This window comes from Haemorhous mexicanus, chromosome 5, assembly GCF_027477595.1.
Source record: "Haemorhous mexicanus isolate bHaeMex1 chromosome 5, bHaeMex1.pri, whole genome shotgun sequence".
NCBI lineage: Eukaryota > Metazoa > Chordata > Aves > Passeriformes > Fringillidae > Haemorhous > Haemorhous mexicanus.
The window spans coordinates 56,821,793-56,965,971 of NC_082345.1; the positions used below are offsets into that span (position 1 = coordinate 56,821,793).

Sequence of the window (144,179 nt, forward strand, 5' to 3'; positions counted from 1 at the left end):
TCTCATTGAAAGCACTAGAAAACCAGAAAAATAAGACTGCATTTGAATACCCATGAACTTGTCTGGTACATGACTCTATAAACAAAATTCCCATTTACATATGGAACTTACAGAAAAGAAATCTGTTGAAACTGATCTAATGCTGATGTGATGAAATCCAGAAGGAAGAGGCTTTTACTGTGATTGTCAGAAATCACTGTTTCCTATTTTTTAGTTTGGAACATACGAAATGAGTTGAGCATGCTTTATATTTCCCAGAACTAGCAATTTTCTGTCTTTGGAAAGTTTTAGAGGGAGGAGCTCAGAGGTGCTGGGGGAGGGACTAAAATTCATATTAAAGTTTTGGCACGAGAGGGAGAATTGTCAGAGTAGAAGGTTTCTTCTGAAGTTTTGCTTTTTGTATTTTTTTTTCAATTTAGGATGATAAGTACTTATGTTCAGATTCTTTTAATAATTCTGTTTTGGAATGCTGATTGTCAGATTATTCCCAGGATTGAAGAATGTGGACTTTCATGTTCTCAGGTAATCTCTTACTTGTTCCAATTTGCTGTCCATTAATATAGAAGTTATATGCTACCAAAGTAATTGTAGGAAAGGCAAGAAAGCAAAAGGGGAAAAATATTTCAACTGTCCTGAACATTCACTTTATATTCCTGTCATTCTGTATTAAGTATCCAAAGTGGCAAAAATTACTCTAAAAGGGGGTAGGAAAATGCATCTTTATGCTGTTTGCAACTGCTGCTGTTAGTTTAAAATCTATCTTTTATATTTGAAAAAAAAGATTTTGTTAATATTCATTACTTTTCCAGAGTCAGTTTTTACAACAGCAGTGGTGCCAAAGAGATGTGAGAGGGAGGAATGAGAGGTTTCAGAAATTGCTAATTATGTTAGGAACATATGAAACACTGAATTTGCTGTGAATAAATGAATTAAGCATGAGAAAGAGTAAAACATGTTTTTCATTTTGTTGTTTGAATGTAACCAGTATTAAATTTAATGACTTTTGTATGTGCATGAAAGAGATGCGAACCATACCGTCTCTTTAGTAGCTTTGGGTTTGTACGATTCCAAATATCCCCACAAAGGGGCAGTATGGAGATATTCTGCTCTTGGCATTCTGAAATTGTAAACTTAGACTACATTGGAAGATTAATTAAAAAAAAAAAAAAGAGATTAAATAATAGGCAGTCTGACTTTTAGGCTTAGTGGAGGATGATAACTGTGTACTGGCTACAGAGAAGGGAAATTGATATTATGAAAGAATTTGGCTGTCTGTATAAACTTCTGCTTGAAGATGTCAGTACTTAGGACAACCAGTGAGACAGTCTAAAGACTGTTTAAATGTGGTGGTACTCCCCCAGATATTAAGTTATATATCATGTTAAATTAATTTATTTTATATTTAATATTGTATCATAGAAAAACAGTAGGAATAAAGATCCTTATAAAATACTAGATTGAGAAAAAAAAGCCCTCTCAATATTTAAATATTCATGTACTATTAATGTTCCTGTATTCAAGTTCTGTAGCCTCTATCTACTTAGATATTTTTAGAATAATAAAATATAGTCATAAGAGATTAATCTCTAGATGTACCCAAATACTTTTCAAGAATTTTTATGTACTTATATTCATGAATGCAAATGTATTTTAAATTATTTATGCTCCTTGGTCTGCTGCAATGAGAGTACTCAGAATTCATTAAAATAGAAATGATTTGTCATTCGAATTTATTCCTCCAAAGAGTGTAGGACTATCAGATTCAGCATGTAAAAATCAATCTCAACCTTTTTTGATGGGTTTCACTCTAGGGGATAGGATTTACCTCTGGGGACCCTAAAGGGTGTCTTTCTTTGTCAAACCTTAGGTATGTATATTATGAAGACTGATTCACTAATTGCCTCTAGACACAACCCTGAGGTTTGGCAAACTGGATCCCTTTCTCTACCTTCAAGAGTGTGTCTTACACTTTTCCAGTACTGAAGATTGATTAACTGAGAATGGTGTGGTTTTTTTTTTCTTATTTACAGGGGAAATACATTGTTTCCAGTTAGCAGAATCAATCAATCATTTGTGATATTAAGGACAGGATTCAGTTAATGTTCTGTATGTGATATTTCTGCTAGTTGTATTCAGTAGAATCTTGAATGCATTAATGACTTTTTAAGACAAAAATGTTTTCTCTGAGGGAAAAACAATGATCTCAACATGATAAATTACTGCCAGCATAGCATTTTCAATCTAGTGCAAAGCACTTTAGTTACATGAACTTTAGAACCTCATGACTAGCTTATTAGAGGAAACTACTTCCTCCTTTTCCTTTGAAATTATTTTATTTGAAATTATTTCTTTGCATAACTGACCATGATTTGTGGGTTCAATCCCTCTCATGAGTTATTCTAAAAGGGAGCAGTCAGTCTGCCCCATGATGTGTTATTCATGGGGCACTAGTCAGGGGTTACAGTTTGCCTTTGTCTGTATGAAATATATGTGTGCTCCCTTCTGCTATAGCACATCAGATCAAAAAGTAGAGAATCAATGACTTATTTCTAGCAATTTCCTTAATGTGATAATGAGATATTGTCATTTTTAAACTATCAGAGTTTTCTGCAGCCGCTGTTGTTACAAGTGAATATCATAGAATTTTTTTTCCTTGTGAAGTTTTCCCAGAAGTTTGTACAGTAAATTTCTCTTTTGCATTCAAACTTGAAGCTGTGTGGTTCTTTATAAAGCAAGGAATATGAAAAACAATAATTTGCATTTTTCTGCATTTTTCAAACTATGGGTATTGTCAGAAGTTTTTTAGCAGGTTTAATAACTGAAACTGTTGAGTTTGACCAGTAGACTAGATTTTAGTGTAGCTGTGTCCACTAGATATTTGTGAGCAGTTTTGACCTCCATGGGTACTTCTTATCGGGGTAAAGCACTGGTTGTACTTAGGAGGCAAATAGTGACATAACTATTTTGAGGCATATGACTTGCAAAACATCTGTGTTGAACTGTTATCACAACTTTATGAATTATTCTTAGTTTACCATGGGTGTCCAGCAATATATCCTTGCATTACCTTGTGTAAGGCAATATTCAGGTTTCATTACTGTGACACAAATTGTGCATCTGTTCAGTACAGGAAAGTGAAAAAAAGAACAACATTGGATGTTTATGCCAGTATTACCTAAAATTTTAAACAGTATGAAAAATATACAGCTGTGGGTTTAATGATGGCAAATAAACAACTAAGCTTTTATTACGTGTTATTTATTTCTTCTTCTTTATTTTAATAGCTTGGCTTTAGAGCTCACCTGATATTCTAGTATTCAAAGATTAAGTGCTATGGGCATGGTCTCCGTGCCTCACCCAATAGGAAACACAGTTATCAACCAAGTTTCCCTGTAAAAGCATAGGGGAATCCCAGCCTGCAATTGAAATTGGGTTTGTGCCCTACTCATTTTACAATCCACATTGTTTGCCGGCTGTACACAAAGAAATAGGCTTATGCCAAATTTGATTCAACAGCTGGTAAAGATCAAGAGCACTGCATTTAAAAAACACTCCCCAGAACACTATGAAATATTATTTGTATTGTCTGCTATTTAATGCAGTAATGTTTCAAAGTCTATGGATAAAGAAGGAAGCACTAAACTGAATCTGGGATTTCCCTCTAATTATAAAGGTTGTTGGCAGCAAATCCTTGATATATAACTGCTGCTTGTTCCTGCTATTCATAATCAAAACACATGGTGTTTCTTTACTGGATATTTATACCGTGGATCAGTCAATTTTTGCTGAATACTACACACTGCAAAATCAGTGATATAGTATAGCCCTTAGTCCACAAAGTCAGCTGACATAAACTGCTATTCTTTGTTCATTATTAAGCAATTAGTATTTTAAAAGGGATCCCAAGCCTCTAGAAAATGGACATGACAATGTGAGTGACATAATTCAGTCACCCTCTAAACTCTGATTGAAAACATAATTTTAGACATGGCAAATGTTAAAGAGACTGATCAGACCTGGCTTCCTTAGGGTGAGTGAGAGAGATATGTCATGAAATCTCATAATAGGAATACAATTCAACACAGACTTTTTTGGGAATGCATTGATATATCTGATGACTGAAGGAGATGCATAAAAATATAAGCATATCCTTTGCTAATGTTTGCTGAGGTGCAGTACAATCCACGAGAGCATGACCTAGACAGAAAGCCTGGGGTCTACTCTGCCTGTCATCAATCCACTTGTCTGGCTCTCTTCAAGTTATATAATTTCTCTGGTTTTCACAAGTACAAAAGAGTGCTGACCTTCCTTTCTGGTGTGTCTTAATTATATGTTTTCATTAACTGCTTTGAATACTGTAATTATGAATTAAGTACTCATTAGTTAAAACTTAAGGGGCTCAATCATATTGAGTCAATGTATTACAGTGATATTAACCCTTTTGCTTAGGTATCTTTGCTTGTCTTCTCTGCTGCAATTTAGCGCATTTGGGTCTCTTTTCTCTTAGACTGTGTTTCACATTTTCTCTTTGGGTCAAAAATAGCTTGGCAATGATATAAGACAGCTTCATGTTGTGTCCTTTGCCACTGGTTGGGTGCTGTCGCATTTCCTCTCCCTTGAGAAGGAAACAGCAAGTGGCAGGTACAAACAGGGACTTACTGAAGTGTTCCTCAGTGTTACAGTATGTACCACCAGCTCCTAGATGAGAGGTGGAGATGGAGAAAGCTCTGCAATTCAGAACTAGCAAAAAAATGCAGTGGTAGCTTTTGGGCTTTTTCCCTTCTCTCTTCCTCAGGAACTCCAGAAGAAGGTTGCCAGGTCTGGAAACAGACTAGCCACTGGAATAGCAAGCACAGAATACAAGTTATGAAAGTTGAGGGCACAGACTTAACAGGTGTTGGAACTGTACCTGACAAAGTGTCTTGGAACTGAAACACAAGGCAGTGCTGGAAGCTTCACCATGAGACATCAGCACCACTTATGTGCAATCAGTATATAATCACCTGCAAATAGCAGGAGACACATATTTGATAAACCCAAACAGCGATTTACAAGCAAGCTCAGCAGAAGATGGGAGCAGCTGGCCTTCATTATTGGCAGTGAATTTTAGCTTACAAATCTCTCTCAGACCTTATCTTAGGGATCTGTTCTGTCCTTCAGCTCCGTGTGGACACAAAACTAAGTAGTGGGTATTGAGACTTGGAAGTAGGTGCTTTCCACAGCCATCTGACTGCTTTGCAGTTGGAAAATTACTTGTGATTTGATCAAATCTGGGTGGGACAGGTTTTCTAGGAGTGGTAATAACTTTAACGAGACCACGTGGTGTGACCTAGCTGGAATTCTTGCAGTAAGGTCTAGGAATAGTTTAATTTGTACTTTTGTGGAGCTGGCAGTGGTGTACCTATTACATTGTCATGTTGGTTTATACTACTTCATTATTCCTCTCCTGCCAGGATGCCTGTGCATAGGAGAGACCCACCAGGGAGGATCAAAAATGAGAAGGACGAAAAGAGGTTTAAAAGACTTCTTTCTAAGGATAGGTTTGGATGCTCTCCAGGTTTTCGGCTCAGCATTGAAATGCTAGGCTTTGCTGATGGAGGGATGGATGGATGCATGGATTAATTTGGACCTAATAAAGGAGTTTCCTCCTATCTCGACCTAAAAATAAATTGATTTCTGGGAGCCATAAGTTTCCCTGTGCTGTGTTTTGGCTTGGTGGTTGTTCAAACCAGGATTTGAAGTTCTATGACTTTTGTTACCATTGTCCCCAAAAGAGGTCCCTAGGTTTTATATACCAACCTGTTTCAGATGTTTTCTTAGTATTCATACTGTCAGAAAAATGTATTTCCTTATAATTTTTTTCCTGATTTTGTTAACATTTATTGGCTATTCTTTGAAAACCAGGAAATTATTTGCCATCTTAAAAATACAAACCAGAAAGTATACCCCAAACTGCAGTGTTGCTGAGGAAATTTCAGACCAACTCTGAACTACTTGTCTGGGAATGATCATGGAACCAATAAATTAATGTATACTCAGTAGTGATACAGACACATCACAGCACTACCCCTGCATTCACAACCATAGCAATTCAATGGGTCAGAATTTTCTAAGGTCATGAACAGACTGGAAAATCACAGTAACCAGTGATGCTGAGCACTGGGATAGATTGTCTGTGGAGCTTGTAGAGCTCTCCACACACACTCTAAGAAAATATAGCCAAGATATGTCTAATGTAGCTCGCATATGTCTCAGATAAAGGTCTTTCTCCCTAAGGCAGAAATGTAGAGTAGATGTCACATTGAGGTTTTTTTAAAGACAAGTATCTTTGCTTTCATTCATTCATCCTCTTCTCTTTTGAGGGACCTACAGATGGCCCTTCAAACAATATTTGACTTAATCATTTGGAACAGTTAGCAGAGCCAAAGACCTGTTCTGCTCTATAGCATGTCTTGTCCTTCCAGCATGCAAAATATAGGACTCCCCATGAAAACTGTATGGGATATCCAATCTCATTCAGGAAGTGTCTAAGCAAAAATGAAGAGAGCTTTAGTTTTAATTTGCAAATTACCTGTGGGTCTTTCTCTTGCAAGGAAATGTTTCAACATAGTTTCTTTGAATAAGTGTGGTAAATTTCAATAATTTCTGGAAAACTGTTTGTCTTGCTATTGCCTCTACTTGTCTGCATATTTTCAGAGAGTATGAATCACATAAACAACACCGTACAGTACTAGATGTACATTCATTGTCTTTTCTTGGAAAAACTTTGAGGAAATAGAATTTATTGCAGCTAAGATTTTTCTGTATCCAGTTTTATTTTTCCCTTTTATCCCTACATATGCAAACTTCCTTCATCTTTTCCCCACTTCATCATCTCCCCGACATGCTGTTCTTTTTCCTATGACTGCAGTGATTTTTCTCCATTGCTTTTTGTATTTTGATGTCTTTGTGACAATTTTTCTTAATTGCAGTTACCATTATAGTGTGATGGTTCATGCTCAGTTTTGAAAAGTAATATCTGTTCTTTGAGGTTTTCCTCCCTCATTTTCAGCATATTGTATTTATATGTGATACAATAGAATAATTTTTACAGTATGGTCAGATCTGTGTTACCATTCAGTCTGCCTTTGTAGCTTATTTTCTCTTCCACTTAGAGGTTAAAAATCACATACAGTTTTCAAGCAAATGTATGGCATAGGTGATTTTCAGTAAGTGCTATCATTAAAAATGAGGCATAGTGTAAAGCAACATATGAAAGTAGTGAACACTGATGGGTTTATTTAGCTGTTGTAAAATTAGTAGGGTTCTACTTCTTTGGAAGCCCTTCTCTTGGACCTCTGCCTCCTTTAATTTCCCTGTGCTAAGTTTAGCAGCTACAGTACAAAAAGGATATGTTATAAAAAGGTAAACTATCTGATTATTACAGAGATTTTTCCCCCTTCCCCATACCCACACAAAATTATGATTAACCCCATTAAATTATGATTAGTAAAATTTTTGAGAAATAGACATATGTAATAACATTTCAAATAATAATTTGTATTGGATATTATTTATTTATCTTTAAATTTTCCAAATTTATATTTAACTAGCTTCTCTATAAATTATCTCAAACAGCAAATGTTTCAGCTACAATACACACTAGATATTTTCAGTAGGCTTTCTCTCCACAGTAAATCTTGAATGTTTTAAATTTCTCATGTACTCACACAGCTAATTCTTTCAGGGAAAGGTGTTTTTGGCTGTTCTTGCTCTTGATAGGAGAGCAAAGGCATGTATTTTGGAATTCTGGTATAGGCTTTCTGATGCAGGATTCAGACTTTCAGACATCAAAATATTAGAAATATGAATAGACAGGAAAAAGTTCTCTCTCAAAAATTTTCAAGAATACAGCTGAAAAAAAATTTCATGTACTGAGATTTCCCTCATCTTGTTGTGGCTAGAATTTTTCTGTAACTCAAGCAAGCACTTTTAGAGCCAATCAGGCATGTTTAGCATTGTCCTTAATAGAAGCAGTTCCTTAACTGATGCTGTGGCACAGGAAGGAACGCAGAAGCCTCCCAGGGCATTCATCTGAGACCACCATGGCTTTACCATGTCCTGTGGGATCATTTGTATGGCCTTACATCCTTACACAACATAACAAGCTAAGGCTAGAATAAAACCAAAGTCAGCATTAAAATGACTTCTCATCTGGAAGAGATGTAATCAGGGGTAGTTCCATGATTATTTAAATTTGAAATTTTCTTCTGTTTAAGGAGAAGAGGGAGAAACATCATTTTAATCAGAGCTGCAAAACCCAGAAACATGTGCTCCTGCTTTGAAGGGAGTCTCAGCCCTGAAATGTGGCCTCCAAAGTCTTGGAATTGTAAGAAATTTTTGCCAAGTGTGCTATGTTATTCTAAATTTTGCTATCTGTTTGTGATCCATGATGGCAGGGTTAGAAAATTATTTTTTAAGTTCCTGCACCTCCAGCATTTCAGGGGAGTGTCTACAACATTCACCCATTTTGTGATGCTGCTGTGTTCCTGTGGTTTTAGGTTATTAAATACAGACTCAGTGGAGATCTTGAGAAAGCATTAGAGTCTTGTCAGGGCAGTATGAGAAAGCTGCATACTCAGCATGGTGCTGCATCAGGAAAGGCAAGGGAAAGAGTTAAGCACCCAGTTAGTCTGATCTCCACTCTCTAGAGCCCATAAACCTGAGTTATGAGTGAAATTTTCTTTGTGGAAACTCTCTTCCACAAAGAAGATTTTTCTCTTGTGGAGCAGCTGCTGAGAGCTACTCTTTCAAAGTTTCGGTTTCTGGTTTGTTTTCTGGTCACTGCTTAGAATAAAATGTAAGTAGGAAACAGATCTCCCATGTGAATGTTGAAAGCACTCAAAAAACTCAGCTTAAAATTTTCACCGTGTCTTCCCTGTCCTTCTCTCAGACCAGCATTCTTCTATTTCCCCACTGTACACTCTGACTGCTCTGACAGGAGGCCTGGCAAACCCTCTCATTTACCAGGCAGTGTGGCAAACAGTCAGCTCAGAACTACTTCAGTTTAAGTAGATTGTTGAACCTGGTGGTCCCTTGAGATAAGAACTTGAAAGCTGGAGTATAAAAGATGGAAAATGCCCATATTCTGCTTTCCTCTTCTAATGTTTACAGTTTGATGGAGGCTTGAGCTTTGTTAGTTTTGCTCTGTTACTATTAAAACTCCAGCCACCTGCTATGCTGGGTGATGTGGATGTGTCTCACTCTGAGTGTCTGCTATCCCTGACATGAGCTAGAGGTCAATCCAGTGTTGTTCTGGTCACAAACTAAACACCAAATTGCATGGATCCAGGGCTATTTCAGATCAGAAAAGGATGTGTCTAATAAGCTTAAGTGCCTTCAGTGTTGTGTGGCAACTCATTGGGTATTATAGATCACGGTCCTGAGCTGAGATTACCACAGTTTGCTTAAATTATATTTCAGGTACCCAAGCCATCTTTTAGATTTGGCTGCCTGAATCCTTTTGAAAATGGCTGAAAACTTTTGCTTTATTTCACTACCCACTAGTGCAAAATCCTCACAGTGAAATTGCCTTACTTGGAAATTATGTGACCCTTTTCTTATGGGCAAAGCTGATGTTTGCATAGGTGTGTTGGCTTTGTGAAGTTTTGGTAGCTGGCCTGGGGTGGCTTCTGTAAGAAGCTGCCAGCCAGCTCCAAGACATACCCACCGCTGGCCAAGGTTGGGACCATCAGTGATGATGATGGTATCCTCTGGGATATCAGCTTTCTGTTACCCCCTGATGGAGCAGGTGAATGCCTTAAGGAGACTGGGACCCTGTGGGAAGCTCATACTGGAGCAGAGTCCTGGCAGGACCTATGCCTTGTGGAGAGAGGAGCCACACAGCAGCAGGTTTGCTGGCAGAACTTGTAACCCTCTGGGGGACTTGCCCTGGAGCAGTGGGTTCCTGAAGGACTGCGCCTTGTGGAAGGGATCCACTCTGGAAAAGTTCATGAAGAACAGAAGCCCATGAGAAGGACTTATTTTGGAGAAGTTTTTAAGGTCTGTCTCCTGTGGGAGGGACCCCTTGCTGGAGCAGGGGAAGAAGGAATAGCATAAGGAGTCTTCTCCCTGAGAAGGGAGGAGGGCAGAGACAATGATGACATGATGTGTGATGAACTGACTGCAGCCCCCCTTCCTTGTTCCCCTGAACTGCTGAGAGGGAGGACGTGAACAAATCAGAAGTGAAGCTGAGTATGTGAAGAAGGGAAGAGTGGGAGGAAGGTGCTTTAAGGTTTGTTCTTTATTTTCACATTAATTTACTCAGATTATAATTTGGAATAAATTAAACAAATTGCCCCAAACTGAATGTATTTTGCCTGTGATGGCATTTGGTGGATGATCTCTTCTTCTCTTTATCTCAAACCAGGAGTCTTTTGTTGTATTCTTTATTCCCTGTCCAGTGGTGAAAGGGAGTGACAGAGGCACTGTCACTATGGTGGGGACCTGACATCCAGCCAGGGGCAACCCACCACAATAGGCAAAATAATGTATCCCCACTTGCATCAGATCCACAGTTCCTTCAAATCAGTGGAATGTGTCTCACCCAACCAAAGTCTTCCACAATTTCTGGATGTGAGCAGCATTGCATTTTTCATATTTTTATAAATTTCACAGTGTACAGCTGAGCATTGAGCACTGCTCCTGGGACTGACTCTAGACATATATTAAAAGAATAGTTGCCAAGAGTAAAACAGTGAGAGCTTTTCAGTGTATGCCAGAACACTGGAAAACAAGGCCCTGCAGTATATCTCCTTTTTTTTGCTGAGCAATAGTGTTAGGATAAATGAGAAGACAGTAACGGGAATAGAAAAGTATATTCAGGCAAAAAAAAAAAAAAAAAAAATTTCCAAATGAAATAATTACTGTCTCCATCAGCAGAAGGAGCAATTCTGTACTGGAGAGAATCTTCTCATAATCTTCACTTGAATTCTTGCTATTTTTTTTCTTTCTTCTCTGTTCTTTTCTATGGCAATCTTACAGCCCACTGATTCCAGTCGCCTCTGAGACTGCTAGTCTCAGTTCTGTCAGTTTTGCTGAGGGAGCTTTTTCCTTGTAGCCTGTTTTGTGCTACAAAGATTATTATAACATCCTAACCTCAAAGCAACCCTCAAGATTGTCTGCAGGGCTTGTGGAATATGTGTCCTCCAGTTTTTCAAGAAATGACCAAAATAATTGCTGACTTAATCTGGTGGTGGTGACAGTACTGCTTCTAGCAGGAGGCTGGACATGGTGACCTTCAGAAACCCCTTCCACCCTACATTTCTTTGATTCCATTTTATCGTCCACTGTATGAGATCTCCAGAAAGTAATTGAAATAATTAATGCTCTGTCAGAGTGTCCCTGTCTCATTGTTATACTAGAAGTGCTGATTTGGTAGATTAGTTCTCCTTTCATGTAGCTGAGTGGTCTGAAATTTTTGACAGTCTGTGTATGAGATGGTGCTGATTTATACCAGCTGACGGTATGACAGTCAGAGTACATTTTAATTTTACTGTGTCTATTGTACACTGTTCTGTTTTGTTAACAACTTGTGTTAATAGTGTAGGAAACGTGACATCAAAATTATTGACGTGTTTTTATTTTATTTTATTTTTGTTTGTTTGGTTGGTTCTTTTAATTTCTAAAATAAAGAAGTTAACGCATACTGTTGCTTCAAGCAATTTCTTCTTCCAGTCCTGGAGCTGAAGCATACAATGGAACAGGCAGCTTTTATTTCAGGCAGTCATAGCTCCCTTTGGTCCAATAAATTTAAAAGCAAGTGGTTTATATTTAGGCCCTTTTTTGCATCTCAACATTGCTTTTAAATAAAATTAATTTAAAAAAATTAGAAGCACGGAATATTCTTCCCAGTTGAGAGACCTCAAAGCAATATTGTTTTGTCTGGCTATTCACCTATAGGATAAATGTATCTCACTGCCAAAAGTTCTATATGCTCCTGAGTCTTCCAGTTGTTCTGCTCTGTGAGAAGGATTCAGCCATGTAGCCACTGTGAGGGCCAGAAGATATTATATGCCACGTGCAGTACTGATAACATATGGAATGGTGCAGTTAAAATATAGGAACAGGATTCTTCTGCATAAGCCAGTGCTAGAGGAAATGCATATGCCTGGGAAAACAGAAATCTCTGTTATACCTGACTAATGGCAGGTAAACAGAAGGATGAAAATCTAAGGGGGCTGAAGGTCTTAGTCATGGGCTCCTGCACTCCTGCACTCCATCCTGCTAAGCTGTGATGGAGGTGTTGGCCTTGTGACAGGGAGCAGGTAGTGGAAGACAGGGTCTGTACCTTTGCATTTACATGTGAAATGGAAGGTGGTACAATGACAATTGGTGACAGCCTCTGCTTGAGATCTCTGTGAAGTCTTACTGGAGAGTGTTAGTAATCTTCAGTAAACACAATTGTGTCTTCCCTGTTTGTTCATGACTGTTTCACTGATGAGCTCAGAGCCCATCAACACAGCCCAATGTTACCTTGCTCTGCCAGACTCAGGCCAGCTCTCATCCAAAAAGTGCATGACCTCGTTAGCACTGTACTGAGCCTGAGCTTGATAAACCACTTCTCAGTAGCAATTATTCTTTCAGATTCAGCACTGCACTAATGTGATGGGATGTTTTCCATTCCACTTGGAACACACAGAGAAAAGACCTGAAGCTGGATAATGTGTAGACGTGACTCAGATGTTTTGTTTTTAGCATTCTGTAAAAAAATCCAGCAGCATCCAGGTGTTTTTGTAGTTTAAAATAGTCCAAAATAATGCTTTGCCATAAGTTTGGGTGCCTATTTCTTTTCTGCATGGATAACAGTCCAAATGTTTCCATCTATGCGGGCTTAGCTAATCCCCCTGCATGCTGCTTACATGTATCAGATCACCACATTATCAGTAAAAGCTGAAGAACCACCTCCTGGTTTGCCAAAAATTGAAAACTGTCATTAGTAACATAGTTTTACCTTGGCAATGAGAATAATTACACTTGATGTCAAAACAAATACTGATGCTCCTTTAGAGAAAAGGTCTTTTGAGGGCACTGTATCAGCAGTACTAACTACGAACTTTTAATAGTTCTAAATTTTCATATTAAGAATATTAATCTTTGCAATTTCTCTGGTTCTTGGTAAATGTAACCACAATTTAATTCACTTGCCAAGTGTGTTTTGGAGTTCTATTATTTTTCCTTTTCACCCACTCCCAATTTTTTGTATAAATATTTGACCATGATGTAGTTAAGTCTTCTTTCAGTGGGACAGGAATCATTATGTTATCACTGTGCTTTCTTTTATTGTAAAGAATTCTGTTTCCATACATTTGGTAAGATAAATACAGCAGTGAGCTTTCTAAGAACATAATGAGAAAAGTTCTATGAGGTTCCAGTACCCATCAGCATCAATGATGTGTAAATTGCAAAGGCATTATGGCCTTTTTCTATGAAAATAGCTCTGGAAAAAGCTAAAACATACTCAGTTATTTCCCTCCATGAAGTAATCCCTGGATAGTTTCTGGGGCTGAGTGTCTCTGAAAGGAATTACAGTGATTTTTTGATGGTCTGTGGAGCTTTTGATACAGCTAGAGCTCTGAATCTTCTCTGTTTCCATCCAATGTTCTTGAATGGTGGAGATGCATATAACTTCGACTGGGGCTGCCCACTGCTCAAAGAACTTTTCCTTTTGGCTGTGATTGAAATCACACTGGCAGGCCAGGTTTTTTACTAGGGGCCATGAGAAATCATTGAGGACTCTAATGGACCAGCCTCTGCAGGCTCCTCCCTGTGTGAACTGAATGGGTGAGCAGCTGAAGAAAGGAGAGCTGCTGCTGGGTTGTTTACACAGCAGGGGTAAGTAGCTCCCCCTCTGTTGTGGAGGATGATTGTGGTGTTCCCAACTGAGACAAAGATCAATAAGACTTTAGAAGGCACAAAATGAACCCCAATGTTTTCACAGCTAAGGATGGTTCTGGTTACTCCATTTGGACAGATACATTAAAGAAGCTCCTGAGAAGGATGAGGGTAAGAAGGAAAATCTGGTTTATTAAAGGAGAGGAGTAAAAGAGCTTGGCTTTTACAGTCTCACAAAAAAGCTGAGAGAAGGTATATTACTTGCTGCAGACAAATGAAAGTAAATTCATAATAAATTAAGTGAAAAGATAATGAGTGCAATCAGAAGTCAGTGGAAGTTAAACATTGTGGTCATGTAAGAAATTAAAAGGTTTGGTGCTAGCAGACAACAGGTCTTCTGGAATAGCCTTAGCTCTCACAGCAGTGCACATGAAAGCCTGACTGATTTTAAAATGATGCTTCACCAGTTTTTGAAAGAGATTAGATTATATGGTACCTGAGGTTATCAGGGGACTATACCCTGTGATCTGGGACATCCTTTGTATTTGTGTGCAGAACAAGATGGATTTTTGCAGAGCATCTCCTCTCAATTGGAAATCAAAAAATAACATGTTCACATTAATCATCTTTATTGGCCTTTTAGCTACAATTTGAACATCAAATAAACCCACCCTTTCCCTGTGTTGTAAAAGCACATAGCATCCCATGCTTGCTTTTAATGTTGGTTAAAGAATATAGTTTGCTGGAATAGAGGGAAACATCAGAATATGGTCATGTTCCTTTCTCTCTGCCTTCTCTGACAACTGAACCCAAAGTAGAAATGTAGCTAATAGCTTTGCCAGTAAGCATTGCTCAAAAGGGAGGATTCTACATTCACTGACTAATGTAGGTAGCTAAATGAATGAATGTTAAATGTCTGACAACCTGGTCTCAAGCAAAGAATACATTTCAAAGAATTTTCAGGCTTCTTACTATTCCTTATAGAGCTGTGGAAGAGTTGCCAGCAGCAATTCAATGAACAAGTACAACAGAACTAACAAGTAGACTGTGAACCCAATTTTTCCTCAGACTCTTTCCTGCCTGACAGAACATCCAGGGAAGAATTTCCACAATTCTGCACTTGATTTAGTGCCTGAAGATATGAGAGGAAATGGGAAGCAGATTTGATCTTTGTTTCTTTTGCTTGGCAATTTTAATTCATGCAAACACTCTCTGTGCCCCTAATCCAAGTCTTCCTCTGCTGATCTCACTCTCTTCTCTACAGTTGTTAGAACAATGGGATATTACAATTGTCTTAGATTGAGGAGAAGTTGCTGTGCTAGCTAAAAAGTTGGCACCACATCTTCTATTCAGAATGCTGCATGCTGGTGGTGTCTGTTCAGATAACCTCTAGCTACAGTTGAGTAATACCACAAATGGGGAAAATCCCAGAGAAATAGGAAAATCCCTAACTGTTTGTGCATTGTGTAAGTATATTTTACTTAGGCTCTTTGCCAAAGAAGATATGAATCAAAGATTCTCCCTGTATAGGAGTAAAATGTACTATCATGTTCAGGATCTTATTTTTGCATAAAAGATGCCCTAGGCATTTGTAAAAAGAGAAGAAAATTTCCATTCCTGTTTTAGTGTGTTATGTTTTTTTATTGCACTCATCACTGAAAATTCCTGAAAACAAAAGATATAGAAAGTGGGAGAGGAACTTGGTTAATTCAATTGAGTTATTCTTTCAGACAAATGGTCTCTTTGGACTGTTTTGCAAAGTGATTGTAAAAGAAAATACCACCCCCACCCACTTGGTATTGTACAATAAAAAGAAACACTTCTTAAAAAAATAAGAAATTGGGCTGTGAACAAATACTGCTGTAACTGACAAGTGTTAGTGCAAATATTTGATTATTTACATAAACCTTCCCAACAACTCCTCACCCAGAACACAGCCAAATGCCCAAGAATGACAAAACATGTCCCTACCAGATCAAAAGTCACAGAAGGATGTTTCTTTTTTTCCAGTGGAAAGGACAAGAAAATAAATGTAAGAGTTCAGATAATAGGATTCCTCTATGCAATAGTGAAAACCAATAATTAATTAGGATAGACTAAAAGGTGTATAAGAGAATAAGGTATAAGAGAATTTCTTTATCATTCCATAGCCCACAGAAGTGGGTGTTTTAATTTTTCCCCTGCAATATATGTAATTTAATTATTTTACATTCAGTTTTCAGTTTTAAGGTGTCATAACAGGGGGATGACCTTTTCTAATTAAAAGGCTGAATCCTTTGATATTTGTGAGATTTTTTTGTTCTTTAATTCAGCGTGATCTTGATTTTTTTAAAATATATTTTTTGCACTAAGGTTGTAACCAGAAAGAATGGTTAGAGAAGTTAAAGATGCTGTTCTAAGAAATTTTGACTGGCAATTGGGAACTCTGTCAAACCACCTAACCAAAATATTTTCAACAGTCTAGCTGCAAAATGGGAAATAAAAAATATGGAAGTAATTTGCTGAATGATCAGCCTCATGAAAGATTAATTTCTTCCAGTAAGTAATGACTGAGAAATTAGTTGATCCAGTAGTTCCTTTCTGAAGTAATTAATAAAGAACTAGTATTTCTATGATACAGCGAAATTAGGTCTTATCAGTTACTGTTTTCAGTTTTCATGGGGATTTGAGGAAATTATAAAACCTTTGAAGCAGAAGTATGCCAGTTTTAGAACAGTTATGTGAAGAAGTTTGGTCTACTTTATAGAATCATAAAATGGTTTGGGCTGGAAGGGAACTTTAGACATCATCTAGTCCGTCCCCTGCAGTGAGCAGGGATAGCTGCAACTGGATCAGGGTGCTCAGAGCCCCATCCAACTTGGCCTTGAATGTTTCCACCACCCTCACTGTAAGACATTTTCTTACTTATGTCTGATCTAAATCTGCTCTTTTTTTAATTTAAAACCATTACCCCTTGTCTGTTGCAACAGGTCCTAATTTGAGTGTCAATGTATTCTGCTATAGAAGCAGCCAAACCAATATCTTTAACAATATCACAAATAATTTTTCTAATCTTTAGCCTATGACAGTACATGACGACGTCTGTCTTATTACAAAATGTTTTAAGCATTTACAAAATGTTTTATGCATTTGCACTTTTTTGAGTCATAGTGCCAAATAGCCTATAGTGAAAGATGTCAACTTATGTCCAAATGTGATTGTTAAAAAATAGAACTGCCAAAAGGACAGAAGAATGAGAACTGATACAGGTTAGACAGTGGCCACTGGTTTTCTAAAGGCCTCCTTTAGGAAGGAGATAATTTAGCTCAAATGAAAAGCTGTCATGAAGGACAGGACACACTTCTCAGGTACCCCAGGCAGCTGAATATGCTGCCATTTCTCACCTGCAGCAATAACATGGTTTTGCTCCACAGCTTTATTTCTGAGGAGCACAGGATTCCCTGTGGATGAAAGCCTCCTGGAAAACCAAGCAATAGTTATTTTATGATGTGCTAATGCTTGCCCAGGCTGTGGCCTCTGTGTTTCAATTAAAGAACTTCTAAATGTCCACCAGAAGACTTTTGCTGGCTCTAGAGCTCACAGATTGTTGGTTTGTTGACAAGATCCTCAAAGGTTTTAAAAGGACTGAGAGCTGGCACCCAGTTTGAGAGCAGAGGAGACAAGGCACTGCCTGCTACTTTTGTGGGTGTGATGAAAATACCTCTGTCAACAGGACACTGCTTTTAAGGGGAAGAACATGGGAACATATATTCTGTATGCAAAAGAATACTGGTATAAGGGCTATGCCAGAACAGCAGCAAACAGTATCTGCTGGCTAAGGAATAGCCTTTCTTTAGAATGTCATGCATAGCAGTCAAAGTAAAATTTGTTATTCTTGTACTCAGCAAAATTTTAGTGTGTGGTTAAATGTTTATTTTACTGGGAAAATGGATCAAATCTGTCTGAAAGATAGCTGGAAGCATGTTAAAAATCTCAATGCGAGGTTCACTTTGCCTCTTACAAAGACACTTTCCCTTGAACACAATAAGTGCTGTGGCTGAGTAATTTAATTTTCAGTCTTCTAAGCCAGACGTTTAAAATAAAAAGTCTTATTTCATTTGCAATTGCTATAATGCTTCCTTTCTATTAGGATCTTCTAAAAATAATTTATATTCAATAATGCTCTAGATATCTTCCATTATAAAATTATTGGGTTTCTTTGCCCTGGTATGAACAAATCCACTGTAGAGTTTAATGAAATAATGCATGAACTCTTGGTCAGTATGAATGGTAGTATCTGATAAAATAATGTCTTTATTTGATGGAACTCTTTTACGTGTTAAAACAATTACACACCTCGGTAGAAATACATGAAAATGAGGATAATGCTGATCTTGTGTTCCCATATGTATCAGACTGTCATATGCAGCATTGATGTGCTTTCCACTGTATTGGAAAATATTTTTTTTTAACCTTGAAAATTTTTTCAGTTGTGAACTATGAATATGTTTATCTGTTTAAGGTATGTTTACTTGAGAACAATGATTGAGCAATGTTTATTTTTATTATTACCTCAAATTTTAAAATATTTTGTTTCTGTTTGCAGGGGATTCACTGTAAAAGCAAACCTTCTGGTGAGTATACATAATTTACATTTTTACTATGTTTGTTTTTAAAGATAATTTAGTAAAGATATTAAATCCATTATCCTAGTGACATCAGATCACTGTCATGACAGGATATTTACCACCAGTTCTTTTATAAAAAACATTGGAAATTGGTAGGTTTTGATAAATATTAGGTTAATAATGACAATTATTAGGTTAATAATGACAATGGCAATTATAGTTTTCCTTACCATAGTGAAGGAAAGAGAGTTTGCTAAGTCACTTTACATGTTTTTATTGCTTCTACTCATTCTTGATATTGCCTACAGTAACAATACAGGGGCTTGAATGACCTGACCTCTGAAGCCTCCATCAGTCACTCCTCCAGTGCACACACTCATTTTCAGGGAAGTACGAGGCAGCTGCCTCGCAAACAGTCCTCCCTGAGAGGACAGTCACAGTCCTGCCTGAGAGGACAGTCATAGTCCCCACTGAAAGGGCAGTCCTTGTCCCCACTCAGAGGACTGTCAGTCTCCCCTGAGAGGACTGTCCTAGCTGGAGGCTCACCTCTGAGCACTGCTGGTGTCCACTGAGCCTTTCCTGAAACCACGTGGATTCAGGAATGCATAGACAGGGAGAAGATCCAATGCTGAGCTCGAGCATGTGAGATGCTGATTGGGCATGAGCTGAATGCCAGCTGCCACGAATCCTTAGTGAGAATGCATGGCATTTATGGGATTGCGTTGAGATGGAGAGAAAGAATAAGTGTATGGAAGGGATGCAGTTAGAAGTCCCACCAGAAAAAATCTTTAGTCTTCTGCCCGTCAGCAGAGTGAACCTTTGGTTGCTGGTTCAGGGGTTGTAAATGAATCTTGTTAGGATTAAGCAGCTGAGCTGCTAGTTGCACAAACTATGTGGAAGGTAGAAGAAGAAACAGGGGTGTTGACCCTTGCTCTGCTAGCTGAAGCATGACTTTACATCCTTGAGCAGTACAGGCTGAGAAAATCAAGCCCTTCAACCTGTTCTCAAAGGGAAGAACACCCATAATTCTGTTGGTTATGAGTTAAAATCTCTGCTGGGCGTTACACAAATGCAGATCTAGATAGTGGAGACTCACAGGTACCACGAGGTGGTGATTCATTCCATCCATTTTAGGACAAGGGGGGATTTCTATGCTGGGAGAGAGGCAAGAGGGATTGTCACTCTCTGTTGACTGCCGAAATTGCTCAGAACACAGCCTGGCTGCAGTCAAAAGGGGCTTCTGGGAGTAATCTGGTCCAAGCCCTGATGCAGAGACATGCAGATGATGCATGTCAGATAAGCTAGATGTTTCACTCAACTGGAAGGGCAATGAAGGATTTGTAAACTAAAGATTCATATCTTTGAAGATTATATATATGAAGCTGGTTGAAGGTTTTTCAGTGCTGTCTGAAAAAAAGTTATCAGCTATCTTCAACACAAGTAACATGCAGAATGACTCAGCCTTAGAGGGGTGATGAAAAAACATTTTTTGTCTTCATCCTAATTCACTTGTGCAACAGTGGGTGTATACTCCTTTGCATACTTCCTTTTCTATATTATTTTTTAAAATTATTTGTAATTTGAGATAAAATGACCTTAAAAGACCTTAACTCTATAGTAGAAGATTTTTGCAGTAGTAATTTCTTTTAGCTGCAACAAAAAGATATTTCCTAAAATTTGCAACCACTGCCTCAACAGTATTTGGCAGTGTGACTTTGACTCTGCCTTCTTCCTCCTGCTCTTCTAGACTGTTAGGTAGCTACAGAACTACTGTAGTATTTGAAATTCACTGTAATACATCCATATATGGATATCAAAGTATCAATGATTTTTAAAAAAATTACATTTTCAGAAAATGTATTTGGCACAGTATATCACAGTGTTGTTCAATATCTCTAAAAGTTTGAAATGTTTTCTGAACACATAACCATGAAACCCTTTTAATTTACTGTTCATTGCAATCTCTTGTGAAAAAGAGGCTGTCTAAAATTTAATCAATTTCATAATTGCTGTAAGTACTTACAAGTAGTGAATTTTGGTACTTATTAACTGAAGTGCACCATGTGGTTATTGTAGGACAGTGTATCTACTTTGCTGACGAATTTTGTTGAATCATCCTAATGAACAGATGCAACAGATACTGTGGTAAATCATATGCAAATAGGTTTGAAATACTACTGTAATTTATACTCATAGATTGATGTGCCAATGAAGCAATTCTAGTAGGCTTTAGAGATGCTCACAGATTTAGCACTGTCAGTATCCTTAAGTAGCACAGATTCTTACAATACTTGTAGGGAAGATATATCAGATAAAAAACCAGTTAGGATTTTCTATTGGGTGTTGTCTCAGTCTTGTTATTAATAGGTTTTCTCTGCCTTTTTTTTTCATGCTCTTCTCCAATTTCATCTTCTTACCTGAGGCTTCAAATTACCCATCTATTCATTTCTTTTGCATATCCATTGCTCAGCTCTGACTTCTATTATCCAACTGTACATAAGGTGTGATTTGCTGTTGTGACAGTTCTAGGTTGATTGCTGCATCATCAGATTAAAAAAATTATCTGCTGTGGTTGAGCTGATGGCAAAAGTACAAGGAAATGTCTACATGCTGAATAATAAGCCTTGGTTTCTTTATGCCTGGGCTTATATGTGCCCATAATTAAGGAACCCTTTATTAAAGCAACAATCCCTCTCTCATGTAGGGCTAATTACAGCTATTATTCATAAACAGAAAATTTAGGTAAGATTTACCCAACAGATGGTTTGTGTAGCAAGATGTATCTTTATGTCTTCTGTGGTATAGATAAAACTACTTGTGTGAGAAGGAAAATGGGGTGTGTTCCAGAAGAAAATATCTTAAGGGGGGATTAAAAGATGATAAAGTAGGAGTTTACTGAAGAATTAGTCAGAAATGAGTCTCATACTGTGATGATTTATACAATGAAAATTATTTTCTGTCAGGTCATCCTTGTATCATGCATTTACTGTAATCCAATGCTAGTATCCTCATGCATGATATGATCAATTTAAGTTATTACTAAAGAGTTTTGCAGCATGTTTTGCAATTCTCAAAATCTATCCTAAAATTAATGGAAAAAAATCCAAAGTGGAAGCATAATTTCATGTTATTCAGTGCATAACATATTTGTTCTCAGTTTGAAAGCAGAAACTGTGATCAAGGAGAACAGTGTCTCTGCTGATGAGACAGCAGAGTGTTTGTGCATCTGTCTGATGCTGATCCCATGTCAGTAATGCACCCAGGTTGACTTAGAATTTTCATGAGATAGTTCCAACCCTGGGACATCTGATGATATCATACCTCAGGCTGTAACAGATAAGGAGAAAATTCAACTAAGTCATGACACTTCCCTCCCCCCACCCCCTAAAAAATAAGGTCAAATACACCCAAACAGAATGCTTTGTAAAGACCTGTCAACTCTGAATATCTATCTATTATCTATCTATCTATCTATCTATCTATCTATCTATCTATCTATCTATCTATCTATCTATCTATCTATCTATCTAATCTATCTATCTATCTACAAACATTGCCCTCCCCTTAAATAATGCCTATACAGACATGGCAATGAGTGGTTATAAACCTGGATCAAGAAATTTACACCAATTACCAAAGCTTAAGCAGAAACAGTTATTCCCAGATACCACTGGGTATCCACAACTACATCTCATATGATGCAGTCAGGAAAATATATTTTTGAGCAAAGAGACAGAGCTCAAACTAATCATCACTCATCACATTATTAGTAATAATTACCAAGTAATTCTGCAATATGATAAACTTCCGGTTTGTTGTGGGTGGATTAATTGAGTGTTGTGCAATAACTTTCCATCCTGAGATACCTTCAGGATCATTACACCACCCATTCTTGGAACATGGAATGCAGTGTTCACATCCAGCTGATGTGTACTGTACTTCTGAGGGCTGTCTCATCTCTGGAAATGTTTATAAATTCTTCAAAAGTGAAGATACTCTAATTGCTTTTAAAGCCTTATGTGTGTATTTTGAGTGATCTGTGTTTTTTCGTTGGTTTGCATAAATTGTCTTTGCTAGTTGTCAGTATTTCTTTGGATAGTTCAGAGTTGACCTACTGCCAGTTGAGATAAAGTGTCCTTGTTTTCCCATGCTTTTCCACTTGGTTCTTATCAGCAGGTCTTGTTGCCTCCAAAACAGAGTCAATGACACAAAACCAGGCTAACAGTGTGGAGATTTGGGTGTGAAGGGTTTGTCTCTTCTGACTGTATGTGATATGTATCACACAGGACTTATTTCCCCTGATACCAGGTGTGAGGGCACTTAAGACCTAACAGATTAAGTGAAGGTGCTACATTTATGTCAGCCTGTCTTCACATCCTACAGTATCAGTATCTGATCATTGACAATGGCCTACAGCTGCAACTGGACACTGGGAAAATGAGGATCTCATGAGACAGGAAGAAGTCCTGTTCAGGTTAATACACTTTCAGTCTTTGAATTTAGAGCACTTTCCTTCATTGGAAGGGTTGGAAGAGTAAGTAAGGATAAGCTTTGTCTTTCCTCCATCACCATACCTTTCCTCTCTGAGAACTGTGGATGTCAATCCATGTGAGTCAATGAGCATGCACACTTGACAACAGTTCTTGGCTTGACATTGAGGGATGTGCCCTTTCCTGCTGATTCTATTAAGAGTGCTATCCTGAATTTTATGGCAAGCATGGTATTGTGGCACCCCTGTTTCATACTTCCATACCTTTTGCCATACTTGCTGAACTCCTTCTAGGACCATTTTGAACAGGTGAATTGTATGAATCAATTATTTTTGTTTGTTTTGTTTTTGTTCTTCTAGCCTCTCACCAGGGGAAGGAGAATGGTCAATAAACCACTTTTTTTTTGTGGTTTTTAACTTTCATGCTGTGTATGAAAGGGAGAAGGCTAGGAAATATTTCAAAGAAATAGTAGTTACATAGTTACAGCTAAAAAGAGCTGTGCTGCATTGCATGCCACAAAGCCAAGGGACAAAACCTAATTCCCTGGTTCTGATAGTTTCTTGAATTACTAGTTTTTGGGACTGCAAACAATGGATGTGGAGTAGAGAAGCCCAAGAAATACACTGGGGATTAAATCCACTGTACCAATATAGTTTCATAAATAAATAACTGATTTCTGTGTAGGACAGACTGAGAAGTAGAAAGAGATGAAAAATACTAACTGATGAGATTTGGGACCATAAGACTATTTTTTCCTTTTATACAAGCCTACAGTTTTAGCTCTGCAAACCCATTTCCTAAGGCTTTGGAACACAGGGAAATAGAAGAAGACATAGTAGCTGTTTTCTGTGCCTATGGATTACTGTGTTCTGTGCCTTGAAGAAAGCCTGGATAATATTTATTCTGCTCTTGTTCTGGTCTAAAGCAGAAGGAAATCCTGTAGGTGCAAGGTACTCTTCCATGACTAGGAATGCAATGGTGCCCTCTTGTGTGAAAGTGAAATTTTAACAGCAATGGAGACCATCAGAAAGTCCTAAAATTAAAGTACTATTATGAGAGTGCTCACAATATACGGGTAATGGTTTTGAAAAAAGTTTATGTAAACTATTAGTTTAACCATGATCAAGCAGATTTAATTAATTAAAACCAGTATTAGTCTAGGTGTTCTGCTAACCTTAATTGTTAGAAGTGTGATTATTTCCTCTTGTGGGTTAACATTTCCCTAAGCCTAGAAATTTATTCCAACCCCCTACATAGCCATGTTTGCTGTGTGAAAGTCTTAGGTAAAGTACTGGCTTTCCTGGTCACTTTCTTACTGATTTCAGGAGAGCTGGAACTTCCCTTCTAGTGCTTGCTCTCCCCCAGACATCCTGGGTGCAATGAGTTTTCTCTGTCCTTGTGTTTGCATTTGCAGGTGGCATTTTTAACAGCTTCTGCCATGATGCTCCTGCCTCTTTATCTTCTATGGTACTGAAAAGCATGAAGATCTCAACAGTGATGAAATGTGTCCAAGGAAGCCCATGCTCTCTTCATTTAAACATTAAAGGAACACTGAGTCTGGATGGTAGGAATCAGCTTTGCTACTGAGCCCTTTCTGTTCACTTTCTGTTTATGGCCGTTCAGCCAAAATTTGTTCCATATTGAAATATTTGGGACCAAGCTGCTTTCATGTAATGTTCTCGGAAAAATATTTTTGTGAAAGCATTTTACTACAAAACAGGATGAAGGTGTGACCCTTCTCAAGTGAATGAGAACTGAGATAATGAATTCTGGCTTCCAATATAACACATGTAACTTGTCCTCTGGCAGTGCCCCAAGCACACAGCTGCCCTTTTCTTTCTTGTTCTGACATCCAAGCAGGCACACACACTAATTCTGTCTGCTCTGATAATCTGAACATGAGTGACTGCCCCTACAGAAGGAGAAACAGTTTATTCATCTGAAGTTACAGTTCTGCACTGCAAGAAAATGAAAGTACATGAACTTCCTGTGCATAGTCTATTTTTACTATCACCTTGTCATTCATGTGCTTCATATGTTACCATTTAGATATTTCCTAGTTGCTTCTCTCAGAGTTAATAGGTTTATTTTCAAACTTGCATAATTAAAGCTTCATTTATAGCAATCTGTATTAAATCCTTGTTCCTACTCCTATGTGTGAGTTATACATAATGTCTCTTTTTTAACAGAGATCTATGTGCCTTTCACTTTGAAGGAAAGCTTATGATATGGTGTATTTTAATTTATGTTTTTGATCTTAAAGATGCTTAAATTATATTCTTGCAATCTGTTCCTAACTCATTTCAGAGAACGTCCGTGGGCTGGAAATATGTTCTTTTTCACTGGACACACAGCAATCTCAATGCATAAATGTGAGATTCACTAGGAAAAAAAGCAAAATGTCTAATGGAAAGAACGTAAGCTCCTTTTTTGGGGGGATTAATTTTTCATTTAAACATTTACAAGTCTTTGGGAAAAAAAAAATCTTTTGCATCTCTCTTATTTTTTTTCTTATTGACTTTGTGGAAAACTACAGTGAACGATATGTTTCAGCATAGTCAAATGAAACTCCACAACAAAATTCCCTTTTAGAATATATAAATTCAATTTTCCGCCATCTTTGTACTTCTTCTGCTTACCTTTTGACAAGGGAACCTGTCTCTGCAGAGCCTAATTTTCATACCAGTCTTGCTAGCTTTCTTTTTGTGCCCTCCAAATTGTGTGGAAGCTTTTCTGACTCCAGTGTCTAGGAAGAGCAATGCTACAGAGATTTTAGGTGCATATAACTTCAGTCAAACCATATCAAACTTCAGTCAAACCATATCACTGGAGTTTACACATCTAGAAGACAGACAGGTGCCTGAGCACTTGTGCTCATCTGTCCTAAGCCCTTGTAAGGGGCAATACCTGTTAAGGGGAAGTATTTGTTGCTAAAATTTGCAACTGAGGAAAAAAAGAAACACCCTTGACCAACTGTTTGAAAGACAGGAATTTTTGCAGTTACTGGTGGACAATGGTTACCAATCCTGTACACCATGTGTTGCTCCATGTGCTTTGTACACATTACACTGATTGCACACGTGGAACAAAGTTCTCCCAAACTGCAGCTGCAGTTTGCACTTGGTGTCTCTTGATGATGGAACATCCATCCCTATGGGCAATGCAGGGCCACCAGTCAGCAACCAGTAGCTTTTAAAGCAAGGCAAGTTTATAGGCAAAAATCAACAAACGTATTAAATGAAATTTTCCTAGTTTCAGTTCAGTGACTCAAATGGTAACATAAGACATCTTTTACCCTCCAAATGCCTTTTACCAGATAGGAGACTATCCAACATGAAAACCTGCAAGGAATTTATTATTTAACTGATAGCAGTGAGGGAATGACCTGCTATAACTGGACCTCAGCTTTTGTTTCTTAAATGACTTTCTGTTTCATAAACTGTTATTGTAATTAATAAATTTTCTGAAGTTGCCATTAAATATTTAAATACATTTTTTAAGACTTAAAATTTAAGACTTTTTTTCCATTCTGCAAATGTTTGTGCTTGTAAAGTGCATATAGACTGGGGCTTTTGATATTTTTATGCTTTTAGGATTATTTGATATCTTGTAAATATTTGGATTTATAAAAGTGAAGGTGATAGCAACAAGAAATAATGATACTCCTTAAATCCTTTTATCAAGTTGATTCTGCTTCTTTTACATTCCTACTGCTACCTTATTGACTGCTTAATTTTGCTTTCAAATGTAAATATATCTGAACAAAGAATATTTTTTTTCTTTACTATCTTAACCAAAGGTTTTTCTGTATCTGGAAGTCATATGTGAACTCAATTTTATCAATGTTTTAAACAGGTACAGGTGCAATTCAATTGCATTGAAGTCAATGTAGCACAACACATCTATGTGACCATGAAAACTGTACCACATTACTGTGAAGTCAAGCTGAGTCAGCAATACTATGTTGAAGGTAGGAAACATCTTAAATCAGATGCTTTTCAAGAAATATCTTGTAAAATAAAAAAACCCAAACCAACCAACCAACCAACCAAAAAAACCCCTCAAAGGCAGAAGCACATCCAAATCACGTTCTGGGATATGACCTGGCACACTGACCTTACTGATGGTAGCTCATGTATGCCAGGACCAGTCTTAGTTTAGGTTTCAGTGATTTTTTTTTTTTTTTTTTTTTGTTAGCAAGTAAAGGTCTTGACTTGATATAAAACCCAGAGTTTATGTCTAAAGCTATGTGGAAAACAGAATTTACACTATGCATTTCTCCCTGCTGCCCTTCTTGTGATTGGCACTGCTCTTTCTCTGCCTGCAGGTTCAACCCTGCCTGCTCTCTGTGCCTCAGATGGAGCTTCTGCTTCTCTGCAGGGGTGGCCTAGGGGTGGCTTCAGAAGCTGAGGAAAGCTTAATAAGAAAGTCTATAGAAATCTATTTTTGCTTTCATTAACTACCTTTTCTACAGCCTGTTTACATGTAACTGGAAAAGGTTAGGTAGCATTTTTCCATGTTTTGGGGTGAAGTGCCCATGAATTTTATACAGATTTTGCCATGTGCATACAAAAATAAATTCAGCACTGTGGTCCAACCAAGATACAGTGTGGCCAGGGAAGGAAAAAGCAAAACAATGACATGAGACCTCTTGTTCAATCCCAGGCTGGGATTGTCCTGCCTTCCCATCTCCAGAGCCCATGGGTGGATGGCTCTTGCCCTTGCCCCCTGGTACAGTGTCATCCCTGCTATATGGTTTGACACTTGAGTACAAGTAAAGCCTTTTTGAGCTTAAAAGGCCTTTAATTTTCTTATCAGTCCTGATTCACTATTGAATTATATATAAGTACTTTGTGAACAAAGAGGGGAAGAAACAAGGTTTTATGAAGCCCAAAGTTTATGAAGCCCATACATTACAAGGGTGAGTGAATGAATGAAAATATAAAATATTTCTTGGTGGAAAAGGACTCTCTGGGGAAATTAGAGTAAAGCGCTGCTCCAATACTGTGTTTTGCAAAGAGGGGTGAAAGCAACACATGAAAAGTTGTTTTAATGTTCTTAAGAGTTAAGTTTTTGAGATAAATATACCAGATATTCTGAAAGCGTTGCCTGGCTTCTAATTCTGGTCAGTTTCCTAGGAGCTAGGTAGGGTGTTTCTTTCAAAGGCTAGAGTCAGAATAGCAAAAAACCAGAATTATTGATAACAGAGAAATGAGCCTGTAAACAACATGTGTTGTTTTTCAAGGAAAGAGTAAAAAAAATGAATATTATTACTCAAATTATTGTTAGGTTCTAGGTAAAGAAGTGTGGTTCTCTATCCTCAACTGCAGCCTTAACTTCTGATGAGGTTTCCCAGTAGAAACCCCAGACAGGGGTGATAGGTCCTTAAGGCATATTGTGATATAATCTCTGTGTGTGGAAAGAGTACTTATCTTTTTTGCTGTTTATCTAAAAATGTATGCAAGTCTGCTCTTAAAAAGAGGGATAAGAGATGTTTCCTGTTGGGAATCTACTGGATAATTTGGCAGTTTGTTTACACAGTTATATGAATAAAGCAGCTCTGAAACAGACTCTGCCTTCTACCTTCCAGACTGCAGAAACACTGATGTGGGAAAATATATTCCAGCTTGTTCAGGTGAGCTAATCTCCTATGCAACTTAGAGCTGTGAGATATTTCTGGTGACCTATACAATGACATGTTTTCATACTTAAATGAGCAGGGAGAAAAAATTATGATTTCCAACTACCACTACTTATAATTACTACGTAGTTGATAGGTAATGTTCTGGAAATGTATTTCTATGTATTTCTATTGAAATGGTACATGGTAATGTTCTGGAAATATATTTCTATTGAAAATGCTACATGGGAGGTAAAGGTTTTGATATTCTATTTAATTTCTAAGCTTTTGGAAACAGATTTGTGTTCTTTTAGTGCACTTTGGATTTCTGGTTTTATGCTTTGTCTTATTGACAGACCTCATAAGTAGATTGAAATTGATTTGCCAAACTGCTATACAGCTTTTGGCATACCTGTGAATATCTGTATTAAAAATATTCCTTCCACATATTACACTTATCCATCATAGCTGCACATATTCTCTATGTAAGAAAATTACAATCTTGGGATAATCAGCCCTTATAGTAGTATTAGTGTATATAGTTCAAATATTTGTACATAAGCTACCTAAAATTCCAAGAACTAAGGTTGAGGTAAAATTGGTAGGTGTCTTGGCCTCTCAAGTATTACAAGCACTAAGCTAAATAATGTTGAATGAAAATTATATATCATAGAAAAAGAGAGGATTATTAGGGTATAAAGTAATAATAATTTCAAATATTCTAGGTAAGATTCTATAGCTGTTGATTTTCATCTCCGTCAAGTTATGAAATATATTCTGTACTTTTTATAAATAGATAAAATAGAAATAATAAAGTTATAAAGGAACAGATGTAATCATTTCATTCTTGATTTTTTTTTTTCAGCTGGAAAATTAGATTATAATTTAGACAGGGCAAGGAAAATTGTAACAGTGAATGTATCCAACTTTCCCCGTGATCAAGATTATTACGTTCGCCTGTGCCACAAATGGTTCACCTGTGAAGATGTTGGGGCACTTGCAGTGGTGAGTTAAACTCCTGCTGCTTTGGGGAACTGGGGAGGGTGCTTGCAGGTGGCAATGCTCATTAAGGTTATAGTACAGGAAATGCCATCTGTGTCTATATCTATAGCTATATCATCTGTATCACCTACACAATCTATAGCTGTATCTATCTATATCTATATAATCTCTGTATATATTTATCTATATCTGTATCATCTATACCTATATCTATATTTGTAATTTAGCTTTATTAAAAGAAATTTACTGTCCTGGATTTATGACCATCTTTTTCATTTCAGATAAAAGGAAAGGAATCTTTTAAATCTGTTTCACTGAAATATTCTCAGCTACTCCCTTGTCTTTGCATTGAGGTAATACAGTCTGGAATTTGGTATATATTTGTGTTTCTGATTGAAGAAATTTTATCAGGCATTTGTGCTAAGAAAGGAGGAAAAACCTGAAGAAAAAGGGTCTAGACCCAAGTTTTTGACTAAGGCTTTTTTTGACCTTAGAATTACGTAAATGTAAGGAAGAGATTTTTTTTAAAGTAAATGCTAATTAAAACACGGCAATCAGAAGAAAATGGAATAAAATTTATAATAATTTATGGAATGTGCTGTGTAATGGTATTTTGACTGGTTTTTTATAAACAATGAAAAGACAGAAGACTTAATCTGACTGAATGTCAGCAGCATTTGATATAGTATTGCAAGAGAGACTAAAACAGGAATTGAGGAAACAGAGTGATAGCAAGATTTGAGTGGTAGATAATACTTGGCTGCAGGGCTAACTCAGCAACTGTTGGATGGGCCTGTGCTGGTAGGGAGGTTATTTAAGGATGACACTTAGAGTCATTCTCATATAAATGTTTCCATCAATGTCATGGGGACAAAAGGCATGACATGGGATCTGCTGGAACACAGTTGGGACCTTTAATCAAAATGGAAGAGGGTCAGGGTGATTGGAAGAGACTAGAGATCTTCATATGTGACATAATTGAAGGATGATGAAGTATAAAGTATGAAGTGCAAGTTCGGTCTCTTGCTCTGATAAAAAGAATTCTGGCTGTAAGATGTGAGTCCTCATTTAGAAATAACAGTGGAAGAAAAAAGATCTGGGTGAAATAGTTGATCACAGGGTAATTAACGAGCTTGCTTCCATGATGTCAACATGTAAACATGAACAAAAGTCTAGTGAGTTAGATTATTCCAAGCTAACAGGAAAGTATGGGCAAGGCCTTCTTTGAAATACTGTAAGGAATACTTGTATCCATAGTCAAGAAAGATTAATTCAAAAGAAAGATGCACATAAAAAATTGTAGTGGTTGGGGAATGAAGAGGCTTTTACAAAGGAGATTCAAATACCATGTTTCCATTTGCCTGGTAAAATACATGCAAAGAGAAATTGTGTTTGCTGTGTAAATACAGAGCAGAAGGGTCACTTGTAAGGAAAAATAAGATATGTTTTAAATGAAAGCCATTCTTGCAATGAGAATGAAGGGGGATAAACTTCATTCCATGAATATGCTCAGGATAGTTACAGATTTTTATGATAACCTTAGAAATGAGATTTTGGAATGTCTTTCATACAAGGAATAAAAGGTCCCAAACAAATTTAAAATTATCCTGATAACTTAGAAAGATGCTATGTGAACGTAGTTTTCTCACTGAATTTTGGGATTGGATTTACCTTGCAGATTAAGATACCTAAATGTAGATATCCAAATACAGATATCTACATTTGAATTGGGTGAACAAACTCTTAAAGTCAATGGAGATCTAATTAATACAGTCAGTTTGCTCAGCTGACCAAAGGTAGATGGCCTATCCTTTTGGGATGTGCTGGACTGCACTGTAGATTCCACTGGCTGCCCTGGCTAGGTCTTCATAAGGCTACTGTGACAGTAATTTGGGCACTTTAGTGACACTTAGATGTGTACATTGTGGGACTAAAATCACCTACCTAAACAGGCAAGCTGAACCAAAAATTCTTGTTGAAGTCTAGGGAATTTTTCATTCCACTCTGAAAATATGAGATCACTAGAAAAATTTTATTTCTCTCAGTCTACACATAGAAAATTCTGCAATAGGATTGCTGAGCAAACAGATGGGAACTCCAAATAACAGAAACATTTGCACATGAATCTAAATAAATAGGACATAGCAGCAGCCATACACATATACTTGAAGATTGGGTTAGGTGTAAGTCTTCAGATTTTAAGGATGCATCCTTTACCATTGCCCAGGCCAGGAGATCTTATTTTATGATTATTGAATGTTTTGATTTCCCTAGAAAGTAATGACACTGTAAGAAACTTAATGAAAATCAAACTGGAAGATTTTCTAAATGAAATTGGACCAAATATGCAACTTAGAAATAGGAATATAGTGTTAGAAGGGATCACCTTTGTTCAATGCCTCTTTTGATGAGCAACAAAATAAAGAAATGGTGCAAAACTTCTTTAAAAAATGACCTCCAAAGCTTTCTAACAAACAGAGCATCCTTATCTTTGGCAGGAAAATTTTCTGTCACATTCTACCTGAAATGTTAAAAACGTGTGTCTCTGACAAGCTCTAACTGATGTCCACTGTTTGGTTGTAGGGTTGGCTGGCACTTCCAGATGCAAGGAGGATACAACTTTGCCCCTTTGAAAATGGCAAGTACTGTGTGCTTACTCTTTATAGGAGTGACTTTCAGCAGCCCCATTAGTATGTCATAGTTTAAATTAATCTACACTGAAAATAACATATTGCAAAACTTCAAGGAAATAATCATATGGGTTTGTTTTACTGTGGGTAGATGAAATCACTTTCAGACCAAATAATTCACCGAGTTTATGCCAACAAAAACACTAAGTAACTTCCTAGTCATTTCCCACATTTTCTCAAGTTACACGCAAACTGGGCAGAAAGAATAAAAGGTCAGCTTAGAAGTGGTGTGAGAAGAGGGCTTCAAGGAGACATTTGAGGGTGTCCAATATCCAACTTAAAGGAGGAAGTGAGGAGTTGAAAAAGGAGAACGTTAACTATAAATGAGTTCTATGCTTAACAGGAAATTATTCACACAAATATTCCATCAATATCAGAAATTGGTCTGAGATGACAGCTCAGAAAGAAACAGCAAAACAGAAAAAGAAATTGTCTTATTTGCACATATGAAAGTAATTTTTTTACCAGGCAAATAGAAAAAAGTGTGGGCTAAAAAGTGTTTTATTGTGTTAAGTCCAAGATTTTGGTTTAAAGCACATGTAGAGGTACCAGATTTATTAACTGTGTTGATTCCTGTCTGGACATTTGGAATAATGTTTCCCTTTTCTCTTTGTGCACAGATACACACGTGCTTTGGGACAGTATTGTTTATAATCCATCAACACAAACCCTTGCCTGGGAGCCAGCCTGTCCTGTCCTTGTCATGGTTAACCTATGCAGGTTCAGCAAGTCGAATGACCATTGTGAAGATATAGAAAAATCTTTCAAAAATTCTTCTGAGAAAGTAAGAGCTGTGTGGATTAATTCAAACTGTGAGATTGAAAGGCATCACCAAAGGCATAATGTGAAGAGCTAGACTTTGGAATAAGAGCAGTTACAAATTCCTCTCTTCTTCTCTGATACTTAAAACTATTCATAATCACAGTCTGTTCTTGCACACTAATCACATGATTTATTCAAAATAGTCACTGAGTCATTATAAAGAAATAACAAGTGGAGATGACTGGGCAGCTAGTAATGTTTGCTAAACATTCTTTGGGGTAAATAGGATCTGCTTTTTATTTATAGTTCATGTCAGGTTCCCTTTAAAGTAAGGGAGACACACTGTGAGGACAACTCTTCTCATCTGTAGATAGGCATAGTAGGTTGGAGGGATTTCTCTCTGAGAGTACCACCTTCTTTTTACTGTCACAAGAGTCTCTTGTGATTAGATCAGATGTAGATGTTTGACATTTAGACAGCAGAAATATAAATTAGATGAAGCTAAATCTCTTTACGTATTTCTAGAGACATAACAGTACTTTGGTAGGGCACAACTGTTTTGTAATTAAGATCTTCCTGAAGTGCCTTCCTCAACCTGGTCCAATGTCTTGAAACTGTGGGTGCTGAAATATTGTGTCCCTTAGTTCTTCCTGCACTTATTTTCTCAAGTAGAGAAGGGTTTTCAAATGCATATGTCTTGAATGGCTGAACACTTCAATCTGAAATCTGATGGTACTGAATGCTCTGGCTTTTTGAGGTTGATTAGAATTCGTTTTACTATGAAAAGTAAGTTTCAGGCTTGCCTGATTGTGGAGAGAAGGCAGTAAACTTAAAGTAACAACAGAAAAGGCAAAAAAAAAAAAAATCAAACACAAGAGATTAATTCTGAAACTTTTGGATTAATATTATTCTTCTGATGACATGACTGGGGAGGGGGTGGGGCTGACTCAAGGCTGTCGAATGCTTTTGTGATTAGGAACTCCTGGCCAAGCATTTAGTGATTGTTCAGATTCATCATTTATGAGTTCCAACAAAGCTTTGATCTTGAAAAAACAGATTAATTTAATTCTAGATGTGAGTGATCCCTGTGGGATTATTCATCTGCTGGCAACAAGTACAATTTATTGCTTGCAGGAGAGAAAAAGGGAGAAAAAGAAAATAAGACTAAAATGGGGTCTGGCTGGTAATGGTTGTATCTGTCACCAGAGCAGAAATCAAATTTATTACAGAGTATGAGTGTTTTTCTGTATTTACTGATTGCATTTAATGACTGAAAATTCATATTAATCATAGAATCACAGAGTGTCCTGGGCTGGAAGGGACCCACAAGGTCCATCGGCCCATTTATTGTACTGAATTTGGCCCATTTATTGTACTGTAACCCTGAAAACCATCTCTGTAGTATGCTGGAAGCTACTGCAGATTCCTCAGATAGGACCAGCTGCCCTGTAAATCCAGACAAGGCCACACACTCTAATACTATGCACATGTACTGACTTAGGCACAAAAGCTGCATCACTCCTAACTGAGGCTGGGCTTTCTCTGTCAATGAGAAAGCTGTCTCCAGGTCTGAGCAGACTCCTACAGAACTGTCTCCTGGGACACTGTTATGTTCTCAAAAGCAGTTACAGGAAGGAAGGGTTTGGCTGTGTAGGGTGCTCAGTCACTTGAGCAAGAGGGTTTTTTTAGGTAGGATCATGTGTAGAGCAACGTGTGTAGCTATTGTTTATATAAGACAAGGCTCTTTGTGGTGAAGCCCTTGGTGGGTAAACAACTGTTAATCAAGAAAAAACCATTTTGTGGATTGCTTAAGTGGATTTCTAAAATTCAGCCTATGTTTCACTGTTCTGAAATATGGGTATGGAAAGTCAAAGATTTCTCAACTGATGGTGGAATACTTTTGGATTTATGTTTAAGTGTTCTGATGAGTTGTTTAAATAAGGGGTTGAAACAATTTGACTTTGTAATCAGAATTTTGCACAAGCCACCATAGAATCAATTAATTTAGCTCTAATGGATCAGTCTGACCATAAAAAATGCTACATATTGCAGATAAAAAGAAGTAAACTATTCAGCAATCCAAAGCAGCAGTTGTTTCTAACCACTTTATCTGATTAACTTCCTGGGGTGTTTATGAATTGAACAGACCAATTACCTTTGCAGTAATCAAGCCATGAAAATCTCAGTAGTTGATTTTGTGAAACTAGTTAATAAAACTAGCTAATGGTGAGTGCTCTGTCTTCCAGCAGGTTAAATATTCTCGTGTGGACACTCACCCAAGACTTTGCATGAAGGTAAAGGAATTTCTTTGTAAAACACATATTAACTGCCCTTCTGTCTCTAAAATAAATGAGCTGCTGATGTTCTTTGTGATCAATATTTTGTTTCATAGCTCTGATAAATGGGAACTGGAATGAAGGAAAAGTGAAGGATTAGATTAGAAGGTGATTGTTTTGAAGTGCAACAGCAATGATAGATAGGACACAGGTCAGATTGTTCCCTTCCTTTTTTTCTGTTTAAGAAAAGCAGAAAAAAAAGGTTTTGGTCAATGCAAACTCTGAAGAATGTGCTAAACTTAACCTATAAAGTTTTTTATAGTAAATATTTGAAAATAAAATTATCAACACAGTACATTTAATAGAGAATCTCTTACTATTCTAGTTGAGAAGAAAAAAGCCAAATAAGGCCAATTAGGCATATTATTATTTTCTTTTAGATTACTTTTAAGTCAATGGAATGAGATATTTCTGTAAAATATGCATGATTATAAATACCTGAAGAATTAGGGGATCTAATTTAAGTCAAGGGTTGGAAGATACACTAAAGGAGGAAAACTGTGAATTAATGTTCTGCAACTTTCTGGAATGCCCTGATCATCACTAGTTGAATATTTTGCCACAGATTGAAATGGAAAATCCAGTTTTCATAACAGATTTCTTTGCTTTCAGTTTACAACCAAACGAGGATCTTGGATTAAATGTCCATTTGCTCATGGAGAATTTCCAGGTAAATATACATTTTTAAAATTGCATAACATTATATTGTGGAAAATATTTAAATCACTAGATATGAGCTGTCTCTTAAGTGAGAAATGTTCAACAGCACTGTGAATTGTAAACTAAGTCAAAGAGACTTGACAGCTTGTTACTTCTATGTGTCCTCAGTAGATCTAGTGTTCATCAGTATAAAAAGTAATTTGTAGGAATCAAAATAATTGCTTACATATCATTAGATAACACTTAAAAATACAAAAAGTTTTTATTTTAGGCATACATTTTAGAATATACTGTATGGTCCTTGTACATCTAAAAGTAAGTATTTTCCCCTAATATCAGCCTGGAAAATGAGGACTGCTGCAGTTGCAGAACAAATACAAGTTTTCTTCACATCCCAAAGCAAGGCACAGTTCTCAGTGCTTGTGTGTAACAGGACGCAGATGGCTTCGTGCGAATCTCTTGGGATGCACCATTCAGTCTCTGTGGTTTGTATATATTATTTCTTAAACATTTTAAGGCTTTTAAACATACCTAACTTCATTCATTTATTATTCCATATATTGTTCTGCAGCTTGAATGCATTAATAAACCATGTACATATTGGAACAATTACTGGAACATTTTAAAAGCCTGTAGTTCTAAATCTGATCTCACACTGAAACAAGAAATAAATTAAGATCCTAAAGTCAAATGAGTCACATCAAATGGTGTGACTATTGAGTGGAACTTTAATCATCTTTTAATGTCATTTTTGTAGTGTGGTATTTGAATTATGTATATAGCAAATGTTACTGGTATTATTTCATATATGAGTCACTGATATAGCTGACCTGGCAAATCACACATCATGAAATGTATGAGACATCAATCCATGATGAACTCTAAATATCACAGCTGCCAATACAAACTTAACATGCAAAAAAGGTTTGTTTACAGCCAAATTATCTTTTTTGAGCCAGCTGATTGTGTGGCTACACAACTGCTTCTTCCAACAAAATGGGGACAGAGTGGGGAAGGATTATGGGAGGGTCAGATTTCAGTTGCAGGCAGCAGCTAGTCATGAGAGCCTCATTCCTTGCAACTTAGTCAATGTCCCATACATTTTCAGTGCATTACTGTGGTTTGCCCTTTAACCCTGCCTATCAGTTACCTTGTTGGCCCAAACTGTGATCTTCTGAGAGACACATTTAGAAAGTGAGGTCAAAGAGCAAAAGAGAGGCCATAGTATTATTTTTTGAACAGGAGAATATTAGCAGGATAGATCCTAGTAGCTACTAGGACCACCATGCTGAAATACATCCATCTGGTTCAGCAGCCAGCTCCTCAGTACTCTCAGGTCCACTGCTAAATATGTGCTCCTGCTGTCTCTGCTTCACTGACCAGGTACATGAGTTGGCACATGATGAATTTTGAGAAATTTGAGAAATCTAGATATTGTGATTTGAATTGTTACTCCTGGCTATGCCTGTTGACTTCACTCCGCTGCAGGGAATGTGCTTTAGGACACACAAGCACAGCTCCTACATCTGTCCTCTCTGTAAGGTATATTCTAGCTGTACTTATTTGTCACTATGCAGGGACCCATAAAAACTGTGCCTTTTTCAGGTACTTGTGATTCTTATAGTGGGAAGAGTGCACATGCCAGGCAGTTATGAACAAGCACTTAACATGATGGGCTGGACACTGAATGCTGAATTTGTTTTCTAGTGGATCAGTTTAGATTGTTATTGTACCTCTGGTGCTGAATGTAACAGAACAGCTGATAAAAAGAGTTTTCCAACTCAGCTCAATCTGAGGACATGCAAAAATGGAAGATAATAACTTGCTCCTCTAGGAGTTCCCAGAGCTGAATAATCATTGCAAAAGGCCTGGGAAAAAAACAGCTATCCTAATTAACACAGACCACAGAGGGCATTGGTGGTAATATCAAAAGTCTGTTCTAAAGAAAAAGCTGTCTGGAAAATGCTGTATTACTGGCTGAGATGGAGATCTTGTAGAAAAGTTGTCAACACTCAAGGAAGGTTCCCTTCAGCTGGTCTATTTCTCATGAAATCTGTGGAGTTTATATTTTCTGTTTTAAAGGCTCCCTGTGTGAATAGCTAAGTGAAAGGGGTAATGGTGGAGCACCAATAAATCACAGCTAGATATTGAAGTGTGTTTTTCATGGAGGCACTGATGCATTTAAAAATGCTGTTTTCTTCCCTTTGGTAAAGAGTTGTTATGTCCTCTGCTACTGTGACAGAATGAGACCCCATGTAAATTACATACAGTTCCTGTCTCAACACCATGAGCAGTATACACAAAGTTTTCATCAAGACCTCACTCTGTGTTCCCAGAAACCAATGTTGATCCTCTAACTACTAATTCCTCTTCAGTCATGCTTGGATATCTTCACCTAATTTCCCCCAAATTACTTTAGGAGTTTGCCACCCTGAAGAGAGTGGTGTAGGATGCATAGCTATTGGTGGAGTAACAGACATTATTTTGAGGACAAACCATAATCAATCAAATACTAAATGTCAAGCCAGTCATTTTGGACAATTTTACCCTAAGGCTCAGTTTGTTCTCTGCATACAATGGGATGAGAAGTCCAGAAGAACTGTAAAGACAGGGTCATTCCTTCAGCTCATGCACCAGGGAAAAGAAGTGAAGATGATGGGAGGAAGCAAGCAGTGGGGGGAGAGTGTCCTCCTTGTGATGCTCCACAAAATGCAGTAACATTATCCCTCTTCCTGTGCTGCCACACTGTGCTTGGCAAAACTACACCAGCTGCTTGTGGTCATTGAGATCTGGGGTTAGCTCTGAAAATAAATCACCTTCCATTAATTTTCTAACAGGGTAGACCACTAATAGCATTATTGGAAACCAAAGCAAAGAACTGGAGAGACACAGTATGTTTTCTTTTTTCTGGGTATGGAAAATAGTGTTTTTCAATTTCTTTTTTTTTATTCATTAGGGAGATTCTGTTTCAATCACTATGTCACAGGAAATGTGTGGGTCAACAATTTGCATTCAGGTATGTGTCTTGCTTTTTGACAGGTACCCTGTACAAAATAAACTAATAAACAAATCATTAAAACACCAAGCAAACCAGCAGGTATTCTCACTGCTTTCTCCTCCCAGCTAAATCTGATTACTGTGCAAATTGAGTTGGCAAAGAGCATTATTTAAAGCTTGGTATGCTGCCACCACTTTTCTTTGAGATGACATTAATGAACTGAAAAGTTGCTCTCTGCGATCTTGCTCCTTTGTCAGTGGCAGATAAAAGGATATCATCAGCATATTGCTAATCCTGTCTTTATGTGTTCCTTTAAAAAAAAAAAAAAGTTCCAAGCTATCAAAAGATCCAAATAAATAATAGATGAATTTTTAAAAATTGACATTGACTAGAAAAGGTGAGGCATATAGTAAACAGCACAGCAAGTGCATGGTGTCCTAGAATTAGCACCCAGGAAAGTAGAACTGAGCAAATTATTTCTGACATTTCTGCATTTCTGCACCCTATTTCTGTAGAAAAACTTCATTAAGAAATTTTGTTCATAGAAAATGAGCATGAAGCTGATAGGTTTATGCCTCTCTGGAGTTCATGTTCTCAGCAGACACTGAAAGAAATGAAAGTGAGAGTGGAGCTCTGAGGCTTCAGTAGCTGCTCTAGAAGGCCCTTCTCAGCTTTACCTTCTGCTGCTGGGAAGAAAGAGAGAAGATGAAAGTGAGATTGGCAAAAGCCTTCTGAGTAATGAGAGTAGTACTTCTTTCCCTAGTGAGAAAAGAAATTTGGTAGGGAGACAGATAATTTTCTGCATAAATTATTTATTTTGTAAGTAAGATGTTAAATGTCAGGCAACAATAACAACAAAAATTATGATTAGCTCTATCATTTAGAGACTTAAAAGTGATTGCAACTCACTTTATCTACACTAGACCAGCAATTCCCATATGTGTATATTTAAAAACAGATTCAAAATGCAGTCACTTGAGTAAACTAATAAAGCAATCTCATTTTGTCAACACAAGTGCTTAGTAACAGCTCTGCTGAAAGGGGAATAAGCCTCAATTCTTTCTTTTGAAAGGGCTGGAGAACAGATGTAGATTATTCAGTCCCACTGCAGATCTGCGATACCTACTGTGGTAAGTAGGCATGTTAACAAAAGAAGCTTGGGTCTTGATTCTGTACAAGAGCACATTTCAGGTGAAGTGTGTTCTCACTGGGAAACTGAGGTGGGATTGCCCTGACTGAATGTGGATGTGTGCATGAGAGCTAGACAAGCTCAGAGTCCTTTCTAGACAGCAGACTCATATACCTCAGGAGCTACGTTCATTAGCTCTGCAAGGGCAGCTTGTGTGCTGCCTGCTGCCTCTGCTTCCTGGGTGAATTTTTCACCTCGTGCCAGTTTCTGTGTGTCACACCTGTATGTACATGAGGTAACTAGCCAAAATCACACCTTGGCAAGAGGCACACACTGCTGCCGTTACAGTGACTGCAGCACAGCCCTGCTGTGAGTTCCCCCCCCTGCAAATGGGACAGCAGCATTTCCCTCCACTTCCCAGTAAAGAGAGGTTTGCTTCTGGATATTGTTATTATTATTTTTGTGATTTGAGGTACACTCAGACACACTATGGAGCCAGAATGTTCTAAACCCTCCAAGCCATGAAAGCAAGGTGTTGTAGAAATTAGTGAGTTAGGAGCAAACTGATTATATGGGGTTTATGGTGAACAGTACAGCAGTGGATTGACTAATTTAGAACTAAATAATCTAAAAGGAATCATGATGAGAGAAGCCTCAATCTGAGCATTGCCAAAAACACTTCCCCAAACTCACACAACCAAGCAACCTAGCAACCAAGCAACCAACCATCTCCTTCTAGTTCACTGTAAATATTGTAAGTCCTGTGACAGATTTTCCCCATTGTCTAAAAACACCTGTCAGTTAACTACAGCTTTATATTTGGAAGCCTGATAATAAAAAGAAGGGAGCTTGAATTTGTAGTCTGAGTGTAGATCCCTGTGTAATCATTTGTATAATGCTAGTTCAGGTTTCTTCTCCACTGAAAAACTTGTAACAAGCTCACTCACGATGAATAAATTAAATAACCAGTGTTGTGGTTCATACACTGTGGATGCATTTTCATTTTTCATATTTTCCATTTAAAAATGCAGAGTATGACAAAAGCATGTAAAATAATTAAAAGCTCTAGAGATGGCAGTCTTGGAATTTCCCTGCACCTCATAGTAGGAGAGAATGTGTCTGTGCAGTAAATGAAAATAGCAGAACATTAAAAGCTGACTAAAGAACTTTTTGTCAACAATATTTGATTTAAATATTTAAATAGCGAACTTTTTCTCACAAGCTTGTTTGTTTGGTTTGTTTTTTTGCTTTGCTTGTATGTTTTTGTGTGGGGTTTTTGTTGGTTGTTTTTGTTTTTTGAGGTTTTTTCCTTCTGATTAGGAATTTGTGGAGATTCAAAAACAAAAGGAGAAAATGTGCACTTATCAAGAATGTCAGAACTTTATGTGATCACTGTGTTTGAGTAAACTAATAAAGCAATCTCGTTTTGTCAACACAAGTGCTTAGTAACAGCTCTGCATGAGGTACATTAACCTCATGCTTCATGGATGCTGACATAATTTATGGTTTTGGGATAATGTGGTCTACATTAATTGGTAGATAATTAGTCTCTATCTGTGGACCAGTGTTCCCAAAATCTCCCTGTAAGCAAGATGGTACAAGTCAGTGTCAGAGGTGGGACACTGAACTGGGTTGGTCTGTCTCACTGCAAGAATTCCAATGTTCTTAATGAGTCATTGGAAGCCACCAGCTGCTTCTCAGGTGTAAGATTTTTAATATATCAGTGGGAGCAAAACTACTAAGGGCTCTTGTATTCTTTAATGCATATTTTCTATAACAAAGATATTTCTTAAACACTAGCCTTTTAAAATCAGGATGTGATGAAAGTTTTTTAAAAGAGTCACCAAGGGTGATAATTGTTACACTGGGATGCTATTTTGTTTGGGCCTAGGACATTAAGAAAAGCCATCCATGTAAAAGTGAAGGTAATATTAACCTTGAGATTTGTCTGTAATCTGTGACAACATGGTTTATACAAATGTCAAAGCAAATGACAAATAATCTTGTAATGGCAGAGTGAAATAGTGAAAATATATACTGTGCACATCTTTGCAAAATAGAAATGTGCATGTTAAGTGTTACTGTTAAAGATACCAAGCACTGTCAGTGTGTTCAGAAGACTTATGATGTTATTAAAAAACAAGATTCGAGTCATAACAACAGCTATTATAAAAAAGTCATTGTGTCTAACCATCAGGAAAGCTGCTCTTTACCCAGGCTTTAAGAATAGCTTTCTGGCATGTATAATTTATTATTCTACAGTGGATAGCATTTTTCTATAAAGCTGTAACTTATTTTTTTCTATATTTTCTATAAAGCTGTACTTTGGGAATTACAATGGCTTGGTGTTGTTTACTCTACAATGGATGGAAATGGGAAAATAATGTGGTGGGTTTTTTTAAAATTTGCATTTAATAGCATTGACTTGGAGGCAATACTTTGTGCTCCTTTCAAATTTTCTATTTCTTTGGGCCACTTTTCTGGATTCTATTTAATAAAGCCAAGCATTTTGAGACATTATTTCCCCTATAAAATAAGAAATTTATGTATTTTGTATGAAACAATAACCCATATCAGTTACTCTGAGAATAAATATGTGAATCATAATGAAAACAAAATGGCAACCTATATTTGAACTTGTTCCCTCAGGTTTTCATGGTCAGTCATACAGTGATGGAAACCCACCAAAAGCCATGACACACAGGTATCCATCTAATTTACAGTTTCAAACATCTGTGGGAATGGATGGTATTTTTAATCTTGAAACCATATCACTGGCCTTGTTACAGGCACAGAAGGAATATTTGAATGAATTTTGTATATAGCTAGAAGGAATATCAGGTTCTTAACTCTCCCTTTCCCACTGAAGACATTCCCTGCTTCTGTGCTCTCTTCTCTTGCTTTCTCTCTTTGCGTTTAGTCTGGAATCAGAGGTAGCTGCCTTGCTGCCAAAGTGAGGAGAAAGGGAGGCAAATAACCAGTGGCAGTGAGAAGTTTGTAAGGTAACAACACAGCCTTCAAGAGTCCTGAAATAAGTTCAGATGTGCTGTGCATTATTAGCCCCTGTCCCCTGCTTTCTCACTGACATTTGCAGGCAGGTCAGATCCCTCTGTGCTCTCACTGATTAGACATGTCTGCTCAGCTGTTCCAGTGCTGCTTCTTATTGCCACGGTCCTTTACAAAACACCTCTCCTAGGCTATGGACAAACCAGTAAATAATGCAGCCCATGGAGGTATAATTTGGTAGACCCTGAGCGCTTAAAAATTCTCTTCCTTTAAGGACCCCTTTCAGAGGCAACCTGGAAAAGTGGGAGATACCTAGAACTCCAGAGAAAATAGAGATGGTCTGAAAAAGTCTTGTTCAAAGATGGGGAAAAGATGCAGCCTTGCAAAAGCGCTGCAAATCTTGTGGTTGAGTAGGGCCTGCCATCCTTGCCTTGAGGCAGTCTTTGGCTTTTCCCTTGTCAGAAGATACCACTTAGAATAAAGTATCTGTTTTTGTTTATTTGTTCATATAAGCACTGTTTGAACTGTGACAGTCAAGTACACAAGCTGTAGACAAATGGTTAGATTTGGTATTTTAAACCAACTATATAGAAATGAACTTTTTCACACTTTAGAGAAAATAACAACAATCTTCTTTCCTCTTGTGTTTTTATCCTAGGATGAAGAGTGTGGAGTCCTTGCATTGAATTTAACAACATGTTTTCAAGGTCCTCAGTATCTTCTCAACATTGTATTTTGGTGCAACTTGCAAATCTGGTCTAACTGGTCATCTCTCATGACAGTAGTTTCCAATTACTGTGAGATTATTCTCATGAGTGAAGAATTTAGCAAGTTGAGCCTACTCTAATATGACAAATTCAGATTAGGATTCCTTATTTCCCAGTATTTAAAAAAAACGGTCTTAGATCACCTGGAAAATCAGGTCCACATTTCCCATCTAAATTGTATTTTATACAAAACATGCTATAAGTGAATACTTTCATGGTACTTTGTGTACCTATAGAACAAGTATTTCAGATCTTCTTGTTGGTAGCTTTCATTTTTAAACCATAAGCAAAAGTTTTTGAGAAATGAATAGTGGAAGAAGTTTTCTCAGCTTTGATACATTATTCTTTGCAATTTCCTGTCTTGATTTTCTCATGCCATTCTGATGACCTCACCATGACAGACCATGTTCTTTAAGCATATCTCACAACTGCTTTCTGTGTTTGCATTTGTGTTTGCCTTGGAGATAATTTTCCTATTTGTCTGAGGTGGTACATGTCTTTGGTTTGATAGCTATTTAAAACTGTCTTGTGGAAATCTGGTCTAGAAGGAAACAGTTTAATGGAAATAATGGAAATGTTTTTCCCCATTATATCAGTATTTATACTCAATTGTTCAGGATAATATTACACACTGTACTGATTAACAAATATTTGGCCTTTATTTCACTGAATAGTCCTGTCAAACACGCTTCCTGTTGTGTAACATTGGAATAAAGTAAAATAAAAGATGATTAATAGCATATCCTGAAACCATGTGGAATTGATCATGTGAAATCATGGAATATGGGTGAGGAGTAAGAGAACAAGAAGCTGATCAATAAAAAATATTTTCCATTTGAATGTGTGGGGTTTTAAAAAATTGTTTTGTTTTGTTTCAAGACATTCATTGACACTTTTACACAGTATGGTGTAAGAGACATATCCACTGTATTGAAACACAAGAATTTTTGAGGTGCCCTGGAGAGGTCAAGCTCTGCTTGACTCCTTTGATAGGAAAGCTTTATTGTTTAGACTGCACATCTATTAGATCTAGTCTCATTCCTAGCAGTGCTGCAGCTCCAAAAGCAGACGTGGCAGGGCAGCATTCCTAGAGCACTTAGCTACTTTCTTTGTGAACTCGAGGCTCTGACCTACCCTGCTTTTCCTCTAATACTTTCAGGCTGTAGCCAGGAACAAGACATTCAGCCATCCAGCTGAGAGAGCATCACAACTCTACTCTCTTCAGTCTTCTGAACCTTTCTTTCTTCCAGTGGAAGCCTTTTCTGCAGGAAAGGTTGATTGGTACAAAGTGATTTTTATTGCCATGATATCTTAAGATCAACTTTATGAATATGCCCTCAGACTGAAAATGAATTAAAATGATACAGGTGTATCTAAGGCTAAAGCAATACACCACCTCCAATGACAAGCTCATCTGAGATCCTGAAGCAACAACAGCTGTACTAAGCCCTGTGCTTTCAATGAGAAAGTCCTGTTTCAGCTGCAGAGAAGCTGACTCTCTTGCAGTATGCCATCTCTTGTTGGCTGCAGTGCTGAACATACCAAAGAAAACAGCCATACCAAAGCACGGTCCTGTTTTACAGGAAAATTTGGACAGGGGAAATAGCAGATGTCATTTAACCTGAGAGTAAAGTGCTTATCCAAAGATGGTAGTCTAGGCTCCCATGATGGCCACTCATGGGAGAGAGACAGGTAGTTTCCAGGCATATTTCTTTTTGCTTGGATACTTGTTTCAAAGGGAGCCAAGGCAGCTCCACCTAAATGCTTACCATTACAACATTCCTGCTGATGGCAAATGTTTGCAAATAATCCTTAATAGTACTTCTGTACTTTGGCTCAGGTCTGCCTATGTGTATTTATGTAGTGAGAAAAGTGCTGGTAGCTTTTCTGACTGACTCCAGAGCAGATCTGTATGAGTCCTTTTCTAATACTTTTGCTTCAGCCAAACATTGTCTCTTCTAATTAAAAAATTCCTGCTTCCTCTGGGAGCAGCTTTCCTGATCTCCCAGGTGGTGACTGGACCACCCCATACATGTAACATATTTGGAAGAAGTTCCACTCAGGTGCAGTATTTTCTAGAGAAGTTACAGCCTCTTCTGTTCTTGTGACTTCATAGTTGCAAAAGTAAAGGTGTTTAAATTTTTTCCACAAGACATTTTAAACATTGGTAGGTCAGTCCTGAAAGAAGGTAGTAATAAAATCTTTCCTAACCCTATAAGTATACATTACACTTTGCTGACCATTGAAATGTTTTCTTTCTCTCACCCAAAATATGCAACAATTTTTCAATATTGACCAATGTACAAGTAAACGTGTTGTAGCATTAGTCAAATGCAGAAATCCCCTATGTGTTGCTTATAAAATTGGCTAATTGTCTAGAGCCTCCATTCCTTTGTTGAAGGAAATTCCCTTCTTGCTTACTGTGGGCCCAGTCCACAATAAGTTTATTGTGGACCCTATTTTGAGATAACCTGCATGTATTTGTTTTTCATTTAATATCTACATTCTCAGTATTATCACAGAGCATTAATATCCCAGTTCTTCTAAGATCTTAGCAGGTATCAGAACATCATTGAGCTATAGTAAAAAAGACTGATAAGATGCTTTTTAGTAATCTTTTTAAGACTTTCCATTATTTCTAGTGCATTGCACAAACCTGAAACTAACATTTAAAGTCAAGACATCAAAAACAAATTTGTTCTGCTTACTTAGGGAATTATTTTCTTGGTATGCTGACATATGGTCTGGTGTGGGAAACCAGCCTGGTGCTGCTGCAGTATTCTTCATTTGCAGTAAGACATACACTTCCTTGGTATCAGCAAGTTACAGTTGCCGTGCCTGAATTGCCACATCCCTCATTAGAGTAGCTGTGTATTCACCAAGCTGTAACGACAGCCAGAGCAGAACTGGTCCTGCTCTGCAGGCTCTCTTCCTGACCTGTCTCTTTTGGACTTCTGATAAACTACTTCAAAGAAATAAATGGGAAGAGAAATTATGACTACTTTTGTACTTTTGTATTTTACTGCTGATTTCACTTCCTGGACTACAAAATCAGGCCTATGTGAGCCAGCAGAAGGGAAGCAGCCCAGCTCTAGGGGAGTGTAAACAGTTCTGCTCATTAGGTCCTTAGGTGGCAGACTGACTGAATTGTCATAACTGACAATAGGCTTCAACCTGAAGTCTAACACACCTGTGCTTAACAAACAGAAGAAAATGTACTTGCTTCAATTTAGTGTGAAAAGTTCCCCTGACTCATATCCTGTAACAACTGGCCTAAAAAAATGGTGACTTTATCTTACATCTCATATCCCCTGTAAGTTTCTTTATTGTACACAGAAATATCTTTTCTGGATTAAGAAAGCAATTTCTCTCTCTTATCCAGAAAGCCCTTTAGTATAAACATGTAAAGCTGCTGTGTTCAGTGAACAAGTCCAGTAACAATGATGGGAGTTATTCCTCCCATCACCCTGCTGGTTTTCTACCACTTCAAGTTGTAGGCACACAGTTTGTGGTGATTGGGAGTGGGGCTGTGGCCCAGCCTCATCCCCAGTGGGCACAGCTGTGAACAGCTGGTGAGCAGCACTGACAGCAATGAGCCATGGAGTGCCCACAGCACTGACCAACCACCACAGGGAACAGAGGGCACACAGGGGCAATGCATCAACATGGGGGGAATAAAAGGTTGGGCTAAAGAACAAGAAGGGCAGATCCTTGAAGCCTTCTGATGGTGTTACTCTGTCTGGGGCTGTTTAAAGCTGTCTGAAGTTGTATGGTGATCCTCTGTGTATCGTGGCCATCTCCACTGTGACATATGCTGTGACAAGCACATCAAGCCAGTATTGCTGACTCATATTTTGCAGAAATAGGCCCCTTCATGTGGCACTAAGTGCCATTTTTGAAAACCTTTATCTAAATGAGTAAGGGTTAGTTCTGGTATTGGATTGACAAGCACTCTAGAAATCATTATTTTCTAGGAACCATCAGACAGATTAATTGTCCATCTAGTATAGATCTAAATAACTTCTTAATGTATAGCTGATACAGTAAAACCAGGATGTCTTATCTACCGAGAAACAGATGGTAATTCCTAGACCACTTTTTTAATAGGTTAAATTTGCCAGCTATATTTTCTGTCATTGACTACATTCTAAAGAATGAAGCCTAAATCATCCTCTTTTAAAGCTATATAAGTTCCTACCTAACTTCTAAAAGTCACTTTTCAAAATCATCTGTGGATGGGATTGTGTTCTCCATTACTGTCTCCACATAAGTGCGCTAAGAGTTTGTACCTTTTCATATCATAGCTAATAGAGTAAACCAACTCTTGCCTTTGAGCTGATAGCCACTATTCTCATATATTTCACAGGTTCTAGTGTCTGATCACATACTGCAGAGATTTCCAAGCTTTGCTTACATTGCTTATATGCATTCTGAAGCTGGATTTGTGCTTGATGGACAGTTTTGTCATGAGCGATTCCCTGACAGCATGTGTTTAGAACTAGAAAGGATGAAAAGCAGAAAGAATTCCCAGAGGTAGGATGAGCTAAAAGATGGGGACAATGTAGTTTTTTCCATCCCAGAAATAAAAGGTGGGGAGAATGTACTTTGAGTCATCTGTGGGCACAGGGAGGGAGATGCATTCAGAAGGAAATGCTGTAGAACCTGCAGAAGGAAGCCCATAAAGGATGAAGAATGATGCAGACATGCAGAAATCAGGGCAGGGTGACTGGAGGTGGGGCAGGGGAGATGGGCTGGAGGGAACAAAGACTGTGAGGTGGGAGAGGGAAGAGGGAGGTGATGTTGGCCAGCCCTGGTGTCATTCCCATCCCTGACTCACAGCTACTCCTCACTCAGAACCTCTGGGTAAAATGGGAAAAGGAGTGGAGAGTAACCACAGATGTGCTGCTCTGCACTCAATATATACATTTTCCCTACCTAGTTGCTTCTCACCTTCATGCTTGTTGTACATTATCTTGTTGCCTTCTTCATGGGGCACAATGCCAGGATGAGTGGGAGGCAAACTGACCCAGAACCTCTCTGTATAACAGGGAGTCCTCTTCAGTGAGTCTGTGGGCTTCTTACCTGTGGGACTTCACAGTTTGTTGCATCTGTGGAAACTGCCTGTCATTTTTATTCCTTTCTTCAATTATAACCTATCAGTGGTGAGAGAAAGCAAAGGTGGTTCAAAAAAGTGGAGAAGCACCAAGGTGCACAACAGCCACAGGCCCTTGATAGTTCTTGCATGACCATTTTCCTCTCTTAAAACTAGTGAAACTTTACAGAGCTTTTTCTTTTTCTTTCTTTTGCATTACATAAGTTTCCCTTAACTTTTTATAAGCAAATTTTCACTTTAGTTATGTAATATTATAATGAATTTTACAGCACTGGACTTCTGTGGTAGTAAGCTTCCTTTCAGGTGGCTCTTCCTCTTTTGGTCTCTGTTCACATTCCTTGTGAAATCCAGAATGTCTTTCTACATCTGTAGTTTTCTGTCCCTGAGATTTTTCTGCAAGACCCTGGCCAGCTGAGAGGCTTCGCATTGGACTGTTGCCAGTTCATTCTGGAAAGGCATGGTTCTCTGTCTGCAGACACCAATATCATAACAACTCTTGAATGTTCTGCTTGTTCCATTGATGTGTTCTTTTGTCTACCCAGTTCCTTATCTGTTCCCTACCCTGTTGGCCCTAATGAACCATGAGTGCCTGAAAATATCAGAATATTTCTAGACTGTACAAGCATTTTCTGCCTTTGATCTAAGATGGCTGAGTGTGTAGCTGAGTAGGAAGTCATTTAACTGTATTTCTGTGTGAATATGGCTAATCTGAAAAGGTTTACTGGAAGTCAGGACAGATTAATTGATCAGCACTAATGTGGTTTCCATACTGAGGATAACTTGCTCTGCAAGAGCACAGACAGCAATCTGATATCTGTCCCTGCTTTATTATATAAACCAAATGCCAGCCTTTTTTCTGGATATGTATTCTGTACTGTTGTTTGAGATGTGTTTCCCAAATTCACCCTTTTTGTCTTGGCTTACTTAAGGTATGAGACTGAGCTGAGCCAAATGAGCTACCTCAGTCACAGTCCCATCCTTCAGAAACTCAAGCTGAGGCTGTGAGTTAATGATGACCAGAAACTGTCATAAATATCAAACCTGACTCAAATCCCGTGTCACATGTCCAGGCAGCTCACTTCTGTGGTGTTTTGTGACCATCAAGCTTCTTTCACAAGGCCCATTTCTAGCTCTTCAAGGCTATGCTACAGATGACATTGTTTTGCAAGCACCAAGATAACCAGACTTCTATCTGCTTCTATGGTCAGGGGAATATTCAACAAATAACCAGTTGCTGCTCTGCTGCAGTATATATACAACCTAGGCTGCACAAGCAGACTAATATTTATTCCATTAAAGGACCACAAAGATAATATAAATGTATTTGTGAGGGCTGTTTGTTACTCCTTGGTCCAGAGACATTGGATATCACAGGAAATAATTGTACAAAAACTGCTGCTGTTGTGTTACTGCCTCAGATGAAAGAGGATTCTGTGATTCCTGAATAGATGCTCTGCTGTACTCCAGCTTACCAATGCTCTGTTTCCAATACAAGAGAAAAGTAGAGACTGTATTTGAAGAATGCACCATGTGTGTTTCCAGTATTTTAAAAGACCCAAACTCAACAAGTTGATTTATTTTGGATTCTCACAAGGTTCCATTCTCTTTCTTCAGAAAATATTCCAATATATTCTTTCCAGCTCACAGAGATGAGGAACCATTGAATCAAGTCTTTAATGGAGATAATTTTTGTATGACTCAGCATGCAGGGTAGCAGCATTCCCTTATCTATTTCTTAAGATCTGTAAAGAAATGGCTTTTAAGCATAACGGGCAATTTTATGGAATTCTGAAAAACTACAGCAAAGTGGGAGTGTCACTAAAAGAATGTTCATTGTAATATAATTCATAACCACAACTCCCTATGTCTAATCTGATAGTTGGGAATTTTTGTGAAGGGTGTGTGCTGCTCGTGTATGTGAAGCTTGAGACAAAGGGAGACAAAAAAAGAACATTGCAAGAAACTTTCTCTTGAGTATCCTCTGCCCTGTGAGCCACTGCCTGACAGCAACAATTTCTATGCCTGCCAGAAACAATATTGTTCCCTGCTCACTTAGTATTGTCACAAAGAAAACAGATATTGTCCTGCTCTAGGAAAGTATGCCTTGAATCTGTAAGCCATCTGTAGTAATTAGTAGTAGATTCCAGTCAAATATGGATTCCATTTTTCTTTTGTATTACTTTTTGCTTGGCAATATGTGCACACTACTGAGTTTAATTTCCCAGAAGCACAAAACCTCTCAATTCTTCTGTGAAGTCCAGTGATTCATTTCCAGGTAAATGGAAACCAAGTTTTTACACTATGAGGCATACGATAAGCTTTTGAAATGTGGGTAATTATAGGTTTATTTCAGAGAGAACAAATCATATGCATGAGGAATCAAATCTATTTCTCACCAGGCAAATTTTAATCAGCTTTGGATCAGAACATTATAAGCTTCTGTGCTTTTGCTGTCATCCTTGCTAGTTCCTGTAAAGGCTAAAATTTATGTCCCTGTTGATACTAGTCAGGGCAAGATGCTGTTTGGATATTTTGTGGGTTTGCACTCAGCTTTTCATTGTGTCCTGTGACAGAAATGCTCTCCTTCAAGCATGTTGCATCTCATGATGAGACAAGCTGCTTCCCTTTATGCCATCTCCAGATCAAGTCCACCCTGAGGGAGGATTGTGAGGCTGGAGCTAGAGGCACACATTCCCATTTTGCCATAAAACAATATATTTTCTCTCCTGTTAGTGGAGCCCAGATGGTTGACATCTGGGAAAACTGATGGTAAGGAGCTGGAAGAAGCAAAAAGCACTGTCTGGGGAAGGTTGGAAATCACAGACAGTTAAATCTTTTCCCCCTAAAATCCCATCCTTCCCTATCTGTTGCAGACTGCTCCTAGCCAGGAGCAGAGCTTCTCTGAACCATTCATTACTTTTTCCACATAGCTATCCAGGCACCTCGGGCTTCCCTGACTTTTTGTAAGGACATATGAGAGTTTGTACTGTGTCAAATCAAATGATTGTCTAGTTTATATTCTGTCTTCAACAGGTTCATCTGCATTTCTCAAGAACTTAATGAATGAATTATTCTTATGTGTTTAGTATATCTGGAAGGGTTTTTCTAATAGAAATTTACCTAAGTGTTTTTTGGATTCATGTAAATCTTGTACTTTCTATTACTCATTTCATTAAACTCCACAGTTTAAGGAGGTGATGTGTGAAGTATCTGTTCTTGCTTTAAACCTGTCACCAGCCACTATGACATTCACTCAGCACTAATGTTTATGTCAAAAAGAACAATGAACTGTTTCTTGGTACTTATTTTCCCACATTCTTTATTCTTTATTGACTGCTGTGTTATCTTCTCTTTATCTTTTTGTCAGTTTGAAGAATTTAGGTCTATTTAGTCATTCTTAATATGGCAACCACTTGAACCGTTTACAATATTCAAAATATGATAATGTATATGTTTATACAGCAGCACAGAGGTGTTCTGTCCTGTTCTCTCTTCTCTATCTAATAATGCTGACAACTACCTGCCTGTTTTTAACAAGTAATTCTAAGTGCTGAACTGCTGACAGCATGGAACTTTTAGAAATCCAAGCTCTCAATCCTTAGTGCTTATGGCTAAACACAATACAGAATTATATTATAAAAAATGCAGCGTTATGCTTTCTTCAGGCCCTGCTTCTTGTAGACTGGACAGAAGAGACAGATGCTTCATTAATATCCCTTCAACTAAGCACTTTCATAAGGAAAAATAGACAACTGCTTTTGGGAGTTCCCTTGCATTAGACAGTTTCTGGTAACACTTCCATGAATGTTAATATGCCCTGTGCCAACCTGCAGGGAAGACCCAGGCACAGGATGTCCACTCTTTACTGGGATGTTAGTACAGTAAGTAGGTTGCTACATATGGTATATATGGTGTGGCCTTGCAGTCTCTACATAGCTGGATTTGAAGGGAAAAGGGTCCTGATCCCCTAGTCCAAATCACTTCTGTCTAGAGCAGCAGGCTATCTGATACTATCAGATGTGGACTATAATCTTTTTCTGCAAGACAGGCAGCTTTAGAAAAGTTTTGCAACTTACTAATTATGGTAGGTTGGTTTTCATGAATGTACCAAGGCACTGTGAGCTGGCACAGGACACATTCTGCATTAAGGTTCATGGTAGGAGTGGTGATGGTTGTGGTGGTGTCAGTGGTGTTTTCTGTAGCTGCAGAGATAGGATTGGTTTTTCCCACACACATCACTTTATTTATCAGCACTGAGAATCACCTACCATTTTATCATCAGCTGCTCACTGTTGCAAAACACATTTGTAATTTTTCATGTTCAGCTTGAATACCTTAGGCTCACTGGCAAATGTTTTATACTACTAGCTGGATATTTTACAAGCATGTTGGACAGCTAAGAAATCAACATGTACTTCCTCTTTACCCATTTAAAAATGTACATCAATATCTCTTTTATTGCTGGATACCTTTTCCATGCCCTCTATCTTGTTCTCATATTTTTCTCACTAGAGACATCATTGTCTTCAGACAGATTGTTAACATCCCAGCTGGGGACAAAAGGGAAAACTGTGGAATAGCATTGCACTGAATGGCAATTAGCCAGGGAGGGCTCCAAAGGGAAGTGGTCCAAAGGGAAGTGTGCTGCACTGAATGATACATCTCCCTGTATGATCTCTTAATTTATGCAAAGCAGTGGTTGCTTTGGATTAGTCTTTCTTCTTCACCTTCTCAGCTGTGATTTTTATCAAGTGTTTCTTAACAGTTGCGTAGGTTTAGCATTTATTTGATTAATTGTGAAAAACTGAAAACGGCTTTTAAACCCTAATGACTGGTAAGGAAAGAATAGACTACCCATTGGGCCTAGGCTCAAGTCTTACTACATTTGGGAGTCTGATGGGGAAATTTCAACCTGTGTTGAAAAGTACTTCCACAATTGCATAGTTCCTCTGAAACTGCATCACAAAATTCTCCACGCAAGATCCAGGACACTTAGTTATCTGCTTTGATTTTCCTTTCATTTGTTTATTCATTCCTTGGCATTCTTGACAAATATCTGATTTTTCAGTGTGTCCATTTGGAAAACTTTCTGGATGCCACAGCTCTGTGTGTTTTCAAAGCCCAACAAGACTCCTCAGCAGGAATTGAGTTTCTCTTTCTCCTAAAAGTGACGAAGTGAGAAGGAAACGGAGGCTTTCCCTCTCTTGGTGCACTGGATTACTGAAAGCTACGATGTGATGGTTTAGAAGTTACCAGGAGTTTACTCAGTAGGAGGTGAAGCCTGGTGATTGCCAATGTCTTAGCTCTGGTACTGACTTTTTATATTGTCCTGTCTCCACAGTTTGGGAAGTATGCAAATTACCTATTGGATCTGAGAGAAAAGAGGAGAGGGAAGATGGACTCCCATCCAACTGTGCAATAATAAATGCAAAGCAGGGTCTTGAGGTACAGTGAGGAGAGCAAACAAGGTTGGAATCTTCCTCTGGGGACTGATGAGACTGAATTTTAGTGCAAACTTAGACTGAATTTTAGTGCAAACTTGTGATGATCAACATCCCGAGAGTGAAGTGTCTTTGAGCTGCCTTTGCCTGGTGTGAGTAACTCATGGGAAGGAGCAGGATTCCTTGGTCAGAGCCTCAGAACTGGCCCTGGAGCACATGGCTCTGCTGGGGTATTTGCAAAGGCAGCACTGCAGCTCTGTGGCAGCGGCTCTGGGGCAAGCGGGGGATGCAACATTGTGGCCCAGTGTGCTGGAAACAGACTTCAAAACCTGGTGTCTGAGCCAGACTGTAGATTGAGAAAACAAACTGTATACCAGGAAAACATCTCTGAAGCATTTATTTGGGAAAGAGTATATATAATAGGTAGATGAAATGCTCTGCACTCCTGTTCTAACATGCATTTCATGAAACAAACACATGCACATGCCATGCTGGTTAACAGATGAGGTACAGGAGGCAGGTCCAGGTGTGGCTCTGTTACGGCTGCTGCTCATTCCAGAGGAGAGCTGCTCATCCTGAGGTGGGAGGATTACTCTGGGGGTGACTTCTCTGCTGCTTCACAGGAAAAGAAATCTGGGTTCATAAAAGAAAATGAAAGCCAATACATATTAATCCGTTATAGCTATGGTTTCGTGGTATTTGTTCCTGAGGATGATTTTCCTTATGAAAAGCACTGGTGGCGTTGCCATGATGGCTGGGGGGCTTTGTGGGACCTTCCAAAGATTTGGCTCTTTTGATTTCCCTAGTGTTACTCCATGTGCAGCTTTCAGGGGAAAAATGGGCACAAGGCTGTGAACTGTCACAGAAGCTTTTGCAAAGCTTGAAATCCACAGTTATACACAGTTCCTTTTTTTTTTTTTTTTTTTTGACAAGGCAGCTAAGCAAATTTTTCACATCCCTTTTGTTTCTCACATATCTTCAGACACCCGTTTCCCACCCACCTCTATCTATCCTCAGCAGTTTCCCTTTCATGATGTTTCTGTTTCATCTTCAGGGCTCCAACAACATTTTTTCAAACGGAACACTTAACCGCAGTCAAAACAGCAAGCGCTGCCATTTTTTTACCTCACAGATCTTACTCTTGATTTCTGACTAATTTTATTAATATAGCAACATCAGACCTTGCAGGAGGTCCTTCCACTTTGAAAGGGCAAGCATGGGAAGCAAATGGGAGTTTGCAAATTTTTTTCCTATAAAAATCTCAATTCCAGTCAGATGCAAAGGGAAAAAAGAGGAAGGTTGAAAGGATATATATGAGAGGAATGCACATGAGAGGAATGTGCAAGGTATGACTAATGCAGCACCTTTTGAAACAATATATAAAAGAAATATCTGCTGTCAAATTATCCCTTGTTATGAGGTTATGACTGAGGAATGAATTGCACGTCCAAGTTGTCAGGGACCACACAAGCTCACAATAAGACATAGTTTCTAAGGAGAGGAAATTACTTGATTGTGAAGCCTGGCTTCTTGTGTTACAGAGGTATTACTTATTAGTTTATATTAATGTGTCTCCCATTATTGCATAAAGAATTATCTCTGTTTGTTTATAGCATCCTTGGATCCAGCCATGCAGATCCAAGATTTGCTTCCAGCTCTGCATTCTCACTAGCCCATCTTTTCTCTTAGTTTTCATTTATTAAAAAAAAAAAAATCCAACAAAAAAGCCTATAGAGATAATATTGTTCTATTGCATCGTGATGATACGCTCTCTTTCCTACTCTCTTTCCTACTCTGTTTTCCCAGAGATATTAAAATATTTATTTTGCCCTACGTGTTCCTTGTGCTGAAAAACTGGCTTCAGGTGTAGGTTTTGTGTTTTCTTCTTATCTCAGCTATTTTACTTTAGTAATTTGCTATCTGCCTTACTATAGTAATTTGCATCCTCCAACTGTTAATGTGGGAAGACATAATCTGTCATTGGGGAGGAAAAGCTATATAGTATCAGTATTTGTCTTTCAGGTGAATTTTAATTTATTGACTTGTTGCCAGAATTGCTTCCCTTTTAGGTAAGAATCTAAAAACTATAATGAATCATCATTTCTTATCTCTTTCACGATCTCTTTCCTTATTTATTTTTTCTAGACTCCTGTGAAAATTGTTCGAGTTCTTAAACTTTTCTGTCTTCAGGATGAACTCAAGGACTGATTTTTAACTGGATCTTCACCATCAATGGCAACCATTTCAATCTTAGTTCTCATTCCAGTATTTTTGTTTTTACCTTTAGCTGATTGCAGATGAGAAAGCTTTCAGGTGAATTCCAGGTACTCTTTTCAGCAGATAATATGAACAAGAGAATTACACCAGAGAATTCAGAGGGAAAATCGATGGAATCGATGCCTGTGCCATGGTGGCTGTGCCATTGCAGGGAACAGCTGATTGCAGCATCCAGGTAATTACGTTACTTTCCTGGCTCTGATGGCTGCCTGCAATGTTGGGGAACTAAGCCTCAGTACAGAAACAGCGATAACCAAGGTTATCAGCAGCCATACAACCCGTTATAAAACTGGTTACCCTTTCCAGTTGCAACACAGCCTCTTTTCATTTTCAGGGGATGGTAACTAAGGGAAAGTAAACCAGGTAATTCTAAAAGCACAACCTGTTTCCAGTTTCCTATAAGGAAACTAGGCAAATATAATATAGACTGTAACCTGCGTAAATTTGTTCAAAGTTGGGAATTTCCGCTTGACAAACACTTAGTGGTGCAGTAAAAAAAAAAAAAAAAAAAAAAGAAAAAAAAAAGATGAATTCTGTGAAAAATAAGAGTGGGAACAACAGTTTCCAGTAAGGCTGTCATGATAAGACCAAGCCAGCCAGTGCTGGGAACCGCTGACAGAACTACAGAGCAACACAGAGTGACAAAGGGAGAAACTACCACACTGCAGCAAATGCCATTACTGTCAATCATTTTTCATGTGGCTGCGTGAGGAAGTGTCACTTCCTCCTTGCTGGTTATGGGCTATTTCATTTGGGAAAACCCCTCGAGATTTGCATAGGTGACACCAAATTCTGGCCTTTGCAGGCTGGGATCTTTCTGTACTCCCCAATGGACTGCACTGCTCAGGGTATGCTCATCTGAATGATCTTTACTGGTTTGCTGTAGAAGTGAACAAAAGTCACTTGTCCAGTGGAGGGCAAAGGTTCAGTCTGGAAGGTCTGAGTGACTGGTTTTTTTTGCCACGCTAACCAATGATGTTCTTAGCCAGTTATCAGCTACTCAAAGCACAAGATTAATTACATGAAATTAAAAACCACCCAAACATTAAAGACCTCTACAGATTTTATTTTTCCTAATGATGTTCCATGAAGGGAGCAAGACATGGAACCTTCAGAGGAGGAAAAGCAATATGGTATACCAAGTCCCTGGGTATCTGGAACATCTGTAAGGAGAAGAGGAGGCTTTAAGTGTAGCATCATCTAGCCTGTACCATGATGCTGGAAACTACCCCTTCCAGTTGGGTACTTTCTGCAGAAGGTAGGTGGAAGGCTTTGCAGTGGTTCAGCTGATGGTTACCCACTTACATTTTACACTGCTGGGAATCTGAAATGGGTATTTGGGGTTTGCTAGGGGATCACACATGGAGTTCCTGCTTTTAAGCTGCAGCAGTCAGAAGATGCTGTAATAGTTCCATTTTCCACAGAGTTCCAGCTGTCTCAGGGATCTGGGCATCTGAGGACACTCATGATGAGCACACTCCAAGCTGTGTGGTTTATAATCGCTCCTCTCCACGGGATGTTGTGGGAATGAAACACCCTTTTCACTCTTAGAGAGGCATATCAAGTACACAGGTTGAGAGAGCAATTGATTACAGGCAGATCTGCTCCATTTGCTGTAGATGCTTGCCCTCTTGCAGGCCAGCTCCTGCCAGGTTTTTGGATGATGACACACCAATATGAATTATGGAAATACTTAGCAGGAATTTATTGCTGATATGCAGTAAGCCACAGGAATGTAAGCAAGTCAAGGGTGATAAGAAATGTCTACTTCCTCTTTTTGGGTGAACTTCTCAGCTTTCATTTGTAGGCTGAATTAATTACGCAGTGCCAGGTATTAAAATGCCGTTCCTTGGCTAATGTACTGTGTAATAACTTTTTGGAAAAATAATTACCTCTGAACATATCATTCTGATTAGATCTATCTGAAATATCAGTGACAAATTTATGCTAAACTGGAAATGACAGTAAGTTTTTCCAGCTTTTGAATCATGGTAGTGTTGATCACAGTCATAACACGCAATTCAAATCCAGTATAGAATGGGAAAATTGGATTTTTTTCTCTGTGTAAAAACTCATTTGGGGTGTATTTTTGATCAGTTGTTCTGGTCAAGCATTCTCTGAGACAAAAAGATTGCTAGTAGGTACTTTCATAAAGGACTGTGTCCCTTAATTTAATTTCTTACATAGAGTTGAACAGGAAAGAGTAAGTTTAATATGAGCTTCTTTTTTCAAGCAGGAACAAATACAGCTAGAAGAAGAAACTTAACAATTTCTGTGTAGATGCAGGCAGTTAAAAGTCCTCAGGGGACTGTGAAATAAAAACAGAGGATAAGGCAAATTCATAGACATTACCAGGATTTTTAAGACCTAAGTACAACCTGCTGGTTTTGTACAGATAGAAGTGACAGTGAAGCACATGGAGTTTTACTTCAGGAACAGATCTGGGATTTGAAGTGTAGGTATCACCAGACTGTCACCCTATGAGCATTCCCTTCTGGCAACACCAGGCACATGCTGTCCAAAAACTTTTTAAGGGGTATCCTCAGGCAGCTGCTCGCTCTTTTGGCATGCAGAATGTGTGCTGTGCTCCTCTCTCTCTGTAGCTAATTTCAGCAAGGAGCGGCCTCCTGCAGCTGGAATCTTCTGACCAAATGACACAGTTATTTATAGAAATTCTTCCTTCTCCCTCAGAAGGCTAATATATCCACTTGTTTTCTTCTACTCACTTCCTTTCCATGGACATGGTTTAGTGGTAATATAGTAGCACTGGGTTAAAAGTTGGATGTGGTGAATTTAGAGGTTTTTTCCAATCTTAATGATTGGATTGTGGAAGGTGGTAAATTTTTGCCATCTGGCAATACCAACAAAAAATGCTTAGATGCAATTCCTTTTCAGTAGTCATGATTTGACTAACGAGCTAATTTGTATGACTCTTCATTTTATCTTAATCAAAATATTTTTGCAATTTCCATTTTTTCTAAAAACAAAAGTACTTCTGTGTTAACTGTAAATTCCTAGTATGAATTTTACCAAGCTGGCTTTTGGTTATATCATCAGGTCCTTGCACCCCTTTGAAGCTTCTTTTGGTTTATTTCTGGTGCTCGCTGTCTTCGCCAGACCAAGTGAAAAGGAAACCTCAGCCTACAGAGTGTAGTGAGCATGGCCAATGCATGGACAGTGGATCTCCTGGGGTGGCCTTGCTGCACAACAACTCTTGGCTCTGAAGCCCTGTGGCTCTGTAGCTAGCAATCACATGGCTTTGCAGATGAGCACCACAGATCTGTCAGCAGATAGTGGGTTTGCAATGAGGAACTACACATGGGACTGGGCATTGAGACACCTGATGACAGGTGGGAGGCCTGTGGCTCTGAGTGGAGGGGGTGTTAGGAGGGCCAAGGATTAGATAAGGGTTTTGGGTGATGCAGAAGAGAAGGCGATGAATTGGTACACAGGCAATTTTGGAAGTAGGCTGCTGGTGCAGCTGTTGGGTCTGGGGAAACAGAGACTTGCTCCTGGATGTACCTGCTTTTGCCTGACCTGGCAGGTAGGGCCGTGACCCAGCACCTCCCAGACCAGAAAAATGGGCTAGGTGCTGCTGTGCATGAAAAAAAAACTCTTCATAGAATCATAAAATGGTATGAGTGGATGACCCTAAGGGTCATCTAGTTCTGATGCTACTGCCATGGACAGGACACATTCCACTAGACCAGGTTGTTTACAGTTCCATCCAATCTGGTCTTGAACACTTTCAGGGATGGGGTATCCACAACTTCTCTGCACAGCCTGTTCCAGTGCCTCAGCACCATCACAGTACAGAATTTCTTCCCAGTATCTAATCTCAGCCTACGGTCTTTCGGTTTGAGGCCATTCCCCCTGGTCCTGTCACTAAATGCTCTTGTAAAAAGTCCCTCTCCAGCTTTTTTAAAGGCTCCCTTCACTTACTGGAAGGACACAATTAGGTCACTCTGAAGCCTTCTCTTTTCCAGGCTGAACAACCCCAAACTCTCCCAGGCTTTCCTCACAGGAGAGGTGCTCCAGCCATCTAACCATCGTGGTGGCCTCCTCTGGCCTTGCTCCAACAGGTCGATGTCCAGAGCTGGATGCAGCACTGCACATGGGATCTCACCAGAGTGGACCAGAGGAGAGGAATCCTCTCCCTTATCCTGCTGGCCACACTGCTTTTGATGTAGCCCAGGACATAGTTGGCTTTCTAGACATAGAGTTGGCTTTCTAGATATAGATTTGGCTTTCTAGACATAAGATGCTATCACACAAATCTGAAATGATTTCACATTTATTACATTACTTATTGCAATTGCTCTGAACCATAGTTCTCTGCAAGGAGTCCCCAGTCAGTCTTTAAACATAAAAATGTAAAAAAAACCCACTATGATTCCTCAGGGTGTCTTCCAGTATGACAAACCTGCATCTACAAGATTTTGTACAGAATCTTAGTTATAGTAATTAATACTTTTACAAAGACAATAAAAATGATGTGCTTTCACAGAGCTGGAATTTGGCTGTGAAAAAACACTCCTTCTCACAGATTTATTGGTCCATAAAAATTACAGGCATAAAAATAGCCTTTGGATTTTTATGAAATCTGTTAAAACATCTAGCAATATAAGAATGGGTTATAATTTGTGGCATCCCTTAAGTTACCAAAAAGGACTGAATCAGGGCAAACCAATTCAAATTTGAACATACAGTCTACAGTGCTGCCAAAAGATAAAATCATGCTTGAGTGCTACAGCCTTATTTTATAGCTTATGCCTGAAGATAAATTTTATGGTTCAGATAAGGCCTTTTGAAAATAGACGTTTATGACTCTTTTATTAAAGAGGACTCTTCACTGGGCACCACTGTAATGAAATTGTATCTCTGCAAAACAGACAATAGTGTCACTTTGACTTTTACCATGCAACAGAGTGCTGCTTCAAAGCCTAGCCACAAACCCTACACAAAAATGCTCTAGTTTGGATGGGCAAATGTTTGTGTTATTCTTGCTGTGGAAACTGTACATTCCCTTTAATGCCAGTTGTCCTAAAATTAAAAGTGAAATTTTGACATTGGAAGGTTTTGGTTTTAGAGAACTTATGAGCTATGCATGGTTTGACTAGATTCCAGTTCTCCAATCCACGAGTTCCCAAAGCCAATGATGGACACATTTTATTACAATCTAAAGGTACTGCTCCTACTAAATGCACAGGGGCAAGGGAGAGAGACTTTGATCATTCAGTCTGTTTAGCTGTAGCTTCACTGCATGGCTCTGGCTCATCTCTCTCCTATCTGCTTTAGCAAGAACACAGCCCAGGCGTAGCTCTGGGGACAGTTCACTCCAGGCTCTTTTCCCCAAAATATATGGAACTATCCTGTCTCCCTTTCCCTCTACAGTCATTCCATAATACATCAGACCTTTTGCCCTCCATTCACTGCTGCAGTATATCCCTGGGCATGCAATACACACACACTACATCTGTCGATATCAGAACACCCTGATGGACTGCAAAATGCAGTATTTTGAACACTTTCAGCTGAAAGCAGCAGCATTTTAGAGACACCAAGGTATGACTGAGGCACAAGGATACCTGCTCTGAAGGGAGCTAGCCTTTACTGGTGTGGCCACAAGCCAGTCTACACTGCTCAGAGTCTTCCCCTCAGCCATAGTGAACAAAAGGCAAACTGCAAACAAGCTAAACAGTGCCAAGGCTTGGCTTGAGAAGTAACATCTATCAGTCCTACTGTCTGGTCTTTACTCTCCCCCCACCTGGCCCACTTTTGCCACGTGACCTTTTAAACAGCACTGCTTCAGAAGGTGGCCAGGAGTGGTTTGAGGGATAACAGGAGGTCAGAGACTGGCTGGAGTACAAGGTGTAGTGAAGACCATGCTGTGGAAAGGATCCAGCTGTGCTGCTGTAAGCAAGCCAGGCCATCCCATTCGTTTGCATGGTCAGAAAACATACCCCTGTCATCCAGCTGTGGCCAGTATTTCATTGTAATCAACATCATGGTTTGTTACACAAATGTGAAAAGAAAACACAACAAAGCTGTTTAAATATGGTAGGTTCTCCTTTGCTGTAATGTCCTTTTGTAACTTTGTGACCTAATTGGCTGAATTCAGTATGATTTTAGTGCTGTTAAACAGTGCCCAGTTTCAATACCAAGAAAAGTTCCAACATTTCAATACTGTTTTTATTACACATGAAGAAAAAACGTGAGCATGTAGTTCTCCAGAAAACAAGATGTTCCCACAAATTTTAATTAAAAATCTCAACGTTTTCCTGCTGTTTTTAAAATCTAAATGAAATGTTATCATAGACCACAATCAAAAAAATCCACTTTGGTTTACTGAAGTGAGCCCAAATGATTCATATTAAGATCTTCACCTCCCATCACACACCCAGCATAATGAAGTAGTGTGACCATGCAGACTTCTCAAAAGAAAACATGTGTTCACAATGAAAAATGTGGGGATTGAGAAGCCTCTAATCTAGGACTGGGGCGACAATATTGACGATGATGGGTTCCATCTGATCAGGTGTGGACATCTACTGCTGGGCTGGTTGTCTGCTCTCTTATTAGAGTTACTGGAAGGAAACAGACACTGTTTGGAAAGTGAACAAGGTTCAGTTTTTGAATGTAACTTAACCACACAGACTGAGCTAATGATATAATTCTAGGTAATTTTAATGAGCAGAAACAGGCCTTTTGGAGTCAAATCCTTTGCCAATATTAACTTCAGATTGAGACAGAAAAGGACCCAGAGGCAGGCACAAAACATATTTAATTTGCACTTCATATTTTTCCATACTTGGGTAAATTTCTGTCAGGTATTTTGCTGCCCAGGACACAGACATTCTTTGCAAACTCCTCCAGCAGCAGAGTTTGAAGCAGCCCAGAAAGCCCGTGAATGATGTCTGTAGCTTCTCTGCAGTTAATCAGTGTCAGTAATGATAGACAATGACAATGAAGTGAAAGGCAGAAAGAGCTTTTCTGAATGCCAGGAGGTAATGAAGCTTTTGAACTCATGCATATGGCATCAGATCACTTTGTGCTGCAGTTATTAGAACAGTCTGGGGGATATCTTAATCAGGCACATCTTTAAACACCACAAGTGAGCAGTCACAGATTCTGAATAACAAGGATTGTCTTTGTACTTGCTGTAGGTTTGACTTATTTGCAGGACTCACCAAGTAGAAATGCAATTATTGTTTTCATTTCTGAAGACCTCAGAGTTAAGAATGCCTTGCCAGTGTCTCCTGGACAATGGAGGAATCTCTGTAAGCTTGCTCTCAGCTTCTGATGGCTACAGCTTTTTAGAAAATCAGAGGGTAAGCCCATCACTCCACCCAACCCAAACTTTCTGTACCCTATTCTGTTGTCCCAGAATGGAGGTGAAAGGAAAAGCATCCCATCAGCCTAGAGCTAGATGGTTGCTGTGATAAATGAAAATCCCTTTTCTACTAATCTTTGCTACCTTAACTGTCTTCAGCAGAACCGTGATAGGCAGAACTAGACAGCTTTATAGAGAGCTTTTTATGTCTGAAAGACAATATCTAACTTTGTGTATTGCAACTTTTTGACTACTGCCTGGAGATGTAAGAAGCACTGAAGCAGCCTGTTCCTAAATTGCATCATGCTATGATAGCAGTCCTGACTTACTGGACAAGATATTTCTTAAAAATCCACTCTGTTGAAAGAGAATGGAGACTCTTGGATAACCTCAAAAAAATCAGTTATGTTTTTCCACAGAACTATTTTTTCCATACTTCCCGTATAGGAAGAGTGGCATCAAATTTATGCATCCCATGTTTTAACTTTTGGATTCTAAGTTTTGGCTTTCTCTGTGAGTGCTGTTATTGGCCATGATGGAGGCAGAGGGTATGCCAAGCTCCAATGCTAATCTCCAACTATTTAGAAACTCTCAAAAGGACCTTAGGTTGCATAAAGAGCTCTTATAAGATGGTCAAGATGGACTTAGTTGTGAATCTAAGAGTATTTTTTTCATTTTTAATGGACTATTTTCTGTTGGTGTTACCATATTTACACTTCTTTTCATATGCAACAAAACAAAGCATCAGAGATGTCGCAGCAGGGTCAGTGAAAAAAAGACATTTGAAAAAGAAAATATAAATCTCTGGTGACACTTTAATTATGGAAGCCTCTGAATTTAATTATTGGCAAAGCACTCCCATATTTACTGTTCTCCTTCACCTCTGTATATTATGAGTTTGGTGTTGCCCACAATAGAAAATCCCTCAAAGGGCTTCCCTTTTGAGATGTTTTCTTAAGATAACTTCTGTTACAGAAGCTGGAGTTTTTCAGACTGTGCTGTCCACTATCATAAGCCTTATTTTCCTCTGCAAGGGAAAAGAGATGTTACAGGCACAGGGTGTCCTTTGTGCCCCCATCATGCAGTGTGAGCCCCCAGAGAGTGCATGACTTCTGTGAGTTGATATAGGCAGGCACAGACAGTTACACAGTCACACTGTTGTCTCTGAATATACACAGTGAAGAGGCCAGGTATGGGTGCCATGCATATGCCAAGAGTTCTTGCACAGTTCCACACACAGTTAAAATGAGTTCTCACTTCTAAAGCTGCTTTCCTGTTACAATCTCATTGTTGTCTTACAGCCCAGTGTCATGGTAGCTCTGGTATCATCACTCATGTAACTTTTCTGCCAGGGACTGACTGGCAGAAAGGCATGACTCAGTCACTGGTCCAAGCTCAGACCCTGGGGTCCCTCATAAATAAGCACAGGTACACACTGTTTGGCACTTCCATGAAGAATGGTCAGAAAATAAAATTAAATTGAGTACAACTAACCAAAGTCTCCAGGCTTTGAAGAAAAGGTTTTTCCTCAGTCATAAGCAATGCACAGTACAAACGAGTGTAAGAAAAGGGAACATAGGAGGAGAGAAACAAAATACGTCATGAATATACCCAAAGGCAAATTACCACCCCAGAACATACCACTGCCAGGATAAATCCAAGTTTCTCCCCTGTCAGTGTGGAAGCAGAACAGTGACTCACCTCAGACAACCACAGCAGCCACCACCTTGTTTGCCTGTTGTACTCTTGAAGCATATTTTGCAGCTCATGTCTGAAAATGAAGATCTGTATTTTCTTGAATAACTCTGAAATTATTTTTCTCTAAGCCAGCTGCCAGTGGATAAGTAAAGCCATTCTCACCAGTGATACAACATCTGAATGGAGGGCAAGTCACTTTATCAAATTGGTCGTATTTTATACAACAAAGAGTTGGAAAGAAAATAACACAACAAGAAGAGCAAAAAGATACATTTGATGTATGAAACAGCTTCTCAATTCAACTTTTTCCACTGCAAATGACAAAAGACAATCCCCTTCATAGGAGCTATTGACCAGTAATTTTTCCATGGTAAAGGCTTTGTAGTGTTGCTCTGTTGTCAGTCCAATATAGAATGGGCTGTCTTTGCTGGGCTCCCAGGAACTGAGTATTAACTTCAGCTGTAGCAGTTTTATCTCATGTACAGGAATTTAAGTGGCAGTAGAACTGCCTTTTAAAGTTTTTCATTTACATGGTCACTAGAAATTACATGGCCAGCTTCATAACCAAGCCAGAAAGAATGTAAACTTGCGAGTTCCTCCTCTGCAATTCAGTGTCAATTTCTTTCTGTACCTTCCTGCATAGGGGAGGTTTTGAAATGTCTTAGGCACCACAAGGTGCTCATATGATTTGGAAATCCCTGATCAGGCGCTGTCTCCCCCACTTCTCCCAGCCTCTCACACATATTCCAAGGCTCTACTCAGAACAGCTATTTTTGGCTGTTTCAGAAAACTGTGTTGTTTATTCCAAGAACCTGTCTGATGAATTTACACATTGGAGCCCACATTGCCAAGAATATGGAAATTATAACTGCAATATAAAGGACAGTTAATAAAACCAAGACATGATCCTAATGAAATAAATGCTTGTGTCCAATCTAGGAAGCAGGAGATCTTTATATATGCAAAGGTATAAGAAAAAAATTCTTGCTGCTCAAAATGGCGGCATAATTATTTTAATAAGATAATAACTGGGTGAAGACACATTCAGATGTCAGTGAGATTATCTTTTACAAGTAGAAGTGCAGAAACTGCACCTGTGAATGGGAAGACAGCGTTCTTGTGACTTGTGAATAAACTGAGGACAAAAGAAAAAAAAGAAAAAGTCAACCCTTATGCAAATAATGATTAGCGCAATTCTGGGACCCAGGACGCTCCTGGAGATCATCAGCATTGGGTGGAATTCCCTTTTCCTGAGCCAGCCGCTTCCCCAGACGCACCCCCGCGCCTCCAAACACAGAAACTCCCTGTGCCGAAACGCACATATTCGTGTGCAGTGTCGCCCCTGGGACGACCCTCGACCTCTGCAACCCGTTCCGACTAGCTCAGCGCCATCGGGGAACGGTCTGACATGGCATTGCTGGGATTCCAGCTGTTCTTGCCTAGGAGAAAGAACACCAGGTCCGGTACCGAGGAGGTTCGTTGCCCTGCCCCTCTCCCCGCCTAGCCGCCGTTGTCTCTGGAAACAACGTGGCTCTGGCTCAGCAAGACGGGCTCCATTCCGCAGTGTCTCCCGCAGCGGGGCCCGATCCAGCCGGCGGGGCCCTGCTCGCAGCGAGCGCGGCCGGGACCGTCTCTGCCCCGGCCCCACGGCGCCGCGGCCTGCGCGCTCCCCCTGCCGGCGGCGCCGCCCCGAGCCCGCCCGGCCGCCGCGGGGGGAGCGGGCGGCCTGAGGCGAGCCGGGACTGGGCTGAGTGTGTGACGCGTCGATTGGCCAGGACGGCTGGACGCAAACTGCTCTCCAGGCTCCCGGTGCTCATCATGGAGTGAGGTTTCCTATGGGTTGTTGAATAAAGCTGAGCTGTGTAGCAGTGGCAGCGCTCCCTTGGCGTTCTGAGCGTTCTGACATTACAGGACAGGCCGGCGGTATCCAGGGGCGGCCCGTGCGGTCTGTTAGGGCAGGGCATCACTCCTGGAAGAAACAGAAGTAGTTTCCATGCTGGGCTTTCCAATGTCTGCCAGCTACAGTGGTCTGCCTCAGTGGTAACAGTGGAGGGCAACGTGAGCATTAGCGAGGCCTTGCACTGGTTGTGGAATTACTGTCTGCGCTCTGGGCCCGGGAGGTCCCCCTGCACCTGGGCAGTGGGGGACTGACTGGCTGGGTGACAGCACTGCCAGCAGGACCTGGGATACAATAACAGTTATTATCCAGAAATGCATCCTTTTGCAACGGTGTCCTGCAGCATCCTGGGCTCTGCTGGGCTGGGTGCTGCAGCAGATTGAGGGAGATGTTACTTCTCCCAGCTTGGCTCAGCCTTGGCAAGACTGCAGTCAGAGTGTTCTCTCCAGGCCAGGGCTCTCCAGGACAAGAAGGACATAGACATACTGGAGTGTGCCTTGAAAAGGATCACTGAGATGATTAGGGGATTAAATCCAATCCTGATGTGTAAGGATAAGCTGAGAGAGATGGGACCGTTTAGACTATAGAAGAGAAAATTCAAGAGGTTATTATCAACGTGTGGAAATTTCTGAGCAGGGACACTAAATGAGATGGAGCCTGCTAAGTGGATCCAGTGAAAGAATAAGAGGGAATTGGCACAAACTGAAATATGAGAAATCCTGCTTGAATGTTAGGAAAACTTTTGAATGGTGTAGGTGCCAAACACAGGCAGTGTTGCTGATAGACCCTGCTAAATTTATGTCCTTGTAGATGCTTGAAATGTGGCTGAACATCATGGGCATGAAGCTGCTGTAGGTGACTGTGCTTTGAGCAGAGAGATTGGACTACATAATCTCTGAAGGACCCTGCCAACCTCAGTCATGTGTCTTCCTTTTAAAAGAAATGTGAAGAAGAAAAAGGCAGTAGGAGAGGACAATATTTCCCTTGTTCTCTGTATGCTAAAGACTGAAATAGATAATAGTTTTTTTTTTTCTCTTTTGTTGTTGAATTCAGTTAGGTGAAAACATGAATGAGGACAGGAGGGGCACTGGTAAACAGAATACTTCTATTATTACTCAGTCAAGAGGATTGCAAGCCTTAGAGGGGGACTTTTTTTTTTCCTCCAGGCCTGTAAATCCATTTGGAATAACCTTGTGTTTTGGCTGGCTGCCTTTTTCAGCGGGGAGATTGGCAATAAGTTTATTTGTCATCTTCAGGCAGGTATAAGCCGCCTTTAACATTGAAGTGATGTGTGTGGACGTGTTCAGAGTAAACTTTTAAAAATTAATTTTAACTATTTATTTTGAGTGCCACAGAAATGAAAATGAAGTTTTAAACTGTAGATCTGAACATGGATTCAGAACATCTAGCAATACAGGGTGCAGTCACTTGCCTCTGCAGTCCAGTGCCCAGTTGGATGCTCCCTGAGGTTAACTGGAACATAGCAATCAGCCTCTCTTTGTTAAACTACACTTGGTAAGATCCTTATTCAAGGTAAATCTCATCTTCAGGCGTTGTGCAACTATTAATCCTCTTTGTAGCTTTTCTGTAAATACTGTGTAGCTAGTAAATACAGAGGCCTGACTTTTGATCATGTTTGTCTTTCCTGAAACATGTATATATGATCTATAATAATATGATCTGTTTATAATATGATCTAATTAGGAAATGCATTGGACACATCCTGATGTTAATCCCCATTCCTTAGTCAAACTGTGAGTGAAAGAAAGTGTTATGCTCAGTAATCTGTCTTGGTGTCTCAGAGCTTGCTGTGGACTAATACTGTCTGCTTATGAGACCGTACTTTGTATACTCTTGCAGCCTGTAAAATGGGTGTCCATATGAGGCTGCAGAAGTTGCAGAGTTGCTGTGTTGAAGCATCAGGAAGCATATCCTTCTTTTCTGGGTTGTGCACACTTGTGTTTCATAAAGTCAGCCTGCCAAAGGTTTTGATTTCTTCTTGTACATGAAGATGAACTTTGCGTGATAAGCCGCTGAATGCTTATGAGCTAGGGTTAGTGGGCAACCAACATGCGTGTTAGAGTGGGTGTCTGCTACAGACAGGAAGAAGAAGTAGATGAGATCTCTTCACTAAAAAAAGTAATGAAGGAACATAGAACAAGTGGAAGGAGGGTCAAGTTATTCCTCCAAACCTTGAAGGAACAAAGGCACTGTCTAGGTATGTAGGAAATCAATGTGGAAAGTGGAAACCCACCTGAAGTTGTGCCATTTCACAGTAATTAAAACAAACCATAGAATGAAATAACTTTTAAATTTGAAAAGCTGAAAATGTTACTGAAAATCGCTGTTTGGAGGATTTTTCTGTGTTTTCATCTGTAGAGAACTACAGAGGGAAAACTGAAAAGAGTAAAGCTGAGACTTAGCTTTTCCCTTGGGTAAAAAGAAGATGGAAATGGCTTTTGCCTCATTCTCCCTAAGTTGCTTCTTAGACTAAAGCATCTCAAGAGTTTGTTTATGCATAAAGTTGATTGCCCATGCCTGAAACAAAGTTGAAAACATTTGCAGGTCAAGCAGCTCAAATTAAAATTTAAACTAATTAAAACTAATTAAGGATATTCCTAAACATACAGATTTTAGGCTGGTGTACTGTTTTGGAATGCATCTGTTGGACTCAGGCTCTAAAAATGTTTACACTCTCCAATATAGTATCTCTTGAATTTTTTTTTAAGTGCTTGAAATTAGAAAGACTATTCCCCAGAATTACAGCATTCCACAGCTCTGCTCTTCCCTATTCTCTGAATGTGTAAGTACACTTGTAATTCCATTCCCAAGAACCTTGGAACTATTTGGGTTTATTATTGAACAAGGCCAGTGGAAATAAATATTCACAGCCTGGGTAAGACTAGTTACAATGAAATACATGTTGCTGAATTTTTCATTCTGCTTTCCAGGGAAAGTACATCATTCCTCTTGAAGCTGATAGGATTGGGGTAAAGCTGGAAGATAATTTACTTTTATAGAAGATTAAAAAAAAAAAAATACCTCTTGCTTGCAGCCTGTAAAGGAATTTTTGTAGGTGTTAAGCCATATACACCTTCTGAAGGCTGGTGCAATGTGCCTTTTACATATTTATAGTTAAAATGCCTCAGGTCTATATTTTGAACAAGTTCTGATCTTATAGTATCAGCAAACTGTAGATTTGCTTTGAATTGTATTTTGGTTTGGATGAGTATTGGGCTAGATTTAGAGTTGATAACAGAGTTTTGTAGCTGGCTGCCTGTTTTGCATGGCAGGCATTTTAGTACTGCTCGGGTATTTCATATACTTATTTAGTGGGAAGACCAACATAAACACCTCTCCCGTGAAGCAGCAGTGCAGTAAAATGATAGCACAAAGGCCTCCCTGCTTGTCAATAAGTCCACTAGATGTCCCTCCAGCTCTTTGTGAGACACAGGTGATTTAGGCTAAATGGATCTAGGATGAACAGCACTGCATTTTATGTCCCATATCTTGCATATGTAGCTCTTTTTGGATCCCTACAGCAGTTATGAATACAACATGAATCCAGTTTCAGAAGGTGATGGTAGGTGTCTTCTTTCTGTATGTGTACACATGTGATTTTGATCTGTCAAAAGCAGTCTTTCACTGTATGGATAGTGGGCAGACACTACACTGGGGTGGAAAAACAAATGCATTTTTAGGTTGTGCCTAGATTTTTACAGGAAAAAATGACAATTTAGCTCAGTCTCAACATTTCCACTCTGCAGGTGAAGACTAGTCTGGGAGGTAAGGTAACACAGTAGTTTAGTTGGTGGCCCTATCAGACATTCAGTCTTACTGTGAAAGTAGTCAGCTCAGAAACCTCAGAAAAGTTTAAGATACTTTTTCACTACAACCTGAAATATGAAGATGAATCTGCTCAGAACTGCTGTTAGCTCTGTTCCATATTTTTAGCTGCTACCTCTGAGTCTGTAATCTTTTCAAGCATGCTGCTGCCCTGATGCTTGTGACATCTTAAAATGCATTTCCAGAGTTTGAGTACAGATCATGTGAAACGATAGTTTATTTTGATTGAATATCATTACTTCTGTGGTTTGACACAGAGAAAATTAATATAAGTCTTGCTCTTCATATTTTTAAATCCCATTGTCTCTTATTCACCTGCTTTCTAAGGACAATAATCCTTAAATTTTTGTGATTTTTACCAATACTCCTACTCTCTCTCATCACATTTTCCTTGACTTTTCTCCCTCAATTTCTGTGTGTTATGTTTTCCATTGTGGGGTGACTAGTGTAGCATGAATTTCTTTAGATGAAAAAACTACAGATGTTGGCAGAATAATACACAAAAAATATTAGTAGTTGGCAAAATAAATTAGTTAAGATACAGAAAAAATAGCTCTTTGTGTAACTTCATCTGCAGCACTACTCATTTACTGATTACACAGACTGATAGTTACTTTCAACAGAGATAAAATTGTTTGAAGATAAGGCCTATTGTTTTAAAATTAGGAGGTGCTTCTGTTCTTAAATTTAATTTGACCATTCTATTATCTTTTGCTCCCTGTGCATTTTGCCTCTCAAAGCACATCCTCTGTACAGTAGCATAGCAGTTGTAGCTAGATAATAGAAAGCAAGTGGTCTACGAAACGTTTGCTAGGTGTCAGGTATGTAAATAGTGTAGGACAGATATTTCCATTTTAATCTTGTGTTCTAGGTGTATGCTCTAATCCGGGACAAGAGGTCCTTGGTTATTTGATGTGGTAACTAAGCAAGGAGACCTCACACCAAAGCCCCGAGGGTTCAGAGCTGTACGAAGAGTGCTGTTTAGGATCAGAGCAACTGTTCATCAGATCCTCTTGTTCCTTCTGATCCAGCTATGATCAGCATAGCCCAGTTATGTAATTTAAAATTAATGAGCTTAAGGTGTGGGTGAGACATGCTGTAAGGAATTCTTTTCTCTGCATGGAACATGGCAAATGCCTTCAACATATACAGCGATGACAGTGAGTTGGAGTGAGGATGGGGAGGAAGAGAGTATACAAGGAGGCCATGCAGATTTACTTTGGTAAATCAGACCTCTGGACTCTGAATCAGCTCTGACTACTTCAAGCCCTTATCAATAAAATGGGCTAATTGATATCCATAACAGAAGCTGGTAAAACTATTAAAAGAAAATATCAGGTTTTATTTTTCGCTGTAGAGGATTTTACCCAAATCATATAAGACATTTTTCTCTGATCAGGGCCACATAACAAGTCGAGAGAACTACAGTTTAGTTCACTGTACTCCAAGTTATGTGTAAAAAAACTCCAACCCCAAGCCAACAACAACAAGATTATGTCTGTGCTTTTAGGATTCCTTGAGTAAGGAGAAGTGGTGAAGCTGGAGTTATTGCCCTGGATGAGCCTATGTTCATATGCAGACTGGGTTGCTATGGAGTTTCTTAAGGTGTATCAATAACAAGGGATGTGGTGATTCCCATGTCTACATGACAACTCCCTCCTGCTCCTTTTAGACCACTTTGATCCTTTGCACCTGCTGTTTGAGTTATTGTTTCTGTGGTATTGCCTGTCATGGATAGGAAGGAACTAAAAACACATTTTCTGCTTTCTGTTCTGCTTAGCTTTTCTTCCAACGTTCCTCTCCTTCTTTCTCTAATGATAATGAGAAAGAAAACAAGGGAAGTAAGATTAGGGAGGTTGATGGGAAATTCCTTTCCTCTCTCTGCTTCCCGTTCTGATAACATGTGCCTGTACTGCTTCTCTAGCTCCTTCTTGCCCTGAAGTTATCACTTTATGTCTGTCGTTCAGTCACTCAACCCTGTTTTCCTGTCCAGTTCCTGGATAGGTTAATTAGTCATATCTATCATAGAAATCCTCACAATGGCAATGTGTAAATTCTTTGCTGCTGAAGTTAATAGTTCAGATCTTGACAAGTATCTCATTGGCAATTTTGAAGATAGACTCAGGATGAAGTAATTGTTACAGAAATTGGTTTATGTTATTCAAGTACTAAGTAGTATCATCTGCACCAATTTTTTCACTTTGGGTCAGGGATGCCCTTGTAAAATGTTGAGAGTGCTGTTTGCCAACTCAGACCTGTAAAGATAGATGCATAAACTTCTGACCTTGCCTTACTTTGTAAGAGAATCTGTGCTCAGTAGCCTACACAGTTGGTCATCATTTATCATGTAAAAAGAAGCATCAAACTAGGTAATCTCTTGGTAATCTTCAGGGTGGTTGCCACAGAGAAATAATTTACTTTTATTTATTTAGAAAATGGCTTTTACTAAATCCTTGCCCATTTACAAGTCTTCCTTAAAAAACATAACAGAGAGCAAATCAACTAAGATAATAACATAGACATGTTTTCCTGTTGAACAAAAATGTCTTGGTTTTGGATTGACTTACAAGAATAATATATTCTTTTCCTTACTTAGTAGTATTTTAACGACTAAGTAATATTGGTGATATAATGGATAATGAAAGATAAACATTATTTCTTAAACACAGAACTCTCTTTTGTTGTTCAGACTATCATAACAGATAAATAATTCATGACAATAAAGCCAAGAAAGAACAATATTAATTGTTTTAGGTGGAAATATTTCTATGATGAAACTTGCAGTAAGACATTTCTGTATATCTGTTTTCATTATCTTTTAGAAAGTCTATTATTTGGCAAGTCAGCTCTATAAACTAACTCACAGTAATTGCAATTCTAGTACTTTGGAAAAAAAATAAGTTTACCATTGCCAAAATCCCCTCAAATATGTCTATTTGGAGTAATTTTTACAGGCCAAAAAATATTCAAGTATAGGCTGTTAATGATTTCAGATTGCAGACCTGCAATCTAGTGAGTATTAGTCTGATACAGGGGTGTCACCAAGTTCCCTCTGATGACACTATTTAAATAACACAACTGTAATAAGCTCATTTGTCAAGAATGGCATGTCTAAGTTCCATGCTGGAGAACACGGAGAAACCAGATTGCACCTAGGATGCATTTTTGGGATTGTCTGTACATGGAAATTTCTTTTGTACTTATGAAGTACATACAGTGGTTATACTCATGATGACATGGTACAGTTTATTAGGGGTACAGCTTGGTGAGATCATTTTATTCCCTCAGCTTTCAGCAAAAAGAATACATTCATGTTTTAAAAAAGGTAAATTCTCAATCCATAATTACTTACTGTGTCACAAGGATGAGAGGCCATTGAGATTTATTTTTCTGTCATTCTCCCATCCCTTTGTGTTGGTTAATTCTCAGGAGAAAAAATAAGGTGACTGGAAGTCACCTTAGGAGAGCCTAAACCTCTTCTCACTGCTCTTGGAGAACTTGTCAACCTGAGATTTTATGATCCATTTCTTGTATTTAGTAAGCTATCAGAAAAAGGGATCTACAGTTTGACTTGTCACAGCTTCCATGTGACAGGCAAGGGTTTATAGTATATTTGGTGACACCATTAATAAGTTACCTCCTTTAGGAGGAACCTTAGATAGTGTAATAAAATATGCCAGTTTCCTTAAAAGAACTGCAAGAAACATTTCTCCACTCTTCTCTGGCCTGAATAATCTCTTTGCATGGTAGAATCTGTGCACATTAATGGAGGATTGCTGCAGGCAGTCCTGGGCACCAAGTGCATGACTTGACTGTGTCTGAAAACACTGGTGTAAGTTGTAGGTGGCCCCCTTCCCTCATCCTCTATAGGCAGAAAACCCAGGCAGGGAAGGAGGAGGATGTAATGTTCCCATATCTCCCCCAAGACAGAATATTGGGACATCAGGGTTAATGGTGATTCTGACATTCTCTTCTCAAATTCAGGAAAAATATGTGCCAATAGGTTTATTTGTAATAAAATACATATTGACCTTTTCTCTTTTGCACACTAGTCTGCTGCCTACATTTTACACTAGTGAGAGTTTACAATGAAAGTGTAGGGCATCTCCTGAGAGAATACAGTATTTGCGCCCATTGTGAAGTGATGAAAATGTCAATACCAATTATGTAGGAACAGATTACCTTTATCCTAATTTCATCAGATCAAAAACCAGCTCTTCACAATTTTATGCATGAGTGTGGCATTAGCAGAAGCTCTACTACTCTGGTTATTAATGGGCGTAAAGGATGTTTATCGAAAGGTGTATAGTTCATTGAGCACTCTCTGAACTGTGTTTCTCAGAAGCCAAGGGTTTGTTTTCTGGGCTGAATGTCATGGAAAACACTTTCCATTTTAGTCATTGTATTTACTATGTGCTGCTTCTCAAATCTGTCATCATGCTGTTCTTCTTGCCTCATGTTTTCATCCTTTTCTCTCTGTACTTAAGGTTATTTTGATCCAGGCTTTTTTTTTTCTTTCAGTTCAGTAATTAACAGGGCTGATGTCACTCCTTTTATGCCCATGCTGAATTTGCCTCTTTTCTATTTTGCTTTTCAATTCATACGTCAGCCGAGATCTCTAGTTACAATAGCTTCATTTTTCCTGGAAGCTCTGCGTCATGGGGCCAAATTTATACCTGGTGTATTTTCCATTGACACAAAATTACTCCAAGAATGAATCATCTTTATGTTTACATGAATCTGATCTTATTTTTTTCCTCAGACACTGTTCACTTGTACCAACCATGTAACACTTGAAATAATTTGAATTATATGAAATCAAATTATGTTGTTTTGGGCACTTGGTAAAGACAACAACAATGAAATGAAATTATGAAAGTCACAAATCCAGGCTAGACCCGTTTTTTTGACATAGTGTATGTAGGACTCACAGTAAGTACTAAATCTTATTGCAGTCTCCTTTTCACTGCCTTAAAAAAAAAAAAATGTAAGATTGGAGAACAGATTTTAGACATAGTATTGCATTTCTGAGTATAAAAGCTCAAGATATCTCTGGCTACCATGCAGAACAAGAAGATGGCTAGCAGTCAACTAGATTTGAAGTGATCCACACTTAAAAAACTTACAGAGCAACCATTTTGTGATCTGTTATGGGTGCTTAGTATGCAGGTAAACAATGGAGCTTTTCATTGTGTTTGTTAATAATGCTAGAAAACTAAACATAAAAATAGGTAAATATATGACCAAAGTTGCAACTTCTTTAAATCTAGTTATTCCCTCATCAAATGCTTGCCATCAATCTTAAGAGAGAAGCATAAGAAAAATGAACTTTTTTGTTCTCAAGTTAATGCCAGTCTTTGCTCTGTTCCTAAGTATCTGATAAAGACGTAGGCTACCTCTCTGCATCTCTTGGCTGCAGTACTTTCTGTGAGTCTGGGGGGATTGTCCCTGCACCACCAACACAGCAGAAGGAGCTGTCAGAGAGCAAATGAGTTTCTGAACCTGTTTCATTGATTTCCCCTTGAGCTTAGAGGCAGCAGTACCTGGTCAGTTTTTGTGTACTCCTCGCTAACAGGCTGATATTCCAGCACACGGTGAGGGGAATCTGGGTGTGAGACCCTTCCCTACCCAGTCCATCCCCAGACAGTGAAGGCAAAGGAATTCTGGAAAGTAACCTGGATTTTATCTGGATCATCATAATGACAGACACTGTTGTCTCCCACCATACTGAGGTTGAATTTCAAACCACCATGAGAAATTTTCACTTTGGTGCCTTGCAGAGAGCACTCTGCAAACTAAAAACAATTTGTAGAGTGTTATAGTTTGATTGATGAAAGAGGAAATCTTCACATGTTAATAAAATATATTCTGAAAGAAAGTCTTCCTTCTCATATCTATTCCTCAGTGATGGGTAGCACCCAGCTGTTTGTTGTGAAATCTATTTAGATTTGGGCTTGATAGGTGGGGCACACTCTATTTACAGAAAGAGAAATTATGGGATCTCTGGAGCCTGCTTTAAGCATATTAAACTCATTCTGAGGCTGTGTCTGCCTTGTGATGGGTTAGAAAATTACTCTTCGCTTTGTCATTGAGATGAAGCAGATTGGGGCCTGATAAATACTCATGTGGACACTACGGTGTGACAGGAGGTCTTCGAAAAAAGTGACTGGTGAAGTAGGTCCCAAACCATGAGGCACAAAGCAAGAAAGAGATGCAAAGAGAACTGGAGGGGGAGTCAAGCTGAGAGTCTTTTTAAATGCATAGCTTCAGTTTCCTTCACACATATTTTCACAGAAGTAAAACTTGTGATTTCTAATTCTTGCATGCTCTGAGTTTAAGCTATAAACGAAACCAGAAAAAATAGTTTGGGGTTTTATTTTAGTTGTCAAAACTCTCAGCAAATTTAGTCCTACATTCACTAAAACATCGTGTCTAAAAGAAAAAGACAAGCTTTGACAACTGTATTTTTGCAAATTTGTGGTAAAAGCGAGAAGTGACAAACATTGTTCGCTAAAGAGCCAGACATAAAAATTACTCTTTTCTTACTTCTTCCTACCCAGTCAGTCTGGACTGTAACTTTGGAAGATGTGAGAAACCCAGATTCAATTCTCTTTGCAATTCAAGGGGATTTTGAACCCATTATCTCACAACAGAGATCACCAGCAAGTACTGGATGTGTTACTCCAGAGTGGATTTCTCTCAAGTACTCTTTCTAATGTTGTTCAGCATTGCACAGAATACTAAAATCTTTGTGGAGAAAGGATAGGGAATTTTCTGTCTTGCCTATTTTTCTGACTTTAACCTGGTGGATATTTCATGTTAAGTGGACCTATTGCAATAGGAGTGATTACGAACAGCACTCAAGTATACCTTAAAGTGGTTTAGACTCTCCCTGGGAGGTGGGATGTGAGTCTAACTGATTCTAGGAGGTGGATGGGTTGTATATCCTTCCAAATAATCTTAACCCCATATAAGTCATTATTATATTGCAAAGGTTCCATATTGCTAGAGTTTCATACTTCCTTGATGTTTCTCATAGGCAGCTCCCCTAAGCACTAACTCTTCCTTCTTCTTTCAGGAGCCAACTGACTCCAGCTCCCCCTTCAACCAACCAACCCACTCTTTATAACACTCTTCAAATTGGCTACAGCTGAGGCTTGTTAAAGTCAGGCCTGTTCTAATCTCTAATAATTGGCTCAGCTGCAACTCCTTAGGGGTAAGATTACTTTCGATACTACCTTTAATTTCTTATATTGTATCCCCCTACACAGATATCCTGTATCTTTGAAATACTTTAAAGCTATACTGTTAGTGTGTGTGATATAAGGAAGAGGTGAATATTTATTTCCTTGAATCTGCATCCTCTTGCATTGCAAGTACAAAATACATTCCTTGTTGTTTCTTTCAAGGTTGTCCTGTGAGAGACCCAGAGTGAAAGATGTAAAACTTCATTTTGAAATATGTAAGACTGCACTCACTTAAGCCTTTAGGGAACAGACACAAGTGCCCATCGCAGCCTTGTAGTATCAACCAAGCAGGAGTGAACAAGCTATTGTAAAGTAATATTTCACTCAGCCTTAACAGGTCCTGCAGGCATGTCAGAAGCACCCCCACATCAGGGACTGATGAGAGATCAAGTAAAGTTGGCAGTAATACTTATTGTTTGAATGATAAGTAATTATAATGGAGAAATGAAAAAAGAGTAAAAGCACAACCTCAAAACTACAAAGAATAATGGAGGCATTTGTACACGAATGTGACTTGCAGTTATTTATCACCCAGTATGTGATCTTGAGCAAATTCAGACCAAGTATTGTCTTTGTTCATTGCTTTAGTAGCTACAAGCCTTCCTTAAAGGAAATACACATTTACTTTTATCATCTTATCAACTTCATGGGAAACAGAATCTTTCAGTCAAAAAGAGCCTTGTGCTGAAGGTGCTTTGCAAAATAGAGCTCTGTAAAGACTTACTGTGCACTGGCATATACACAAATGGAATGAGCAGGTGTGTTTGACAATAACTTTTACAGTGTTTTGTCTAAAATTCTGGAAGAGCTATGCTGCATAGGCTTGTTCCTTTTTTTTTTTTAATGTCAAAAAGTCAGTCTGGCAGAAGCAGGATGTGATTAAAAGAAGCAGCTCTTACATGTTGAAGTGGAACCTCTAACTTGGATTATATGCAGATGGTTTCCATGTGGTGGTACTCCTGGATTTGTGAGGTTCTGACATGGGAATGCTGTTTCCAGTATGAATTAATGTATAAAAAGCTGTTAATTGGTTGATTGAAGATTTATGTCTTGCAGAACAACTTCTTCAGTGTTTTCGATTCTTATTGACACAATGATGGCAGTTCCCAAATGCAAGTATTCTTCCACATCAGCTCAGATGAATGTTATTTAGCTGTTGTTTAAATTTTTTAAACTAAATTTTAGTTTAAAAATGCAGACATCATGAAAGATAATGCTTATTTTTAAACAACTGAAAAGGCAGGAGAAGACTGAAAGAAGTTATTCTCAGACTTATTTTGAAGTGCCTTACTGATTAGGGCAGTGCATCTAATTTCAGAGTAATGTCTTTGTTCTCCTTGCAGGTTTTGGAACAACATGCACACGGTAAATATTTCTTGCCTCTCTCTTTTAAATAGAGATCCAAGGCAAAGCATGGACAAATGTGAATTTCATATTTGGAGAAGCATGATAAGCATTTGAAGATTTAGCCCAAATACAACCAAATATATTCCTTGTTGGAAAGAGAGCCTATAATTAACCTACTGAACTTTTTACCATGAGTGATCATGGCTGTTTTCATTTCTTTTAGGTGCATATCATTGGAACTATGTGGCATTTTAAAATAAAAACCTCATGGTTTGTGTTTTACTTTGAGAAGACAGATTTATTGCCAGATTTAAGAGTGGGCCTTCTCAGAGGCACATCTTTTTAGGGATCCTTTTATGAAAAACTAGAAGGACCTACATTCTTTCAAATTTGCTCTCCAATGACAGCATCTAGCTGTATATCCTGAACACATGAATCCTGGCTTTTTTTGGTTCTCTAAACTAGGTGTAAGTATATCAGAGTTTTCTCAGAAGTTTTGAAACTGACTCAGAAGTCTGTGCTACTGGGATTCTTAAATCTCCTTGGACTTTCTTTAAATAAGGCACAGCTTTCACTGTGTCTCGATATCAATACTGACCTTTTAGGAGTGTGTTCCCTGGCATTGGCTCTTTGTGATCAGCCTAACCAGACTAACTCAAACTGTGACCCTGGGACAGTTCGAGTGACTTGGAACCTCCAGGCATAGAAGGGACGATGATATAATTTGGGTTTTTTTTTTCAGTCTTTTCTTTCCCTGAGACATCTGTGTCACTGGTCTAGAAAACATGTCTTGCTGAGCATGTCTGCCACCAGCTGTGACTTCAGAGTACCTTATTTTCATTTTCTAGTTCTGCACTGCTCTGGCCCTAGTGACTTTATTAGGACAGTTTCTCATGGCTTGTGATTCAGTTGCATTCCCACTGATGCTCAAGGTGATTAAGCTATTCCCTTCCAAAACACACAGCCAATAGATGATAGCTGCTGATACTGCAACTTTACCCGGCACTCATTCCATGCAAAAGCAGCTCTCCAGGGAAGGAATGGCCATGATCTTTTAGAGAAGGTAAACAACAGGTTTGTAATGTTAGGGCCCTCTTTGTTCTCTTCTGGACTTACAAATCATGCATTCTATTCTTTATGGAAAAACTGTTCAAAGAGAAGGGTTGGAGTGTACTAGTCACTTTGTTATAGATCCAGGCTTGGTTTTGAGGATAGTCTTGGGAAAGCAAAGCATCTGAGAAATGCCTTGGATCCAGTTTTTGTGCTTGGGATGTGTACAGAAAAACCATAGCTCACTCAGCAATACATGTCAATCAGTCAAGTGGATTTCTGAGCCACAGTTGGCAAACATACACCATCTTATTAGAAACAATTTGAGATGCTGAGCTTCAGGTGAGCATCTCTTCTCCAGTGTAGGGAAAAATTTTAACCCTAAGTCTGTTGCAATGCCATGCTCCATTTTGTTGGGGTAACTGACTTGGTCTTTTCTGTTTGCTTGTGGGAATGATACAATTTCCAGGAAAACTGGATTGTCCACACAGTTTCATGCAGCATGCATGCTGTGCTCAAGGAAGATCCATCCAATTTTGGTAGAAGTGGCATCCTATTCATTAGCTTTTCCTACTCACTTGTGTAGATACTGTGCTCATTTATTTATCTTCCATATTTTTCTGTAGTGCTGCAATATACATATTGTCTGAAGTTTACCCTTACCAGTAATCCACGATTTTCCTGCCCTGAAGAGTGTCCCGATCTGTGCTTTATCAGACTAAATGAGTGCTCTTTTCATGCCCTAAATAGTCCATTTGGAGTATTGTGTAATGCTTCTTTTCCATAGAGAAATGTAATCCAAGTTACAATCCTGCTGAAAATAAATGTTTCTCTACGGCCAGGTGTCTTTATCTAAGCATTCAGACTCTAATTACATGAACTATTACCTCTCAGGTAATTGTATATCATAAGGCCAGAATGAGGGTTCCTGGACATTCTGTTATGATTTAACTCACAGGTTGTGCCTTCTTGCAAAATATTAACTGGGCTCAGGTTCCTGGGAGCTGATGCTGTTGTGGACCTGGGTTCATGGGTGCTCTGATTCCACTGCAGATAGCAGGGGATATCATACTGCATGTCGTGTTGCAGTTTCAGGGGAGTTTTTGTTACAGGCATTCCAATGATATTCAGAGCTCATATCTAATTTCAAGCAAGCTCTGCTAGTCTGGTGCCATTAAACATATTGTTTGCACAGTTGGTAGAATTTTGAGGAGTGTTGAAAGTAACAAGTGGATTCACTTTGGTCTTTAAATTGCCAGGGAAACACAACCATGCAGTCACGTTTTCTGATGGCATTGCCATCCTCAGCCAGCTTTGTTGAAAGTATGTAACTTCAACATGTAAAGTATTGATGACTTCAGTCATTCTCTATCACATTTATAGCAAATAAAAGAACACTGTTTGTCTTTTATAATGACTGAAACTATTCAATGTACATTGAATTACAATCATTGAAGTCAAATGGAGTTTTCTATCTACATGAGGAGTAACAGCACCTTCAGCAAGGCAGAGGGTGTGGGACTTGAAATATCCCAGGAGAAAGGGTGGGTGGTCGTGGGGAAGAAACAACAGCGTTCAGTGAGCATTTGAAAAGTGTATGCCCCATCTTTGCAAGTAGAGGAGTCTGACTGTTGTTCTTACTCTGACTACAAAGACATGGGGAAGCAGCTCTGGGCAGCTGTTTGGGAATCCTCCATCAAGCAAGGCAACTGAGCAAACATATTCAGAAAGGAATTTAACTTCTGAATCATCAATGAGTGATTGATTTAGAAAAATCTCTAACTCCTCTTACTGACAGGGAGAATAAGCCTGATTTCTGTCTTTTTTTTGTTGTATTTAAGTTTTTAATCTTTTTGCCAGTAGCCAAAGTCTTTGCAACATGCTGAATGCTGATCAGAGTTTTCTTTTTATTTCAGCGCCTCTCAGGACTTGATCAAATGGTCGAGGGACTGGTCTCATTGATACTGTCTCCAGAAAAACAATCTCTTTCTGCTGCTGTGTTTCCTTCATCTCTTCTAGAGGAGATTGTGAAGGAAATTTTAACCAACACTATCTTTTGTTTGCATTTAGCTTTTGTCTAATTTTATAATTTCTTTCTCGTAGAAATTGCATTAACCCTATGTGTTACAGGTCTCAAAAGGAAGGATCATCTTCCAGTATGGAACCAGTGGAGACACTAATGTTCTGTGTACAATGCTGTTCCTGTACTTGCAAGGTACGGTCTGTCTTTAAATGAGGTACAGTTTTCAGTCTTTAATCCAACTAACTGAGAATTTCACAGGCATTGTTACACAAAGGATTTAAGAAAACTGGTCATCTGCAAAGCAACCTAAATATATGTATGTTTTTAAGCAAGTTCACTCCTCTCTATAAATGCCAAAAATTAAATTATTTTTGCAGTTCATTGGGAAACTGCTGCTTTTCTAGCTTATTCTTATTTTTTATCTTTTCTTTTGCCACCAAAAATCTGAGAAATCATACAGCGTTCTTTATAAAAAGCCTTGTTTAGTGGATAAAAATGTAAAACCAGCCTGCAGGGGCTTCTTCATTTTCAGCATTCTCTCAGGCTGACTCATGGTTTAGTTTTTTGGTTATCCTCAATGGATGACATCCACACAGAGCAATCTCTCTAAGCAATATTACTTCACTAGCTTTTAATAATCTGACCTGCACAAGGTCATTGAAAAAAAATTCATATAGACTTTCTGAACAGGTTTTCTGTCCTGAAAACCTCTCATCAGTCAAGAAGCCAGAATGAATATGAACAACTTCTTTTCTGAAGTGTCAAGGAAATAGGTTTGAGTAAGAAAATGCTTTTAAATGCACAGTCTTGCCCTAGCTGACCTGTGATACAGCTTGCTGTCCGCAGCCTTTGTGTTCCATAACAATATTAGAATATGCTGGGACTTCATAGGCCTAACTTCCTATTGTAAATCAAAGAACCATTTAGGTTGTAAAAGACCTCTGAAATCGTCAGGTCTCATTTGCTAACCTAGCACCGCCAAGTTCCCTAGTAACCTGTGTCCCTAAGATCCACATCCTCAAGTTTTAAACACCTCCAGGGTTGGTGACACTTTCACTTCTCTGGGCAGCCTGTTCCAGTGCTTGACAACCCTTTTGGTAAAGAAATTTTTCATAATATCTCACACCAAAACCCTCAGTCATCTGAACTGCTATAAACACCAGGTATTCATATAGAGAGAAGGATACAGGGGCATCTGTCTTACCACAGAGGAGGTCTGCTTCATTGCACAGAATAGTTAGTGTTACTGTGGATGCTTTTATGGACAAATAGGATTAAAGTCCAATGTTGAAAGCACAGTCTTGAGAGTCACTAATAAATATGGACACTGCTTGAATGTATGGGTGCTGCATACATTTCAGTTCAGTTCTACAAACCTTCTCTTATTTCCCTGCAAAAGGCTAATTACCAGCTCTTATGTATTTCTCTTTGCCTGTATATGTTCTCAGTTATTAGTGTTGTGCTTATTTTAAACTGAGACTTCTGCCTATATATCAATTCCTAGTAAAAGGAATGTGTCATTGCTGAAAGGATTCTTTTGGCATAGTGGCTGTTTGATATAATTACCATTTAAGGAGGAAGCAAGTATTAAAAGTAAGTCAAACTTTGATCACAGTTAAAATCTTTTTTCATGAATTGAGAAATTGAAAATATTTATATGGATCCCTTTAAAAATCACCTATGTTGCTTCTAGGTATTTTATTTAAAGGACCAGGATCAACTGCTCCTCCAGCTGCTGTATATCCAGTACTGTCAAAACCAGTGCTGGTTCCTAAAACAATTTCTGAAACAAATAGTAGGGGTAAAATCTGTTTTCCTTCATAAATGTGTAACTTTCCACCTGCAATATCTGAGTATATTATAAAACAGCAGGTCAGATTTAAAGATTCAGTATTTGCTAATTGAAAGAGATGGTATTGATTAATGAACTCCACCTGATAAAATATAAATCAATTTTGGTTTATTTATTTCTTAATTGTTTAAAAAATATTTTACTTTTATTTAACCTTTCAAACTACCTTCAAGGAAAATTTAAAGTACAAACACAAAAGCATGCCACTTCCAAGTTTCCAAGATCTGTTGGCTTGCATAAGTCCACTAAATATTTTATGAGCGAGAGTATTTACAACTGTGATCAAAAATATCAAACTTATAATTGATTCAACTAAAATTTGTGTTATGCTTTTATATTGGATTTTGAGATTTTAATGGTCTGCTTGTCTGGCTTTTTTTCCTCAAGTTGATGTGTCCATGAAGACAAATACTTCTAGCCAATGAACATAGGTTTTTTTGATTGTAATAATGAATCAGTTGATTTTTGAAGGAAAGAATAGAGTGTGAAAGGGTAAAACCACTCTTTAGAGGCTAAATGACCTGCAGGTCAGAATGTCAAAGCTGAAATGTTTGAAAGTGCACTTTTTCCTTCTCCTTTAATACAGCATTGAGATGTGCTTAGTCTTTTATTCCTTATGCTTTGTATTGATGGCATTTTTGGAAGACATTCTAGTATGGATTATTTAATATATATTCAGCTTAGAAGATTGAATTGAAAGAAATGAGACAATTTTGTGGAATATCTTGACAATAGTTTCTCCAAACACTTTAAGATGAACTGTAGGTTTAGTCTGCACAGATTCCATCCTGGGGTAAATAAATGTTCCTAATAGAGAATCTTTGTGTCTACTTCTCAGAAATATTTGTATTTGTTGGGAAATTTTTAGACTAGTGATAATATGTTAACTAAAAAGATGATTATAACTAAAAAGGATGGCTGTTTTATGTTGTAAAGAGAGAAAATTATTTGAAAAATCAAATCGATAAATTTGGCTTGCAAATCATGTACTGGACCAAACTTACCTGTGAGTAGTCACTGTTTTCTATTGTTTGTGTATTTTTTTAGCTCTCTCTTAGTTTACAGTCCATGGTTTATAATTTATTAAATAATAATGTCTTCCTCTCTCCTAACAGTCTATTTTAGGGAAAGACAGTAAAAATATGTAGTTTATTTTACATCACATTGTTCACGAAATTTTGAACAAAGGGAAAGTATTTTTATTTAAAATTGACCCTTCCTGAAACATACCACTCCATTTTTCTTAAAATGATTTTTATGTAGACAACCTTTAAAAATCTAAATGTCTGAATTCATATCTATATTTCCCCATTGAATGAAAGTAATTGTTTTTAAGATTTGCTCATATTTATAGTACTTACCAGGGCATATGCTCATCCATTCTGAATGTTAATTGATGGCAGAGTTCAATTTTTCTGTCATCACACGGGATTTGTCAAGGACAGACTGTAAAAACTAAGAGCTGGGAGACTGCGAAACATGTGTCTTAGCTGAGAAAACATTGTCTTCCATCACAGCAGGCTTTCTGGTGTATTAGATAAAAGCCATTATTTTTATTTTTATTTTTATATTTATCACTATTATATTTTTAGTGATTGGAAACAGTGACACTTGTTACAAATGTGTATGGTACAATGTTGCTGAGTGGACTAACACTCTAGCCAACACTAACACTCCCACCCGGCTGTATCAATTATGTGTGCACATATACTATCACTCCAAATCTGCATATACTGCTTTTGCATGCAAAATACAGGTTCTAGCACAATGCTTCCAAGTTCAGTGTATCATGTATTGTAGCATTGTATTTCGAAAGTCTGTAGTAGCTGTTATCTGATATTTATACAATGCAGACTCTGGGCAGTCAGGTATGTGGGACTGACAACAATTTTTTGCTATTATTTCTTAAAGGAGTTTGAGAAGCTACGTAGTTTTGAAGGGCCATTTCAAGCCTTTTTCCTCCTGTGAGCAGTTCCAGACATGCACCACCCTGTCCATGGCCCAGGGCACTGTTCCAGCCCCGCTGGAGCCATCAGTCCCATGCTGGTGACTCTGGAGCAGGGCTGGTCTCCAGCTCCCCACAGCCTTGCCCTGCTGAGCAGGGCCCACCCACAGCTCTGCATCCCCAGAGAGCTGCCTGACGCCTAGGGCTGGGGCTGCTCCTGCTGCCCAGCTGCTGGCTGGGGTGGGACATGCCCTGGCTGACAGGCCCTGCCCAGATGGGTCTCCTGGGGAGCTCTCACCACCCCCAGTGTCTGACCCTGTAGGACCCACCAGCCATTCTGGTGCTTGGATAATGGGAATGCTTATTAAAAACATATTAATTAAAAAAAAAAAAAAGAAAAAAAAGCTAGTAAGCTTTTTCTTAAGTGAAACATTTCCCAGCAGACCTTTTCTTCAAGCCAAAACTCACATTCATAAGACTTTTGTCCTCTGTGGCAATATGTATTAAATTCAATAGCACAAAATGAGTTGTGAGCCACCACACTCTGAATCATCAAAATACTGCTGTATTATTACCAGACGTTAAAACCAACATCTTGTTTGAGTAGGAAGAGCAGTGCAAGTTTAAGGAATCCTTGTGACTCAGTGGTGTGTGTGACACAGCACTGTGGTGTTGTGTAATGGGACGAACAGTCTGGAATTGATCCTGCCAGTTTTTCCTGGGGAAAACCGCCAGAGACTTGAGCTGTTAAGTCAATGTTGCGTTTTAATGAAATTTTTGGCACATTTAATGTTAAAAGTGCCCTGAAGGGAAAATTTTGTGAATCCAGCTGGTAGTGCTAGAAGTCAGGTTTGTAGGTTGGGAAGGAGGTTGTTGCTTGTAGTGTTTGTTGGGAACTGGGGAAAGGTGCTGCTTCCTGTCCTGTGGGATTGGCCCTAGGGAAGTATTGCTGGGAGCTGCCACCTGGCTCCTCACTGTGAGGGGATTTGCTGTGACTGCTGGCACTGAGCCCTGGATGTGACAGGGGTACAAGAGTACTCGATGGAACCACTGCATGGACACCTGTGTCAGAGCTGTAATAACTGAAATGAACCATGAGCAGATATATAGGGGAATATACAGGCCATGGGCCTTTTGAGATATGTGGGTTTCAATATAGGCCAATACATCATGGACTTCATGACTGTGTACATAAGTGAGAAAGGAAGCAGTTGACAAAGTGTTTATACTGAAATAAAATTTTACTTCAAACACTGCTTGCAGGCATCAGTCAGTTAGGGAAAATGTGTTATTTTACTTGCCCTATGAGTTTCAGAAACTGTTTTTCAAAGATGCTTTCAGGGTACTTGCACTTGGGAAATATAGCTCAATACACTAGTGAAATGCCTTATTAATAATGATGCAGTATCAGTTGAGACTAATTCATACAATAACATTAATTTCATAACATTATGTGTGTGTACATGTGTGGGCTTTCTCTTCCTAATGGCTATGGGAGCAGTTCATGAAATTAGCAGCTGAAAACTGGAGAGTGTTAATAATTCCCATGTTATTTATGTATATCTTTGTGCATTGTACAATTTATAGCCTATGTAGAATTATCACTTCTCTGTTGGGGTCCCTCTGTTATTTAACTTTCCTGCAGGATCCCACTGAAAGGAAACAAAAGCACTTCTGTCCCTCCCAGCTCTGGACCCAGAAACAATCCCACTTCTGTTAACTCCTGATTATGGAACTAGGCCAGCTCAGCTACATTTCTCTGCTTCCAGAGTATGCAGCCAAATAGTTCTACTAAAAGTAGGAGAAAGTTAGCCAGTGAAACAAAAGAGCACTTTAGAGAGATGATTTTATAATCTTCAGTGTATATTTTTCTCCCATAATGTTATACATCATCAAAAGCTAATTTGAATGGTATTCTCCAGGGATAAAGAAAAGGAGCAGATCTAGCCTGCAGTCTTCTGGCAAGCCCAGAATTCCTTGAGGCTTGTTGCCTCAGGGCCCTAAGCCTGTTTTACTCAGTTTCTGATTGTTTATATTTCTCTTTCCATATTGTTTTTCCATCATCCATACAAAAGAGTTGATTCTCAGATTGTTCCTCCTTTCCAAGAGTTCCATGGATAAAGCATGGAGAGGTTGTTTTGTGAAGAACATCTACATGCATGTTGGCCACGCTGTAGTGTATTGAGAAGTCTCTCTTTGGACAGGTAGAGAAACTCAAGTGAGAACAATTTCAGAGTGGGAAAGGCTATGATGGAGCATAGTTATCATATCAATACGGAAGCTTATGAGATCTCAACATTCCAGGCAAAATATTTTATGTGGAGATAGAGTCCAGACACCTTGAGACTGCTCTGTGCTATGACTAAAAGTGGGGTTTGATTTATGAATGGAAATGATTAGGAAATTCCTTTTGAAGCTCTGTTCTGGTCAAACTTAAAACAGTTATGTGCTCATATAAAGTTCCAGCTGCTGAACCTGTTTGCAGCCTTGTGAACACTCATGACTTAATGAAGTCAACAAAAACTGCTGACAATTTTTCACATGCAATAGGTGCTTGAGTCTTTGCGTCTTTGATTCATTTGTGAACTACTGTACCATTTTGACACTTGCAAGAAGAACATTTGAGACTATAGTATCTTACTTGCCAGAGTAGTATCCAGAGTGTGCACCTACATTGTGCTGTGGGAGGCAATCAGTGAAAGAACTTTGACATAAAACAAAGTATAAACCCAGGAGAAGAAGACAATTTGGTCATCAAAGCTACTGTTTTTGATGGTCTGTAGAGAAAGAGGAATGCAATTCTAAATCTCATTAAGCTGATGAGTGATCTTTCTATTAAATAATTTTGACATATGCTGAAAGCACAGTTTAACAAAATTCTAAGCTGCCTTTGGAAGATCCCACAGGGCAAAACCAATAAAAGTGTGATTTCTAAATTTGCCAATCAAAACTGCAATGCATATGAAAGAATTGAAGGCCATGTACTTTATAACTTCTCTGCAGGAGGAAGGTGAGGAAAATGGACCTTATAGATATCTCTACTGGAAAATAAAAGTGTACGAGCCTTAGAAGGCATGGCTGTGATGTTGTTCCATCGTACTGAAGGCATTAAAATTATACATTTCTTTAGTGTATTCTGGCTGCATTGGTTTAATTGTCTATAGGATAAACTCTCTAGCTGACTTACTTGACCCCAAGATTAGCTCTGCTCCTTAAAGCATGATGCTAATAACACTGAGGGTGGGGGTTCAATCCACTTATGGGGCTTCAGAGTTGGACTTGGTGATGCTTATGGGTCCCTTCCAACTCAGAATAATTTATGATCTACTTTAGGTTACCATACTTATATTTGGGAAGAAATCACTATCTTGAGGCCTATAGAACAGAGTCTTGGTTTGTGCTGGACTTTTCCACACATGGTTTGCTAATGCAGACAAAAGCTACGGATATGACTTCTCTGTTCAAGACATTTGTATGGAAGCAAGAGGGGGAAAATAAAGATTAAAGAATTATGCTTCAAAATATTAGATGTTGGAAAAAAACATCATAATATGAATTCTATGAAATATTTTTTTGTAAAATGGTAAGATATTTCTGAATTTTGTTTCTTAAAGACAACGAAAGAATTTTGCCGTTGCCAAAGTTAACTGGGACACTTTGTTGTGCTTTTAGGGACATAACAATTAGATATAAAACCATAATCTCAAAAATTCAGTAACTTGGGGTTTTTTACAGGAAAAAGGGATTGAAGTGCTTTTATTCACTAAATTAGGTACAATTCCAATGTAATCATGAATTCAGTAATGATCCTTTCCAGAGCTGGTTTGGTATATCCCAGGTGAGATGTTCAATGAGATTCCCAAGTAAAATCTAAGGCTCTCAAAATTAACAGCAAATCCATATTTTATTATAAAATTAATATTAAAATTTTTAATAGAGAAAACTAAAATTGGCAATTTAAAGTATTTTATTTCACAAGCCCTGTTTATTCCAGTTTTCTCCTGCCCGTTGTAAGCTTGTGTGATTGATGTTAATCAGCTCAGTAGCCTTCTCTTGGCTGTAGCAAACTTTGCACAAACTTTTTTCACTTTGGAGTGTTTATTTTTTTATTGTTTTTCTGTGGTTTTTTTTTTGTTTGTTTTTTTCCCCTGGAGAAGGTAGAGGCTTGTGTGGTGGGTTTTTTCTTTCTTTTTTTTTTAATTTTAAGTTTGTTTGGATTTTTTTTTGTGTGTGTGGTTTTTCTTTTTGTTTGCTTTTTAAAAAATTTTTTTTGTTGTTGCTGTTGCTGCATATTCTTACTACCAATTGCTTTGTTTCCTTCTAGAAGTGATGAGATTCAAACTGTGATGTTAAGGATGCATTGGCTTCCTACATCCAGGGAACTTTCTGTAACCTCCTGTTTTGAGAGATACATGGCATGGAGTCAAACAGCTCTTCTGTAGCTCTTTGAATGCAAAATTCTGCTGCAGTCCTTTCACTAGCTTGGCATAATATTCAGGCACACTTGCCTGTGTTGTCAGTTGTTCAAGAAGGTGCATAAGAAGTTGTTTTTCAATAGGCAAATATTTTACTCCTTACCTCCTATTTTTGACCTTTTTTATGTTCTTTGAGTGTAAAGGTGGATTTTCTAAAATGCAGGTTGAAGGAAAGCAGACAAGAAAGGTTCTCAGAATTGTATTTCATAGTCCTTGAGTATTTTGATGCTAGTGTTATTGTCTCTTTTGAAACAGAAGTTTGCCTTTATTTACAAGTCTCCTGAAATTGCTTCAGTTTTCTTCATATTTCAGTTAATAAATTAAGCATCCTTACTCTCCCAAACCTGTCTCTTATGATGCTCTCCATATATGTAATATTCAGTAAAAGTCTGTCTTCCACTGTTTGCTAAATGTATTCAGTGTTTGAATCAATATTGAGGTTTGCTATGAACAGTTGTGGTCAAGTTTATGTTAAATTATCTTTTCATCAATGTTATTAAATGTAGGATTCAGACTATTTGCCAATTAATAGGCTGTCATCTTGGAGGAATTTGTGTGAAACTGGATTACACTTGCAAAAAGAATTCCTGTAGTTTCTTCAGGATACAGAAAATTACATTTAGGATTAATCTTCTTTTCTCTCTGCTTCTTTCCCCTCCCCCAACAACTCTTTTCCTTTCTCCTCCTTCTCTGTTGATATACTTATTATTTTCTGAATGAATGCCAACACTGTAGCAGATTTTTCAGACTCTCATCGTAGCAGACATTTTGAGCTATGGCTTTGACAGATTGCACATTTTGAAAGTGCGATACTGTAGCAAGCTTTTTAGTAAATTTGGCAGACTACATACTGTCTTGAAATACACTGATGAAAAGTGAAAAATCTATTAGATGTAGGTTGGCAGGATACATGTGACCTGCTGACAGGCTGTGTACATTTTTTATTCGATTCTAGGAGCAAGGAATCCAATTTTCGGGGGTTTATGAAAAATTGCAGTAAATGTCACTTACAGAATGAAAAAACATCTTGGAAGAATTAGATTGAAGAGATGACTAAAAAGTATTGCAAAAGTCTTTGTCTTACATACAGGGACTTTACTTAAATTATAACCACTGAGATATGAACTTGCTGGACAGCTGGGCACAGAGAGTGGTGGTGAATGGTGCTGTGTCCATTTGGTGACCAGTCACTAGTGGTGATCCCCAGGAATCTGTGTAGGGCCCAGTCCTGTTTAATATCTTTATCAATGATCTGGATGAGGGGATCGAGTCTAACATTAGCAAATATGCACAACACCAAGGTGGGGGGAATGTTGATCTGCTGGAGGGTAGGAGGACTCTGCAGAGGGGTCTTGACAGGCTGGATTGATGGGCCAAATCCAGCAACAGGAGCTTTAACAGGACCAAGTGCTGGGTTGTGCACTTTGGCCACAACAACTCTCTGCATGGCTGAGGAGAGAGTAGCTGGATGGTGACCAGAGAGGGACCTGGGGGCACTGATTGACAGCAGCTGAACATGAGTCAGTGTGTGTGCCCACCAGGCCAAGAAGCCCAATGGCATCCTGGCCTGTATCAGGAGTAGTGTGGCCAACAGAAGGGATTCTTCCCCTGTACTCAGCACTTGTTAGGCAGGGCCTTGAGTTCTGAGCCCCGCAATTTAGGAAGGATGTTGAGATGATGGGGCTCACCAGAGAAAGGTAAAAAGGCTGGTGACAAGTCTGGAGTACAAGTCTGATGAGGAATGGCTGAGAGAACTGGGGTTGTTTAGCCTGCAGAAAAGGAGGCTCAGGGGAGATCTTATCACTCTCTATAACTGCCTGAAAGGAGGTGGTAGCCAGATGAGCATTGGTCTCTTCTCCCAGGCAACCAGTGACAGGACAAGAGGACACAAGCTCCACACAGGGAGGTTTAGGGTGGACATTAGGAAGAAGTTCTTCACAGAGAGGGTTATTCAGCATTAGAATAGGCTGCCCAGGTAGCTGGTGGAGTCACCATCCCTAGAGGTGTTTAAAAAAAGACTGATGTGCTACTCGGTGCCATGGTCTGGTTGACAAGATAGTATTAGGTCATGGGTAGGACTTGATGATCTCAAAGATCTTTTCCAACCTAACTGATTGTGTGATTGTGTGATTCTGTGAGATGATTGGTAGAGAAAAGATAGGAACCACGATAGTAGTGTATGTTATAGGGCTAAAGAGGTGCTTTGATGATGCCCCATTCTTGAAGAAAGAATTTGCAAACAGAGGAAATTCCTTCATTTTTCCAGTGCTTAAAATATAGCTTACACTTGGAGTTTTAACTCTCCATTTTTGATGTTGGGGCTGGGATACTCAGGATTCCATGATTATTCTGCAGGAAAGAGCTCGGCTTCCAAAAGCAGAAGCCTTACTACAGTTAATTTTCAGGCAAAATGCTGGTCAGAGGAATTTCCTTTGCGGCTTTGAACCTGTTACACTTGGTGGCTTCTCAAAAAGTGTACCTATTATACACATTCTTGTATGAAAGGGTTAATACCTAGTGCATACAGACACCAGAAGCACCCTGTGTGTGTGCCTGTGCTTAACCTGCAGTATCATGAGCTTCATTTGAATACTCAGGTCATGAATCTGGCAAAGGGATGACGGGACCCTCCTCTGCATCCTTGCAACCTATTTTCACTTCACCTCCACCTTTGTACTGGAATTGCCTTTTGGCAGCCTATGGTTAGTTGAACCAAAATGCTAATCTAGCTCAAAACTAATAAAAGCACAAAACAAAAAAGAAGTTAGCTCACAGCTGGATTGTGAGGCTCAGTGGGCACATGGATAGTAGTACTTGGGCAAGAAGAGGAGGAAATCTACTGTTAGGGAAGACAAAGAGTTGAACGACATTTCTGTTAGTGGCTTAACTTTGCAGATTTCTTTTATTCTGAGACACGTAATCATCAGAGAAATAATTGGCTTCCTAATTATTACCAAAACTGTTGTAGGACTTAGATGATATTCAAACAATCACATGTAAAAGTGGAGGCATCTACATTGCACTTCATTGAAGTGTAAGTGCATCCTAATGGTTGCTTTTTTATTCCCTCATAAAAGTCCTACCCTGCATGATAATAGTGAAATATTAAAACAGATCTTACCAAAACAGGTAAATTGTCCACCAGATTTTCTGTCTGTATGTGTTTGGGTCCTTCACATTTTTTGCATTGCATTAAGAATGTACGTTCTGTTATTTTAATATTCTGAATTTCCATTGAAAATATGTAGCCTTAGCACCGGCTCTTTTGTGATGTACTAGTAAAAAAAGACATGAAATACTTTACTTACTACATTCTGATTAACATTTGCACAGGCAGGCTAAAGCAGATGTATTTCCTTTCTTTGAAAGTTTTAGGGATATTAAACTGGAAAGAGGATTGATAATGAAATGATGAAACAGACTGTTTAACAAAAGAAAGGACTATAAAAATTTTTAAAACTCAAAACTTCTGATTTTGGAGTCCATAACTTGGGTTTTAATATTCAAAGCTGATTCCTACTGCTAATACTAATTTTGTGTCTAAAAATATGAAATAACGAATGCATGTCTCAGATGAGAAACAGGATGTAGGAATTATGATTCCTAACAAATTCTCTGAGTTAAAGCCTTGGGTTCTTCTTTTTAAGACTTGAATAAGAGACCTTAGTCTGTTTTATGGATAGCTATTCTGTTTTAGAAAGAAAACACTGGCACTGAATATAGTCCATAACTTAAAGTGTCGCAGGAAGTTCCAGATAGAAATGTTCTAGGGGACTGGAGGTGTTTATAGTTTCTTTGAGTGAGTGAGGATGTGAAAGAGAGAAATTAAAGACTTACAAAGATGCTTATAATGAGATTCACACTGATTTTTACATATGAGACATGGCCAACTGCTGATACTCTGTCTGGGTCTCCTATGAGGCACTTGCCCATAGCAGATAGATATGCAAGAGAAATGTTGCAGTTGTAGACCACCAAACAAATCTTGGCCATGTGGAAAGGATCTGAAGATGCAAGGAAAAATAGATGATGAGAAAAGGTCCCTTTGCCAGCACAGACGTCCTCCCATCTCACCCCAACCCTGCATCAGAAGCTGCTTGACAAACATGGGTCAGGCAGCCTGGTGCTGATGTCTTAGTACACTGGAGAAAGAAAATTAAAAATAGGTGAAGGAAAGAGGATGGGGGAAAGGGATGTTGGGAGATAAAGGTGAGCAGACATTGCTAGTAGGGAATTTGGAGACCCTGGGGTTAAGTAAAAGGAGTATGCATGTAAGAGCAGAGAAGGAAGTATTTGGTGTTTGGCATCCTTCACCTTGAAATGCAGACGTGTCTGATGTGGATAACTGTACAGACGTTAGAGAGGTACTACAGTGGTGAGATTCATAAGGCTGGGTCTGGCAGGGTAGATGGTAGCACACAATCAACTATAAAAATCAAGATGGCATTTCCATTTGTGTTATAAAGGAGATATTTATAAAGAGTAAGGATGATATTTTCTGTTTGCTATAAACAGCATAGTGTTTTTCTGTGATCCTCCACTGTATTCTATTGTGAAGGACAGCATATCAGACAAAATACAACATTTTTTGTTTTGTTCCACTATGTCAGCTCCCAGTTTATGTATTAATTTAGAATAATGTACCACCCATCAATCACAACTTCCATGTCTTCATACTTTCCTTTGTTGTCATCTTCAGTCTTAAGCTAGCATGTTCCAAATATGTGTCAGTCTTTAATCAGTGTAGCCAGAATGGCATCCAACCTTTTGCAAGATTTAGTGTACTTTTTCTGAACCGACATCTGATCTGTCAGATTCACAGAAAATGTGAAGATGTAGGCAACAGGGTTAGTATAAGAATTATGTAATTGTGAGACAAAATGTATAAATGCTTTTCAGTAAATTCCTTTTCTTAATACCATATAAAATAATACTGCCATTTCATCATTTCTAGTAAATGTGTGTTTAAAAAAAATAGTTCCCCAAATTAAAATCATTCTCCCAATATAAATACATAAAATTATCATCCTTAGAACTGAAGGCACTGTCTTTGGGAAAAAGAAAATCACATTGATTTGTAAGGAACAAGAGAATTGTAAACTGTAAGGGGTGACTTCCAAAAGGAAAAAAAACCACTTTTTTTTTCTCCTTTCAAAAAGAGAAAAAAAAAAGGAGGAAAAAGAAACACAGAAACACAGATTTCTTACTAGTGGTCTTTGCTGCTCTCTCTTTTTTTTTTCTTTCTTTCTTTTTTTAATTAAAAAAATATTGTTTCCTCTTTGAAAGAACACTAATATATTTTACTGAGCTATGAAACTACTTTCTTCAGATCACTGGGGAAGAATTCACATTCTTGCAGATGCATGTGATCGAGCTACTTATAGAAAGAATTGAAAATGCCTTGCCAGCTGCATGCATTGTATTAAATTCAAATGTACAATATCTTTGGACTAATCAGTTTTGCCCTTGTGTGACGTATACAGAGGCATCTGTGCAGACAGACAGCAGCAAATATTAGGGACTGAGGTGAAGTAGGCATCCACAAGTGACTAAGGGCTAAAATTGCCATGTGAACTGTTCACTTGCTCTCAGCTCACTGTTCAGAAATATGAAGTCCCTAATCAAGGCCTGTTGTGTCTCAGAGATAGTGACAGGTGTGAGTAAACTATGCATAAGTCCTTGGAAGAGGACTTGATTTATCAAGCAAATGAATGACATACTGAAGATGATGAGTTCAGTTTATAGTAAAGAAACACTGAGTAGCATAATGGTTAGAACACTTTTTCAGCAGTGGAAAGTCTAGGACTAAAATCATAACTTTTGTTAAAAAGACATGAATCCTGGACTCCCACCTCAAAAAAGTATGCCATGGCCTGTATCAGGCTACAAACGAGTCTAAGCTGGCAGGGTGAACAGTTTCACTTTGACAGAGGGTACAGAATGATCAGCTGAGACCCTGAAGAGAAACAAGTTGAAACCTAAGTATGGATGCTGGTGGGAATGTCAGAGAGAGAGGAGAAGGGATGCTGCTGGTGTTGCCTGTGCATTTTCTGTTAAGGACTTACTGAAGGGGTACACCAGCAGTGCTGGAAAACAAGATCACACCCTACCACAGCAAATCCACAAATAAATGGTTTGGTTTTATTAGTATAAAAATGCCACTTGAATTGTTTACTTATTCATTTACATGATTCTTGTCCTAATCAGAAGGCCTCTGAATTTGATGAACTTTTCCATTTACTTTTACAGTCTAGTCTTAGGCTGTAAATTTAAAATTGCCTCTGCCTCTTTCAAAGAAGTGTTGCATTACATTTCAGACAATGTTTACTGGTGATGATATGAGTTGTCATTTTGATCACAAAAAGAGGCTCTGCAGGGACTTGCTAATAGTAGCTCTAATCGAGAGGCAAACCATAAAAGACTAGAAGGACTCAATATAAATTATAACTGTGCTTTAATTTACTATTGTTGTCTTACAAAATGTTCTCTGAGGAATCATTTAAAAAGAAGTCATCCATACAGCTGTTTTAAAGGAAAAGGGACTCTGGCAGAATGGCATTGTACCTGTGGACAACAAAAATATTTGTATTACTTTCTTTTAATAGTATGGTGCAAAATAAAATATTTGAAATACCAGATAAGATATTTAAAATTGAAGAACTGTGAGTCTGATTCCTTTTCTCAGCAAAATGTGGTCCCCTCCTTTATTGCATCTGAGAGCGACACGGTGTTGACCCCAGGCAGCATCAGCCATAAAGTTAAAGTGACAGCACTATGTTCCTCAAGGGAGAATGTGAAGATGCTTCTTACATTTGCATCAAAGATCAAAGCACAGTTTGGGATAGGTGCTGGTTGAATGTAAAAAATTCAAAGGACATTTAAGGCTAATAGCTCTAATTAGTAGTTCTCCAGACTGTTTTAGTGGCAGAATAAGAATTTCATACAACATAACATAAAGAAGGGAGTCTCTGTAGCTGAAATGAAAAAAAAATCTGATTTCAGACAAAAATTCACCAGCTTTTTTGTTTGTGTTGCTATTTTTTGTTATCTACTATGGAATAAGGTTAAAACCAAGATTTTTTTTGTTGTTATTTGGTTTGTTGTGGGATTTTTGGTCAATACATACTTCTCACCTTTCAAAACAGTAACAGCAGTTTAAGACTATAGAAGCAATTTTCAGAGTATGGCAAGAAGCCATATGCATTATCAGATAAGTGATAATTTGTCATTAAGTCCCCTTCCTTTGTGTATGGCAGGAATAGGCAAATCAGATGCTGTCCTCAGCTCATTAATAGTGGTCTGAGTCCTTGGGCAACAGGAGTGCTTGCTGCAGTCTGTCATCCTGATTTCTTTTCTCTCCATGCACTAAACAATGTTTAGACTGCAATCAAGAAATCAGGCTGTTTTAAATCATCCTATTATCATATTTATTTATTGAATTTAATTCCTGTGGTGAATTTAACTATCTGCTATTTTATGTAATTTCTTATATAAAGCCTCAATTTTAGAGGTTCCACAACTAGAAATAAACCACTTAAAACCACATGCTCTAGCATGGTTAAAATGACCCTTTGTTCCCATCTGCTGCTTACGCAATTTGAAATTCTGTATGCGGGAAGTAAGGCTATTCAATACCCTGTGAATTAGCACAGAAGATTGACCCAAAGTGATATTATATTTTTCCTGTAATTCCAATGCATAAAGTACAAAAAAAAAAAGAGGTTCAATGACTTCTTTGTTTTTGCTGTAGTTTAAAATTTTTGTTTTAAAATAATAAAAAAAATCGGCTTAGAGAAGTGAAGAGAAACGGTATCAGTTGTGACCAGAGTGTAAGAAATGTAATATAATATATCTAAAAACTTATTTGTCTTTCTCTATTGGCTAACATCTGATTTGCCTTTTTTTATTGGTAAGCTTTCCTATGCTCTGAGCTCAAGCCAACAAATCCTTTAGGGGTGGACAGATATGCCTAAAAAGGCAACCTGAAGCCAGAAGGCCCTGGGGATGTTGTGAAATGAGTACACATTTCAAAAGAGAAGCCCAAATAAAAAGAAAAATAGATGCATGTTTTGCATTGCTCTTTGAGTTGGCATACCCGGTCTGGAAGCACTGAGCTGCTTAGGCATTTTGAAGGTGGACATATGAAATTACACATGCAATGAGCTGGGATACTTGGTCTATAAGGTTTTCCAAATGCCTCTTGAAACAAAGGGGGTATTTTGCATATTAAATCAATTTTCCCTCTAGAATCAATGAGTCCATGGTAAAATATGGGGCTGGTGTGGAGTGGCAGCAGTATATAGCAATCTTGTACCTGACTTGAGAATTCAGAAAGGGAGTTACTCTGAGAGACTTTAGATGTCCAGCAGAGCAGTCCATATTTCCTGCGATTTCTCTGGAATTCTGGAACAGGGTATTTCCATATCTCAACATAGTCTCTCTGTGATACTTTGCAGCAGGTTTTGAGGGTAAGCACTGGATGCTAAATTATGAACACTAAAAATATGACTACTGAAAAGAGGAGTTTTTGGACCTTTCTTGCTCACCTCATTAAAAGCTGCACAGATATTGGAACATTGCTCTTAGGGGAGATCTGAAGGTGTGCATGAATCTTTTAATTAACAATTTAAAAGAAAAAATATTCTCTTTGTGCATATCAGCTTATTCTTAAAACGATGATCAAAATTATATGCAAGGTACAAAAAAAACCAAGTCTGAAAGCTGGCATAACATGCTATAGCTGTGGTTAGATTTCAGATATTTTCTGTATGCAATTAAAATACATTATATCTTTGTACAAGAGTTTATTTAGGAAGTCTAGCATGAAGAAATTATTTGAGGCATTTGATTTACCATATAATGCATTTAGTAGTCTTTGAAAAGTTCCTGTTAAAATGAGTGTCCAGAATTAACAATGGTTTTGCCTTTTAAAAAAAATTTCCAAATGTAACTGCAATAATGAAATCTAATGTATTTTTACAGAAAATCCACAGTGTTTTTTTATCAATTCAATTCAATTCAATTCAATTCAATTCAATTCAATTCAATTCAATTCATCCCAATGAAATGAATTCTTACATTAAGAATGCTGTTTTTTAAATATTGCCTTTATAAGGATTGTCAGAAAAGAAAGTACTGGTGTAGAACTTGGGAACAGTGCCTTACTATTTATTGGTATGAGATGCTCCAAACTTTCTTATAAAATAATGTCTCTTTCCTGATGTACATATCTTGAATTTCCAGACTCAGTTATTACTTAGGGATGGATCAGCTGCATGTTGCCTTGAGTGTCCTTTTTCCTTTTATCTTTTCAAGGTGACTTTAGCAGTTATGTCTCAAGACACAGCAGGAGCAGAGAGCAACAGGGAGGAAAGAATATCAGACAGTCTGCAAATATCTGGGCCATAAGCACAATTTGATATGTCACTATGTACTAACTGGCTGTTAAATTTTAGGGATAGCCAGGAGCTAACTTCACCTAGGTAGTATGTATTAGTAAGTTAGCATATGGACATGGAAATGAAAATGGTTATGTTTCTCTCCACACCAAGTACAATTATTCACATGAAATAAATAAAAAAGTAATCTTTGATCAAAGCCATCTAGACACTATATTAAATAGAACTACTGAAGTTATGTTTCCTAGTTGTAGCAGCTGTAATGAAATCTTAGGTTAAGAAAGTGACTGAGGAGAGTTTAAGTTTCATATCTGCCGAATGCCTACTTGTAGTTAAAGAGGAGAGTTCAATTCACAGCTGTCACATATGGACATGCTGGAGTAATATCACAGACCCTTGCTGCTTTTCCTGTCTCTACTACCCCTCAGAATCTAAAAACTTTTTATTTACAAAACACAAAATTATAATGAGGAGCTGTCTTAGCATAAGAAATATGGGTCAAAATGCAATAGGGCTTAGATAATTATTTTCAGTAAAGCACTCTGGCTGTTTTTGCTCTGAAACCACTTATGACTAAGAACTGGCCTCTGTGTGAAGTAGAAGAGCCCTGCTGATAATGGATTGATGTTCTCCATAGGAACGTGAGCTGCACAGTTTTGGCAATGAAAGCAGCTGCCATTGTGGCCTTTTTTCTCCTTTTCTTTTCCTCTGTGTCTATGTCTCAAGAGCCTAGCTGATAAATTAGAAGCTGTGATTTGTATTCAAATTGGAGATGGAAGAATATCTACTAACTTTCAATTTAATTGCTTAAGTTGCTGAGTGGGTTGTGTTTGAGGTTTTTGTTGCCTTGCAGAGCGATGGTTCAGAAGGGAGCAGAATGCTTGTACCACTTAGACACTTCGTGTTGTGCTCAGAGCAGGAAACCTGAATGTATTGATTTATTCCTATGTTTGGAATACAATGAATGAAAATGGTACCTTATGCATTCTGGGATCTATGCCTGAACCGAGCAGACTGTAGGAACTGTAACAAAATGCAAGAACAAAGCAGTCTGTTAATGATTCAGTTGAATAAGAGAATGGAAATATCTTCAGACAGAAGTGTCTGAACTCTTAATGATATTAGTTTTGATTCAGTAGAAGAATTATCCTATGAACAGCTGGGAGGTTAGTTTACCATTGTTTACTCTCGGCTTTCTTGACTTGGGAACAAATAGGGAAAGGGAGGAATTGAACTTGTTTGAAAAATTGTATCAATTAAAACTGATAGAGTAAATACTTGTCTTGTCAAAAGTGTATTTATAGCTCTGTTTCAAATAGGAAAGATGAGAAATTCATCAAAATGAAAGCAGTGACTTGAATGGATATAATCATAAGGGTGTTCCATTACATATACAGTTCCATTACATTTTAGATTTATGGATGTTTTATGTTATACATTTTCATTGCTTGTGGAAATGAGACAAGAAAAAATTCCTGTCTGTATTTTCCTCGCCTAACTGAATTGGCAGCAAACAGAAACCCACTTCTGCTTGTCTAAAATTTGTGAATTCAGTAGAGAAGGCTTGTGGTGGTGCTTCCACAGACAAGAATGCCTGTGGTTTACCTTACAGGTAGAAATGGATCTTTTCTCTGGGTTAACCACATGATTCATGAAATGGAGGCAAACACTAGAGGAAACTAGAAGAACAGGGCTTCTTTACCGACTTTTTAAAACTACTATATGAATGTCCTTTAAATCCTCCCCAGGGATTTGTAAGTACATGCCAGGAATAAGCAGCTGACCTTAGGAAGAGAATTCTCCCCCGTGCATCTGCTTGGGCTATAGGTTTATGGCAGTACTGAGCTGTGGAAATCAATCTTTTTTAATCTCTGCCCTTTATGCTTTACTCAGAGGGCTGCTGTTGCATCTATAAACAATCCATTTGTGGATCTGTTTGAAGATAAAAGGGGCTGGCATGAAAAAAAGCTATGCTCTCCAGTTACTTATCCAAAAGTGAATACCCAAAACCTGGTTTTGGGTTCGCCTGATTGATTTAGATGTTTTTTACTCTAAAATGCTGTTAATGCAGATTGCATTTTCAAGACAAGGCTTATAGTACAGGCAAGACTTAAAATTTTATGTTGCCTATAAAATCTTATCAGAATAAACCTGTCTAACTATCCTGTAAGCAAGGGCCCAGTGTAAAGAGGTAGCACAAATGAAATATAAAACCCTACAGGTAGAGCTGTTTATGTCTGTGTACTGTGCTTCCCCAAAGCTGTTGAAGACAGGGGGAAGGAAGGGTTGGTAACATTTTGTCATAATGATTGTATTATTCTTAAGTTTTTACAGCTTCAGGTATGCTGACTAATTGAAAACTAGCAATCCTAGGTTTAAAAAAAAAAAAAACAAACCAAACATCTGTTACTGTGGCTCCCTTTCCAGAAATGGTTACATTATATGTAATGGTACATATAGTTAATCTTTTTTTTTTTTTTTTTTTTTTTTTCATTAACAGCATTTATTTTGAAGTCTTGTTAATTTGCCCCATTGTGGTCCCTCCTCCTTTAGCCATCTGGAACTGCTTCTGCCTTTTGCTTCTTCTCTGTTTCCTTGGAAGAGCAGAAGTTTTCTGTATGTGTCTAGGTGAAAATCCATGGATGAAAGATATTTTTTTATTACATTAAAAATATCTTTATTGTTCCTTATCTTTAGGGACAAGACTGTCTTTGCAGCAGACCACAGAAAGCTGAAGAGCCCTATAACTTAATATGGAGAGGGGAGAGGACTATTACACTTCAGAAGTATGGTTCTCCCACTGTGGGTGTGAAGGGCAGGGGGCCCCTTATCTTGCAGTCTTACTGCTAATGGAGCTGACCTTCTGATAAGTGTGCTTTTCCTTGTGTTTTTTTTTTCAATGCTGGATCCATTTGGAGACAGCATTTGTTATTTTACTGAGGTAATAGGGGCTTCTAATGATGAGAAATCCAACTCTTCTCCACCATTTCCTTTGAAACTCTTAGCTTGCCAGTTTGACTATTTTCAGAAAGCTTTTTGTTATCTTTTCCTGTCTTATGAAAACTTAGGAGGATATCTTGAAAGTTATATTAACATAGATTCTCTGATTTTACCACAGTTCCCGTTGGTGATCTTACTTTTAAAACCTAAAGCAGCAGAACAATGTAGCTGTTTATTGCACCTCTTCCCTTGGTGGGTAAGGGCTGGAAGTGCTATGTAGACAAAGGCTGCTTTCTTCTGTGGGTCACAGAACAGCTCAGTTTGAGTAGAAATGGTGCTGTGAGGTACTTCACCTTGTTTTCAGCTTGATTCTTATCTGCTGTTTTAGGTACCACTGTTACTTTTGGCACAGGTAAGGTCAGCACCTTTAGTTAAGTGGATGTCCTCGAGTTTCACTGACTTTTGAGTTTGAAGGAGAATTTAATTTTTCAAAGATCTTTTTATAAATTGAGTGAATGGTGTAAAAACAAGATCAGAATTTTTCACTAGAAAAGAAGGAAAAAAGAAACAAGGATGTCTTTGAGGCTGACACAATGAAAAAGGTCACGTAGAAAAAGGGTAAGTACTATGCTTACCACACTGAGCATCCAAATTATTCAGGCTGATGAACTGACTTAAACTACACTCTTTGCTCTGTGAAAGTATACTGAAATCATGCATTTGTTTCTATTATCCTAGGTCCTAAAAAGAGCTCTATAGAAGTAATTGGATTTGACATTGTTAGGATGGCAGCAGTGTTATCACCCTCTGTAAATATTGTGTTTAGCTAAGGTTACCATTTTGTGAGGATGGACCTTCTTCATCCATGGTATTCACAGCAAGTCGTTCTACCAACTCTGATCTCAACTTCTATTCCCGTTGTATTTGTTCCCCTCTTTCACCTTGTCACAGACAAACCAGAGTTCCTCACACACCACTTGGGTAGTTGCCTTTCAGAGAAAAGTATTGCAGAGGCATTCTAGACTTGGACAAGGAATTCCTGTTTGATGAAAGATCTGAAATTAAAAGTACAGCTTACAGAATTTAAAATAAATTTTTAGGAACTATGGATTAAAAATATTTGCTTTATTTTCTTGCTTGTAACATTCTCAGGAAGTAGGAGAATGGCCACTGGTCACACAGCTTATTCAGATGCAGTGAGCTCTGCAATAGCAGTGATACAAACATTGGAGTCCTCAAAAAACTCCCAGGAGTTGTATCTGATTGGAGCAGCTGAAATAGTAATGAGAGCAACTGGATAGGGCAGAGAGAATTTGCAAAGAACATACCTCCAGATCTTCCTTAGATGCAATGAACTGTAGGCCAATGTTACTGCCATAAGCAGGTCCATATTGTAGAAGCTATCTGTGAGTCTTTGTGTGCAGGCAAATATCTGCTGAAATTGAAATATTTATAGAAGCTACAAAATGACTTCATAAAACTTCTTGCTAAGTATATATGGGTGACTGTTCTAGGTTAGCTAGCTCTAGGGATATTTAAATAACAGATCTCTCTGAGATGCTGGAATTAGTGGGTTCTGCTAATTACAGTTCTCTGTAAAGTTTTCAGGAGGCTTGATATTACCCTGAAAAAAATTGGAACTTCAGCTCTAGCTTTCAGCTACAACAAGAAGGATGTTATTAAGCTATTAGGATAAATTGCAGAAAAAAGTACCTTTAAATGTTTGATTTTGGTTTGTAATTGAATCTCACAAACTCTGCAGAAGCTCGTTTAGCTTTTGCCTTGACCTTTCTGAATATTTAATATAGGTATTGTTTTAATGGCATACACACCTGAAATAGCTATTTAGAGCCCTCATTATTCAAAGACTATATAATGTACAGTAACATCTGGTAATAGAAGACAACTGTAAAGGGTTTAGACAAACATGCTTTGCTTTACCATTGACACAAAAAAGAGAAACATATGGAACTCGGTGTTCCTAAAGGAATGTATTGGTCTGCAAATAGAAATGCAAAATGGAGAAATCCAAGAGGTTAATTTCCATTCTGCATTGTGAAATTAGAAATATGCTGCTCTGAATAGGAACTGTAAAAATGCATAATGTCTTTTGACAGAGATCATAAATCCTGGACTTTTCAAGGCTATTAGAACAAATTCCATCCACATTGGCAGAGCTGTTTTTAAAGTACTTTTGTTAACTAATGACTTGTAATATGTTTTGAAAAATATGGTCTCCTTTATCAAATTATTCAAGTTATTAAAAAAATTTAATTTCATACTCAAATTTTCTAAAGCAGTGGTTCTAAATTTATTGATACATAAACTATAATGCTTTTAAAATCAGGATGAAATGCTGAAGATAAAAACTGTGTATGCACTGGTATTATTATACTGTCCACTAGACAGTAAAACAGAGATGTAACCCCAAGAATTGATGTGGGTTTTTTTTCTGTAAGTAATAATGTACCTTGCTGTGATTTTTTTTGTGTGTCTAGGTTTAAAAATATTTTCAGATAAATTATCTTGGAAAGGCTTTCTAAAAAGTTCTGACACTAATAATCTTTCTTGATCAGAATCTTATGTTGATTAATATTTTCTGCAGAAACCTGTTAGTTAAGTGTTACTCAGCATTAACAAGAATATCAAAGTTTTCTTCAGTGATTGCATGGAACGTCTTACATTACTGAAGACTGTTAAATGAGAAAAAGGTTTGCAATGTTTGTTCTTCAGAAAATAGAAAAGAGCTTTTGGTGTCCTGAAAGTCAACTGAAAAATCTTTCTTTTTATCTCAAAAATGAAAACTAAAAAAGCTTTTATGTGTATTGTAGGAAAGGACTCAATATTTCTTAAAACCCTCAAGCGTTTTTTTCTGGCAGTTCTTGTGTGTAATAATAAAGAATCCAGTCTAAAAATGAAGATTTGCTAACAAAACGGGACTAAAACTTTTATTTTTAGTGGTAAAAGATAATAAAGGGAAAAAATGATTCATTTGAATATCTATATTTATGAAGAAGGCATTTATAGACTTTGATGTTTTTCCCAGAAATGTCAAAGCATTTTACAAACACTCATATAACATAAGCTGCCAACTAAACATTGAACAAAACAAGTGTCTATTAGTACCGCTACTTTACAGAAAAATGAGAGTATAGCAGAACAGACATTGATTTTCCTGGGGCTGCACACAAAAGAACTGGCAGAGTAATGGAAATAACTAAAATTATTCATTTATTGTCTGTTTTTAGGCATGAAACCATGGCTTCTCCAGTGTGATTGAAATCTGAGGTTAAATGTGGCAAATGACAGAATGAAGAAAAAAATTAAATGTTGTTTATATTTCAAGATAGTAAAGTCTCACTTCAGGCAAAATATATGTGAAAAATTATGTTTTATGATTGAAGTACTCTTTCTTAGGGCTTTCTTGGGACACTGGATTTGTGACAATGTGTTCAAAGCAATCCTTGAGTTCTGAAATTTGCTCTAAAAAGAAAAAGTCCATACAACTATTTGTGAATAAAGTAGCCTAGAAGATTATCCTGCATTTGAGATATAGATTTATAAGACAATACTTGCTTCTCTTAACAAGAAGAGTCAAGGTAAAGCCAGCTATCTGCTGGCTAGAAAGAAAGGAATGTTTCAGCTGGCAGTGTTTATAAAGTTGGTGATCTACATCCACAGTTTTGCGTCCGCTCGTAGCTCACAGCTATGTTTATAAATACCCTTAGGTGAGGGATAGGATCTCAGGCTCAGAAAAAGGAGCCAGGGAACATTGTCTTGGTGATGTAGGCAGGAAACTGAGCAGATGTGGGAGTCTCTGCTCTGCCTCTTTATTGCATGATCTAGACCAATGCTTACCTGTATTTCCAGGAAAAGAACAGGGAGAGCAAAGGAAAGCACTCTTTTTTCCCATTACCCCTTATACATCTGTCTCTGGGTCATTTCAGAAGGAAAGTTTATCCCAGAGAAGCTTCTTGTTTAATGCAGATTTGATAGATGCAGATATTGGTGTGGCAATGGCAATGCAGACCCACAGATTTTAGCCACCTTGGAGGCTACAATCCTCAGATCATGCCAGGAGGAGTTTTGTTGTCAGTCTCAGTTATTATGTGCAGTTATGGTATTTAATGCATGTTACTATCTTGGCTGATAGATACCACCTATATTACATTTGTGGCTATTTAAATTTTCCCCACTCTCCTTAGCCATAAAGTCAAGCTTGCAGTCACTTTTAACAAATCTTTTTCAGCAAGTAGATCTTAAAACCTTGTTCTGATACCTAAATACATATTGCACAGGTCCTGGTATGCTTCATGAGGAAATGTCACCCTGATTCTTTTCATGTCAAAAGAGAAAATTGCTTGAGTATCATGAAGCAGCAGCAGCTCACAAGAAAGTGTGTTCAGCTAGGCCAGAGCCTATCCTGTTGTCCTATGTCACATTAATACTCCAATAATCAACAAAATAGTCAACAGGAACTGTGAGTCTGAGGGTCAATATCCAACCCTCACAATCCAAATGATCTCCCCTGCTTCATCCTGAATAAGTGATACTGGTGGAGGCTGCAGCCTGGTTGGTCTTTTTTTAGCTGTCTCCTCCAGACAGTTGACCCACTGCTGTTTCCAGTTTGATTTAGTGGATATTTAGGCACTTTCAGGACGTAGATTTTTTTTTTACCTGTTTGTATGTTAGTGCATTCACATGCTTTCATTTCTCAGAAGAGGCTTCTGAAAGAGTTAAAGATCCAGGAAAATGGAGATTTAGAGATTTTGTGACATTGAGCTTAACTTCAAGGCAGCATGAATTCTGTGTAATTGATTGCTACTGTTGACACATTACCTAATATGTCCTGTTTTCCTTCTTTTTTAATACCTTAGAATATATTAAGTCCATAGTCTTGATAACTGAAAATATCCTTAGATTTAGGATTTTAAAATTACATTTAAATAAGAATATAAATTGTTTAGGGGGAAAGAGTTTTCTCTGATATTCTCTGATTATAGTTTATGACTTCTCTACCTTTCAAGCTGATTTTAATATTTTTCATTAAATTTGGTATAGTCTTTCTTCCCAAGAGACCTGCCTCTTCATTATAACCATTTCCATCAATGACAAGATCACAGAGCATTTTTAATGTTAAGTAGGATAGAAGGATAGAAATTAGTACTTAAAGGGTGAAACTATTAGTATTTCTGAGTGCTTCTATGTATTCATCACTGCCTGATACAGATCAGTATTAATAATGGGACCAGCCAGACATAATCCATCTGCTGGATATTCCTTTTCTTTCTATGCAGTGACTGTCTTGTCTTCTTTCTCAGTCAGTGCCTGCTCTGGTCTCCAGACAGGAAATCCAGACATGGCCATTCATCAATGCTGCTATAATCTGTCTGATTTTATTAGCTTTTGAATTTTATCACCAAAATGAAAAGGAAGGGGGGGAAGGAGAACCCAGCAGAATGATTCTTCTATACCTATGAGTTCTGCTCAATACAGTGGATTCAGAACAGACAAAAATGTAAAATGGAAAAGGTACCTGGCAAATTAACTACCCCTAGCTACCTTCCTCTCCCATACCCATCCTCTACCCCCCCCCCCCCACCCCCCCATGTTATTTTTAAGAGGTTGATCCCTATTTTTAATTTCTTCTTCAACAAATGCATGCGGCGTACTGCAGTGGAGGTTTCTGCTTGATTGATAGTTTTCCTTTATTTCAGATTTCATGGTGCATATTGAATATTCCCTGTTGTTACAGGGCCTGTCTAGGATTGGATCTTGTTTTGGAGAGCAGACATGAACAACCATTGGAAACTGAGTTGTTTGGAGCTGCTCTATGGGTTGAGGAATTCCAGTGCCAGTAGTCCCAGCTGAATAAATTCCAGATGGAATAACTGAGGCAAGAATGTTAAACTATGTAGAGACCAGTGGAGAGAAAGGGGGAGTGGACTAAAGTTGATTTTTTCTGGAAAAGTGGCATAAATTGTTTCAAGCCGAGACACCAAAACAGCAACTCACTGAAGCCAATTTATATTTTGGTTGCCTTTACCCCCATTACCAAGTTTCTGGTGAGGCAGAGAGGGTAAAATTTAGCTTGTGAAAAAGTGTCTGTCTTGCAGTTGTGTGGAAATGATTAGATTTTCTCAAGGAGAACAAGCTGTTTGCAGGCTCCTTTGGATATCCTGCTGTGGCAGTCTAGCTGACAGATGAACGTGGTTTCATAGAAGTGTGGTGGGTGCATGCAAGGAAGGAATTCCCTACTTATTGTCCTCTGTGGGACTGGACAGAAGTGACAGAGTAGTTGCCTGCCTCCAATTCTCCTCTCCATCCTGCTGCCGGGGAGAAAAAGGGGGCGAAGGGGGAGAAGTACCATTCCTAATGAAAGAAACAACATAAGAGTAATAAACTAGCTTTCAAAACTATATTTAATTGGATCTCCCTTTGCAGAGTATTTGAGCACCAGCCCAGTACACATCTGCTCACTTATACAGAGGTTAGAAATGTCCACATCATTGAAGCAGAATCTGGAAAAGACATCAAATAGATATCTTTTAAAAGAGGCAGGTTAATTTTGGAACTTCTTTGATTCCATGTTGAAATTAAAACATTCAAAAGTGGAATGATGTCAGTGGTATTTTTCCAGAAGGCTATATAGCAGTCTGTAGTAGCAGCATTGCTATGAGGTTTGCTGACTGTTATAAATTCACTTGGCATCATAGTTTTAAGTATCATTACTGTGGCTTTACTGATTTTGCACTTTGGCATGGCATGTGGAACAAAGCAGTGAGTATTCTATCAGTAGAGATCAAAACAGCTTTTGTAGTACTTGGTATGTCTAGCGTCTTGGTATGTCGGTAATTCTGCAGAGAAATGTCCATGGAAACATCTGTAAAGAGTTTAAAGTTTTTGTGTTGGCATAAGTCTACAAGCACATTTATATAAGCCTTGCACAAAATGGAGCCTACGAGAGACAATTCCTTCTATATTTTCAATTCCTCATTTTTTGGAAAACCAAGAGCTGCTTCATTGCAGTTTATCAGAACTGGAAATACAGAAAGTATAGTTATTTGGCTGATCAGGATTTTCTTTCAAAAATGATACAGTTCAAAACTCTACATTTTTAGGTTCAGAACCTTGCCACCAGCAGCTTGTGGGGTAGAACTTTTGTTTACAGTCACTCTGTCCTCAAAATACCCATGCAGAAAGTAGGAAACTCATATTTGATCTTTTTGCCCTAAAGTGTTCAAAACACTTGTTCAAAACACACACAAAGACAGTGTCTGTCTTTCAGAAATTAACTCAAAATATCATGCTACAATCTGTTCTTAGGTTTTGCAGCCTCCACATCTCTTCTTGGAGCTAAGAAAGCATTTGAAAAAAAGGAAGGTAAGATTCCAGGGCCGGGAAGACAAGCAGGAGAATAAAGTGAGTGCTGCTGCAAAAGACCACCTGGCTTTTAATTTGGTTTTCAGTGAAGTCTTGTATGGGTGAAGAGCAGTAGGTCACAGGTCCTGCTTCAAGGGTTGCTCCTTGTAACTGAAGTACCATCACTGCTTCAGCAGGTCCATTTGGAGAGGAAGCAGTGCTTTTTAAGAAACCAAGCGTATCCACAATGTGAGAAGTGTACTCTGTTATTCTGAAGTCAGGCATTGGATAAGAGTAACTGTTACTGAAAAAGGTTTTAGAACTATAAAAATACATTATAGAATTACTAAAGGACATTTGAAGTAATTACTGCCTAAATTGCGGTTTTAAGCTATATGTAAAGAAAGCTGAAAGATCAAGGTATTACAGTGCACACCTTAGAAAATAGTTATTAAAGAAACAGTTCTCAAAAATAGTTTTTTTGCTTTTGTTGTTTTTGTTTTAAGCTAATTAAAAAAAAACGAATAATGTTCTTTATGGAAAAAATGTATTTAAAGCAATAGGAACCTCTAATCAAATCAAATGGTCATTTCATGTATGAGGGGGTGTGTAAGGCTGATTATTAATTTGAATTACATTGATGGTTTCTCAAGGATATTTTTCCAGTTTAAGAAAATGCCTGGTTGTAGTGGTTGGACATTGGCAGGCTGCCAGATGCCCACCTAGCTTCTGCTCTCTCATTTCCTGTCTTCTTATTTCCCTTCTTCTAAAGGACAGAGGAAGAAAAGCAGATGGAAAAGCTTGTGGGTCAAAATGAAGACAAGGAGATCATTTCCCAATCAGTCTCACATCAAAAGAGATGACTTGGAGAAAAGCAATTTAATTTATTGCCATTTAAAATAAATTAACATGGTGACAAATAAAACCCTTCCCTCCCCTCTCTGATATTTTCCCCAGAATTAACTCCTCCCCTTTGTTCCAAATTCTCAATTTGTTTCCCCACTTGAGTGTCACAGCATGGGTGGCTCCTCGTGGCTTCTTCTTTCTTTTCACACTTTCCCTTATTCTATCGTGGGTCCTCTCCAAAAGCTGCAGTCCTTCAGCAAACATCTGCCCATGCAGTTAGGACTGAGGACTGGAGCAAACTCCTTTTCTGGTTAATATGTAATGTGAACATAATGGCCTAGAACAACTGGATAGCAGCAAATCAACTTCCAAGGACACCTTCTTCGCACCACCCTTAAAGGTAATGGTCACATTCTGCATACAGCATTTCTTAGTGAAATCATGCTGCCAAACAAAGAGTGCTCACAGAGCTCTCTTTCTGCTAGACAGTAAGAATAAAGAGAGAGCAATTATTTTAAGCCAGAAATCCTGATTCAAACATGCAGCTCTGAATCATGATACTTTATTTCTATCCTTTCCCAGACTTATCCTACAAAATTATTCACTTTAATTTCTGGGCGTTTTGGGTTACTTTTAGCTTCCTACATACATATTTAGTTTCTTCATCTCCTTTTTAGGGCTTTCTTCAGGAAATTTTCAGCTTGAATGGCTTATTTTTGCTTAAGGCTACTTAACAGGGATATGGCTTTCCTTGTTTCAAGCTAGCTTTCTTAACAAAGGAATATAATTGATTTAGCCTACCTACATTCCAGTTAGAGATTAGACAGATAAGAAATTTTTACTAAAAGAAGAAGTGAAGAGAAAGTAACATAGGATGATTTAAAACAGGAAGGATGGAAATGAAATACATATGAATGGGCTCCTTTACTCCCTTGAGACAAGATTATTTACTTGTGTCAAGTGGCAAGAAAACATTTCTGTACTTGAAGATAGAGCAAAAATATATAGCAAAGAATGTTGTCTCTATTCAAGATGCACATTGCTCTAGTTAGTTCTTAGTTACTGTCTTACCTGTCAAAGTGGTATGTACAGGACAGTTACAGTAGACTTTAATCCCTTCTTACTCCCCAAATACAACAAAATATGGTAAAAGGAACGTAAATGTGTTGTAGCTGTATTGTTTCAGGAGCAAAAAATATTACTACTCCCTAAGCAAAAGAATTAAGTAACAAATTGGACTAAAAACTACCTTATCCTTCATATGAATATCTATTCCCACTTTAATGATGATTACCCCTTCACTGTAGTCTTAAAAGGTCAGAGTTGAAAAAGGGCAAGACATTAAGGTCAACATTTCTTCCAGCAGATGAAATATGCATAGCTTGGCTGGCCTTTGCCCTGCAAATACAGAGAAGTTTAAAAAATGTCATCATTAAGTATGACAAATACCATTGATTTTTCTTGTTAGATGAACCATCTGCCTTTTTGATGCTAGGATGAATTATGTCTACTTCTTGTCAGTAGCAATGGTGGTATTTGTTTTTTTTTTCTCTTGAATGCTAAAAATTTTTTTCTCATTGAAGGGCTGCATTCCTGGAGCACTAGAGGTTTCTGTAGCCTTGTGGCATGAACAAACCATCTGGCTTTGTTGGTGGTAAAGGTTACTGCCCTCAGCTCCTTGTTTTTCTGTCAAAGTTTATTGTCCTCAGATTTGCCTGCATGCTGCTCATATAACCACTCCCTTTTCTTTCCCCCTGAAAAAATGAACTAGGCTAGCTTAAATAGTTTAAAATAATAGTTCTGCTGGGCTGCCTTCTTTTTTGGTGTGTAGCTTTTGATGACTTTCAGAATCATAGCACCATTTAGGTTGCAGAATACCTTTAAGATCATCAAGTCAAACCATTAACCCAGAACTGCCAAGTTGTCTGCTAAACCAGGTCCCTAAACACCACTTCTACACATCTGTTTTCTACTTTCAGGAATGGTGACTCTACTATTTCCCTGGGCAATGTGTTCCAATACTACCTTTCCCTGAGGAATTTTTTTCTAAAATCCATTCTGATACCATTCTCCCTTTGTGCAACTTCAGGCCATTTCCTCTTGTGCTATTACTTGTCTCTTGGGAGAAGAGATGTACCACAACCTTCTTTCAGGTAATTGTAGAATGTCATGAGGTCTTCCCTCAGCCTCCTTTTCTTCAGACTAAACAACCCCAGCTTCTTCAGCTGCCGCTCATAAGACTTATGCTCCAGACCCTTCACCACCTCAGTTGTCCTTGTCTAGTCATGCTTCCAGCACCTCAATGTGTTACTCGTAATGGAGGCCCCAAAAATGAACACAGGATTTAATGTGTGGCCTTACCAGTGCTGAGTACAGAGGGATGATCCTTGCCCTAATCCTGCTGGCCACACTATTTTTGATAGAAGCCTAGATTCTCTTGGCCTTCTTGGCACATACTGGCTCATGTTCAGCCACTGTCAACTCGCACCCCCAGGTCCTTTTCCACTGGGAAGCTTTCCAGCCACGCTTCCCCCAGGTTGTAGCTCTGCACGAGGTTACTGTGATTGATGTGAAAGACCCATCACTTGGGCTTGCTGAACCTTGGCCCATCAGTCCAGCCCGCTCAGATCCCTTCCTACCATTCAGCACATCAACACTCCTGCCCAGCTTGATGTTGTCTGCAAACTGATTGAGGGTGTCCCAGACCTCATCCGAACCATCCATTAATGTGTTAAATGGACTGGCCCAATACTGATCCCTGGGGAACATCATGAGTGACCCTCTGCCAGCTGGATGTAACTCCATTCACTACCATTCTCTAGGCCTGGGTGTTCAACTATTTTTTACCTAGTGAAGTGTATTCCCATCTAAACCAAGAGCAGCCAGTTTTCCCAGGAGAATTCTGTGGGAAATCCCAGGCAGACAAGATCTACAGACTTTCACACATCCACTAAGCAGGTGAAGTTGGTCAAGCAGGACCTCCCTTCCTAAACCCATGCTGTCTGGACATGATTTGGTGTCCTGCATGTGCTGTGTGACCACACTCAAGGTGATCTGCCCCATGACCTCCTCCTGCACTGAGGTCAGGCTGACAGGCCTACAGTTCCCCAGATCTTCCTTCAGACCCTTCTTGTAGATGTTTATCACATTTTCTGACCTCTAGTCAACTGGGACCTCTCCAATTAGCCAGGACTGCAGGTAAATAACAGAAAGGGGATTGGTGCAGCACTTCCCCAGCTCACTCCGTACCCTGAGATGGATCCCTTCCAGCCCCAGAGACCTCTTGTGTATAAGTGGTGTAGCAGGTCATTGGCCATTTACTCTTGTAATGTGGAGACTTCATTCTGCTCTCCATCACTGTTTTCCAGCTCAGGGGCCTGTGTACCCCCAGAACATTTGGTCTTTAAGTCTGAGACAAAGACGGCATTAAGTACCTCAGCCTTTTCCTGATCCTTTGCCACTGTTTTCCCTTGTGTCCAACAAAAGATGGAGATTCACCTCAGCCCTCCTTTTGTTGCTGGTGTATTAATAGAAATAACTTTATTGTCTTTTTTGGCAGTGGCCAGTTTAAGTTCTAGTTGGACTTTGGCCTTTTTGATTTGCTCGCTGCATAACCTCATGATATCTTTGTAGTTAGGCTGAGTTGCCTGCCTCTTCTTCCAAAAGTCATAAATTCTCCTTTTTTTCCCTGCATTCCAGTCAAAACTTTCTGTTCAGCCAGATGAATGTTTGCAAAGAGCAGGTCTGTGTATGCCTGAGACAACCACAGGTGTACTTTACTCTTCACCCAGAATTAAACTAGCTTGTTTCCTGTCAAAGGGTATTAGAAGTTAACTAGCTTGTTTCCTGTCAAAGCGTATTATATTTAAGTTCTGGCTATTTACTTTATCTCTGTAATCATGTTTTAGAGTATTTCCTTCAGAAAAAGATGCACCAATGCACCTGTATATAGTCTGTGTGATGTACATTTCCATTTTATAATTACTGGATCAATCAACTATAACTTGGATAAAGTATAATCTGCTTTCTGAAGTGCATGGGCTTTATGCATTCAGAACACTACAATGTGATTTATAACATTGAATTACTGTAACTTGCTCAAAATGGGTTTGAGAGTAAACAGATTGTTTGCTACATCTTATTAGCACAGTGGTCAGTTGTGTCATATCAAAGTAGTCTGGGTGTGTATAATTATGCCACAGTGGATAATGAATAGAGCAAAAATAAATAGAGAATTTGATCAAATAAGCACTTTATGGATTTTTTTTTCTGAAAGAGTTTCCAGACCGCTGTGAGGCACTAAATTGTTCTGCCATTCTTGGCTTACAAAAATGCACATACTACTCATATTTTCTCACTGCTTTGTGAAGTATTGAAGTGGAAAAGTGAATTGAGCTGTCACTGTTCTTGGAGCACTTCTGCATTTGGGATGTGGCAGGGTGTTTAAGCAACCTCACTAAGTCAAGGACTAAACTACTGCTGGATTTCTCAATTCTAATTTTCTATTTATCTCAGTATTATAACTGTAATTTTAACCAAACTGTGAGTCAATGATATGCTTGCTGTAGACTTCTTGGCTAAGGCATTCTTCATGTTTTATTGTATAGTCAAAGATTGTTAAACATTATGGAATTTTATTATTCATGAGTTTTTTTTTTTTTTAGGGAGGAACTCTTTCATTAAATTAATTCAAACAATCAGAAATTCTTTCTCTTCTGTCAAATTCTGTCATTTGAACACCAAATCCTAATCATGCTAATCTTTGGAAATGGAAACTTTTTCCTGTCTTTTGTTTTTTTGTCTTACAGTATTTTCTATTTTTGGTGATTGTTCTTAGCTTTAGTTCCTGAAGAACCGTTGTAGGCAGATGTACCTGACACCAGAGTAGTTTAAAAACTCTCCTTGATTTCTGTACAAACATTTCACAGGTTTTCATACTCAGCAATGTCTGTACAAGTATATAAGATGTAGCTAAAGGGCCCTGATGCTCAGGTTCTGGTCCAGCAGTACTGTAGGGTCTTGGACCAAGACTCTGAAACACTGAACTCAGTAACAGTTGTTAGCACTGTCTGCTCAGGACTTGTTCAATAATGAGGAATCTCCTTGTGTTTTCAGCCATCCCCCGACAAAGGGTTACAAAATGTAACTGTTCCATGGGGAAAATAATATATCTTTTATTGCACATCTCTTAGTCCAGGAAATAATAAGGTTTGTTTGTCACTGAACCACGCATTTATCTAACATCCATAGAGTCAGTGGTAAGGGAGCTCAGGGTCAGAACTAGGACAGAAGATTAAACAAGCCTTTCTAAGGTCTTTTTCTGAAAAGCAGAGTTTGTATTTCTACAGTCTACTCAGGATAATTGGGTTATATATTATATATGCTGGCTCTTACATATCACTGATGCCTTGAAAGGCTACCTAGAACAGAGGCTAGACAGTGTTAAAGGAATAAAGAAAGTATTTATTGGAAAGGCCTTCAGAGGCCTTTGCCTTGTGCAGTACAAGAGCCCGGCCGTGGCTCCACCCAAGATGAATGATGGGTCACATGTTTTCACACTATCATAAGTTTTGGTCCATTTACATACTGGGGTTAATTGTCCAATTACAGCTTCAGGTTATGAAGTCCCATTCTTCCAGTTTGCTCTCCTCAGTTTGCTGTTTATAATTTTTGGGCCTGAATCTGCAATGGTGTCCTTGGTTCTCAGGCTGGAAAAGGATTGTTTTGTCTGACTAAACTGTGAAGAGAACTTGCTAACACTTTATTTTACTACTTTATGAAGTTCAGAGTTATACACTAATGCAGTACAGAATCTGGAAAATATGAAAGCTAAAACTTAAGGCATCATCACCTGAAGATATGAAACCTCACTTTTGGTGGGTCTCATGGAGCATTGCCTACACAATTTGGACATGCTCCAACTGGAATCAGAAAACTTGCCACCAACTGCTGTTCCATTCACACTTTTCAGACCATTACATGTTTGATTTAGCTTTAAGTTTGGATGATCTGACTGGTAAAATAATTCTACAGTTTTTTAAAATTTTGTAATTTTTTCTTTTTTTTTTTTTTTTTCATGGGCTCTTTGACCATGCTGCTTCATAAGATCACTGCTCTGAGAGTAACTATGAGTGGAAGTTTATGCAGATACACAATAGAGAAATGCAGATTCTTAGATTCTTCAATTCTCATTGAGCTTCTGTGCAAGTGATTCCACATAGCTGTATATACTCCTTATTTTGCTGTCACATTTGAAATCCTGCTATTGGCTGTAGGAACTGAGGCAGCTGTCTGTTTTCAGGAATGCTGCCCTGGACTCCACAGAGGGATACATGAGACTGCTCCAAGGCTTGTCAGTGTGTGCAGTTTCCTCTGTGACCCAGGGTTACTTGTGAATAGGTGGAGCATGCCCATTGTTGTGTCAGTCCTCTTCCCTTCCCTGGTACACAAGTGGTCCTATCAATGATTTCTAATCACACAGCCACAACAAACAGAGGCTATGTCTGGTGCACAGACATCTTTCTTTCTGCCAGTCACTCAAAGCAGGAGAGGCAAGTAAGCAAACCAAAAGTTACTCTATACCTTACTATTCACTGAAAGACCTGAAGTAGGAATGCAGTGGGAAATCTATGTTAGCCTGCTGAATGTTATTGAACCCTCAGCAATACCTGTAAGGATCACCTGAAATCTCTGGCTGAAGGTAGTTTTAAGAATCTTAAGAGAATCAATGTTCTTAAGGAACAAACTTCAATTCTGGTAAAATCTTTGTGATGTATTATTAATTTCTGTTTAAAATGTCACTGAAAATTTAGATATAACATATCTAATATTATTAGTAAGTAGGTAATTCTGAACCATGTGTCTGGGCAGTCCCATTTAACACAACAGAGCTACTCATATGACAGTCTGATGTGCCTTCCTCTTTCAAATGGCATTTTAATGTACTTAGGAGTCTTTCTATGGGTTATATTAACAATTTTCTTTGATTTGAGAATATTAGCTTTTACTACTGCTGAGTATAAGATTTTCCTTCTAGAAGGGTTACTAGAATTATTTCACTTTGCTGCTTTACTGAGACTGCTTGAAACAAACTTGTAATTATTTTGTTTGCTCTAGAGTGTGACTTAAAGGAATCATAAGAAAGGGTTCCTTTCTTTCACTGGACAATTTTCTTTAATAATCTTTTGCCATTTCTATAATATAGTATTGTATCATTGATGATTAAAATATTTTCAGGAAGAAAAAATATTTTTATAATGGATTTATTATGTATTTTATTTAGGCAAAAGTAGCTGTAGAGCTCAGATGCAATCTTAAACACTGTAACTTCCTGTAGTACCTGCAGTGCCTGTGTTGCCCTGCAAGTTGAAATTTTTTAAGTGCTCAAACTCTTTTAATACAGATTTTATTGATGCAATTGAAGTAAGGATACGATTATATTTTAAGGTAATTTTTAAGGTGAACTGGTGATTTGTAGTCAGGTATGATGGTGAAAAAACTGTTAATGGTCACAGATTTTGTCATTTGCGAATTAAAATGTGTTTGTAAGTGATGGTCCTCCTGCACACATGGTAGACACATTTGGAAGCATACCAGAGCGAGAATATGAGTTATTTAAATATAGAGGGAGTCACACAGCTACTTTGCACCAAAATAAAGCAACAAAATATAACATCTACAGGTGTATGTGTAGTGATTATAATGTGATAATAATGTGCAAGGCAGAAATGTTGGCTGTATTGTGCATGCAATGACATTGTGATAGTCTGGTATGTAGGAAGAACCAAATGGTTCATGACCCACATAATCATGTAGAGAGACCATTGCTATCCCTGCCTTGGATTCTATGAAGAGTTTTTACTCAGCTCTGGGTCCACAAGAGCTGAGGGTTTAGTGTATGCAAATTAGCCTGACTGCATTTAGGTTTCCCATGTCAGAGGACCAGACTGTGCTTTGAAATGACATTTGGGTCTACTTAAAAATAACAGTAACTGAAAATTAAAGAAATCTTAGCTCTAACAAAGCTCCTTTTATCTGCTGAGATGAATTACCCCATTCCTGTATGTTACATTATGTGATTAAAATAGAAAGGCTCATCTCCATGAACACAAAGGAGAAACTACAGAGGCCCAGAGGAGCAACAATATTGTCAAATTTTGCAAAACGTTTCAAACTGAACTGTTAGGAATTGTTTGCTACGCAGGGAACAATGCCGGATATCATCTGGGGCGAGGATGTACAGGACCATTGTTGAAGGTGCTTTGGAGTTATCGTGCAGCAGCCAGGGACTGTGGGCACTGAATAGCTTTTGATCCTAAAAAATTACTTTCCCAGATGCCAGTAAAACTATGTAAAACTACCTAATGTTTCAAGGATATGAACTATCATTTTCTCCACTTTCAGTCTGATAAAAGTTGAATAATATCACTGAATCCTGTTATGTGCCTGCCAAGAACCATCTCACAGCAGGTCTTGTTAGGCAAGATAATTCATTAATATTGAAAAAGTACCATAGACTTTTATAGTGCCATAGACTTCTTTGGAGTGACAAATGCTGTAGATACCAATAAGTATTTTTAATTGCAGTGGTTAATTTTTTTCTGTTCCTGTCCATACATTATTTTGGTGTTGCTCCTGGGGTGTGTGTGGATGCCAGTACTGTGTGTATATTTTGGGAGCTGTAGTCAGGGGACAGAGAAAGAGATGGAGAAAGGAGAGAGAGAGGCAGAGAGGGAAGGAGAAAAAGAGAAGGGAAATATCTTTTCCTAAGAGATCTGAGACTATTTGCTGTACAAAAAATATGTTTGCAGCTGGTGAAAGGTACATTTGCTAAATAAAAGATATCGTTCTCTTTTCTACAAGGTTTTCAGCAGGGCAGAATGCTTTAGTATTTGGTGACTGGTTTTAGGTTAATGTTGAGAGGCTGTAATCTTGCAGAAAATACAGATACTTTGAATGGACAGACATGTGGAATAAATGGCTTATAGCTAATCCCCTGTGAATAGACATGGCATATCTAAGGCTGGTTATGGATCTGCTATGTTAATTGGTGAGAATGAAGTTGAGTTCTCCAGGAATAAATCAGAGCTGTCAAACAGTATCTAAAATGATAGTCATTTCCTGGTTGGCACAGATAATAATGCTAATGGCTGTCAGTGGAATCTTTGTACAAAGGATATTACATTTCTCTACTATTTTATCTCCTAGTAATGTCCTTATTTTCTTTTCACTGGTTAAAATCTTAAAAGATGCACACTATTAATCCTCAGCCATTCACAACAGAATCTACAAGTTAACTACAAAAAAGCAGTGGACTGTTTTTTCTGGACTGATTTGTTTGTCAACAATTGAAGAATACGTATTTTGAAGTGAAGTTAAACTGAACTGATTTAGGACACTTTTCTCCACTGTTTTCCCAAGATATTTCTTCCTCTTTTTGGAGATGGGTTTTAAAGACCTTTGGCCTGCAGGATTTAGTGGGTATACCTTGCATCTTCTTAAAGTCTTGCAAACGGTGAGACATTTATTTCCAAGGCTCAACCACCATATCTAAAATAAGTTAGAAAGGACGGGTCATTCCTGTTGACATGGCACAACATTGATTGAATGAAGCATAAACTCCATTGAAACACATAGAAAAGTGTAAGTGAACTTATGCTTTGCTCAGGATTCTTGGAGATACAAAAATTTCCATTTTCTTATGTCTGTGTTATTCATTATTAAAACTTCAGGCTCTGTTTCCCTTACTCCATGGTGTTTCACTAGAATATTATTTTCTAACATGAATTCATTCAGAGTCCTCAAATTTGTTTCTTGTTTTGATTATTTTGCACTTTTGCACACATTGTGAATAAAAAAAAAAAAATAGAGTCTATTGACTGCATTCTTGGGTAGACAGGGAAAACTCAGAAGAACTGAGAAAGAAATTTGTCATGGATTGCAATGGGACTTGCCCTCCTAAAACTTTAGAGACCTCCAAATTACTTTTTTGTGTCTTACAATGTGTCCAACCCTCTGGATTTCCCCCACTCTTTGTGTTTCAACTACTGTAATTTGACTTATGCTATCTAATGATTACTAGCACTCAAGCAGGCTTGGGCAGCTAAAAACAGATTTGGGAAAAAAATTCCAGCTGAGACTTTGCAAAGGATTAAAAAACTATTAGTTTTAAAACTTATTTACCTAATTACCTTAAATTGAACAAAAATTCAGATGCTGATATTTCAGATGTATCTGTAATTGCAGCAATACAAAATTTGAAAATTTCTTCAGGAGTCTAAAAATAGGTTTAACAACTGGAAAAGAAGGAAAGTAGGGAGAGCCTTCATTTCCTCAAGTGGAAATAATGTGACTTAGATAACTGGTTTCTCAGTAAGAGTAAGAGATAACATTGTTAGAACTTAAAAGTTTGGTTTTAGATGTTTCTATTTTTAGACTCCCTTAAGGGCTTAATTTCTGGACAAAATCAGCAGTTTCTTAAACAAGCACAAGAAAACTGCTGAAGAAACACCACCTGACCAAGGACAGCAATTTGCTATCGACCTGTGTATGGAAATGTGCCCCAAACCTACTTTGGGCAGAGGGTTATGACTGAGATGCCATAAACCTCCCCTTAGAGGCTCTGTGACCTCTCTGGCTCTCAAGGTGCTGAAACTCCCATTACAGCCAAGGCAGATGAGATCACAGGTGCTTGTGGCCATTTGAACCACTTAATCATGTTCAGATATTACATGAGAAAAGCTGCACTCTTGTGGAGTGGTTCTAGAGGCCAAGAAGAATAACAGACCACCTAGATGGAATTACACTCTTACCTCTGGATAATTGAATTTAGCACCCAGTTAGTATGGTGCAAGGAGAGACTAGGAATAGCTCAGGGGTTGTTGGCCACCCCTGGGGATACTACATCCTAGTCATACTGATCCTGTATTAGGGAGCTTCAAATGTAGTGCTTTGAAGACCAGTATGTTAGGACAATAAATGTGTTTTAAAAGAATGTGACTTGCTCTCGATACTACTATAATGGAGGTTGTATAAATGCTTAAGTGAATCAGATATGCAAAAATCAGCTACTCCATCAAAAAAGGAGCTTCATTAGCTGAATAAATAATTAACTGAAAATAGTTCTCTTGCCCATAATACCAAAATTGATTTACACAAACAATGGAGCATATTGTAGGAAGATGATCTGTTTTGTCACTTATTGAGAAAAGAAGCAAGAATGCTTAGAAATTAGATAATTTTCATACAGAATGTCTTCACTCTAGTAACTAAAACATGATCTATTTGAAGGCCCATTTAGTAGAGGCATTGCCTTGACATAGGCAGATGAAATATATGTCTTGAGAACCTGTCCAAGCTCTTTGCTTCTGACCTTTCTGGGTGTGCACCATGAGTCCTTACTCTATAAATAATGGTCTGTTAGTGACCATTGGTCAGCCTGTATGATGCTCTGAGTACAGAATGTGGTGTGACCATGGATTATGTTTTTCCCATATAAATACTGGAAGTAAAACTTTGCTTACCTAAAGACTAGTGGAATAATTCTTCAGTTGGGCTCCAGCCCTATTATGTCTTGTGATTTACTCAGCTGTAAAGAGCACTTGCAGGTAAAAGGCCATATGATACAGTATTACTTTCAGCATGCCAAGGACTGATAGCAGTGATTTTGCAGAAGTGTTTTACTGAAAATTTTCAAAGTAGCTAGAGCTCACTGCATTAGAGGTACAGGAGTGCTTAGACTGCTATGCAGAGTATAGGCATCTTAAAGCACTGAGAAAAACTGTTATTCCACTGAAGTCTGAGTTCAGCCAGGCCAGAGCTCAATGAGATGGAATTGTGCTAGTATCTGTAACTTTTGTGTTGGATGGATGTCTTGTATGGTGATCTCTTCACAAGTACACCGATACAATTATGCAGATTGAAAGTATTCCAGTATTTTGCCTATAGATACCTACAACTGATTATCCAAAATCCATAGATCTTGTTTGGGTTTTCACCCCTTTTTATGGCAAAACAGCTAACAGGTCCTAGAATGTTTCATTTTCTTTCAAGGCAAACAATTTCAGAGGTGAAGAAACAAAAGGATTTTAAAACTTAAAAGAGAAATTAGAGATACGAATACCAAAATTCATAATACTAAGAAAATATCTTGTCTCCTTGTAAATGACAACTTTATCTTTCTAATGTGATATAGGTGAAACGCGAGCTCATTTAGCATTAACTTCTCACTAAAGAGATTATGGAAGTTTAATTCAAGCAAAACCTGATCTTTATAACTATTATATGTGTATTTAAAACTGCCATATAGTTATGAGTTCATTAAACTATTTTTTTCATCAAAAAGCTTATAAATTAGCAGTTATAAATTCTAAACTTTGTGAGTTTCTTTGACTTTTAGGGTCATTATCATATAAATATACATACATATATTTAGAATGAACACAATTGGGAAATACTTTCTTAATTTCACTGCAGTATGAATTACTACCTCCAGAAAGGTTCTGCAACAGCAGATTGCAGGTGATATGCCTTCATGCATTTTGGGAGAAAAAAATGCTATTTTTGATATTCAACTTGACAAATTCTTTGCTTGAATGCTTTCATGCAGTTTTCACTCAAAAGCTACCCTGTGCTGTGCAAATTGCAAGAAGCTGAAAAGATAACACACTCCATCAGGAATGTAGTGTAATACACCTGATACTCTTGAAGTGAGGCCATGAAAATGAATTGCCATTAACCCTAAATCTGTTCAGTTAGATAAACTCTCATTTGAAAAACAGGATTTTCCATAATCTAACATTATTAGGCATCTATTTGTATGCTCACTTCTGTGTAGATTTTTTGTTTATACGTTGTGCATTGTATTTCCAGATGCAACTTGTACAGGTGTCTTAAATATTTCATTGAAAACAATAACACAATAATACATTAAAACAATAATACATTGAAAACTTTAGGGTATAAACACTCTAAGAAAGCTGTAATAATTTCAGAGGGAAATCTTACTATTAAGAGAAATTCAAATTGAGACATTCCGTGCAAGGAATCTGAAATATCTGAGAGGTGGAAACAGGCATATTTATGACATTGGAGGGAGCAGGATCTATCCCTACAAGAACTTTATAAACCTCCTTTATAAACATCCTGAGTCTTAGCTCCCTGCTGTGTCCAGTGTGATGGACAGCACCCAGTCAGCCACCACGGCCTGGGAAATACCCTGCACCCACCCAGCAGCCCACAGTGTGTGGGAATTCCCACCAGCATTAGTCAGCACTGAGCAAGTACACATGCAAAAATACAAACTCTGTAACATTTACTAGGTAGAGGCAGGCATTTTAGTTAAACTGAGATTATTTTAGAACTTTTTTTAAACTTGTTTCAGTTTTCCACTGGAATATCACCAAAGTTTGAGCAATATAGTTTACAGGGCCACAGGTAGATATTACTGACTTGAGCCACTCGCATGCCTCAATTGTCTTTAATACTTTGAAATCTGATATATGTAGTTTATGTAAGTCCTTGAAAATCCATCCTATTTTTGATTAATGCATTCCTAGATTTAGGATTCAAATATGATGCTATTGTTTTGCTCATTTTCTTAAAACGAGTAATCAATTTGCAACTGCTATTTCCATAACTATGCAAATAAATTTATGTGCTCCTAAAAGACAAAGGTACAAAATTATTTTTAAGTACTAGTCATTTAGCTAACACTGATTAGAAGCTTTATACATTATTAAGACTGTATAATGAGTTCTTCAGTTTTAAAAATGATTTTACATATAGATTTATTAGATGCTTAAACTTCTCTATATTAACACTAGAACCAGACGATCCACCCTGGTCCCTTCCAACTTTACCCATTCTATGATTGTGGGAATCCAGGACTTGACTTGAAACTGTACTTGGTTTGTTTATTCCTTTTCCTAGAAATACTTATGTATAACTTGTAAGTTCCATGTCTAACTATGTACTCAAAATATGGAATAATATCTATTATTTATATTTTTATTTTTTGAGACAAAAATGATACATAGATATTCTATGATTCTGTTTTCAGCTGTAATTATACTCTAAACACTAGAGATCATAACTAAAAGTCTCAAGTTTTCAGTTCAGGAAAAAGATTTTATCATTATACTTTATGATGATGTGAGTTGAATTAAGGACTAAGAATAGATTTTAATGTGCAGACATTTTTGGTACCAGATAATAGCTGAAAGTATTAATTAAATAGAAGTGAGAACTGCAGCAACTTCCCCAAGCGGTGTCTTCTAGTGGAAACATGAATGCATGAGGAAGAATGGAACTTCTTTTTCAGCTGACTATTCCTAGCAATTTTCTGTTTGAAAGACTTATAATAAATTGTGTTAAGCTTATATTACTGAGTTTTTGTTTGAATTAGGACATTCAATTTGTTTTGATAACTATTATTTAACTAAAAAATGTAAATGCTTTAAGTTCCACTAAATTATCTGTAATAGAATTGTGAAACTTTCAGGGAAATTAGATGAAAAATGGTGATGACTTGACTTCATCATTTTTCTTCTCAGATTTCAAATTCAAATTTTTCTGTAAACTCAGAATTATCTTTTCAGCTCTAAAATGTAGATTATGATATAAATAGCTCCACCTATTTTTTAATTAATTAATTATAGAGCAGGATTTAGAAGGGTGTATTTTTCCTGTAGTTTAAGGTTCAGAAGTGTGATCAAAGCAATCTGCATCCTACCCGTACCACTGTCTCAGGATTAAGTGAAATAGATTGGTTTCCCTATTTTTAAGAATAAATTTGCCATTGAAGCATTTCAGAGTTCTTGTAGATGCCTGAAGTGGATGCATTGAATACATTCTTTTGGTAAATAAAAATTAAAGGAAGTCATAATGAACAAAAAATTAATATCAAAAAGCCAGTTAATCAGCTTCCTGGAATAACTCAGTTTGACAAGTGATAATTTAGAAAATTTATTTTGATTTAAAAACATAACTACTTACAGAAACAAAAATGCAACTGTCTAGTTGGCCATGAAAGCGAACACAATCTGAAATGAGCTCATTAATTTTACTGTAATATCTGATTTTATTTGGTTAATAGAAGAGTAGCACTGATTAATTATTTAATTACCACAAAACAGACTTCTGCATATCAAGCCCAAGAAAAGTCTGCAGCTTCATTTAAACTCATTAAAATGCTGTTGTGTGGGCACATGTGAATGTCTCTCTGGAGACTGAGAGCAGAGACAAATGGAACTGGAGAGGTTTCCACCTCCTCAGACTACAGTTCAGGTCCACTTTGTCCTCTGGAGCAAAATGGGAAAAGTCACTGATGGCTGCTGTCTTGGCTTTAGTATTTCCCATTTTGTGTTAATGCAAGTATAAAAAATGCAACGATTCTTCTCCAAATGAAGGCAGGATGTAGCAGAAGTCTTCATGCCACATCCACATGGACTGGGTATGTGAGCACTGTAGCCTTTGGATAGCTAATCAAGGGAGTCTGGAAAGAGATTTAGGTCATGCTGACACTAAGCACTACATTGCTTTCTGCCATGACGGGATATTTAGAGTGGGTTGGGATCCCTTAGGGTATCTTGCTTGGATTCCATTTGCCACTCCAGAAGGCTCCAGAAAGCTTTTTATAGATCCCATGTCATATCTGCCATTCCCTGAGGTCTGGTCTGAGTCAAGGTCTTGGGGTACCCTAAATGCCTTGTTCTATTCAAATTTATGATGTGATTTGTGAAAAAAGGAGCACAATCTGTAGAGAGCCAAGAATTTCTTGCCTGCCTAAGTGGAATAGGACCACTGCAGGTGCTGGTCCGGTTAAATTATACTTCTGCTGACAGTACAAACTGACCAATGTAAATTATGGAGATGAAGTGAATAATGAAATTAAGATATATATATATATCTATATCTCTATCTATTGAGGAGCAAAAGAAGCAGAGCAGATCTGTCAGGAGGCACAAATGAGGTGCCACAGGTGAATCCTTCTCTGGCCATGCCCTCACTGAAGTGTGCTGTCCTGAAGACCATGAGCAGGGCGAGCCGAGCTGCAGTGGTGACAGCAGAGTCCAAACTGCAGTAACTTGATTGCTTTGTAACTAAAAGGGTCTGAGCAACTTGCACTGTATGGGCTGAGTACCACAGTTACTGCCTAAAGCTCCATATCTCAGCTGACAGTGGCTTGTGGAGACTCTTTGTTTTGGGAATCTTTATTTCAAACTGCTCCCCCCAATGCGGTGGCTGACAACTCCTGTCCAACAATAGTACTGAGATAATCACTAATGCCATTCAATATGGCACAGTATGAAGCAATGCTAGGAATATTTAGCAAATGTCTTTAGCGTGCCCTCAAGTGAATTTTTTAAAACTATTGTCACCAGTGCTAAAGATGAAAAAATTTTTTTACACCAGATCTAAGAATGGAGAATACTTGGGAATTTATGCCCTATTCAATTTACTAATAGTCATTAATCTTCAGTGTCAGTCCCATTTCCTTGGAAAGACATTCCAAATTCTAGATAAAATAATGGTCAGGGCAGAAATGCATGTTTCTGTGAAACTGTGTAATTATACAGAATGCAAAATTTAAGAGCTCTTAATTCATGAAACAATTGCATTTTACTTCAATACTTTTCATAGCTATTTTATATACAAAACATGTGCATATGAAAATGTATATGAATTTCCTTTATGAAAACTGTGTTCCATATTCAGGGAATGCAGTTAACAAAAACATAAACTTGCTGTGCTAACATTTTTCCTGCCCTTCCAGACTTAGCAGGGCATGTATTTTTATAGTTTAACAAGCTTTCCTATTAAATTTTGAAAAATGAATCTATTATTGACATACTTGAAACATATTCAATTAGTCTTGATTTGGTATATTTGATTTAAAGGCTTTTGATTATTTGTTCCATGTTCTAACTTGACAACTTAGAAATGGAATGAAATTAACCTGTCAGGAAGGATTAATGAACAGATATTTTTCACAAGTTTAGATGATTTACAAGAATTTCACTGCAGCTGATCTTGCCATTGAACCAATCTTCATTTCTGAAAATGGATTAAAGGTCCATGTGATGGTATCCTATACTTTCATGTACTAATTAACATCCATTTATCAGAGGGGTAAAATGAGACTATGTAAAGCAGCAAACTGTTCTGCACTATAATTAAAGCCAAATTATTTCTTATGTTAAAGAATGAACACATTTACAGATTATTAGTGTGTGCATTAAATACAAATAAGCATAACTGATGGAATAACTAATTAATTGAATGTTATTTGAGCTGATTTTTATTGCAATAAATATCTTGTAAATGCACTGCTTATCTGCAGTACAGGATTATTTATTGACAAGGCGTGTTTCTCTGCTTAGTGAACTATTAATAGTTCTTAATGAAAAAGTACATCAGAAGATGCTTCTGTAGTCTGCTAGTAAACTGTGAATAATTTCTTAATTCTCAATGTTCAATATTTTTCAAAATCAGTTATCTCTAGCTTTGATAATTTGATAACTGGCAGCAGTGGAAGGAGCAGGATTGAATGTGCCTTTAAAAAAATTGTTTCAATTCTGCAGACTCCAGCTGAGGAGAAGTAAGGGCAACATCTTTTGTTGTAAAACATGTTTGGTCAGATTGTCAAGGAAGAAAAACTTTTTGTTGTAATTTTACTTGCAGTAAGTTTCTTCCTTCATTGCATATGGGTTATTGTGGACAATAATAAAAGCAGAAAATAATGGTAAGAAATTTCATCTTCTGTAAAAATGAAATAAAAATATTTTATTTAAATATTAAAAAGCAAATTTTATGTCTGTTCTAAGGCAACATACACCACCTGGCCTCTATATGAAAATACATTCTTGTTCTAAAAGCTAGTGATTGCAAAAAGATTGTTTTGCAATCAGATTTTGACTGAGGTAACTGTCTGGCTCGACTGAGATGCCCCAGTGATGTAATGTAATTAATGCCAAATAAGTATCTTATTTCTGAGTTGGGATCAGCTGACTAGAGACACATCTCCTTCCAGTGGATGGACAGTCAGTCAGGTGGTTACACGTGTTGGCTATTAATGCCTGGATTACTGCCCAGATTGTATTGGGCTGCATCAATTTGGTTGTGGTCTGTAGTCAGGAACAACTACCAGTACAGAGAGGTGAGGAGAAGATGGTAGAACCATGATGAATAAATTGCTGGGGGAGCAAAACAGTGGATCGCGACTAATGTTAGGAAACAAGAGCAAATGGAGAATAACAGCTGAACAGGGAAATATGGCTGAGAAGCCAACAGGGAGATATTTTATCAAATAAAAACTATTTCCTCCTGTTTCCTATTGCAGCTTCAGTGTTACAATTACTCTGTTTTTAACATAAATTACTGTTTTGGCATTTATTATTTTGTCACAGCCATTTCTTGAATTGTAAAAATGCAAGCAAATTTATTGTCTTCTTTTTGAAGTCTTGCAGAATCTTACCTAAGACAATTTGCATCCAAATTAAGTGAAAGACTCTTGGTGGTTTTAGAGAACAAGAAGCAATCTCTGTTTTAAAAAGTACTGGGGAAGCTACTTTTCAATTCCTTAGAAATCATGTGCAAAATGGCTTTGTGTAGATAATCCTTGATTTCACTGTTGCAGAGTAGTAGATACTTTCCCTTACCCATTGTTCTCTCAGACATACCTTTTACAAACCACACTATCTTAAACAAGATGATGCAAACTCAGAGATTTCATTTTTGGGCAATGGTTATAATTTCTTAACAAGCTGCATGTCAAAGGTTATGTCCATTTTCTTTTGATTTACATAAGAGTGAATTTCATTTTATGCACAGCATGTTCATTTTGTATTGGAATAATATTTCAAAAAAGTTCATTAAGTAATTTCAGGGTATTGACAAATGGACAGGATTAAAGACTATTAAAACAATGACTTGTCAGTGTATCATTCTCACCACAATACATTTTAGTATTAGCAAGACAACTCTGGATATCCTATGGTGGTAATTTTAGATACAGTGATTTCTCCAGGACATTACTTTTGTAAATAGACTTTAACTATTCAAGTTCAGCAAGTTGTAAAATATAAGTCATCCTGATCATTTAATTGAAGTGCAATATAACATGTCAATATTAGGAAAGAACTCTCTTACATCTAATATATTTTTGCATGCTTTCCATATGAAAAAGACCTGACCTTTAGCAAAGACAGATTCTGGGACTTTTCTTTAATAAAATGAAAGTAAACTTTGAAGTAAAGAAGTACCAATTAAGGAACTTGGTAAAATTTCACCAGCAATTTGCACAAATGACTATGACTGTTTAAATTTTAGGCCCATTAGTGCTAATATTTTATCTTGAGTAATCACAGGTGACTAAAAGTTATTGGGCAAGGGTTAAAATAACCCACATAGTGCTTATCTACCTTGCAGTATAATGATAGATAAAAATATCTTCTAATCCTGGGTAACTCTTTACACTACAAATATTCCAAGTTCCCATTGATCTTTCCAGCTAGTGTTGTTGCCATATGGCCAGGTGACTTTATCTTTCCTTACATTCATTCCAGTGTCAGCTGAATAAGCAGCACATGCAGAACATGGCCCTGAGTGCCTGGTTACTCTGGATCAAGCTTAGGCAGACTGGGAGACCCAAAGGAGATCTTCAGATTACCTTTCCCCTCTGTAAACCACTCTGGGATTGTTGTCTACAGTTTAACTGCACTTCTGCGTACCTTCATGTACCTTCATTAATCACAGTGGATCTTGTCTGCATGTGGTTCTGAACCTCCAGCTCCCTCTTGCCCTGTGCTCCCTTCACCAGAAACATTGCTATAACTTATTCACAGTGTGGCAGTAGGGAAGTGCCCTGGAGGGAGACTTATTCTTAGTATATGGACACACCTCATCATGTTAGTGCTGAAGGAAGGCCTGGAAAATCCCTTCTTCCGTGTGCCAATTTACCTTCTAATTGACCTATATTTTCTTCCCACTCAATACAAAATTTATACAGCTCTAAGTGTTTTTATTTGCACTCATCATTTCTGAAATGCTGAAATAATTTGTATCTAATAAGAAGGCTCAAGTGTAGATGATTGATTTTGTGCTTATTTTACTACAATGAGATGGTATTTAGGTACATCAGATTTCTATTTATACCAAATTAATGCTTTTAGTGTGATTTTACTCTGGGATGAATTAGATATTTAAAGTTAAATATGTCTGAAAGTCTATTTTCAGAATCAAAGCCTCTCTCTGAGTTTTTTTTTTTAATTTTAATAATTTTTATCTATTCCTGTCATAGCATAAGGATTATGAAAATGAGGGTCATGCCCATATACAGGGATCCTTAGCAAGGGCTATTTTCCACAGCTGGACTTTTGGTATTTGTAATTTTTAAAGCCACAATCAAAAGAACATTGCCATAGCAGAAGCATTTTTGCAAAGGGAAATAATCAGAGTGTTTATAATGTTTTTAATTGTTTTGCTTTGGGATCTTCCAAAAGACAGTGCAAGAAGATAGAGAGATAGATAGATAGATAGATAGATGATAGATAGATAGATAGATAGATAGATAGATAGATAGATAGATAGATAGATAGATCGATCTCCTTTATTAAAATTGCAAAGATTTCTGCGGCCAGGAAAGCAATTTGTGAAAGCACAGAGATAAACATGTTGCACAAAGGAAATTAATAAAATGTTCCCCAGTGGTTCTGAAATGGGGTTGCTAAAATATTTTCCTTGCTGTGCATGGGATAATTAATGGGGTCATCATAGAAACAGGGAGTTGCACATTTGGACCACAATGCCACAATAGTTCTGCTTCCAGCAGCATCTAGCAGTTTTTGCCCCTCTTCCTGGGGATAGGTGGTCTGCAGAGCCACTGGCCCTTGGCCCAAGTCTTTTCCATGAGGGTGCTGCCATAGTTATAACCACAGGAACTTGGAGAATCCTTCCATGTGTATGCAATGCTGGAGGTTTACATCTCTGAGGACAAATGCATTACTTGCATGTAGGCTTGAAGGGGAAAAAAATCTCTTTCAGGCTTCTTACTTCCGTCCCTTCATGTGTAAATATATTTTCTCCCATTGTTTCTTTACACACAAAATGAAATATTCTCTTGAACAGCTGCTTTTGAAACTATTCACAACAGTGCAGCAAAATAGGACCATCTCTAGCAAATGTATCTGGTAATAAATGTTAAAGAGAAACTGTGGAATAACAGAAAAAGATGTGCAAAATATGGGAAGTTTCAGGGTAATAGAGCTTTAGTTCTACTTGGTGGCTGTCAGAGCTTTCACAGCATGAATGTGACAATTGCATTTGCTCAAATCTATTTCTTGATAGTATATTCTCTAATAAATGAAGAAATTTAAAGCCTGATTTAAATTGCAAATCTAACACGACTTCTAATAAAATTACTGCAAAATTTATGTTTTCTGTTTTTTTCTTTTATTTTTTTTTGTAGTGGGTGAGTAAAGACAAAATTTTAAGAAAGTTTTCTGCATCAACATGTGCCTGCTGTTGCATGCACAGAAAGAGAAAGGCTTATTTTCCTGTTTAAAAAAAAGTGTAGAAGTGAATTGTCGTTAATTTAAAATTATTATACTGTAAGTAGACTAATGCTTTCTGGGGAATGGAAAAGCAACGAGATAGGCTGATGAGAACTTATAAATTGTATGAAAAGAAGTCTGCTTCGGCTTTAGTTAAAAATATATTAAAAAAATAAAAGAAAATATTAAGCGGAAAAAAAAAGAGAGAAAGTAAATGGGATGTGTGTGTGGAGATTGAGACAAAGAAAGATCTGTTACACAGAAAATTTTAAATAGAGTTGCATGAAAGCTTTGATTGTTTCTAACTTGCTGTGGAACCAGTCTGCTGGAGATCAGGACTTAGTGCTTTTTAGTCCCTCTTTGAGCTTACTGAGCCTGTTTGGAGAAGTTGAGAACATTTTATGAGTCCAAGCTTTCCCTGGAATCATGTTCATTGTAATAATGAATAAATTGCATCTCAGAATTCCAAAGCAGTAACAAGTGACTTCTCTATTCAATATTCATTTCTGTGCACATGCTGAGAATTGTGCAGGGCAATTTCAGTTTTTTGTAGAAGTGAGAAATAATTATTTGGCTAGAAACATTTGCTTGATCATTTCTCTTTTTTCTTGCCTAGCTTCCAAATCAGGCCAAATCAGTATAAAAAAACCCCCAAAAAAAGAAATCTTGAAAGCTATAACAAAAAATAATTCTGTGCCTGTTTTACCAAAACATTACAGAATGTTCTGTGGTTCTCTGGAGTGTGCACTCCTTTATATGAAATGCTTTATTATCTTCTTGCATTTTTACCTCATTCAAACAAAAGCTGTAATACTACCTTAATTGTGAATCCTCTGGGTGTGAGATGAGAGGACATTCAATACCAGAGATCTGTTAGGAGGCAGCTGTTACATTGCCATGGAACATGATGACATGGTACATATTCCTGATCAAAATGTTTGGTTAACAAGAAGGTCAAAGAAGCAATTAGTGGTGGAATACAGTTCTACTGTGTGCCACGTACTATTTGACTAAAATACAAACTGACAGCAGGGCAATTCCTGCTGTTGGAATCACAGAGGTGACCTAGGGCACTCTATCAAGCTTAGTTTGACCCTGACAGCTTTTGACCAGCTATTTGCTGTCATATCTTTCTGACTGAACAAGATGACAAATATACACAAGACCTCATGCTCAAATGCTGCATTCTGTGAAGTGAGACAGATTTTGACCTTTAATTGGTACAGGTCTCTGGGTCTTGTGACTCCACATCTGCTATCTTTATTGTATTGTAGTGGACAGAAATTCTGTTAACTACTGTAGCAGTATGTGCTCCCAGAATAGGAAAAATGTAGCTGTAGTTAAATGGCATTGGAAGATTTTTTTATTCCACAAGACAGTCCTTTTTAAAAAAAAAAAGATTGCTCTGACTTTACAGGAGAGGTTTGCTCTGACTTTACAGGAGAGGTTTGCTCCAAGTAAGACTAATAATTCATGCTACTCAGCAGTGATGCAGAGGCCTAACATGACAAAACAAAAGAAAGAATTTGGGCTCAGTCTGAAAGTAGTTGAATAAATAAATAAGAACTTTGTCCAGGGATAGAACATTTGAATAACTATATCTTTAAATATTTTTATGAAATAAAAGTATAATAAATTTCAGAAGTTAGCCTTTCAGAAAAGGAGGAAGAAATTAATAACTTTTTTTGTGGCAGTACCCAAAATGGAAGCACTGTATCCTTTTCTATAAAGGATTAATATTTTTCATTTGACTTTTAGGACATGTAGATTGCTCAGGCAGAGTCACTTACTATGGATGTTTTCATTTGCTATCAAATAACAGTTGGCTAAGCCTTGAAATATAATTTCTTTATTTGATTTCTCTTTGCTTTGTGTGCAGTTACACTTTTCCATGCCTATGATGTTGGTATCTGAGTATGTTCAGTTGTTTGTGGACTTCTATTCTAGCTCCCTGAAAACTAAGTTTGCAAACTATAAATTGAGAAAAACTGCCTTAGATAAATGAAGAAGTGTAGAAAAGCTCTTCACTGGGGAGCTGACTTGTAAAAAGAAGGTCAAAAATCAGTGAGCAGCTCAACAACAGAGGACAGCTTATGAATTGGCACAGAAGAGTATCAATAACCATGTGGCTTCTCATTCCTGCTCTTGGACCACTTTTGTAAAGCCTTTAATGGGTCAGCTATCTAGATTAATATCTTGTGATCTCAGTTTCTTTTGTCTTGGCCCTTCCACAGGTAACAGCTCCCGGAAGGCATGAGGAGGGTCACTGCTCAAAGGGATCAGGCATTTTCAAGGTACCACTCAGCTGCATGTCAGTGTCAGAGCTTCTGGCCTCCTGCTCTTACCCGATCCTTTTGCCTGGAAAAGCCCTCAAATAAGTGTTATTTGCCACTTTCCTCTGCTTGCTCTTCCCAAAGTTTGCTGTTCAACCTCCACTTTTTTGGCCCTGCATTCAGCTACTGGCTGCCTGCTTCCCTTTCCAATGATTGTTCCTCATACTACTTTTTCCTAATTACAGACTGCTAGCCTGTAGCTAGAGTCTATCTCACGCTCAATCATATGCTTTTTCTGCTGAAAAACCTGGTTTGCTATTTTTTCCCTGGTTCAGCAAACACACCCTAGAATAGTGCCTCAGTCCTACCTATCCGATTTGGGAAGGATGACAGGACTACCAGTACATTAACACATGTACCACAATAATTGTGGAAGTATACAGACTTATTAGATTTAAAAATATAACTGCATTATTTAGGCTCCAGTGAATCATTTAAGATCTCATAAAAAACTGCTTCCGACATTAATAGAAATCAAGAGAGATTTGAACATCTTTACATTGCTTATTATTTCAAGCTATTTTAAAGTAAAGTGTGCAATGATTAATGGCAATGACTTATGATGGGAGAATGTCTAGTGGGTAAGAAGATGCTGTCAGCCCTAGGTATTTTTTGTCTTATCAGGATGTAGTTTCTCCATGGAGTCTTTAATCATACAGTTGATTTTAGTAAGCATATAGTAGGCATCACATAAGGATTATTTTTTGGCAAGGATTTTCGCATCCCAGGCTGTTGTCTAAGAAAAACGTTAATGATAAAAGCAGGATAAAAAATGTTTTGACAGTAAAACTCTTAAAGTAACAGTCAGAGAGGTATTACAAACACTAGTGTCATCTAGGTAATGCAGAGACACCTGCAGAGATCTGCAGAAAAAGATACTAGAAATATAGAAGAACTCTATAGTGTGGGACTGAATGTGGGGAGAAACTAGCCTATAAAACATATATTTAGCAGAATGTAGAAAAAGAAAATAAGGCAGAAATAAGGCATTTGTTTGCAGCACGAAAAAGACTCATAACTGGATTTGTGTCATAAGAAATACCACAATTCAATCTCTTATTCCAAGAGAAAGCTGTGGTAACAGTCTTGATGAAGTGTATGCTGATGAATACTCTGTAAATAGCAATCATTTGCAATTATTGCTAGCAGTTGGATGTTGTCTCTTTCTGTTTTACGTTTGCATTTGGTTCAAGAAGGGTGTGAAAGGAATCTTCTACTCCAGCAGTTCGGCTTCTTGTCCCAATTAAAGCTGCATGAAAAGAATTAAACTCCCCAAACTTTATACAGCTTAAAAATGTTAGTTGGGATGAATTTATTTTTTTACTTATTTTTAAAATTCAAATCCCAGCAATTAGGCCGTTCTCTCTTCCTAATACATTACCTGCCTGTGGTCGAACACTGGGGATTTTTGTTCTGAAACATTCAGGGCTTTATTCAATTGTCTAAAGATAGGTTTCTAATTAAGATACCATGACTTAGACACATAGAGCTGGCTGGATGCATTTAACATCTATGAGACACTTGTGCCCCTCTAAAAAGGCAGCTGCAGTATCTTATATGGTGCAGTGTGTCTGTGTCAGTAAGTCAGAAATGCTGAATTTGGAAGCAATCAAGCCAACAATATTTCTTCAAACAAAATTAAAATGTTTCTTAATGCAAATTCTTCTTTACTCTCTGTTAAAATGCACGCACTAACATATAAGACCTGCTGGAGACCTAAATTCCTTGTGTTGGTCTGGAGGTGTGTATGGAAGTGTGTAGGTCATTTGGTGAAACAACGTCAAAAGGGAGGTCCAAGTTGGGCTCTTGCCAGAGCACTTCATTGAGGCCCATTCTCAAAGTGCCCAGAAGAAATGGGGTGTTGAGAAAAGACTTCAGGACTAATTGATTACCTCTTTCCCAGCTGACGTTCTTCCTAAAACAAAAATATTTCTGTTGAGCTGATGTACCACCTCCCCAGTGGTCTTGCAAACCACTGGATCTACAGACCCCATACCAGTAGTCCCATTGTGATGGACTGGGAATAACATGGTCTCTGCAACAGCCAAAAAGCTGAACAGATTACTTGTGGGAAAGGCATCACATTGGAGTGCAACAAATCTGTTTGGATTTGGCCAAGTTTATTGGCTAAGTACGGTCATCTACACAGTACAAACCAGCTCATGTTTGCATAAGATCCAAAGCAATGATTATTGCACTCTTAGAACATTCCTTTTAGTTCTGCTGAAATTCACGCTGAAGAACATCCCTATCTGCAGTTTGATGCTTTCTTCTGGGTTATTGTGGGATTTCCTGCTATCTTTATGTAAAGTACAGAATTTTAGCAATTGCTGCAATCCTAGTGCACATAGCAAGTGTCCTGGGACAAATTTGCCATCTGCTGTTTAATATTTCCTTTGTGAATTTTCATTTTGCTGATTTTGTATTATACACCAAATCATAGCAAGTTCACTGACATCCCAGGAATACTAAGTGGTGTGGGGTTTTTTAATTTTCTTGGTCTTTTTTGGGGGGGTGGTGGAATGGTTGTGGTTTTTTGTTTTTGTATTTGTTTGTTTTTTTATTTTTTTAAGATATGAACATGAACAAGCTTCTTCTATGTCCTTTGGTAACTTTAAAAGAAAAATAGGCTCTTTTCCCCCCTTCCCCCTTTATCTCCTGCTTTTACCTTTCCCTTTGATGTAATTTCCTGGTCCTGTATGCCATATGCCAGGCCCTGCAAACTCAGGTCCTTAGACTGACTCTGCCTCCAGTAATAACATGGAAAACAATTCTGCCTTGATGGTTCTGAAAAGCAGATATTTTTATGACTTAATTTTCCAAAATATATTTTTAGAAATATACTTTTCTGAGACACCACTGTTAACTTTAATTACTATTTATATTGTTAATATTACTGTTCTGTTTCATTTAGCCCATGAAAACAGGTTGCAATAAGAGAGGTTGCCATTTGACTTAAACTTGCTCCTGCTGCTGATTCCATTTTATTTCACATTTTACTTACATTCAACAGAAATCAGTCCAGCAGTCACAAATGGTTTTGCCAGCATGTAGAATATCACCACAGAAGCAAGCTATAATATATGTTTCCAAACCAGATGAATGCCTTTTTTCTCTGCTGCAAGAAGTGAAAGGTGTCTTCTTGGCATTCCTCACCAAGTAGCACTTTACAATGGAGCAAGATGTTATGGTGCTGCTATACAGTCAACATATGTAAAATCAGATTCTGTCTAGTCAGGTTTAGACACTGAAAAAGACACCTCTTTTGGCTGTGACTGATATTCAGAGATTATGTGGTTTTGTGTTTATCTTGGTTTTCTTTCACTTTGTGCTCCCATGCCAACTTCTGCTCTTTCCCACTTCTTCAGGTGTTTCGAAAGCAAGAAAGCACTGTAGTTTGCTCCAAGAAGAGTGGCATTACTTCCCACGATATAATTCAAAAGGAATTGCTAAACTGTTTGGAATTTCCTCAGTAAAGGTTTTTAGCTTTTGGTGTGTATTTTGGGAGCTTGTGGCTGGCTCTGCTTGCCCTGGCCAGATGTGCCTCTGCCCTTGGCATGGGCAGCGAGGATTGAGGGTGAAACCACCCAGCCTTGTCCAGTCCAGCTCCCCAGGGCTCCCAGAGGAAGACTTTGGGGCATCAGAGGGATGCAAATTGCTCATCACATGCTACATGCAATCACACATATCATCTGTACAATTTATTAAGGATTCAGAGCCTCTTAGGCAGAACTGCAAATGAAGAGAAAGACAGAAAGAGCAGACGCATTGCTCACTCTTTAAACTCTCTCCATCTCTGGCTAATCAAAATCCCGCAAGAAACGGGACCAGTTCTGTGCATGCATCTGGTCAATATTCAGCCTGAATTGTTGGTGGTGTCTTGCTGAATTCATTGAGGTTCAGTGCCTTTAGCACTGGCAAGATCAGATCCTTGACTGTAACCAGATGGTGGCATTGTAGCATTACAGCAGTTTTCTAAGGTTGTCATAATTTCAGTCAGGGTTATCTAGAAAACTATGAAAAGCAGAGAATATATTTTAAACTGGAATTCACTCTAAAAATGATGCATGTGCATCTAGAGCTGAAAGAGGATGCATAAGCCAAGGGTTCTTTTAATCACTAAAAATAATGAATAAAATTTAAGTTTAAAGAATGATCACCAATAATAATAAACAAAATTTTATATTTAAAGAGTAATCAATGTGTAGAAATATCCAAGCAGCCAGTAATACTTAATTTCTTAATGGAGATCCTTAGTATTTAGCAAAGTTTATGCAATATTGGCTGAGAGGGAAATTTTAGGAAAAAGGAAGGGAATTACACTGGCATATATCTTAAAATGAATTAAATCTGAAAAGATAAAATTAGAGAAATAATATAATTTTATTATATCTAACTAATTTTTTTCTTTTCTTTTTTTTTTTTTTTTCTTTTTTCTTTTTAACCAGGAAAATCATGCTATGTAGATTATGGCACAGAAGCATGAAGTAGAAACACAATAATTCTAAATGCAATTCTACCAGATTATTTCACTGTCATTTCCTATAAGCTATTAACCTCCTCAGCTTCATTCTCTCCAGCTCTGAAATGAAGTGCTGCAATGCTTTCAACACTGAAAGTACCAATTTGTTAATATCTTCCAAACATGTTGGAAAGTGTTGTGTGCTAACAATATTTTATCACGTTGTTCACAAATAAGGGTCGCAAGGGAACCACTGTTAACCCATTCTCCAAACCAGCTGCTTCCTGGTGCCTCAATACTTGTATGTGGTTGGTGACATTCCTGGAGGACAGCACTCAGCCCCCATTCTGCTCACTGCAGACCTGTGACTCTTTAATCTCACCACCAGCCTGTCTTGTTTACTGTTCTTTTACCCTGATGAGAATGAAAGCATACCACAAATCTCAGAACTCGGTTTGCAAGAGAAAGCTGTTTTTTAAGGTCTGAGACTGCTCATGGGTTTAAACCCAGGGAGGCAGCACAGCAACCTGTGGGCCAGGCACTGCTGTCTCCACTTGGGTGGAGTGGTGTCTTTCCTAGGATAATTTTAACTGAATGCCTTCTAAACAGTAATTAAACCTTAGCCATCCTAAGGAGAAGAAGTCATGGGCGCCACCTCATAGAGATTTTCTGAGTTGTAGGATTTTGCACAGGGTCTTGATAAGTGAAGAAACTTTATCTCTTCTGCTCAGCTCCAGTCCTACCTGTCCTCTGATCTGCTGCCTGCAGGAGTTTTCTGCTTCTTGGCAGTTGAGCAGCTGATTGGGGATGCCCAGAACCAGGTAGTAATTGTAGAGAAAAAAGGAACATGTTGGCAGGCAGTGCTAGAAAGAGCCCAGAAGTTCTGAGCAGCTCAGCCCACTGTTACTCTCCTAACAAAGTGCCCAGCTGCCATCTGGAAGATGAGGAAATCTTTGTTGCCAGCCTCTGAAAGCTGGGGAAAGACCACCATGAAGGAGTGGGATTGAAGTGAAAATGGGAATAACTGAGATGGAGGCTAAAGATAGAGGGCTAATTTGAGCTTGTAATGCCTTATCACAAGTGTAGGGTCTACTGCAGCATCGGATCTCAAGTCTCTCTGTGACAGAGGATGATGACAGTTCTTGCTTACATGGTACAGGCAAGGTGGACAGGAATAAAAGGAAAAGTGAACAAATGCAAAATTTTTCTGAAGCATGACGGACTTCTAATTAAAGTTACTGATTCTGAAAGGAACTATGTCCTCACCATGACCCTTTCACTTGTGCTTATTTGTGAATTTGCAGGAATTCAGTGTAGTTGTGAGGTGCACCTTTGCTGTAGCTAGCTTGAATTTGCATACAAATGAATAATTTCTCTCAAATAAAATCAGTCTGGGCGAAAACAGTGTCAGTGTAAAATACCAGCAGTCTTTATAGTGGGACTACAGGAACTAGTTTGTGTAGCCTCTGAGACCTGCAGGGTGAATCCCACAGCTTTTTTTTTCAGATGCCATATGCTGTTTTGCTGTACAGGTTATTTCCTCATGCCCTGTGGCACTGGCTTGTGCTGCCAGCCTGAATTTGCATGGTGGGTGTAGGGTTTCACTAAAAACCAATCAAGCAAAAATAACCTCTTTAAGATCTGGCATGTTTGCATGTAGCCCATACCCTCAGTAAAGAGTGAGCTTGTGTTGAACTCACTGAGCTAAGGCATTTACTGCATGGAGAGAACTTGACACAGGAACTACTACTACTAACTCAAAATAACTTTGAAGTGACGACAGTCCACAGAAAATGTGACTTGTCCAGGATCACACTGGAAGGAATTGTGACATACATGGCTATAACAACTGGTAAATTTGGCCCTACCTTCTTGCTTGAACTGAATAGCAAAAGCACTCTCTCATAAATCATCCTAAAATAAATGAGGAGGAGGAAATAAAAGGAAGGTAGTCTTCCCTTCATTTTAGGAAAAGAAGGGGTTAGCATATGGCTTTTGTTTTACCCTTGATTTCTACAGAAGCCCATTGAGCCTGTTTTCTATCTGAAGCTGAAAGGTCACCACTTGTTCAGCTTTTTGTCTCTTGTGCTGGGGGTGCAGGACGATGTTACGTGACATGAAGGCATAGATAGGGACCCAGGTGTTGCTTCTGACTAAAAGCCTCTCTGTTGGAACTTCCTGACTAATTTCTCTGATTACAAAGACAGCAGGTGTCAAACATATCAGAAAAAGAACAAAAGACTTTATCTGTCCATACTTAATTAAAGGCAGAAGTGTGCCTCAGAAGGCCATGAGGGTAATAATGTTTTAATTTGTTTTAACTGTGCAGGAAAAAATTTAAAATGATTGCTGAGAACAATGCAATTAGAATATAGAATTATTTTCAATTTTTTTGTTCTGGTTTGATTTTTGTAGAGAAGGATTATGTTTGGATTTCCTCACAGTTGCTTTTTAAAAAATACAGTGCATGATATGAATTTAAAATATACAAGGTAGCCTGATAAATATGCAGAATTATATCATCTTAGCTTTGGTTTAAATGTCACTGAAGGAACAGGCTTTCAACTCTATCATCTTCAGTGGTTACATTATTGGATTTTTACCAGTTTAAATTTTGTATTACATGAATCCTATCTATTCATCAAGTGAAAATGTGGCTCACATATCTTATGCTTCACCTCCGACTATATGTTCTGCATGAATTCAGTCACCCTTTCACTTCTGTAAAGGTCTTCAGCAAAAGGATTAGGAAAAGAGATGTAATCCTTGTTCATAAAAGGCACTTTCCAATGAAAGGCACATTCCAGTGAAAATGACAGTCATATGTTAGTAGTTTAGCTATGTAATGTTGTCATGGAATATCACTAATTTTCATATCTAAGTTGTAATATTTACTTAAATTATTGTACAACAAAACCTCATCTTTGCCTATCCTAGAAACATTCTGGGAAAACATAGTTGTAGTGTTTTCATATTATTTTCTTTTTTCATTGCAATTAAAAGAATTAAGATCCCTGCATATTGCAGTATTCCCAGTTAATAATTCAGAAGACATAGAGTGTTTTTATAATATTAATTAAAATGTAAAGGATCTGCCCTTTAGCAGGGCAGCAAGAGGACATACTGCTGTAGTAAGGCTAGCAAAATCCCATGAACTCACTACTCAAAGGTGTAGCATCAACCGAGGGGTTCAAGATGCTTTGAAAATGACAATTACTCTATAAATAAAACTGCTTAACCTTTAGATATATAATTTCACTAGATTTGTAATCATTCCATAAAGACTGTGATTCTACCTCTTGTACTTAGTTTAAATAGTTAGCTTAAATATCTGTAAAGCCTTTTCTGAATATTCAGTTTCTTCAGGATTTTTACTATGCTAGAGAGTTTAGTACCATTAGAAGTCACAGTGTGAATTTCTGATTCAAACTTCAGTGACCAGGATGGAAGGGCTCTTGACTGGCTTTGAATCCAATTCCAATGTTCTGATACAAAGAAATGAAAATATTTCAAATGTATCCTTAAAAAGGTTATATCAGATCATAGGAATTTATATTGGACTCAAGCACTGGCTGAACTTATTTTCTGAAATTAAACTATAACTCACAGTTATCCCAAGTGATACTCTATGGCATCTTCAATGAATATTTGCAATTAGATTCTGCTACCATTGGTTAATGTCCAAAGCCTCAAGCTTTTGAAGAATTGGCATAGATTTAATTTGACTGGTCTTCTAAGTTTAGTAAGCAGTTGTGGTTATGCTGCTTGGGAATAATTGTGGTTGTACTTCACTGTCACTTATCG

The 144,179-nt window shown here is 38.0% G+C and overlaps 1 protein-coding gene across 6 annotated transcripts; it reads left to right on the forward strand.

The window, feature by feature from the left end:
- Window positions 1–327: 327 nt before the first annotated feature.
- IL17REL (interleukin 17 receptor E like) lies at window positions 328–44,779 on the forward strand. 6 transcript variants are annotated; one of them, XM_059847253.1, is made up of 17 exons: window positions 331–522; window positions 18,458–18,485; window positions 24,384–24,533; window positions 25,277–25,386; window positions 26,825–26,939; window positions 28,560–28,604; window positions 29,455–29,594; window positions 29,873–29,944; window positions 32,175–32,229; window positions 32,902–33,065; window positions 35,293–35,337; window positions 35,992–36,049; window positions 36,379–36,524; window positions 38,996–39,055; window positions 40,110–40,167; window positions 42,816–42,870; window positions 43,831–44,779. In XM_059847253.1, the coding sequence occupies exons 1-17, from the start codon at window positions 421–423 to the stop codon at window positions 43,856–43,858; spliced, it is 1,431 nt and encodes a 476-aa protein (XP_059703236.1). In that variant the 5' UTR covers window positions 331–420; the 3' UTR covers window positions 43,859–44,779. The 6 variants fall into 6 exon arrangements, with proteins under 6 accessions (XP_059703240.1, XP_059703238.1, XP_059703236.1 ...); XM_059847252.1 differs by having other exon boundaries at window positions 333–522; window positions 35,290–35,337; XM_059847254.1 differs by lacking the exon at window positions 42,816–42,870 and having other exon boundaries at window positions 35,290–35,337.
- The last annotated feature ends 99,400 nt before the right edge of the window (window positions 44,780–144,179 follow it).

Coding starts and splice junctions, on each gene's coding strand:
- IL17REL (XM_059847252.1), top strand. CDS start 421: ATGATAAGTACTTATGTTCAGATTCTTTTAATAATTCTGTTTTGGAAT. Junction 32,230..32,901: donor ACTTTGCCCCTTTGAAAATG/GCAAGTACTGTG, acceptor CTTTGTGCACAG/ATACACACGTGCTTTGGGAC. Junction 40,168..42,815: donor GATCTGCGATACCTACTGTG/GTAAGTAGGCAT, acceptor TTGTTCCCTCAG/GTTTTCATGGTCAGTCATAC.